At 37.7% G+C, this 144,179-nt stretch overlaps 1 long non-coding RNA gene across 1 annotated transcript; it reads left to right on the top strand.

Moving 5' to 3' along the window:
* Positions 1–5,402: 5,402 nt before the first annotated feature.
* LOC118499513 lies at positions 5,403–118,370 on the top strand. The gene is made up of 3 exons (XR_004902011.1): positions 5,403–5,988; positions 37,893–38,006; positions 118,278–118,370. It is a non-coding gene; the product is annotated as an uncharacterized LOC118499513 (long non-coding RNA).
* The last annotated feature ends 25,809 nt before the right edge of the window (positions 118,371–144,179 follow it).

Consider the following 144,179-nt stretch of genomic DNA (forward strand, 5'->3'; position numbering starts at 1 on the left):
AAAAGCATAGAGGAGTTTGATGGCTTCCCTCTATGAGCACAGCAGGAAACTGAGAAGTTAGTGGGTACAGCACTGAATATGCCCATGCATTTCTACAGCTACATAGCCCTCTGCTAAACAGCTTAACGCCTCCAGCGCCAGGCACTGTGCATACCTACAGTAACTCCATGATTCAATGAGTCAGAAACTCCCCTAAAGTCACATTTTCTCTAACATCTTTATAGGTAACCATTCAGACTGGGAATCTCAGTTCATGAATCAGTTTTTCTGAGTTGAAAGTAAAACAATGTTTAATGAGACAGAATTTACTGGGCTGGGTATTGGCAGGACTTGAATCACTAATCTGTTTCTCTGGTTTACTCAGTAAGTCTGAAGTTGTCTTTCATATCAAATACGGGTGTCATTCTGTATCACTCATTCTTCATTCATTCAACAACTATTTCTCGAGAGCCTACATTGTGCTGGATTGCCATTCCAGGATGTATCAGTGATCAAAATAGGCAAAGACTCCCATTCTTATGCAACCTGCATTATGCATTACAATGAAGGCATGGAAGTGTGGGTACTTCATGTAAAACAATTTGCATAGGTTTCCTGGAAATAAAATTTCCAGCCTGACTAAAAACATGTTTTACTGGTTCATCCTGACCTTCTGACAACTTTATTTGTGTTGGTAAGCACCCCTTCTCTCTGATGCTTCCTATTTTCTCAGCTGATACCACACACTTCAGATCTGTGAGTATGCTGGAAACCAACTGGTTCAAAATTTCATTTTATAGATGTGACGATTGGGGTCCAGAAAATAAAAGAACTTGACTTAAGCCTTCACAGTGAGTGGCTGCTTTTTAAAAATGTGAGATTACTTGTAACAGATTTCCTGAAAAGTAGGTGAAAAGGAATAAGTAAAATAGTTCAGTGACTTTTTCTCCCACTGTAATGTATGATGCCACAATTTCTGAGTCTTCCAATTGAGGTTGACTTATAATGTATTTCTATGATCCATCAGTCAGAAATGGGTTTGTTATAAGCAACAGTACATACCAACATAGCCATGGCTTAAATAAAAGAGAAATTTATTTCTCTCTCTGATAAAAGAAATGTAGAGATAGGTTGCTTAGGGGTGGGGTGATGTCTGCAATCTTTCTGATTCAGGTCTTTGCAGCCCACCTCTCCACCATCCTTGTAGTGGGGCCCTTGTCCTCATGTCCAAGTTCACTTGTCTAGCCATCATATCTGTATTCTAGATAGCAGGATAGTGGAAAGGGAAGAGGGTGGCAAAGTACGAATGCCATTGGATCAGTCAGGATGTGATCAGAAAAGCAGGGCCACTAAGAGTGAAGTAGAATAAGAGATTATTTTAGGAACTTAACTTTCCAAACTGTGAGCACCAGTTAAATTGTTTGTGCTCTGTTGTGTTGGTTCTGTGTATGGTGCTGAGCCTGAAGACAGTAAGACAGGCCATTTAGAAGGAGAGACGGACATTTTCATGGCCAGGTTTTTGTGCCAGCTTGGCCAGGCTATTATCCCCAGTTAAATCAGTTCCTGTGAAGGTAATTTGAAGTGACTAAAGTCTATAATCCATTTATTTTTATTTTATATATTTTTATTTTCTCCTAAGGGCATGCTAATTGATTTTAAAGAGGGGGGAAGGGAGGGAGAGAGAGGGAGAGGACCATCGATGTCAGAGAGAAACATAGATTGTTGACCCTTGCACATGTCTGGACCTGGGACTGAACCACAACCCAGGCATGTGCCCTGACTGGAAATTGAGCTCATGATCTTTCAGTTTACTGGATGATGCACCAATCAACTGAGCCACACCAGCCAGGGCTAATCAGTTTACCAAAAGTAGGAAAGATTATCCTTGATAATCTGGGTGAGCCTGGTTCAATCAGTTGAAAGGCAGAAATGAGGCTTTCAAGAAGAAATTTCACCTTTGGACAAAAGCTTCACCTTGTGCCTGAGAGGGTCCAGCCTGCTCTTCCTGATGGCCTACCTGACAGATTGTGGATTTGACTAGCCAGCTTCCAGTGTTAGCCGACTTCTTGCAATAATGTTCTTTATATACTTTCTACTGGTGCTGTCTCTCTGATGGAATCCTGACTGATGCAGACATAACGTGACAGAGAACAAGGACACCCACAAGCCCATGAGGACACAGTAAAACCTGCACTAATCTCTAACCATCTCCAAACCTCCAACTCTGATGATGCTGGTGACCTATAGGAAAAGCTGGCACCCTCTGTCATGGAGCTAACATGCACTTTGTCCAGGAGCTGGAGAAACAGCAGGATCCAGCAGGAGTTGCTGCAGACTCAGCTGCCATGTCATGCTGACAAGATGAGCCAGCAGATCAGTGACAAGGTGCATAAGTGATAACGGCATTTGACTTTGTAGTGACCTTCCGGGTATAAATATGGCTGCTGCTTTACCTTCCAAACTGTGTGCAAGTTTCTCCTTGCCCATCTAGCTCAGAACAAAACAGGGAGGGAAATTCTGAGAAACAGTGTTCCAGCTCAGCAAGCTAGGTTGACACAGAACAAAAACACTACCCCCAGGAATCTGGGGAGCTTCCACACAACACTTTATTTTATAGCTTAAGTGTAAAAATCTTCGGACCACATCTGGCTGCAGGCCTAAAAATCAGAGGTTCTCTTCTAAAGAGAGAGAGTATGGACATTGGGTTTGATGATGAATCCTTTTTGTCGGAGCACTAGTCTTACGAACCCAGTTCCTACCTTCTAGAGCCTAATTTTTAGGAGTGGCAATTAGACATTGTACAAACATGTGTTGACATGTGAGTTTTCAGCTAAATAGAAATACTTCACCTTCATAGGTAGTCCCTTGGAAAACCTCATGGAGTATTTTTATGTTTAAAGAACTTTTCATATATCAAAATATTATCCCCAGGACAGCAGTGAACCCCTATAAGTGGGTGATTCTTTACTCTAGGTGTCAGATGGGTCTTACAGATTAGCAGCAGACTTTTTAAAGGCCCTTTGAGAGGACATTTTAGTTTCCCTGAGAGAAGAAAATGCAGGATCAGTGACCAGGGGCCTCTTGGGTACATGAAATGCCTTGGGGATCTGCCCTAGTACAATGAAAAGGACACCCACTCAGTGTGTTCTCTTATCTATTAATCTGTTTCTCTTTTGTTCATTTGTTTAGATTCCATGTTACTAGATTTATTGTGGCTATCACATCATAAGGTATATAAATGTCGAATCACTATGTTGTACACCTGAAACTAATAATATTGTATGTCAACTGTACTTTAAAAATTGTTTTAAAAAGGAATGCAAAAAGAAAAGCCACTTATATTGTATATTTATATAGATGAAATGGATTTTCTTTAAATGCTTCTTTATACAAATTCAACCAAGTCAACTGCAGCTCACGTTTGTGTAGTAATAATAATACTTAATGTTTTGAGCTGGAGCACAGGCCAGGCACTGGTTGAAGCAATTCAGAGATCATATTTAAACTCAGAAGGACCCCATGGGGTATGCGCTATTACTGTTACTCACATTTTACAGATAGGGAACTGATGCACAAATTATTTTAATAAGATCATATAAAGAGCCAGGAAGAACTTAGGGGCTCCAGAGCTTTGCCCTTGCCTTCTCCGGATAAACCACTAGATGCTGACTTATCTCAGAAATAGCACGTCCAGAACCTTCTCTATGTTAGGGCAGGGAAGTAAATACAGGGAAAAAGCCTTTGATAACAAGGACCTAAACCAAAAGAGGTTTTTAGGTAGATAACTAGAAAGTTAAATTAGTCAGAAGCCCTCTTCTAGGATCGTTCTGATTAAATACAGTTAAATAAATAATAACCTGTCACTATTAGGATACGCTCTAAAAGCAAAACCCTGAGGCCAGAGGGCGGAGGACAGGGAAAAAATGGCACAGGTGGATGGGCTTAGCTCCCCCACCTTAGACGGGCAGGAATGCCCTCTGTGAAGCTGGGCTTCCTTCCACATCTGTCGGCGAAATTCTGAGGGCAGATGCTGTTGTGTTTCTCTGCAGCACCCAGGGGTCATCTGGGGGATTTGCATGGCACTGGGGCTCAAGCACTGGTTCAGTAAGGAGGACCTGAAGGGAGGGGCTTGGGAGCCAGATATCAGTTTAGGGCCTTCTAGACTAGTGCAGTAGGGTTCATTTCATCCTGAATGTGAGAGTTGGAGCAGGTGTTGTTTTCTCCTGTGTCACCAGGACCCCTGGGGCTGGGAAACCCATATGTGACATCATGAATAACCTTTCTGTTGCTGTTTGTAAGGGGTTGGTGGTGTGGGGTTGACACAGAGACCACCCCGATATGTGTATTATGCTGGCAGACAGTCCTGAGACACGGCCCCACCACCCCAGTAAGGAAGCAGTCAGATGGCAGAGGGTGTGATTTTTGCATTGCTCTTGACATGGCTGCATGCCTCATTGACCACATAACTGACAGACAAAAACCCAGACAGGCTGAGTGTTACAGAAAATATGAAATGAGCCTGAAGCCTGGAAATCCATGGAGGACTGTCTCTCCCCCACCCCAATCTGGTAACAAAAGATCCCCAGCTTGACAAACTGTCTGCCTGAAATTCACCTGCCTCAAAATCCTCTTGGCTCATTCTCTCTTTTTTAAACTCAGAAATGGAACATATGAAACAGTGAACAGTAGCAATCAAAATCCAGAAGGCTAGAGACATTTCTGCCATTCTCAGAATTTATGAACATCCCCTGTTTCTGGAAGGCTCTAGGAGCTGGGAATGCTCAGCTTGGCTGGTGAGTTCCCTGCAGCAGCTGGCAGTGGAGCTATAAATAGAACGAGGCGGGAAGCTCCGCGCAGGAGGGAGGGAAGGAGGGAGCGGGCGGGTGGAGATTCCCGGCTCTCCCTCCGCCTGCCTCTGGCGCGTTCGGGGCCGGGGATGCCAGTGCAGGGGGAGGGCAGACGGTGTTAACCCCCGAGATACCTCGGGGCTCCGTGGGGCTGCGGAGGACGGCGATGGAACACCCTGAGCATGGAAATGAAGACATGTTACTAACCTTGTACAGGGAAAACAACCATCTGTGATTTCTATCCCTCCCTCCCTTTACTTGAAGCTCTGGTTAACTCTTGAAATTCAGCCTTACACACACACACACACACACACACACACACACACGAGAATTTGTTCCATGTCTTTTTTTTTTAAGGGGCTTAAATCCAACCCTTAAAATTAAAATCATCCCCAAATTTGGTCTTGGGAGTAATGTTGGCTTTCATGTTACGGTACAGCCCCCCCCCCCCCCCCGGCGACCCCCCCCCCTCACCCCCGTGCTGCTTTATGCTGCTTAAGGACAATTACTTTCCTCTGGAGGGTCGATCAAGGGGAAACGGGGTGTGTGTGTGTGTGTGTGTGTGTGTGTGAGAGAGAGAGAGAGAAAGAGAGAGAGAGGGATATTTTGGGCGCATGCACACCCCTCGGTAGCCTCTAGTTCTGCAATACCCTGTGTATTCTCGCCCCCGCCAGCCAGGCTTGTCCCTGGCCAAGGACTGGAGAAGGAGGGAGTCTCCAGTCCTGGCAGAGCATCCTATCACCAGGTTCAGTATTTTGTATCTTCGGTGCTGAAGCAGGGACCGGCAAGTAGGAGTAGGATTCTTCAAAGGTGGACCCCAACCAGCCAGCCACCAGTGGGCAGCCCCGCGGTGTCCCCCGCCCGAACCCCTCCCAGGGACTCTGGCAGCTCCGGAGGAGGGGTGGGGGGGCGGGCACGGAGGGCCACGCATTCTCCGGGGCTTAGAGCTGTCACGGAATTTGACACCCGGAGAGGCAGCTGGTCTTTGGCCAGGACTCTTGATTCTTCTCAAATGGAAACAGTTTCTCCCAGTGAACCTGCTGGAATTCTCAGTGGAGTCTCACTTCGCCTTTGCTTCCTGGTGCATTTAACCAAGGCCGCATTTCCCACTTTGGGGCAAGGAGGGCTCCAAATGGAGCGGGGCTCCAGGTCGCAGAACAAGGTAAGCTCGCCCTGCTAAGGTGACATTGGCTGGGGCCGTGGATTTAATGGGACCATCCTCCCCCGGGGCAAATGGAGAAGTGAAGTTTGCCTTGGGCTTCCCCTTCCCCCATCGTCTCCTTGGGCCTCTACTCCCTTCTTCACCCCTCTTTCTGGATTATTTTTCCCCTGTCCCTATTCATACCTTGAAAAGAAAAATTCTCTGGGTGGGCAGTTGATGGAGGGACTCCCTTACGTTCTTATCTTCAGTGTTTCAATGTTCCACCCCAGAGGCCAGTGCCACAGTGTGATCTGAAATTCCCATCTTCCCCCTTCCCCACCTTCCACCCTTGCTCCCTGTCTCAGTTCTCTGTTCCTTAACCAGCCTGCTGGTATTTCTTTGCCTTTCGCCATTCTAACTTCTCTTTCCTGTCTGAAAATAGGAATCCGAATACAGGGAGAGAGGGGAGAATGTCTGGACTTTGTGTGCAATGTTAATACAAGGCTAGTGTTACAAGATGCCTGGATTGATGGTTTATGAATCATTTGGTCATCCCGTGTTGTTGAGCACCTGCTCTATGCTGTTATTTAACTTTTTTTTCATGTGGGATGACCAGACCATTTTCTTGCAAGTAAACTACCCTCCAAACTTTTCTCCAAGTGCCCCTCTACTTTTCTCTAGGTTGTGGGCTTATGAGGAGGGGTGTAGAGCCTGTGGGAGGGGGGGGATGTTCATTGTATCCAGGCTGGTTTAGTGCTTGTGCTCCCAGGCCATGGAGTAAATAACAAACATTACACATTAATAATAACAACTGACATCTACTTAGCACTTTTTGATGTTGTTCTAAGAACTTTGTAAGTATTAACTTATTTAAAACTCATAACAACCCCATGAAATAAGGAATATTATTATCACTTGTTTTACACACGGGACAATTCAGGAACAGATGATTGAAGGAATTTGTTTGTGATAACACAGCTAGTAAGTGGGGGAGCTGAGACTGAAACTCAGATTCTGGAACGTAAGCCTTAGTCTGTTATATATCTCTGTCCTCATATATTCATCCCTCCACTCTGCGCTCGGCACGGTTCTAGGCACTGGTAATGGAGGAGGGAATGAGGCAACAAAGATGTTTGAACTTGTATTTTAGTTGAAGGAGACAGCTCATATATCAGCAAACAAACTCGGTAATTTCAGGTAGTAGTCGATGCCACCAAGAAAACAGAGTAGCACGCTAGAGAGTGGCGACCTTCACATGGTGAGGGTCAGAGAAGTTGTCTTTGTGTTGGTGACATTCAGGTTGAGACCTTGAAGCACTGAGGAGAGGATGCAAACAGCTAGTGAACATACTAAGTAGTACTAATTATCTTTAGTAATTATGGAAATACAGATCAGGCCACACTGAGATATCCTTTTTCACCCATTCGACTGGCCCTGAATTTAAAAAGTTTGACAATTTCAAGTGGTTAAGAGGATGTGGATTCACTGCACCTTCCCACGTTGTTGGTGGGAGCGTGACCTGGTATGATGACTTTGGAAAACACTTTGTCATTATATCCTAATCTGAACATTTGTGCGCCTGTGACCCAACAGTTCAACTTCATTCTAGATTTATGCCAATAGAAATTCGTGCACATGTTCAGCAGGAGACATGCACATAAATATTCATAACTGGCTCCCAATAGTGAAAACCTAGAAAGAACTCCAATGCCCATTCACACTGAACTCAATGCCATATTGTCACACTGAGAAATATTATATAGCAATCAAAATGAATAAAGTAAGTGACGCATAGTATAATTGGATTTTAGCAATATAATATTAAGTGAAAATTGTCTATAAGAATACATAGCATGATTACTTTTATAATATTAAAGACTATGGAAATAACCACCCCCAAATTATGTAGGATTACATGTAGAAGTAGGAAATCAAGGGAATGAGAACTGAAATTTATACTTACGGTTACCTTAGATGGGGACAGGCAGGAGAGCCCATATGGTTAGGGGCAAGTCAATGGTGAAGTCCCAGCTGTGTTTTGGCTAGTAGGGCCAGAAATGTTTATTACATTAAAAATAACTGGTAAATAATGAAATAGCACTAATCCTGTTCTATGTACTATTGCTCAAGCTGGAGGGCAGGAAAGCAGACACCTCAATCAGAGGGAAGGGAACTGGATGTTTTATACTTCTAAGGGAGAGAAAGGTGGTCAGAGCAAGGGTGGGCCAGCAGGTCAGAGAGGTAGACTGGGACCAGATGTGTTGGGACCTTGTGGGTCAAGGTAATAATCAAGAGTTTTAAGCAGGGAAGTGAAGCGATTGGGTTTACGACTTTAAAAGGCCACTCTGGATACCATGTGGAGGATAGACTATAGGGGGGGCACTTACAGGCTCACTGCAGCAGTAGATGAAAGATGGCGGCAGGGGTGTGACTGTGTTTCTGCAGGTTATTTACTGCACAGGGCGCCAGCCCGGAGGTCAAATGGAAGGTGAAATCCATCCCATGCTCTGTTTGTCAGCAAACATCCTGGTGCCAGGCTGTGAAGGCCCGGAGGAAGGGCACCTTTTCTCAAATATGCACAAGGGCTCTGTGGGCCTGCCGTAGCCCAGTGGTGGATCGGGGTGGTAAGAATGGACTTGGAGAGAGGTGGATGGATTCAGGATACATTTTGAAGGTAGAATGGACAGGACTCACTGATGGATTATATTTAGGGGTCTATAAATGGACTCTGAGGACATTGAGGCTATTACAGAGAAGAGGAAGAACAGGAAGGGAAGAACATCATAATTTAGATATATTAATTTTTTAAATGCTATTGACAGCCAAGTAAAAATGTCAGGTAGGGAGCTGTGTGTGGTTCTGAAGCTTGAGGGAAAATTTGGGGCAAGAGATGTAAATGTGGGAACTCTGAGACTGTATGCAGAGGGTATAATGCAAGTTCCTCCATTTAGTTATCCTTGTCAGCTTATGAATTCTTTTGGGACAGAAAATTATTATTTGTCTCTTTTATTTCCAGAAGAGTATAAGTGGAATAGCTTATCAACAAATATTGGTTAACTAGATTTCAGAAGCCTACATAAACAATATAGATATGAAGAAACAGAGGGGACCTGGAGGAGGTGTCCTCGTGTCTGGGCCTTGCCAGTGTCTGCAGGTGCAGCTGTGCAGTTCCCAATCCCTCCTGAGGCTGAAGTAGGTCTAGTGGTGGTGCCAGCCCATTAGCAGGATGTGACCAGGGGTCTTGTGGCCAGTGTCCCATGTGGGCACCCATTACTGTTCACAGAAGCCAGGAATGGCAAGGACTAGTGAGTGGGATGCAGAGTGGCCAGAAGAGTCCTGCATGTCAGAGAAGGAAGATGAGCTAGATCAGGAAGTTGCAGAGAATGCAGCAGGCCTTGGGGCTGGAACAGAGTGAAATCAGAAAGAACAGAGGACCAAGAGGCTGAATGAAAGGATCCAAGGCAGTTGATACAAGAGAGCCATAAGCTGGGTTTAAAGGCCAGTGAATTGCAGGCATACGAGATCTGTCTGGAAGATATCCAACCCCTTATGAAGAAAAGGAGTCATTTACTGAAGAAGATACAAGATACAGGAAACACTGTACATGGGACAATGATGCCTCAGTCCCCTTCCAAGTAGGCACCTCACACAGTTCTCCCAATCTCCATCAGCTTCCCTGTTGTATTTTCCTGAATCTCACTGATGCTCTGAAATCTCTTCCCTTTCAAAGGTGATTTTAGTTTTGTGAAAAGAAGTCACAGGGCACCAAATCTGGGCTGTAGTGGGGCTGAGTTACCTGGGTGATTTGATGTTTCATCAAAAATCTCTGTACAAGACGTGATGCATGAGTAGGTGCGTTGTCATGATGAAGTTGCCAATCACTGGTTGCCCATAGTTGCAGCCTTCTGAATTATCCAAATAGTTTCCATGGAGGAATGTTCAGGCTTCATGCAAAATCTGACACAGATTCATTGCTGTATTTGCTCAGTCATTTTGAGTGTGATAGCCACATAGTACACATGCTCACTCAATTGAGCATACCACCCCCACTGATTAGTACAGTGAAATCACCATTGGACATGCCCATGCATTCCAGTCCACTCTCCTTGACTTCCAGGTTACACTGATGTCGCACAAATCATTCTCGTTATATTAATGAGACTTTTCCCCAACAAACCTATTTGATCATTGTCAGGTAACTAGCTTGGGGTGGATCACAACATTTCTATCAAACTCCAGCCCCACAAAGCCTCAGGCTGTGCTGTCCGTTGTGACATCTTATTTGGGAAATGGTTGCTGAGGCCTTTCTGATGCCAGGTGTCCCATCTCGTCACCCCGCCAGGCCTCCTCTGCAGTACTCGCCTTCACAATATACTCCTCATGCCCTGCCTGAGGGGCTGGCCCTGCCCTCCTGCATTGTGCCAGACAAGGTTCTTTCTTGTCACTGCATGCCATCATCCTTCTGACATCTCACTCCCCAGCTACCACTCTCTTATTGCAGTTCACTTCTCTTCACCTGTGTCTCTCTCCTCCCCTCAAATGGCTGCCCCTTTACTCTGGTATATCTCTAGTACCAGCACAGTGACTGGCTTATGCTATGTGTACAGGGATTGCGGAAGGAAGAGAGGAAGAGAGGAGGAAGAATTCTTTTTCCATTTGGCATTAAGATGATGAAAATGAGACCATCCTATTCTCACTAATGGTAAATGTATGAGGACCTCTTTTTTTCTCAGACAGCTGGGTACAATGTTACTTAAGAATATAGACCTAGAGTTCAGTTCTAGCTCTACCACATACAGCTTGGTGAGGTCACTTAAACTCTGTAGGAGACTCAATTTCTTCATCTGTAAATGTGGATAATAACAAAACCTGCTTATATTGTTGAGTTTGATTTTTTTTTTGTCCTTACCAAAGGACTTTATTTTCATTGCTTTTAAAGAGAGAGAGGAAGGGATGGAGGGAGGGAGAGAAAGAAACATCGGTGTGAGAAACATTGATTGGTTGCTTCCCGTACACGCTCACACCAGGGACTGAACCTGCAGCCTAGGCATGTGCCCTGACAGGGAATCGAACCTGCGATCTTTCAGTTATGGGATGTCACTCCAACTGACTGAGCCACACCAGCCAGGGCTTGTTGTGAGTTTTAAATAAGATAATATGAAGCTTCTTAGCACAGTGCCTGACAAATGATAGGGACACAGTAAAATTTAGTTGTGATTATTTTCCAAGGCATTTGCTTGCCATTTCCTCCTTTTGTTGACTGGCTTTGAGGAATGCTTCTGACTCTGAGACTCTAGGCCCCTTACCTAGAGGAGCCAGTGTTCTTGTGCTAGGTAGTAGTCATTTTTGACAGATGGGGAACTATTGCTGTGCACATGGGCATTTGCTGTTTCGTTTTTCACATTATTTCACATAATTCATGGCTAGCCAGGAGTCTGAATAACAGTGAAGATTCAGAATTAATGTGTTCAACATTTCATAAACAGTGATTGAATGTCTTACTATGTATCTAAATAGAGACAGTGTGATGACTAAGACATAGTCACTGCTTTCAAGGAAATCATAGTCTAGTTAGGGAGACATAAATAAACAGACAATTACAATGTACATATCACTTCTGTTGTGGGCCCTCCCCACCCAAGGAACATAGTAGTATGGCCTCTTGTGTTTACACATACACTTCAAATTATTTCCTGTCATTTTCATAACAGCTTTATGAAATAGGTAACATTCACTATTCTTGTTTTATGAATGAAACCTATAATTCCATTGAGCAGAAACTTTTAAATAAGCAAACTGTCTTACGTGGGCCACTGCCATGATCTGTCTTCCATCCTCTTCCATTGCCCTTCTTCCATTGTTCTGATTCAGAGGTCAGTCTAGTTCGCCACCCTGGTGGGGCTGGGGTTTAGTTTTGATTCTGAGTTTACCCCCTTGGATTTGATGGCCAAGTTTAGCTTCCCTACCAGGACCCTTGCTCTCTGTTGACTTAAATTGACAACTCATTCCATGCAGATGGCTTTGCACAACTATTCTGACCTCCAGGACTCCACCTTGGTACTGGCCTCAAATCAAAGCCCAGGTGAGGGGCAGGACAACTCTCCAGAGGGAAGGGCTTAGAGAGAGAGAAGCTGGTACAATGGGGAAGTGGAGGGAGTGGCAGAAGAATCTTTCCATCCCTCAGTTTCACAGTGTTTGTTTGTTCATTAGTATTGCTGGTTGTTTCTCTCGAATGGGGAAAGAATATAGAAGTCATTTAAGCCTCCTTAAAAATGAGGCTTATCTGAATGACTTATTTATACTTTCTCAGAGATGTTTTAAAAGCAGTTGGTCATTTAAGAAATACTTAGAAGTCTTTGGACATAGAAAACATCAGTGATTAAAATCTACTTACAGTTATTTACATAAGGAGTGTATATTTTTATTTTAAAAATTTTTTAGGGAAAGTAAAGCTTACAGACTTACTTGTCATGTGATTATAATATGAGGAACTGAATTTGTTGCTGAAAACATGAGCTTTTCCAATTCAATCCTGTATTTTTTTATTTTTGTGGGAGACACTGTTGTGAAAGGCACTTGTGCTGTCCACAGAACGTGGGGGCGGGCAGCTCACACCGGCCAGCCCTGCAGTGCAGCAGCAGGCAGATTGCAATCATGGCAGTTCCTTCCACAGTAACTTCTGTTACTTGTATTATCTTAGGCAGGGGAAAAATTGGTTAACTGATTCTTCTCTTTGAATTTAAATATGAAGTGTGTGAAACACATGAGAAATAAAAGCCATCATTTATCAAAGGTGAGTTGGGGGAAGGCCTTTAAAAACCCCATTTGTGGCAGTGTATTAGGGATGAAGCTACATGCTAACTGACTGGTAAAGAAATCCTCCTAAAATTTTATTCTGTATGCAGGGAGACTAGTCTGAATCAGTAAAAATTCTAAATTACAGGGTGTGTGTTTTAAGAAATAGCTTTATTTTACTTTGAATCCATGCAGTAATAGTACCAACAGAGTATTTTGCATGAGCGTTTCTTCTTTCATATATGGATAAGACTCATGTAATTATTAACACCAGTTTAATATAAACAGGTAAGTCCTTAAAAAAACCTGTTTTCTTTTTAAGGTGGTTAAATATTTATGGTATTAATTTGCTCGGCGAACTCACCCTTACATCTAGGTGAACTTCAGCCCGAGCTAGTTCAACAGAGTATGATTTCTAAATTACTAAAACCTCAATGACTCTTACTGTAACTTCAGATTGAAAGCCAAGTATCCAGTCCCAGACGCATCTTGATTTTCTACTTAACTTTGAGGCAGAGATTCTTTCTTCCTTTGAGGTGGTAGGAAAATTCACCACCTGATTTTTATCGACAGCTTTGCTGTGTTCTGGAAGAGCCAGGCCCTGCCCATTGCAGGCAGCTGTGCTCAGCACACTCCTGACTCCTGACTCCAGACTCTGTTGTGGATGTAAACCTTTTTATACAGCTTCTCAAAGAAATGACTGACCACAGCTAAACCAAAAATGATGATTCTCATGTATGTGTCTGAAGATGCTGGCTGCTTTTTGTCAAGGCATCTCTGGCCAATTAGTGTTGATTGAATGTTCCTCCTATATTTTTTTTCTACCTTGATTGCAAATTAGAAACCTGATTTGTCTTATGTACAGCTAAATGAAGATGGAACATGGCCAGGCCAAACCAGTGCTTCTTAAATTCGTGCTTTTCAATACACAGATTCCTAGGCCCTGTTCCCAGAGATTCTGACTCAGGGTCAGGATTTCCCAGGATTTCCATTTCTAACAAATGTCCAGGTGATGCTAATGGGTCAGGTCCGTGGAACACACTTTAGACAACACTGTCGTAGGTCATTAATTTTAAGGAAACTCAGGTCATAACAATGAAACCGTGTTACAGAAATAACGCCCGCTATCAAGGGTGTCCAAACTTTTGGCATCTCTGAGCTACACTATAAGAAGAGTCATCTTGAGCCACACATTAAATACACAAACAGTAATAAAAACTGATGAACAACAACCAAAAAAGCTTGTCAGTAAATTTATGATTTTGGGTTGGGCCACATTCATAGCCATCCTGGCAGGTTGTGGGTTGGACACCCCTAGAACATGGCTGATCTGGCAGAGGGAGATAAGACAATGCTAGGGTGACCAACTGTGCATTTTGGCTCAACCGACATGGTGTTAGCACTGGAAGTCTTGTGTCCCAGGACACTGCTCTGTCCCAGGCAACCTGGAAAGTTGGTCGCCCTGGAAGGCATTCTAGGCTGGCTTATCATGGCAGCTTTATTATGCTTTGAAGTGATTAGTGTTTCACTTAAATTTTAAACCCGCAGTGGGTTTCAAGACAAGCCACTGAGAATACTGTGAAATGATATGTAACCAAGTATAACTGAGACACTGCTGGTTGGAGCCTTCAGCTTTTCAAAACCTCTCTTTTCCTGAGCTGTGGTAGATCAAGGGTTTCTAAACTTGTGTGCACATTGGAATCACCTGAGGGAGCTTGCAAAGACAGAAGCAAATGCCTATGTTCTCTGCCCCCAAGTCCCGTTGTGAATTCATTGTGTAGGGCGTGGCCTCTGCTCTTGTCATGTTAAAAGGTCTCCAGATGATTCTCATCTGCAGATAACTCTGGAAATCACCACAGTAAGTAGTCTCCAAAGATGGCAGCCACACGTACTTCCCTCTTTCTGCACACAGTGCCGTTCATCACGTGAAGAGGTAGGGTCTGTGTCCTGCTCCTTGAGTCAAGCTGCTTTTGTGACTTACTTTGAGCAATAAAATTCAAAGAAAGTAAATTCAGGGGCTTTGAGCCCAGGCCTCTAGAGGACTGGTGGCTTTCGCCTCCTCCCTCTTGGAATACAGCCTCCCCGTGAGGGGCAGACTGTCCTGAGTCTACAGGGCTGTAAGGAAGTTTCAGCTTGCCTCAGGGAGAGCAAGCCACTGTCAGAAAGAGCAGCGAGACACAGATTTTTGAGTGAGGCTTTTTAGGACCTTTTAGTCCAGCCCGACAGTGTTGTGATTGTTCAAGGCTGGGCAGGTCCACACAGAATTTGGGAAGATGCAAGAATATTCACAGAGTTGTCAGGATGTCTGACAGGCCTTTACCTACGGTGGGCGATCCACACACGCCACAAGTTGTGGGTCGCAGCAGCAGGGAGTCCGAACTCCCTTAAATCCTGCATGCACACGAAGCCTGCAGGGTGCTAAGATATTGTATAACAGAGTGTGATTCTGCTCATGTGAGCCCACTCAGTGTTGTGGGAATACTGCTTATTGGGCCCAGTCTGAAGGCTGTGAGGATGCTGCTTATCTTAGTTGCCCAGGCATCTCTGTGAGGGAGCCTGACTGACTCCATTTACCCTACGGCAACTACCAGCTGCATTTGGCCAAGTGAGTGACCCCAACTGGTGCCACCAGGATGGGAACCATGCAGACAAGCCTCCATATCTTTGCATTAAGTCATTTCATTTTGGGTGGTGAGTTATGGAGCACTATATACTGAAGTACAAGTATGTAAGTGTATTCCCTGCACTGATTGGTAATAGCAATATAAAGGGGTATTTTGAAAGACCCTATATAAATAAGCAATGCTTTATCTGTTATCTCCAGATCAAAGGACAAAGCAAAATCAAACCCATATCACTTAATACTTGAAGGGAAATTATTTTATTAATAAAATTATTAGTGATAGTGAGCAAAGAGATTTCACTGTTGTCAACAAAGTAGCTTCAACATGCCTTCTCTTGCATCTTCTAGAAAGCAGAGCCCAAGGCAATGCTTAGAGTGCTGTCAGTTTATTTGGGATGTCCTACCCCAGAGTGTGAAGGTTAACAAGTCCAGAGTAAACGCCATGTGATAAAGTGTAATGCTATGTATTACCACACTAGTTACTGTTTAGCAAGGAGCTGGGGTGTGACCCACTATGTCACTCCGTGTGCATGCTTACTTGGCATTTGGGATTTTTCCAGAAATGTTGCAGGGAGGAACTACACGTTGTGGTAGTTTATGGCAGGGAAAAAGAAAGAGGAACTTAGTTTCCTAGCTGCCTCTTACATCATTTCTTGTTGGTGAAGGTTTACCCCCTGGGAAGCTAACTCCACATACTGTTGGCTCTTCAGTGGTTGCTTGGAGTTGGGCACCACACCACAAAATGTTATTTTTCCCAAGTCTGAAAGTGAGGGACACTTGCTGGACTTGGGAAAAATCCCAAGGAATTGGAAGAGGTGCTCGCCAAGAGAGACAGGAGGAAGAGGGACTCTGAGAAAGTACAGAACGCTATTGTGTGGTTTTTATAAAATTAAAACAAATATTTTAATTTTATTTTTTACCAAAATAAAACATTATGAGGTAACTTGGATACTAGTTTTGCAAGCTACATCCTGAGGCTAAATTTATTCGTTGGTATACAAGTAGGTTCCCCTTCTGATGTTAGACATATGCTCAGTATCAAATCTAATGTGAATGCTTTCTTCTTCGGCTCCAAGGATTTGGTGCTGATTTTACTGTTTTGCAGAGTCAAGTCTTTTCCAATGTGGAGTGGAGTGTACATGCTTTATAGCCTTTAGAGAGAAGCAGGACAGCAGTGAGCTGTCACTTCTGAAGATCCATTCTTTTTGATGAGCTGTTAACTCTTGCTAGTCAGGTCTCTTTTTGTAACAGGGAGATTTTGAGTGTAAACATTATGCCATGTTTAATTATTTCATGAGGCTGAGTTGTTCCTAAGTGTGTATGTTTTGTATGACTGGTACCATGACAGGCTGCAGCCCTGTTCCACCCTGTCTGTAGGAGCCATTATGTAAGAGAATCAGAAGTCTATTTAACACATTGAAGGGTTCTTGTTTGTGCATACTTTTTCTGGAAAAAAATGTTTTCCTTCATTTCTCAGAAATCTTCTGATAAAATTTTTTTTCCTTTTAATGATTTTATGTATATAAGCAGTGAAGATTGCCAAGTAATGTTGAAAGGGCAGGAAAAAAAGAATTTTATCTGCAGTTCAAGTCTGTGAAGTTAATGTGACCATTGCTTTTCCCGTGAACAGGAAACCTCCCCTCCTGCTTCCGACAACAGAGGTGACTGACTGGCTGTGATGATGTTCATAACTGAGATGACTGATTGACTGTGACGATATCCTTCTCTACTTGGGGCACTGAAGGCAGGGGGGCGGGTCTTCCTCTTACAGTTAGAGAAATGTTCCTAAGTTGTAAGCATGGAAAGATTCTTGTGGCATAAAGCAAGATCTAAAGATTTGTAAAGCATCTCATGTTTTTGTTCTTATACCATGCTGAAACATGTGAGTGGTCTTTGGGAAAGAAAAGCCGGTGTCACTGTTTTCTAGTGACAATTATTAGGTTCACCTTATTCTCAAGCGAAGATTTGATACACAGTTAATGTCCAGTTAGTCTCCACTTCCTGTGAGGATGGAGTTTCTAAATGTTGCCTAGAACAATGGTAGATCTTTGGACCCAACTGTTGCTCTTGAACGGAAGGGATGCTCTGTATGTACAGATAGAGAGGTGTTGTATATTTAATACTCTTTCTTTATTAGATGAAAGAAATCTAATTCAAACTGGCTCAAATAAGAAAGGAAATTGGTTGGCTCATGTAAGACGAAGGCTGCAGATATGAGCATCTGTAGCCAGTATTCAAGCAATGATATCATAGAGAGCTTTCTTCTTTTTCCTTTCTCTCTTTTTAATTTTGTCTCTAACTCTTGATTCTTTTTTTTTTTTTTTTTGTCTGTGATGGCTTTGTTCTCAGGCCCACTTTTTTTCTTGTGGCTCCATGATGCCCACCAAAAGATCTAAGCTTTATTTCTGAAGCATAGTTTTGTTCTAACAAAAATTCTAAGATTGAGTTTAAATGGATAGATGTGTTCAGATTTGGAAGGAATCTGAGAGCAGAAGAGGGGTGATTCCCAGGAGAAAGTCAAGATGCTGTAACAGAAAAATGGAAAAGGATGCCAGGCGGGCAAAAATAACAAACATCCACTATTGTGGAAATGGGGCTCACGACTCCTCACTGAAGAGAGTCGGCTTTGAGAACTCACATGTCCAGTTTTGTCAATTATCTGAAAATGGACCCAAGTTTCAGGAATAGACTCACATTAACTGGGCCTAGAAAGACTGATGTATAAACTGAGTGCCAATTTATTGTTCACAATGAGACAGACTTTCTAACAACCTCAAATGCAACGATGGACAGAGCAGCCCATTTTCTCCCCTTAGGCAAACCACAAAGAAAGCCCATCAAAAATGTTTGCTGAATGAGAATCGATCAGAACCAGAGGAGTATGGTGGGCCACTGGAGGACCTGCCCTGGGGCCAGAGGACTGACATTCTTAGGGACAGAGCTGCACTGTTTGGGGTGGTGTGTGAGAGTTTCTGTGAAATTTTGATGCTTTGGACTTTTCTTTTGGCTAGTATTTATCAACAGATGGCCCTCACCAGCTGCATTAAAATCACCAGGAAGCTTGATAAAATACAAATTTCTAATCTCACCCAGACCTACTCTATTGGATTGATGGAATGACTCTGTGTTTTCAACAAACTCTCTCTATTTGGTCTCTGTATTGTGAGAGTTACTCCTCTGAGCTCATTAAACTTTTCTGTCCACACAATATTCTAACAGGATGTAAGTGATTAGATTTCGGCTTAATAAATTATTAAACATTTTGGTTTTGACTGCCTATCATAGCTCTCAATTTAAGGTATTTTAGGTTCATTTTAATTAAAAATTTTTGATTAGAAAGTAATTATGTAGAAAGTTAGGAAAGAATGGAAAAATATAATAAGGGATTTGGTGAAACCATCTGTAATTTCATTACCATTTGTTATCTTTCTCTTTTGTGTGTGGGGACCCATATCCTGCACATCCTGCACAGGGGTCTGGGTACACTATGCATGGCATTTGATTCCTCCTTTATTTACTCCAATTTAATTTGAGAGCATCTCTCACCATATTATTAGTTTTCACTTACATGAAACTAACATATTTTCTGGGAGAGAGATTTCAGGTACGTTCTTAACGAGGGGATGCGATCACAGAGTCACAGCAATCATGGTTGATGGTGAATTCCCACAAGATTGGTTAAGTACATTTAATCTCCTGTTAGTGAAGTTGTTTACAAGTTTAAGTGAAAAAAAAACAAAACTAAATTTACATGAAATATTCTAATGAATGTATTTTCCATAACAATTGTACCCAGTCTCAAAGTCCATCATCCTTGGACAATAACTATTACATTAATTTCTGAATAGTACATGAAAGATTTTGCACCTTTTAGAAGATGGTCTTGGGCAGACATAGAAAAAAACATGGGTTTCACAGAAAAGTTATGGCCACATAGAGATGCTGTGGCTGCATAATGGCCTGCAGTGCTGCCAGACCTTTCAGATTCACTGTTCCAGGTCAGCTGAGCCCGTCGCCCTGGGCCTCAGGTTCCCAGCCAGAGCTGCCTGACTGTCCCTTCACACTGGCTCTAGAGGGTGAGAGCCTGTCTGCTGTCGCTTCTGCTGGCGTATATTTCAGGGTCCCCTCATACAACACCCACCAACAAGGGAGCTCAGAGGCTCTGCCTTCCCCCTTGGTGCTGGAGGGGCCAGGTAATGATCCAGGGTTTGGAGGATTTACTGCTTAATCAATGGACTTTTACCAAAGAGAGATCAGAGAGGAAGAGCCCACAGACAAACTCCTTGCCTTTCTTCTCATATCTGTGGACTGTTCAAAGATGCAGGAGTTTGTATAGTCCACCTGGAGACGGTGTGGAGAACTGCACAGCCGGCTTTGTGGTGAAGCTGTTGCAGCTCAGTTACATACTGTTTTGTTCATGGCAACATTAAGCTCAGAGACTGAGATTGTGTTTGCCCATAATTTATTTAACACAGCTTCACTGTGGGAATTATAGTTCATAATAATATTTCACCAGCCAGGATAATGTCTTTTAATAAGCCAATAAAGGAATAATATACTAAGAACCAATGTTAGAATAATTATACTGAGGTTGCAGGCAAAGGGGAGATGGAAGGAAGAAAGTCCAGACTTAGTTGAGGTGAACCTTTCTACCAGGAGAAAGGTTGGTTCTCAGGAGAGTCTGTCCTACTGACTCTCAGTTGCTGGCTCAGGTCCCCCCCTGCTGGGGCGATCAGCCAGCGGAAGACGGCAGCAGTGTTGACAGGCAAGGTGGGATGCTCTGATGGTTCTTACTCCAGGCACCATTGTAGAGCTTGGCCACTGCCTGTGAGGGGTAGATGCATCAAGACAAGAACAGATGTCCCTTCTCTTCCTGAGACTGCCTTACGGTTTAATACCACTGCCCACCAAGAGCAGCTTGGCCATGGCAGGCACAGACATCTCAAGATCTTGGGAGAGCTATTTAAGTCAGTAAGGAGTAGCCTTGCCTAGACCAAACTCTTTCAAGTTGCTGTTCAGACCTCTTGGTTTTTATAGTTTAAAAGTTCATCACATGATGGCCAACACTGCAGGTACTGAGGGGTCAATGGTATAATGTCTTCATTGCACGTATGAGAGTTGAATATGAAAGTCCTAAAGTTCCAATTTCTAAAGAATCCCATCAAAACAAGTTCAAACCCCAGCCAACTTTATCCAAAATAATCTTTTAAAACATGGATTTGAAATCATAATGATTCAGTACACAGCAATCCATCCTGTGGTTCCAAATCACTTATATTTCATTCATATATCCTAAGGATGTAATTCCTTTACAAATCTAAGTTCACGGATCAATACACCCTGGGATTCTAAATCACTTATAATTCAATCACAATCATATTTTGTAGGTCAGTTTCCTTGGACACTCTCCAATCAGTAGACAAAATATAGCTCCCCTACTTTGCACTCTGTAACATGGGGTTTCATTTTAGCACATCCCAGTGGTCAGTGGGCACTGTTTTTCTTTCAAGTTTCTCAAGGTAGGAGTCAAAGGTTAATATCTACAACTTTCAGAATTTTGTCAGAAATTTATTGGGGCTTCTTATTACTGCCCCGATTTATTCTTTTAAAATGGGCAGAAAATTTATCTTTCCATTTTTAAAAATTTCTCATTGGTTTTTGTTTTCTGTGAGGATCTAAGAAACATATTTTTATTGAGCTATTATTGACATATAACATATTAGTTTTAGGTGTACAATATAATGAGTCAATATTTGTACATAATACAAAATGATCACCACAGTAAGTCTTGTTAACATCTGTTACCACAGAATTACACATTTTTTTCTTTTAAATAGAACTTTTAACCTGCCTCTCTTAATAACTTTGAAATATATAACACCACATTATTCACTATGGTCACCATGTTATCTATTGCATCTCATGACATTCATTTTATAACCTAGAGTTTGTGTCTTTGATCTGCTTCATCCATTTTCCCCATCCCCCAACCTGTGCCTCTGGCAACCACAAATCTTTTCTCTGTATTGATGAGTTTGCGTTTTGTTTGTTTGTTTGTTTGTTTAGATTCTAAGTAAAGTGAGATTATGTGATATTTGTCTTTCTCTGTCTGGCTATTTCACTTAGCACAATACCCTCATGGTCCATCCATGTTCTCACAAATGGCAATATTTTCTTTTTTTGTGGTTAATAATAATCACACGCACACACACATTTTCTTTTTTCATTTATCCATTTATGGACATTTAGGGTGTCTTGGCTATTGTAAATAATGCTGCAGTACATATATGTTTTTGACTGGTATTTTAAATTTCCTTCAGATAAAAACCCAGAAATGGAATTGCTGGATCATATTGGAGTTCTGTTTTTAATTTTTTGAGGAAACTCCATACTGTTTTCCACAGTGGCTGCACCAACTTAGATTTGCACCAGCTTAGATTTCCACTAATAGTGTACAAGTGTTCCCTTTTCTCCACAGCCCTGGCAACACTTGCTAATTTTTGTCTTCTTTTTTTTTTAATATAATGGCTATCCTAACTGGTGTGAGGTGATATTTCATTGTGGTTTTGATTTGCATGTCCCTGAGGATTAGTGATATTGAGTATCTTTTCATGTATTTGTTGGTCATCTGTATGTCTTCTTTGGAAAAATATAGGAATTTAAAACTGATTAGCAAAACTAGGTAAAATTTATTTGATCTAAAATTAATTGGCTTCTGAATTGATGGAATCTCTCTTTAGGCACGCTGTACCAAAATCTTTCTCTTACCATATTATCTACAATTTCATCAATAGAATTAATCTCTCATGGATTTTAAAAGCTATGGTGTGTGTGATGGGGAGAAGGAGAGAGGAGGGTCTTTAAGGTAGCCTATTTAAAAAACTTCTAAAGGGGGACAAGCACCATGAGTTGTTATTCATAAACAGCAACAAAAACAACCTCATAATTTATGCAGTTAAAATAAAGAGGAACCACCAAGAAGAACATTTGAATGGATAAACAGATCAGAGGTCAAAAGTGAACTTTGCTCATTTCAGACTTGTTGAGGAGCAGCCTTTGTGGGTTTTTAATGGAAAAAAAAACATTAGGGGCAATGACACCGGCCCCTGATGTCTCTCTTCGCACTGCTGGAGCTCTGCATTGTGAAGAAGCTCCCTTTGAAGTATTATCTAAGCGAAAGGATGTTCTGTGTAAGAGGAAATTGACTCAGTTTTTTTTTCCACTGCCTAAGGAAATTAATGTCCTCAGAAGGAGTCTGAGGACACTGTCAGAATTATAAATGACTTGGTGACAATTTAACAATGGAAAGAAGACAGTCACTTTTAAACCGTCTTCAGAGAAGACAGACTCCATGAAAATTAAAAGTGATCCATTGGAGGTTGTTTAAAATGCAAAATTCACTTTGATTTTGAAAATAAAGTGATGTTGTTGAACTGTAGTCCTTGCAAAAGTTGCTGATTTACATCCCACTGAACCACAGATATAAGGAGGCAAGTTCATTTCTTCCCTGTCTCCCTCTTTCCCTCCCTCCTTCCTGTCTCTTTTAAATCTAAACCCTTAGCACAGTGCCTAGTGCAGTTAATTGGTAAGAAATATAAATTGAGTGTCTGTTGAATGAAACTGGTATAATGCTCAGTTTAATTGCCAAGCACAGATTGCAGATTGCAAGAAGTGCTATATATTTCATAGCCATGCATTTCAGAGATTTAAAAATTCTAATTGACTGTGATTACTTATGAGTTTCCTTTTTCTTTTTTTATAGTTTTTATTTTTTAATTCTTTTTTTTGTTGTTCAAGTACAGTTGTCTCCATTTTCCCACCACCACTTTCCCCACCCCACCCACCCCCACCTCGCACCCTCAATTCTACCCTCCAATTCAAAAGAACCTGTGCACCCCAATGTTCATAGCAGCACAATTTACAATAGCCAAGTCCTGGAAGCAGCCTAGTGCCCGTCAGTAAATGAGTGAATCAAAAAACTGTGATTCATTTACACAATGGAATACTATGCAACAAAACAAAGAAGGAGCTCCTACCCTTTGCAACAGCATGGATGGAACTGGAGAGCATTATGCTAAGCGAAATAAGCCAGACAGTGAAAGACAAATACCATATGATCTCACCTATAAGTGGACCCTAATCAACAAAACAAACAAGCAAGCAAAATATAACCAGATACACGGAAATAAAGAACAAACTGACAGTGACCAGAGGGGAGGGGGAAGGAGGGTAATGAGGGAAATAAGGCAAAAGGTCTTCAAGGACATTTATACTTACAAATTTCTAAAAGGTGTCATTGAATGATTTGCCTGAAGGTATGATTTCAGAGTGTTGTATTTTGTAAGAGCAAGAATATGAATTACAGAAACAAATGATCCATGAGGAATTCCCTATATTTGTACTTCCATGTAAAACTTTGGACAGAGTCCCAAAGGTTAAGTGAGGCTGACAATTTACAAAAAACTTTCCAATTCCTCTTTGATCTGCAGGATCACCAGCTTCATTTGTCATTGAGATTTTGCACGTGACTGACTTTAGCCAGTGCGGCATTGGCAAACATGCCTCAAGAAGAGTCTTGAAAAATGCTTGCCCTCAGGGCTTGTGTTCCGGTGTTCTGGGGGTCCATGTCACTGGTTCTACGTGAAGAAGCCTAGACTAGCTCACTGGGTGACGAAAGGGCACATAGTCCAATAGACAGACAAGAACAGAGCCACTGAGCTCACCACTAAGCATGACTGAGCCCACGTGACACAAGCAGAAGAAACACCCACTGTTTCCAGTCCAAATTGTGAGTGAGATAGTTACTTCAAGCCACTAAGTTTGGAATGGTTTGTTGTTTAACTCTAGGTAGTTAATACCCCAGTACTGCTGTACAGAAATTCCACCCTTTCTTAAATTCCTCCTCGATAGTTCTTAGGGTCCTCCATGGATATCACTGGTGTTCTTTCTCTGAGATACAATATTCTTGGCCATCGCAACTCAACTGCACTTGTCCTCTTTGGCTCAGGGTCCCTGTGCTGCTGGTGTCAGTGGCAGCTGCCGGTGCCCAAGGCGACAGCTCTGCTGAAGCTGCAGTGGATGTGACATTCCTCCTGGCAGATGCCCACACTGTGATATGCAACCCAGCTCATGTTGGGGGCTCTGCTCTGTTATCGTTAGGACAAAGTGAGAGGGAAACCAAAACAGATGTGATTTGAGGGCTGGAGAGACCTCAGAGACCATCTATTCCAACATCTTACCTCACAGAGGAGGATCCTGGCACAGGGAGTCCTGTCACTGGCCCGAGCTCCCATGGTACAGGAATGTCAGATCTGGGACCCAATCTAGGAGTTATTTCCATTTTAATCAGTTTTCTTTTCTTATATCATTTAGGATTTTCTAAAAGAAATGTAGGCTTTTGGAAAACTTATTAATAGTAATAAAAAAATAAGGCTGGGGTATGATGAATTATACCTACGAAGTAATTTGATTGTAGTGGCAAATAGATGCCCATTTTCCTTTTGCATTTGCATTACTCTATTTAAATGGCTGTTTCATTTAGAAGTGCTTTGGAGACAGAGTATAGCTTAGGTAGGCCCTGTGGTATTTGGAGACTTAAGCATCTTCCCCCAGTCAGCCAGGGTCACATGAAATTGGAGTCGTGCACTCTGTGGAGACTTCTGCCACTACTGGGTGGGTCTGCCTTAGCTCAGACACTGAGTCCATGCTGCATCAAACTTGGTTTGAATGGGCGACCCCAGAACCACCCTGATATTACCAAGGCCTCATGTAGAGGGGAGGCTCAGTGTGGCAGAGAGGCCTGGAGTGTGGGTAGCCACAGTTGCCACCCTGGCTTTTATATGATGGGGCTCTACCATACGGTAGGGGCAGCGGGGCATATAGGATGCAGGGCACTAAAAACACCCGAGCATTCATAGCCCAGGATCAAAAGTAAGAGGGCCCTGCCCTGACTCTCAAGGGCCTGTGACTCTTCTCTCCTCCACAAAGCTCTTTTGAAGCACTCCCTTTCCTTTTTACCTTCACTCTGATCGTGGCCACTGGCTTTCATGTGCAGTCCTCGGGAAAGTGAAGAAATAGGGGGCTGGAGCTACTGCGGGAATACAGTTCTGTCTTCTCCAGAAGGCCTGGAGCCCACCCAGCACTGGGGCAGTAGGGCAGTCACTTTGACACATCATCTATTTTTTAAAAAGCTGCTAGTAGACAGTAGGTGTGTGAAAATGAGAACCTAGCCCTGTTCCACCTGGGAGAAGGCCTCCCGTGGTGGGGAGTCAGAAAATGGGCCCCTCTCCTCACCCGCCACTTTGTGCCCTTGGAAGTGGAGATCAGGGTAGACTCTATTTACTGAGATAAATGTATATCTTAGGTGTATTTTTAAAATATTCTCAAGCTTTTCTCTCTGGGTATATTCTTTCATCTATATTACTGGTTTAATAATACTGCTTCAAATAAAGAAAATAATTACTATTTGAGGAAAATGATCAGTATAGTTACAGTACAGATCTGAGGAGACCACCCATTGTGCAAATGTAGCACAGGAAATTCAGGGCAGGCTAGTCATAGCATTTCAATTTCAAGCTTTTGATAGGTATTAAAAACTGATTAACAGGGATTTTAAAAAATAATAAAAAATACCTTAAGGGTTTTGCTTTAAATTGGAAATATGAATTGAGACTCACATCAATGATTTGAGGTAAATTAGAATATGGAACACACAGGCCCTACAAAGCAATGACCCTGGTCATGACTCCAGAATGGGAGGCTGGCTCATCACTGCCCTCTTAACGTGAAAACTAGTGGAGCTTTGATTCTTAGCTCAGTTTCCTCTCCGTACACATTATTTCATGTATTTGCAATTCAGTGCCTATTTTGTGTCATTACTGAGCTCCTTACCAGGAATCTAAGAAGAAAGGACATGGTCCAGGCTCTTACCCCCACACCTTGTGCCATGATAAGGACAAGTGATGAGCAGGTCACCAGAGTTGAGCAATATTCTTGAAAAGCCAAGTGGAAGGAGAAATCAACTTCCATGGGGATGGGGGTGTCTAGATGAGAAGGTAGGTGAGCCATCAGGCTGCTAAAGGGTGAAGATGGACAGAGCTTTCCTAGAAAAGTGTGTGGAGGCCTAGAGGAACATTTAGAAAGTCGTTTGCCTTCTGCTGTGGCTGCAATATAATGGGTAGGTAGAGGAAGGGATCGGTGGCAGATAGTGATGCAAGAATATGTGGAATTGGGGTATATTGCCATGGGTTTGGGATTCTAAATCAAGAACTTAGATTTGACACATCAGACCCTGTTACGTCTTCCTGCAAAGTACCTGCTGACATTATGAATAGACAGGGTATTTATCAGAATTATCAGTGAGAAAGAACATTACTTCACGTGTGTATGTGTATGTCTATCAGCCTTCTCTGACATCAGAAATTCACTTGGAAATTCTCTTTGCAGTGGGGAGATTTGGATTAGGACTTGACTTTTATAGCCCAAATACACTCAGACCTTCTTACTACTCCTAGCCTCAAATGTACCCAAACCATTTTAAGCATTTTTGCATTTTGTACAACCTAGCAAAATTTTAAATGTAATACATTCTAATACAAACTCCAAATCCAAAATCAGTCATTCAAAGACTTGACAAACAGTAAATATAATACAGTACTTTTAGCCATGATAAAATACAAATCAGTTACTCTGCTAGTGAGACATAACATGTAATCAAAATCATGTTAAGCTCTTTCTTAATTAAACAGCACGGCAGAGTGGAAATAGGCTGGACTTCGGAGTTGGACAGACTCAGGCTCAAATGCTAGCTCTTCTTCTTTGCAGCCATCCTGACTTCAGCAAGTCATTCACTCCAAGTCTCAGCTGCCTCAGCTGTGGAATAGGGACAGTAATAGTTAGCATATAGAGTCACTCAGTGACTAGTTGTTGTTCTTGTTTAATCCAGTCTGGATGCCTTAGCACACAGAACGTACAGGAGGATAAATGGCAGGTTCGATTTTGCTTACCTCATTGTCTGGCACGTAGCAGGTTCTCCATAAATATTTATTGGAGGGAGGGGGTCTTAAAGATCATCTACTGAAGCATTTTGCAAATGTTTCTTGCCACAACCATCAGGTCTAAGAGGAAAATCAATAAGCAATACTTGTTTAATGAGAGTGACAGAGACAGATAAACTGAGAGGGGCTGGGAGGGAGGCTAGGCAGGTGAGTAGCCCAGATTGCCCCAACCCACCCTCTCTCCCCCATAATGCATGCCTGCATTTCCGTCAGGCTCACCCTTGCCCTCCTCAGTTATCATTGTTTGGAATTTGCCTATTTTGTGAAAAGAAAACCTAGAGGGAAAGAACCCGAGTCATTTCATTTTCAGTTGCTATTGTTTGGAAGTGGGCAGAGGTGAGGTATCTGCCACTGTTAGCCTCTCCCCCAGGCTCTTCTCCACAGCGCCTGGTTCCAAGCCAGGACATTCGACGGAATGGCCGTGGATGAGAAAACTGGAAGCTGGAGAAATAAAGCCACTTGCTTAAGATCACAATTTTAACAAACAGCAGGCTTGTTGCATATTCATATTCTGATTTTGCTATCAAGGGAATTATAGCCACATGAAAAGATTTGGGAATTTTTTCTTTTCATCTACTTTCTGAAAGAATTTGTGTTAGAGCTGTGTAGGTTTGGTAGAATATACAAGTGAAACCCTCTGAGCCTGGGGTGTCTGTGTGGGAAGGTTTTTATTTACACATTCAATTTCTGTGATAGACATGGTATTGTTTTGATCATTAGTCTCTTTTGTGTAAGTTTTGAGTGTTTAGTGGAATTTGTTTATTTTATCATTTTGACAAATGTACTGATATGAAATTATTTGTAATATAGCCCCTTTTTGTCTGTATGAGCCTGTAGGATCCATAACAATGTCTGCTCTTCTAGTTTTGATCAGTCTATTGAGAAGTATCTTTTTAGAAAAAAAGAATTTTTGATTTCATTGATTTTTTATTTGTTTTTTATTTTTTGTTTATATCTTTATTGTATGTTTTTTCTGCTTTGTATTTAATTAGCCCTTTTAGACTTGTAAGATAGACTTAGATAATTGCTTTTAGGCAATTTTTTTTCTCATGAGTAAGCATTTGAAGCTGTAAATTTCCCTGTAAGCACTGCTTTAGTTCAATCTCACAAGTCGTGAAATTTGTGTTTATTTTCATTTAGTTCAGAATACTTTCTAATTTGCCTTATCATTTCCTTGTTGATACATTTTTGGAATTTGTTTTAAAAAAATACTAGAATCTATCTCCTTTTGTTTTAAATTTATTCTTATTGTTTTTTTCCATTACCATTTATCTTCCTTATACTCTCTTCCACCTCTTCCCACCTTCCCACACCATTGTCCATGTTCATGAGTCCTTTTCCTTTTCTGCTTCATCCTTCCACCCCCTAACCCATGCCCACCACAGAGCTGTCAGCCTGCTCTCTATATATGAGTCTGTCTCTATTTTGCTTGTTAATTCAGTTTGTTCACTAGATTCCATATATGAGTGAAATCGTATATTTGTCTTTCTCTGACTGGCTTATTTCACTTAACATAATGTTCTCTAAGTCCACCCATGCTGTTGTAAAGGGTAAAATTTTCTTCTTCTTTTTTTTTACAGCCAAGTAGTATTCCATTGTGTAAATGTCCCGTAGTTGTTTTATCCACTCATGTACTCATGGATACTTGGGTTGCTCCCAAATCTTGGCTATTGTAAATAATGCTGCAATGAACATAGGGGTGCTTATATTCTTTCAAATTAGTGTTTTGGTCTCTTCAGATAAATTCCAAGAAGTGGAACTACTGGATCATAAAACAGTTCCATTTTTAATTTTTTGAGGTAACCCCATACTGCCTTCCACAGTGGCATTCCCACTAACAGTGCATGAGGCATTCCCCTTTCTCCACATCCTCACCAGCACTTGTTTGTTGATTTATTAATGAGAGCCATTCTGACCAATGTGAGGTGATAGCTCACATGGTTTTAATATGAATTTCTGATGACTAGTGACATTAAGCCTCTTTCCATATGTCTATTGGCCATGTGTATGTCTTTGAAGAAGTGTCTATTCAAGTCCTTCACCCATTTTTGAATTGGATTGCTTGGTGGGTTTTTTGGTGTTGAGTTTTATAAGTTATTTGTAGATTTTGGATACTAACCACTTATCAGATGTGTCAGCAAATATGTTCTCCCAGTCAGTGAGTTGTCTTTTCATTTTGCTGATGGTTTCCTTTGCTATACGAAACTTTCTAGTTTGATGTAGTCCCATTTGTCTATTTTTTCTTTTGTTTCCCTCGCATGAGGAGATATATCAGAAAAATATTGCTATAAGACTATGGTTTCTTTGAAAATTTTTATGGTTTCAGATACATTTAAGTCTTTGACCCATTTTGAATTTATTCTTGTGGATAGCATAAGAAGGTGGTCTATTTTCATTTTTTTCTTCATGTATCTGTCCAATTTTTCCAATACCATTTATTGAATAAACTCTAGCAAATTATATGGGCTTGCTTTCTCTGTCAAATATTAATTGACTATTAAGTTGTGGGATCACAGCTTCTGGGATCTCTATTCTGTTCCATTGACCAATGTGTCTGTTTTTATGCCAGTAGCATTCTGTTTTGATTACTATTGTCTTATAGTATAGTTTGATATTAGATAGCATGAATCCTCCAACTTTGTTCTTTCTCAAGAACTCTGAGGCTATTCAGGGCCTATTGTGGTTCCATATAAATTTTTGAAATATTTGTTCTAGGTCTGTGAAATACATCATTGGTATCTTGATTGGAATTGCATCGAATCCATAGATTACTTTGGGTAGTATGGACATTTTAATGATGCTCTAATTCTTCCTATCCCTGAATACAATATGTGCTTCCATTTATTTATATCTTCTTTAACTTCTTTCCTTTGCTTCCTGTAATTTTCTGAGTATAGGACTCTTATATCCCTAGTTAGATCAAGTGAGATTTATTCTGGGGATGCAAGAATGGTACAGCATCTACAAATCAATTAATGTAATACAGCACAAAAGCAAAATGAAGGATAAAAACCACGTGACTATATCAATAGGTGCAGAAAAAGAGTTTGATAAAATCCAGCATCATTTATGATGAAAACTCTCAGCAAAGTGGGAATAGAGAGAACATACATAAACATAGTAAAGGCCATAAATGACAAACCCACTGCCAGCATCATACTCAATGGGCAAAAGCACAATGGTTTCCCTCAAGATCAGGAACAACAGGGATGTTTACTTCCACCTTTTAATTCAAGACAATACTTGAAGTCCTAGCCATAGCAATCAGACAAGAAGAATAAATACAAGGCATCCAAATTGGAAAGGAAGAAGTAAAGCTGTCATTATTTGCAGATGACATGAAACTGTACATAGAGAACTCTAAGGATTCTACCAACAAACTACTAGAACTGATAAATTAAGTTATTCAGTTAAGTAGCATGATACAAAATTAGCATCCAGAATCAGTTGCATTTTTATGTGTCAATAATGAACTATCAGAAAGGGAAATTAAGAAAACTTTCCCATTTGCAATAGCTTCATAAAGAATAACATACCTTGGAAGTTATTTTTAATTAGAATTTGAAATATTGCAGATGTTTATAGACAGAAGATTGTTACAGACTATTTCTACAACCAATTTAGGTTTACAGAAAATTGAGCAGACAATTGAGAAGAGAGGGGTTCCCTTATGCCCCCTCTCTCCCCTGCTCAAAGCCTCCACTGTTATTAACACGTGAGTTTGGTACATTTGCTACAACTGAACCAATACTAATACATTATTATTAACTAAGTTTACATTAAGTCTCATTCTTTGTGTTGTATATTCTATGGGTTTTGACACAATTATAATGATGTGTAACCACCATTTTAGTAATAGTTTCACTACCCTAAAAGTCCCTTGTGCTCCACCTATTATTATCCTTTCCTCCCTACACTGGCCCCTGACAACCACTTATCTTTTCCTTGTCTCAGTAGTTTTGCTTTTTTTCCAGAATGTTGAAATCATACAACATGTAGCTCTTTAAAGACTGGCTTCTTTCACTTGGTAATATACATTAATAGTTTCTCCTTGTCTTTTCATGGGTTGATAGCTCATTTCTTTTTATTGCTGAATGTTACTGCACTGTGTGGATGTACCACTTCTGTGTATCCTTTCAATTTTCAAAGGACATCTTGGTTGCTTCCTGTTTTGGGAAATTAGGAATAAAGCTGTTGTAAACATTTTTTTTATGTATGTTTTTGTGTGAATATATGTTTTGCAATAAGTTGGGTAAATAGGAGTATACAACTGCTGGATCAAATATTAAGACTATGTTTAGTTTTGGAGAAAACTGTCTTCCAGAGTGATAGTATCATTTTGCATTCTCACCAGCAATGAATGAGAGTTCTTGTTCTGTATCCTCACTAGCATTTGGTATTATCAGTTTTTATTTTTGCCATTCTTATAGATATGCAATTGTATCTCCTTCTTGCTTTTATTTTCAGTTTCCTAATGACATGTGATATGGAACTTCTTTTCATATACTTATTTGTCACCTGTATATCTTCTTTGGTGAGGTTTTATTCAGGTTTTTGGTCTATTTTTAATTTTTTACTGTTAAATATTAGGAGTCTTTGTATCCTGCAATTTTACTATAATCCCAGGCTTTTAAAAAATTGATGTCCAATTAAATTCTTTTGTGTAAGAAAACACATTCTATAAAATTTCAATTATTTTAAATTTACCAAGACATGTTTTATAGCCCACCAGATGATTGAACTTGAAAAATGTTCCAAGTGTACTTGACAATAATTTTATTTTACAGCTCTTGAGTAGATTGTTCAGTAATAAATTTATGCTACTAAATTTTATCTTTTTTTCCCATCAATTGCTGAGAAAAAGATTATTGAAACCTCCAACAGTTATTGAGAATTAGCTTGTGCTTACTATACATAATGTGGATTAAACTACTGTCTTAGACAATAGAATTGAAGTTTGAGAAAATTTCCAGAATTTTTCAGTCCTTCTCTTTGTACTTTAAGTACTAATCAGGGCTCTGAAAATGTTTTGTTAATATTTGCCTTAATCCCTTTATTGTTTTCATTGTTTTATAATATTTTCTTTCTGAAATTGGAGGGTGAGTGGATATTTGTTCTCATGGTTGTGTCTCAGGAAAAACCGAAAGGCTGAGTCGGTCAACACCTTCTGAGTAAATGGCAACATCTGAGTTTCAGAGTGCGAACTGCCCTGTTCTGCCAGTCGGAGCACGGTTCTGTGAATTTAGAACAGAGACAATTTCATGTTTTTAATGACCTAAAATTTAACGTGGTATGTCTCATATAGTACTGTGCAAGTTGGTGGGTAAGGATTTTGAAAGGCTTTACAATGGTCAAGACTTAAGGGTGAGAAAAAAATCAGGGTATTATGATTCTTTTAAGGTTTCTTTTCTGGCACACTCACATATCATAATGATGAGCTAAAATTTCCACAAAAAAGCATCAATATATGTGTAATCTAAGAAGGAAGACTAGTTTTGTCGCTTTGCTGAGAACTGACATGAAAAATTACCTCAAATTGGAAGTCTGGATAAAATATTCTCTGGTGTATAGGCCCTACAGGAAGGACTGTGTCCATAACCATCACTGTATATTTGTGTCTCCTCTTACTAAATTTCTTCAATGAAAAATGTCTATAATTTATTGTATTCTTTTTCAACCTTCTCTTAGAAGGAATTCTTCCTGTAGTCAAACCTGAACAAGGATTGTGATACTTCCAAACCCAAGTCTCGAGGTATACTGAGGACCAGAAACCCATCACAATGGTCAGGTGCTGTGACAAAACCTAAAAACTATTTCATAATATTCTTTCTTTGTGTTACCCTATATATCTTTATAGTTTTGGACTGTGGATATAGTACATATAAATTGAATAAGGAACATTTGAATAGAGCTTTATGGTTTAGAAAGTATTTTGCACATTATTTTAATACCCATATTACCATCCTGGGGAAGATTTTGTAGGGGTCTGTGATGCCTACAGTTTTCCCTGCCCAGTGCTTTTTTCCCATTTCCCTTCTTCTGGCTCCAATAGCTGTCTTCTCGCTTCCTTAGGGAAATCTGTGCCTTCCTCACTTGGTTCCAGTTAATCACAGTCCTGTGCTGCCCTCTTGCTACAGAGTCTGGTCAGTCAAAACAACCACCCTTGCCATCCCATTCACGGTGACCATTCAGAAATTTCATGTGATTCTAGTGGGCCCTGTAAGAGTTTTCCCTGGCACTTTCCTGCAAAAATTTGACGTAGAGAAAAATGTCCCCTGGCTTTTGGGGTCGTGCTACTAGATGGATACAAATTTGGAGCTGTTTTGAAAACCCCAGTTGTCTAGAGTAGGATAGAACAAGGTTAAAATGTTGAGGTGAGCATAAATGAAATAAAAAGAGAAGAATTACTAATTGGGTTGAAGCCCTGAATCCAGCCATGTTTGAACTGTGTTTCATGAGCAAATACTAAATTTCTGTTTCCTTAAGGTAGTTATGATGGGTGTCTTTGTTCCTTCAGGCTGCTATGGCAAAGTATCACACACTGGTGACTTACAAACAAATCTACTTGTCACAGGTCTGGAGATGGGAACACTGAGATTAGGGTGCCAGCATGGCCGAACTCTGGTGACAACCATCTTCCAGGAGGCACATGGCTGACTTCTCATTGTACCATCACATTGCAGACCCCAGGGAAAAGAAGCAAACTCTGGTGACTCTTATACGGGCACTAATATCCTACCTGAGGACTCTACCAGAATGACCTTGTCTAGTCACAGATTATCTCCCCAGGGTGCCAACTCCTAACACCATCACACTGGGGAGTAAGGTTTCAACACTGGAGCTCTTGGCAAGGAACACAACCATTCTGTCCCTAACAATGGATTTTTTTTCACTTGCAACCCAAAGAGTTTTCCCAATTATAGATATTTTTACCATATTTTGCAGATGAAAACTGAGGTATTGTGAGGTTAAGTAGCCAATCTGTGTCTGTATATAATGGGGGAGGCTTGAATAAATCCAATTCTCATTTCAACTGATCATCCTGTCAGCCAATTACCATGCTACTCAATGATGGACATCTTGTGGTGTTTTTGTTTTTGTTTTTTTGAGTTGTTTTTGTTGTTTTGTCTTTTTTTCCCCTGTGACTGGGCTTTTTCTTTCCCGAAAGACAGCTTGCTCACACCCTGGCAGTTGGGTGATACCTGTGTGGCTACCTGGCTCCATTGTGACACTCTGTGTTTGTCCTGCTTCCTCTAGACCAGATTCCCATGCTCCAGGCCTTCCTCTCAGAACAGGCCACCACATCTACCAGGCCTGAGTCGTTTGAAATCTGGTTCTGAAGGTGACTGGGATGGATTCAGATGGCCATTTTATTTTATAGTGGGCAGAGTGTTTCCAAAGACACCCTCTAGTGGACAGGTAAAAGTGGAAGAAAAGATTGTCCCATTTATTTCAACATGTGTTGGAGGCCCTACAGGTCCCTAGACAGTCCCTTGCCATCCTGTGAGCCCAAAAGGCAAAAAAGAGAAAAAAAAGAGGGGGAGGGGGCTTAGAATTGAAAAAAATGCTTCCACATTTTTTTTAATAAGAAAAGGAAAAGGTAATGTGAGTCTTTAAAGGTTAAGTAAGCTAACATTTCACAATTCAGTCTTGCTGGAGATATTGCTGCTCCATAGTGAATTTTGAGGAAACATTTTAAGCACCAGTAACTTTATAAAAACATATTCTGACCATTATGAGATTGAAATCTTCCTAAGATGTTTGCACACTCTCCTGCTCTGCTCTCAGACGCAGACCTCTCCTAATGTAAACCATTTCCGTAGAGTTCTAGGGGGTCATTATTGATTTTTCTGATGAGCACACAATGGAGTGCTCTGTGCTTTTTTAAAAATAATTTAATCCTGATTTTTATACATTAATTTTCTGTATTAAGTGCTAATTTTCTCTACCACCTACTTCTGCTTATGGCCATTAGCATGTTGTTTGCTCGTTCTTTAAATCTACTGTCATATTTTATACCTATTCTGCATGAGACCTGCCTCCAGCCTTCTTTTGTGGAGTAGAGGATGAAGGGTTTGTGGCAGCTTTTTCTCTCTAACCACATACATATCTCTTCCATTTACCTCTGTTGTCTTAAGGTGGGCTTGAGACACCACGGGGAGAGAGAGAAAGCAGGGCTTGGCCAAAGACCTACTCACTCACTGGCATCTTGCTGACCACTCAAGGTTTCTAGCACTCTGCCCTACCTCATTTAAACCTCACAACAAGGCAGAGAGCAACATTTGCCAGGCCCTGTTCTGGATGCTTTACACATATCATCTCAGTTAGTGTTCAGAGCATCCCTGTGCCCCTCACAAGAGGAAGATCAGTGCTTAATTTGAAAATAAAACAAAGCATAGTGCCCTGGATCTTGGGGCAGACTTGGCAACATGATGGAATTACAAGTTCTGTCTTAAAAGGTTCTCTTTAACCAAGTTCAGTTTCCCATAGCCAGTGGCAGAACTGAGATTCAATTCTGATTATTCAGAGGTCATGCTCTTAACCTCCATCCACAGGGTCTTCCTTCCTTATCTACACCTTGTACTTTCTTCCTCTGCTTAGTATAGCAGGTAGCCTCAAGGGCTTCATCTGCCTACCCCTCCTGGCTCTTCTTCCCTGGGGTGAGATTCTGCTTTCTATATATTCTACTTACCTACAGAAGAATCTCCCTTGGTCCCCAAGAATCCCTGCCTGACTCCCAAACTGGGCCCTATATGTGCACCTGCTATATCTTTTTGACATATTGCCTAAAATAGTTTAGTTGTCCAGGTTTTCCAAATTTACATTTATGTAAGTGAGTCTGTATTTTATCCAACTCATCAGCACTGCATATGTTTGAAAATGGGCTACACTATAGATCTGGCCCACCAAAAACGCATGGATGGATCCCCTTGCCATAACTTGATGGCCCCCTGGGTATGGACCCACAGGTTGTGATCACTGTTTTGGAACAGCATAATTTAATGGCAGAGCACCAGGCTCAGCAGTCAAACAGACTTGGGTTCAAACCATGACTCTGCAAGTCCCTAAATTCCATAATCTTGACCATGAATCTCAACTATCACCCCACAAAACTAGCTTTTTCTAAGAAGGCTTGCTATCACATTTAGATGAGATCAGACATTTCAAGTGGGTAGTACCTATTATCACAGCAGCAGTCTATTCCTGTATGGGAGTCCATGGTTTGGAGGTTAAAAGGAGGTAACACAGAGAACTAGACACCAACTCTAACCACAGTGCCCTGGATCTTCGGCTGAGTTGGCACACGATCTGGAATTACAGATTGTGTTTCATAATAAAATCAAAATAAAGACTTGTATTGTCTAGTTGGTGAAGGGAATTGCATTCAAGTTGTAAGATGATAGCCCACACCTCAGAGTCCTTCCATAGGTATTATTCCCCTCCCCCTTCCCTGTCACGGGGTATTGCTCAGAATCCAGACCTGGACTTTCAGATCTTGCTCATCTCCAGGTAGTATCACTGTAGCTTTAGGACAGTCCTCCCACCCTGGGTACTGCCAAGCCCTGCCCTTCCCACAGACCTTCTCCTTTGACCCCCTCCCAGTTCTCCTGAGTGCTTAGGCCTCTATCACAAAATCCAGGAAGCCCTTGCAGACTACTTCTGTCTGGGACTCTGTGCAGACCTGTACCAGGAATGGGGAGAAGAGGATGTGCTCTGTGTTTGATGCGGAAGGGAACGTGGAAATGGCAGAGAGGGAAATTCCCCTTTGCATGCAGAAATGTTACTTAGCCTTTCTATTGGCCTAACATGCACAGCCATAGTAGAAGGTGGTATGGAGGGTCCAGGGCCCCACAGGTTTTGTTCTTCTTCATAGAGAAGTCCCTGAGACTCTGCCATAGGAACTCTAGGGATCTACCAGGCCAACTGAAAACCACAGATATAGAGAGAAAAGGGCTCAAAGAAACAGAACATTTGTTTTGAATCCTTAGAGGGTGGCCCAATATAACAGCAACTGAATTAAGCATACTTTCTACACCACATCCCATGTAATCTTTCTATGACCCTAATAAAGCAGGCTCTGCTCTTCCATTCTATCACTGAGAAACACACTCAAAGAGACCAAGTAACTAGCTCATGGTTGGTTACCTGGCAAGCAAATAAGTAGAGGAGCAAGGATTTGAGCTCAGGTCTGTCAGACTCTGTGCTCTGGCCATCGCATCTCTTGCTATAAAGAGATCCCAAATGTTTAAGTCTAAAGAGTAAACACAGTGTAATGGTTAGACGTGATACAAGATTTTTTGGGGAAATAAACTTTTAAGAAAGTTTTTTTTTTTGCCTAGGTGACATTATGAATTAATTATCGGTCCTAACTAAGGTGGTGGGATATGGCTACGGAATTGTGGAGGTAATTCCCACAGAGCCCAGTCAATTTTAATCTGTTTGGATTACAGACTGTCTGACCTACAAATGAGTGCCAGCATTTAAAAGGAGAATGAAAAGCAGAACGTTGCAGTGTCTATGCAAATCCATTAGCACTGCTGGGAACTGGCTGTGTCCTGTAGTCGGTGAGTCACGTGTCATTTGTGTGTGTTTCACATTCATTCATGCTTCACAGATAAAGCAGATAAGTTTCCCATCCATTTAAAGTATTGGGTGGAAACTATTTGATTAGAATTTCTGTTCTGCCTTAAGCTCTGAGTGTGGCCACCAGCTCCACCCGCGAGTGTCCCCCTCCCTGGTTCTTGCTCTGAATTTTCTACTTTCTGGTTTCCAGTGTCCTAGGTTTCTCCAACCTGTACTGGTTTCTTTTGATGCTGTAACAAATTACCATAAATGTAGTGGCTTATTATCTTGTAATTCTAGAGTTCAGAAATTCAAAATGAGTTTTATGGGGATATAATCAAACTAATGGCAGAGCTGGGTCCTTCTGGGTGCTGTCAGGGAGACTGTGTCCTTGCCTTTTTCAGCTCCTGGAAGCTGCCTTTGATGCTTGGTTCCTCGCCCTTTCTTCCTTGGCTTCAGTACTTGGCCCTCTCTCCCCTTCCTGCCTCCTTTTTCTTTCTTTTTTTTAAAGGAGACTTATGATTACATTGGACCTACCTAGGTAATCTCCCTGTCTCAAGGTCTTTAACTGCCAAGCCCCTTTTACCATGTAAGGTAACATTCATGGGCTGTGGGGATTAGGATGTATCTTCATAGTTTTGGGACACATTGTTCAGGTTACTATACCTCCCTCTTTGAAGAGCTTCTCAAAGAAAAGAAAGGTTCTGAGGTGTCATGAACATAACATGAAACTTTGAGCAAAGAGATTTGACTCCAGTCTTGAATTTGACATTGTGTTCATTGTCAGACCATGAATTAAGCACTTTATTTCTCAGATAGACTTGTGTTAAAAGGGCTTTGAATTAATTCACTAATATTCCTCCAAGCTATAAAATTGCATAACTTGACAAATTATTTATATTAAAATATAAATGACTTGAAGCAATTTTACTGTGGATTAGTCTTTTCTCCAAAGGATTGACTTCATTCTAAAATTAATAGTCCATCAAATTTGATAAGCAATGAAACATATGCAGACCTACTGGAATTATACCACATAGGCAACAAAGTTCTTTCTTTAATATTAAGGTCTGTTCAACTTGAGGCCAGTCACATATGTGAATATACAGGCCACAGTTTTTCAAACTATGGTCCCTGAATCTCTGAAGTTGAATCATCTGGGACACTAGTTTATTAAAAATGGATATTTCTGGGCCCCAATTCAGTATGTTATAAGGGCTGATGGCATATAATAAGTGGTTCAAAGTGAATCATATGAACAAAAAATTTGAGAATCACTAAGAAATAAATATATTTTTAGTTACAACTTATAGCATGATAAAGATAATAAATTGTTAGACTAAAAAACATTATTTCACTCTCTTTATCACCTCTGTATTTATTTTGAAGATAAGGAAACTGAGGCTTAGAGCGGTGACATTTCTTGCCCAAGGTCAACAATAACTTGAGGCAGAGTTAAAACTACACACTGAATCTTCTGACTTCACGTTTGAGGCTCACTAACAGTTGAGCTATTTAAGTTTTTCTTTGGGAAAAATAATTTTTGACCAGATTATAGTATTTTTCTGCCACCATAGTAGCCCCCACTTTTCAAGTGACACTTAGTTCAAAAGGACTGTTTACAGAATGACTGACCATACATACCATCATTTTTCAATTCTATCATTGATGTTAGGTCCACAGAAGAAGTTTATTTTGAATAGCATATTTAAGGAAAATTTTACTAATAAAACATTAAAACCAGTATTCAAATAAATCATCAAATATATGTATGCTTTAAAATGTAAAATATTATTCTTGAAATATGCTCCATTGTATTAACTGCATAGAAATATGAGATGCCCTATGTATTACTTCACAAATTACAATCTATTATTTTCTTTATTCCTAATTTAAGCATCACTATTAATCACAATATTATGGACCATAAATAATCTATAAGCAGTGGATGAAAACAGGGTAGAAAAAAAATGGAACATCACCGAATATAATTTTAATGTAAATTTGTCTTTTGAACCATATGAATATTTTACATATTCCAAAAGGAAAATTGAATTAAAGAGGATGGCAAAAACCACTAAAGTTAAATGATGGTTAAATGTTAGCAAACTGGATTCAGCAATACATTAAAAAAATACTCTACACTGTGCTTAGGTGGGATTTATTCTGGGTATACAAGGATGGTACAATATCCATAAATCAACAAATACCAATATACAAAAAAAAAGTAAAAACCACATGATCCTATCAGTAGATGCAGAAAAAGCATTTGATAAAATTCATCACCCATTTATGACAAAACTGTCAGCAAAGTGGGAATAGAAGGAACATACTTCAACATAATAAAGGCCATATATGATAGACTTATGGCCAACATCATACTTAATGGGTACAAACTGCAAGCATTTCCCTTAACATCAGGAGCAAGACAAGTATGTCCACTTTCATCTCTTTTATTCAACATAGTACTGAAAGTCCTAGCCACAGCAATCAGACACGAAGAAGAAATAAAAGGTATCCAAATTAGAAAGGAAGAAGTAAAACTGTCATTATTTGCAGATGACTTGACACTGTATGTAGAAAGGCCTAAAGATTCTACTAAAAAACTACTAGAACTGATACATGAATTCAATAAAATAGCAGGATACAAAATAGATATCCAAAATCAGTTGCACTTTTACACAAATAAGAAATGATCACAAAGGGAAAGTAAGAAAACAATCCCATTCATAATTGCTTCAAGAAAAATAAAATACTTAGGAATAAATTTAAACAAGGATGTAAAAGCCCTGTACTTGGAAAATTATAAGACAATAAAGAAATAAATTGAAGAATATACAAATAAGTAAAAGTATACACTGTGTTCATGAGTAGGAGGAATTAAGATTATTAAAAAGTCCATGCACCCAAAGCCATCTATAGAGTCAATGCAATTTCTATCCAGATACTAATGGTGCTTTTCACAGAACTAGAAGTATTCTAAAAATGTATATGGAACTGAAAGAGACCTGGAATAGCCTCAGCAATCTTGGAATCACACTACCTGATATCAAACTATACTACAAGGCCATGGTAATCAAAACAGCATGGTTCTGGTATAAAAATAGACACATAGATCAATGAAACACAATAAATAGCCCAGAAATAACCCCACACATTTATAGTCAGTAATTTTGATGAAGGCAAAAACATATGATGGGATAAAGATGTCTATTCAATAAATAGTGTTGGGAATATTGGACAGATACATGCAAACAAACAAACAAACAAACAAACAAACTAGACCACTTTCTTACACCATGCATAAGAATAAACTCAAAATGGATTAAATATTTAAATGTTAGACTTCAAATCATAAAAATCCCAGAAGAAAACATAGTCAGGAAAATCTCAGACATTTCTCATAGCAACATTTTTTTCTGATATATCTCCTCAGGTAAGGGAAACAAAAGAAAAAATAAATTGGACTAAGTCAAACTAAAATTTTTTTGCACAACAAAGGAAATCATCAGCAAAATGAAAAGAGAACCCACTGAGTGGGAGAACATACTCACTGATTCACCTGATAATGGGTTAATACCCTAAATTTATAAAGAATTTAAAAACTCAACACCAAGAAACATCATTCAATTTAAAAAATGGACAAAGGACTTGAATAGATGTTTCTCCAAAGGGGACATACAGATGTCCAATAGACATATGGAAAGATGCTTAATGTCACTAATCATCAGAGAAATGCAAATTACAAGCACAATGAGATATCACCTCACACCTGTCAGAATGGCCATCATCAATAAATCAACAAACAAGTGCTGGCAAGGATGTGGAGAAAAGGGAATGGTTGTGCACCACTAGTGGGAATGCAGATTGGTGCAACCACAGAGTTACCTCAAAAAATAAAAAATACAGGTGCCTTATGACCCAGTGATTCCACTTCTGGGAATTTATTTGAAAAAATCTGAAACAGCAATTTGAAAGAATAAAAGCACCCCCATGTTCATTGCAGCATTATTACGATAGCCAAGATTTGGAGGCAGCCCAAGTGTTCATCAGTAGATGAGTGGATAAAACAACTATGGGACATTTACACAGAGGAATACTACTTGACCATTAAAAAGAAGAAACATTTACCCTTTGGTATAGCATGGATGGACCTAGAGAAGATTATGCCAAGTGAAATAAGCCAGAGAAAGACAAATGCCATATGATTTCACTCATACATGGAATTTAATGAACAAAATGAACTAACAGCAAAATATCGACGGACTCAGGTTGCTGGCTGATGGCTCTCAGCGAGGGAGGTGGAAGGATTGAGCAAAAAGAGGAAAAAGGAAAAAACTCTGGGATAGGGACAGTGGTGGTGATTGCCAGCCCGGTGGAGGGGGTGGGTAGGAGTGGTGGTGGAAGGAAGAGGAATAGGGTATAGGAGGGTAAATGGTGATGGAAGGAGACTTGACTTGGGGTAGTGCACACACTACACAGTGTACAGATGAGGTGTTGTAGAACTGTGCACCTGAAACCTATATAATTTTGTTAACCAGTATCATAGCAATGAATTCAGTAAAGTGGAAAAAATAAATAAATGCATATCAAATTTAGAACAACAAATAAAGGAAAACAGTGCAAGTAACTTTTATATGTGACTCGCTGACTTTATCCCTTTGGTGAGATATATTCTAAGAGCAATTAGAAATTATTTCCAATGATATGTTAATTTTGTAGGTTTGTTAGAAGTGGTATGGGTGTGGCATTGTTGAATTTTGTGTATTACAAGATTACTCAATTAATACAATATTTTTGGAAACCAGTATTCTCACTGTGGAGGAGGAAAAATAAAATATGGTTGAGCAATGAGACAGGGAAGTGTGTCCTTGGATGCATCAGTATGTCTGCATATTGCATGTGTGTACATATATGTGTTGTGTGCTCCTAAAGGGCCTAGAGGCAATGAGCCGTGGTGGCATTGAGATACCCAGAGGCCACACTTTGGTTTCTAAATGGAACTCTTTGCAGAAATTATGAATTTGGGGTCTGAGGGAAGTGTAAAACTAAGCCTAAAATTGGTTGTTGTACCAGATAGTAAGAAGAGTTCCAAACACATATGAAAATGTCAAAAGGTTCATAAAAGCACTCTGACCAGCCATATTTGGAAAATTTAAATATTGAAAGAATAGTTTCAATAATAAATATTAAAAATATATATACATAAGTAATCTCAACATTGTAGGTATTTTTCAAAATGTTTAGTGTATATATAGTCACATGAATCTTATATTAAGTGCTTCAATAATTATCTTTCACTATTAATATTGCTATAACTTATATTTTACATGATTGTATATTAAAGCTGAGTATACCTATGAATTGTAAACTGAACATTATTTTGTGTGTCAGATTGTGGTTGTAATTTGGCAGTTTGTGTAATTTATACTGGAATCTATTTTGTAAACTTTGTGAATAGCCATAGAATTTTAGAATTAGGGGCGATTTGAGGGAATATTTGGTTTAATATTCATTCATTCCACAAAGTGTTAAAAGACTTACATGACAGAATTCCAATAGAAGACCTGGTACAGCCTGGACACTGCGCATCTCTAGGGGGCGCCATTCACATAGTGGTTTAGGCAACAGCACCACCTGTGGTTCACACAGTGCAAAGTGGGACGTATGGATTTGCAACACCCTGGTTCCTGGAGGTAAAACAGTGGAAAAGACAGAAAAGTCTCGGACCTCCGAAACTTCTCAGTTTAGAGGAGAAAATAGACATACAAAATAGGCAAATATACAACATAGTAAAAGTAACATGGCAGGTTTCTAGGCGGGGAACCTCCCATAGAGGTGGGATTGAGGGGATATTTCCCCAGAAAATGTTCTATCTATGCTGCCATCTGAATCAAAAAGACAGGCTGGGGAAAGCACAGGAAGGGGAGAGATGGAGCAAGAATGTTCAGGCTCCCAAAGATGAAGAGAGAAGACAGTGCTCAGGGAGTGGAAACAGGCCTGCTGCAGGAGCAAAGACGTGCTTGGAAAAGCCACCAGCTGCCGAGTGTCACCTACTCTATCTTCTCCTCTGATTCACTAATGAGCATATTAAATTACAACAGATTTTATTCATCATAAGTACAATGATGTACCCTTGGCAACGTTCTGTTAGCAATTATACTACAGTGTAATCTCAGATAAATCCTCACCCTGGACTGGAGCTTGTCTGTTCCAGAGAGCGGCAGCTGTGTCCCGCTCCTCCTTGCGCACCACAAACTCCGTCTATTGTTTGCTGGCAGTTCATCTCTAGAGATGTGCTGGTCGTTGAGTTGTTAAGGTCGCCATCAATAAAATAAGTGAAATATAAATAAATATTACAGAAAGATGTTTGATCTGGATATGAGGTATCTGCATATTCAATAGCTAAAAGCCAAAACAAGCTAAAAGCAAAAGCATATCAATTTCTCTGACAGTCTTCTATTTGCTAGTCCCATTTGCTTTTGTTATGCTTCCTGTTAGCAGTCATTGTAAATCAAGTCACCTGTATGTCAAACAAAATTGAATTGATAAAGTGATATGAGTCAATCTTAAGAGAGCCTTCAAAAATCAAGATATATTATGTTTTCATTTTTAACCATGTTTATGTAATACTCCTGTCCTCTGATCAGATTATCTTATAATTTTATTTTAAGTAATCAAATATATTTTCACATTATTTTTGCTGTCAAAATACCAGGGTAATTTGTTGCTAATGGTTTACCATATTTACCGTTTCTTTCTTTTTACTTGTTTCAGAAAATTTATAGGACATGAAGTTAGTCCTGAAGGTAGTTCATGAGTGTCTTAGTCCTCAGTCCCTCAGCTGAGTTAGTTAAAATTACAAATCTTGTAATTTTCACTTTTTAAAATATTTTTTTTTTTGAGAGAGGGGGAGGGAGGGAGAAAGAGAGGGAGAGAAACATCAATGTGTGGTTGCCTCTCACTTGGGCCCCCACCAGGGACCTGGCCCGCAACCCAAGCATGTGCCCCGACTGAGAATCAAACCAACGACCCTTTGGTTCACAGCCCATGCTCAATCCACTGAGCTAGACCAGCCAGTCTGTAATTTTCATTTGTTATCATGTTTTCTTATTTTTTTAAGGTATTTTATACTATATTTATCATTCAGATATGATCATTCATCTATTATTTTTCAAAAATTGTTAAGGTTATAGTATTGTTATTCAAACTGATTGTTATGCTGAAATATATTATTAGTTCTAATATTTTACCCAAAATTCACCATAAAAAAATTTCAAAACATATTGAAAAGTTGAAAGCACTTTTAGTGACCATCCATGTACTTGACATCCAGTGTCTACTGCCAACAGTTTACCATACCTGCTGATTCTTGTAGTTGTTTTTTGGGTAGAGGTGGAAGAGAATATAAGGGGGATAAATAGTAAGGGGAAAATACAATAAAAATAGACTGTTAAAATAAAAAATCTTAGTTCTCTTAAATTTTCTAGATAAACAATTATTGTGAATACATATTTCTTACTAGATATCAATATTACACCTCTTGTTTCTTGACTTCAAGAAATGATTTTTAAATAATGGCCATTGTATTCCCATGAATAAGAAAAATGTGTCTAATACTTTGTTGTGCAGCATGATACTGGTGATGCTTTGCTTAGATGTTCTTTTTTATGTTAAGAGTGTTATTCATATTATAACAAGATTTCTTTTTTAGAGGTAGATGTTGAATTTCTTCAAATAGCTGGGCATTTATTGAAAATCATAGCTTTTCTCTTTTGATTTTTTGGATTGACTTATTAATTTATTGGTTGGTTTATTAATTTATGAAATATTTATTGAGATTTGATTTTGTTCCAGGCCTTGGTACTAAATTTATCATGATAAAAGCTGCAAAGGTCCTGGTTCCTACTGTCTTGGGGAATATAGTCTAGTGGCATTTGTGTGATAAACTGTTAATATGTGTCCTACTATTCAAGCATCCTGTCATTAATTAAATAAAAAGTACTTGGTCTTAGTATTGTATTCTTTCCAAATATGGATGAAGTAGAATTTTTAATATTTTATTGAGAATCTTTGCATTTTTAATTCACAAATAAGATTTATCAGTAACTTTTGTTTTGATTTGTTTTTGTTAGGCTGAGTTTGCCAATTCTCACACACTGATTATGCTTGCTTTACATTGGATTGGCCAAAAAGTTTGTGCATTTTTTTTCCATAAAATAAAAATACACATTTTTCATTTTCACCAATAACTTTATTGATTTGGATATTTAAGTATGTAGGCTATCTCCCACGTGGTATAAGGCTGATTGTTTTCAATTAATGTCTCAATTTGATTGCTGTCAACTTCAACTGATCTGCCTGACCATGCATGGAGCATTGTTCAGGGAGAAATCTCCAGCATGAAACTTCACAAACCACTTTTGACACATTTGATTAGTCACAGCACTTTCTATACACACTGCACGAATCTTTTTCATTTTGGCATTTTAGTGGTGTTTTGACCTTTTTGAAAGAATAAAGCATAATACGCCAAAAATGTTTTCTATTTTCTCCCATCTTCCATATTAAAATGACTACACAAAAATTTACCAATTTTGATATTTTTTTAAATTCATGCTGATGTGACAGCTGTCACAATACAATCTAACAAAATTGTTCAATTGAAGTTAAAGACAGCCAAGGTCTACAAGAGCCATCTTACAGAATAAAACGAAATGAACTTTTTTGTCAACCCAATAATTTGCTATCTTTTTCTCTGTCCTGGAAATTTGCATGGCCATAGCATTAGCTTTTCTCTGAATTAGCTGTTCCTTGAAGATTGGGAAGAATATGTGAGACAAACTTCTAGGTTAATTCTTTTTAATTCAGAATTATTTGTTTTCTAACAAATTCATCAAATTCACTTTAATTTTTCTGTTTCTTCTCATTGAAAAGCACAGAAAAATCTGTCTATATTTTTAAGTCTCCATTAGTGGTTCTATCTCTGTTTTCATTTTAATTTGTAACTTTTAAAAAATTGAGTCTCCTTTTCCTTCTATACTAGAGAAATGCTATATCCTTACAGGACTGGTGATGTTTTAAATAACTTGCCAAAAGTATATATGATATGATTCTTTTGTCTAAATAAAAAGGATATAAATTATTTCTTCCTGAAGTTATGTATGTGAATCTGGTAATAGTGGTTAATTTTGTAGAGGGAGTTGGATGAAGAAGAGTCCTTTTAACTTTATACATTTTTCTACTGCTTTAGTATGTGCATTTATTTCTTTTTTTCAATTGTAATTGTTGTTCAAGTATAGTTTTCTGCCTTTTAACCCCATCACAGCCCATCCCCGTAGCCCTCCCTACCTCCCTCCCATTTCCACCCCCCCTTGTTTTTGTCCATGTGTCCTTTATACTTGCTCCTGCAAACCCTTCCCTGTTTCCCCTGAAATTCCTTCCCCTCTCCCCTCTTGTCACTGTCAGCCTGTTCTCAATTTTTGTGTCTTTGGTTATATTTTGCCTTGTTTGTTTGTTTTGTTGATTAGGTTCCTGTTAAAGGTGAGATCACATGGTATTTGTCTTTCACTGCCTGGCTTATTTTGCTTAGCATAATGCTTTCCAGTTCCATCCATGCTGTTGTGAAAGGTAGGAGCTCCTTCTTTCTTTCTGCTGTATAGAATTCCATTGTGTAATCTTTATAGATTTTGGAGATTAAGAAGCATTCCCTTCTAATCTATAAAAAATAAGCAAGAGTTCTCTGAATAACAGGATGATTGTTAATGGTCATGGCCAACAGTGCTCTCTTTATGCTTTTCTGTATTTTACTATAATTTTATTTGAAATATTTTAGCTATGTTATTTTCAAAGAATTATTCGGTTATTTCTCTTTAAATCCAAAAGGGTTAAAAATAATCAGTTAGAGTAGTGTCTAGAAATAGCACCTAGATTCAGGAGTGTATACTTTCTGTATGCATTTTGTGGTAATATCAATCCTTGTGGGTCAAATCAAAGGGCAAATTAGAATTACAGTTGCCAAGTGATTCTTCTCCGGAGTGAATGTGCCATCTGCAGTCTTAAGGAATCATTTCATCCCCTCTGTTTCTCTTTCTCCTAGCAATGTAGGACTGAAGACTCAGGGACTGATAGTTCAGAACTCAAGGTCAAATATAGACTTTATTTTCAGAATGAGCAAAGTGACTTTTTCTTGAATTAAATGAAGAGTTCTTTTAGAACAGAGGAAAACTGGAGTCTGAGGAAAGCAACTATATTTACTTTATGATGAATTATAAACAAGTAATGAAAGTTCAAGGCATCATTTCCTTCTCAGTTCCCACGGTGTCAGGGGCGAAATGTCCAAATGTCTGGGAGCAGTGTGATGCAACTTTCCATCTTCAGAATTACTTCTGGATTGGTTCGCTCTATATGCCTATCCTCTTCCTTTTAAAATTTAATTATACACTTGACAAGAGCAACATATGAATGTAGTGGCAGTATAGCTCATTAGTAAGTAGAGGATGACAGAGTGGTAGCTTTTTTTTTAAGGTGCTTTGTAAATCTTAGTGTGTATCAAAATAACCTAGATTATTGTTAATACACAGATTTCTGGGCCTCCTTCCTCCTGAATTTCTGATTCAGCAGGTCTGGCTGGGGCCTCACAGGTTCCTCAGTGATGTTGATGCTGGTGGTGCGGGGACTGCACCGGGAACACTAGAGGTTGGGGGCCTTTTGGGGCCAGCTGGTGGGTCAGTTGGACCTTGATTAATGGATTATGGTTTGGCCCATATTTCTCTGGTATGCGATTACAAGCTGTTAATAAAACCCAAACCAGTGGTTCTCAAACTTTAATCACTATAAGAATAAGAATCACCTGAGTAATTGTTGACCTCTAGGCTCCTAGGGCTTCTCTGTTGGACTGGGAGGAGCCCAAGCACTTGAAGCTGATAATAAGCTTCATCAATGATTTTGATGCAGTGGTCCAAACACCATGGTATTATTAAAAACCATTTTGTTGTCATATGTAGGGCTTGCTATTTCTTAACATCTTGCTCCAAACATTATTAACTTCTAACGTCAGAAGCACATGGTCAGAGTGATGCTGATATATAGAGAACAGCAATTTTATTAAGAAAAACTAGAGTTAAAGGGAGTGAAACTCTCTGCCATCCTCACTTGGTAAAGCCTAGCTTATTTCCTACATCCCTGTTCTAAAACATCACTGTAACATGGCAGTCTTGCCAGAATTAAAACCACCGTGTCTTAGAAAGCATCAAATTTATGACTAGCCTTGCAAGCCTAATTGGTAGAGAGAAACCATAATTTGGACGGTGTGGGCAGATAGTGGAAACAAGACTAAAAGGAAAATAAATGACCATTTATGTAAATATGTACACATAGATGGAGAGAATCATTATAAAAATCAAAAATAGAATTCATTTCTTAGGATCACAAGTCCAAGGTTGAAACATTCTTTTATTTTATTAAGTAAATGTTTCAAAGTTTCAGTTGAAATAAATAATTACTTAACTTCCTTCAATTCAATGATACTTTAAAACCTTGATATCTTAGGCCCTACTTTAGAATATCAGTGGTACAGCCATCGAGATTTCACTTAGAGTGATGTAGGCCTACACAAAATGACCAAGAGTGAAACAACAACAATAAAGTCAATCTGTCACATTTTCGTGAAGAATCAGTCACCATTAAGCTTGCTGGTGCCATTGCAGGAGTGACCTTCTGTGTGAGCTGTGCAGCATTCAGCTGTTTGGTTTATGCAGGAACCTGCCGCACACTCTGGGGAGAGGAGGTGACGACGGAAAGGTTGGATACTCCAGGTCTTCCACCTTTCCACAGAAATTCTGGAATCAGTTTGATGATCTACAAAATAGCTTGCTGTGGTATTGATCGCTTTCTTTTGAATCTATTGATCTGTTGTGGAGAAATTAACATCTTAATAATATTGAGTCTTCCAACATGCACATGGACTAGTTCTCCATTTATTTAGATCCTTTTTGACTTCTTTTATCAATATTTTATGTTTTCTACATACAGATCTTGTACATATTTTGTTAACCCCAAAATGTCTCAGGAGTTAAATGGAAATGGACTAGGAATCAATCTTATCTATATTTCTTTTACTTACTTTTGAAAGACACATTCATGCTAAAAATATTTGTTTTATTTCTATTATTTAAAAAATGCTATGTGTATATACATAATGAATAATGAGAAGTAGCACTCAGTCTCAGAGATTTAATTGAGACTGGGAGCAGGCTGGACAGTGAGTGCCCACAGTGATTGACAGTGGCCATTCATCTCAAGATAAGGGAGGCCCAAGGAGGTGAGATTTGGTCTTTTATATTCCATGAAGAATTAAAAATCTTTTTTGTGTGTGAGATATTCCTATTTTAAAATGTTGATAATTTGCCCTGGCTGGTGTAGCTCAGTGGATGGAGCACTGGCCTGTGGACCAAAAGGTTGCCAGTTTGATTCCCAGTCAGGGCACATGCCTTGGTTGCTGGCCCAGCTGGGGGCATGAGAGAGGCAGCCATGCATTGATGTTTCTCTCCCTCTCTTTCTTCCTCTTTTCCTCCCTCTCTAAAAATAAATAAAATATTTTACAAAGTAAAATGTTGATACTTAAAACAGACAAACACTGTGAGTTGAATACAGGGTGAAAAACAGTAAATTTGGTAACTGTATGAGTTCCACAGGAGTTCATGAGCTTCCCCTACTTATTAAATAGGGAAATTGAGGCCCACACCAGGTAGGATAAGCAAGTTGCTCAAGTTACACAGCTAGGTACAATCAGGCATATTTCTGATTTCCAGATCATAGGTTTATTTTTAAAAATTTGTCCTAGGCTTTTACGTAGTTTATTGTGCTATCTTTTGTGTAGTGGGAAGAATTTAAACTTTAAATCACCAGGTAAAATGTAATTCTAATAACTAGTGAATTAGGCATTTATAGCTTTATAACATATTACTACAACTTTAGTAGTTTAAAATATATACATTTATTATCACACTTTCTGTGGGTCAGGCAGCATGGCACAGATTAGCTCTGAGGGTCTCTCACAGGGCACAGGAAGGTGTTGACCAGGGCTGGGGTCCCCTCTGATGCTTGGTGGGGAAGGATCTGCTTCAGAGCTCGGGTGGTGGTTGGCAGGATTCAGCTTCTTGTGGGTTGTTGGAAAGATGGCCTCGGTTCCTTGCTGACTTTTGGCTGAAGTCTTCCCTGAGTTCTTTGCCATTTAGGCTACTTCATAGGGCAGCTTACTTACTCAATACCAGCAATGGATAGAATCCATGGAGAAGGTCTTTGAGCAAGAAGGACATTACAGTATTAGGTAGCATAATTGAGGAAGTGACTTCTCATCAACTTTGCTTTATTTTCTCCTTTAGAAGCAAATCCCAGGTCCTGCCAACACTTAGGGAAGAGGGGGTTACACAAGAACATGGAGTATCAGAGAGTAGGAATAACTGGGGTCACCATAGAGTCTGTCTGTAATAGCTAGTGGTAGAGATAATCACATCCCTTTTCCAGAGAAGCACAGCTCTTCTTAGCCATAACACCCTAGAGTGTAATGGCAACTGAATGCGATCAACTACACACAGAGGAATGGGGCATTCAGGGAGGAATCAGGCTTTGTGATTAGACTTATCCACTCACGTGGAGCAGAGACTCTCAGGAGGAAAAGTTTGAAAAAATAGAGAAACAACTGATAACAGTTCAGTTAAAGTTCAAAGAGGTCTAAAAGTGGGCATCCCTAGTGCCCCAGTAGTGACAGAGCACAGGGATGGAGAATCCAGGGGAACGAGGCAGTTGTTCCCCATCCAGGGACTTGTCAGCAGCATGTCCCTGTCACGGGATAAGCATTTCTAAAATCCTTTGACAGGATGTCAAAATAAAGCCATGGGCCTAAGAAATAACTTTGCACAAATTTTTAGAACTGCAACAAATATTTCAAGAGAGGGCTTGGGATGAGAAACCTAGATGTCACACCTACATTACAAAGTCAAGACCAGTTCAGGTAAATCCCAGAGCACTTAAGATTCTGAACTCCTTACATTTCTCTTGTGCTCGGACAGTCTAGGGGCTGTAGTGAAGTTAAACCCACAGCTGTGAGAAGAGGGAGCCCTAGAACAGAAAATCTTACCAGGTCTTTTGACAGGTGATGCCTCCAAAGCCCCGGGGACCTTGGCAACATAAGTAGCCTTCTTTTCATCTTCCCTTTTTTTTTTCTTTGACACACTGTCTCCAGGGCCTACAAATATTTCCCTCCAGTTCCCAAAGGCATTTGTATTATAAGCCTTTTTCAAATAGTGGAATAAAAGGCTTTGTATCTTAGTCTTTCAATTTCAAATATTCTGGGGGAGGTGGAAGAGTTACATAGGAAAGTGGTCCTGAATCTATGTCTTTCTGAACCTGTAGGCAGCTACTTATCTTTCAATCAAAGGTCATCTGTCTCTTTACTCATGGAATGATTATTTGTTGAGCACCTATTGGTGCCATGAACTTTGTTAATTCTAGGATAAAACTGTTAGAAAAATGTACATTATTCTTGCCCTTGAGGTTGTTTAGTCTAGTGAAGTGTCAGACTTATCACAGATTCACCCACACGTGGTAAAGTTGGGGCTCTAGCAGGGTGTAGTAAGTGCGGACATGGAGTCTTACTCACAAGTCATCAGAGAGGAACGGGCTTGGTCATGAGGACCATTTTATAGCAGATTTTATTTTATTGTTCCCATAACATTACCAGGATGGATCAGTCTTTTTATCTTTTTTCTTTTGTAGTTTTAAGAGATCAGTTCACCTATAGTCAAGATTGGGCTGAAGAGAGGGCAAGAGCAAGTTCAGGGTGATCAGTAGGATGGCTTCCACAGTATAAGATGGTGTGGCCTGGCGAGGGTGGTGCTACAGAGATCAGAGAATAAGTTTTAAAGATACGTTAGGAGGTGTAAGTCAGGAGGCCTTACTGAGGCAGCACTTTCTGTCTTGGACAGCTGAATGGGTGGCAGTTCCAGCCGCTGAGACAGACGTCACTGGAAGAAGCCCATGTGTTTTAGGGAAGGAGAATCCAAGAGCAGATTATGAGTTAAAATTTAGATTCGTGGATGCCAAGAGGCATCTGCCATGTTCAAAAGAAAATGTCAGGTGAGTAGTTGGTAGATGGGCTGAGAACTTAAAGTAAAAGTTTGGGCTATAGGTAATTCTGATGATATTTGGCAATTCCTGGCCATAGATGATGTGACCCAGAGAAGGAAATAGGAGGATAAATAAATGGACCAGAATGCCGTAAATACTCTACAAAGGCTTCTGGGTCACATGGACGTTAGCAAAACACTTTGATCTAATTTGACTTTTTTTTACCAATTACTTATAGCAACTTCGGGCCTGAGGATAGACTAGTAAGTATATAAACTGAATAAAATAGTCAATTTCACAGGACTGTAAATTTAAAGAGCATTTTTTATATTACGAACCTAACCAAAAGCTGAAAATGTAAATAAGCATATGGGTGGAAAAACAGGAAGTATCTATATTAAATTGTGTTTTATTTTCTGGGCTAACTTAAAAAAATTCCCGAAAAGATGGCCCACACCAGCTCCGCGTGTGGAAGTGAGGGCACAACGTGTGTGTCTGTGTGTGGTGATGGCGTCTCTCTCCATCCTCTTGGTTTAGAGAAAATAATGCCATTGATTGGGTAAACTTTTATACCTGGGAACTTGAAAGGTAGAAATTAATTAAATCAGCTAACCAAAGTCTAAGTTGCTTTGTGTTTTGACTTGAGATACTGAGATGGGAATGCTCTCGTTCAGGATGAAGAAGGACTCAGGATCCCAAGAGCACGTAGGAATCTTATGAAACCACTGAAGACAGTTCTTCTCTGGAGATTTTGTAAAACTTGAAGAAAGTTTTTGCTTTTTCTTTTTTAAAGATCTCTAAATAGGACCATTTCATTACCCTCATTTGGGAGACTTTCAATATTTAATTAATCTTTTTATTAATCAATAATTAATTAATCCTTTTCATGTCTAGTCAAATTTCTTACTATACCTTAAGGCATTTTTTAAAATTTAATGCAATATTTTATTTATATATTTTGACAGTCAGTATTATTTCATAATAGGTTTAGGTGTGCAGTATAATGGTCAATTATATAACTTACAAAGTGATGGCCCCTGTATTTCCAGTACCCAGCTGGCACCATGCGTAGCTACTACAATATTATTGACTATATTCCCTACGTTTTTGTAACCACCACCAACCTGTGCTTCTCAACCCCTTTACCTTTCTAATCCCACCCCCCAAGTCCCCTCCCATCTGGTAATTCTCAGTCTGTTCTTGGTAGCTACAAGTCTCTTTCTGTTCTGTTTGTTTATTTTGTTCTTCAGCTTCCATATTTCTTCTTATTCAAAATGACTGGCAGCTACCTGGAATCTTCTGTGCAATAATTCTTCATATAAGTGAGGAGATTAAGGAAGTCAGATCTTTTTTAAAACAGACTTTATTTATTTATTGTTTAGAGAAAAGGGAAGGGAGGGTGAAGGAGAGGGAGAGAAACCTGGATGTACGAGAAGTACATTGATTGGTTGCCTTTCGCATGTCCCCAGCCAGGGACCTGCAACCCAGGACCGGTCGGTTTGTAGGCCAGCACTCAATCCACTGGGCCACACCAGCCAGGGACGGAAGTCAGATCTTATCATCATCATCCAAGTTAAAATAAAGGAGCAATGTATAATTACATACTTAATATGAAGATGCAAAAAATAAAAAGTATCTTAGACAACCAGTAAGTGACAACCCACAAAGAGAAACAAGTCCAGCCAACCAAGCCTTTTCTCTAACGTCCCTTTTCCATACCTTTTTTCTTCTGATTCTTCTATAATTATTTAGAGTAGAAGTAAATATGTAGAAAGATGGTTCTGTGTGTGAAAAGCTAAATTGATGCAGACCCTTCCTGTTGTCTTCCTACATGGGTGGGATTTATTTGCTAATTTAACAGATGCTTTTGCAATCTCTTGTCTGTGCCAGGCACTGCTAAAAGTTCTCAGGCTACAGCTGAGAAAGTACAATGAACAGCTGAAAGATGCTTCCCCTTGTGGACCATGATAAAACAGAGTGATTGTATGGGTGACTCTGGATATTGAAACTAGACTTCTTGCTAATCTAGTCTAGTCTTCAGATAGCACATCACTGTTGGTGTTATCGTCAGTCACTAAAACAGCATCCACTGAGTGTCTACTTGTACCAGGAATTGGGTTCTGATGGAGTTTGTAATCCAGCCAGGAAGAGGAGGTCAAAACACAGATCATCACATAACAACCTGAGGCAATCAAAAGATTTTGTAACATAACACAGGATAACAGCTGAAGTGGCTAGGATTCTGAGGAGATGGTTTGCAAAATTACGTCATAAAGTAATTTTTCCCTTCACAATGTTAGCGGGATTTACATAATATAAAAATAGTTTAAGGTATTTCTATCAACTAACAGAGTCTCTGTGGTAGCGTGGCATGGAGAAGTTCTAGTTCTCCTCCTCATTCTGGGAATCTCTCTGCTCCAAAGCGATTTAGTAACCTGTCAGGCTTGTGTTAAATTCACTAAGCCTAGTGATTATTCCATATGGTTATGTTTATTAAATATATGCTTCTGAGTAGCAAAATATGGACAATAATTTAGATGTTCCAGGAAACTTTTAAACTTTTCTAATTTATGCAAATGTCCTTTTCATTGGCTAACTTGCCTTTAAAATATATTAAGTACTAACCATTTGTCATCTGCAGAATGTTTTGACTATTTCTCAGCCATGGCTAGTGCTGTGCAACTTACGAAGACAACAAAGTAACATTCTCTGCTGTGGGCGAGCTATTAGAAACCTGTGTGGAGGCACCTGACTGTGGAAGGCTGATGAAAGAGCCCTTGTGAGAATCCCTTCCGGTCACTTAGATAACCTGCACATCCGTTATGGAAGGGGACGCCAATGCCAATGCTGCTACGGAAATGTCAATTTCTCTTTGTAACAGATGTCACCCAGGCTTCCAAAGTGTTGCCCCCTTGTTGGAATCATGGTAGGCTATCTGTCACTTAAGAGATTACCATTCTGGGTGACTGGGGAAATACTGGCCTGTTGCAGAGGGAAAAAAAAACATTGTGATTTTTATAAAGGAAATTAAGAGATTGGAGTAGACCACCTTTGGGTTATCATTGAGCTTAACAACCTGCTTTTTCTTTTGGTGTTTGATCCCAGATTTATGAGGAATGGGCTGATCAATCTTGTGCTATATAAGGCCTACACCCTTGGCAGTAGCTGCCTGGTCCAGTGATAGATACATATGTGTTTGCTGGAATCTTGTGGTCTTTTGGACAGAAAGACACCTGTCTCTATTTTCATAGAGTTCAGAACACAACTAAGCATATCAGAAAAGGTTGCTTAGCAGTAACCAGAAGGCAGCAGACCCAGCACCCAACTGGAGGGGTTTGTAGGAGAAAGGGACTGTAACAACAGAACTTTGGAGCTGTGGGGGTGCCACATTCTGCCCTGGTACAGGAGTGAAGAGTGCAGATCTGTAGAGAGTGTGAGGAATGAAGCAGAAGGTAGAGAATAGAAGAGGTAAGAGATGAAGGAGAATCCAAATGGTTCCAGTTCCTTCCAGATGGAGTGGCTGTGAAATGCTTACCCAGGAGCCCAGAGGGGAGGTCAAACTTTCTCAAGTCACAAAGTGAGAGTGGGAGAGAGGTGAATCCCCATGGGAAAACCGCAAGGTCATTGCCAGAGGTGGGGAGGATGGACACCAGAAAAAACAAAAAGACGGATGAGCTCTGTGGTCACAGTGGCAATGGGAGAATGATTCAACAATTGGAAGCTTCTTGAATACCTGATGAAATGACCCACAAATTATATGAGGAGTCACTGTAGAATTTGGATTTCTAAAAAGAATTTTTAAACATAAATGTAAAGTAAATCATTTTTTTATCTCTATTAGTATTGATTTTGTGATCACTTAACCAGGATTAGGTTGATATTTGGCTCATAGAGTATATGAAGAAAAGTTTAGTTAGGGAATTAATTGTCAGAGAGAGTTGCTATTTATTCACTTAAGCAAATACTTTAGGAGGCAGTTTTGCAATATCCATACTTCATGCAGACATTGCTAATGATTATAAATGTTTTTCAGACCCACTTTGAAAATTAAAACAGTGTTGAGTAATTCAAATATAGAGATGGTATTTCTCCTGGTGATATTAGTCATTCAAATTTGGTAAACTTCTACTTGCACTTCATCCATTTTTTAAATTCTCTGGCAAGTTGTAGAAGACTGGTCCTGAACAACTGTCAATTAATTTTTGCTGCTTAAAAAATTTTTCTTGGATTAGAGAGATGAGGACATGTTCTAATCTTTTGCTTCCCTGGACTATTACTCACCAGTTTGTTTGATTCATTGTAAAATCACCATCTGCCACCACAAGTATGAGAAATTATGCAGGGAAAGGGCTAGGCAGCTCTTGTTTGATAATGGTATTTTGTCACTTTCTCTGCTTTTAAGAAGGTTAGGAGGCTCCGTCACCTTCCCAACAGTAGACATTCAGCCATAGAAACAATGGGAATAGAAAGCATGAGCATGTAGAGCCAAGAGGAGAATTTAATTTCTGTTTTATCTTTATAGGAGAGTTCAGGACATGACTAAGCATATTGGGAAAGCTTGCTTAAACAGGAGCAGAGAACGTCAGACCTAGCACCCAACTGGAGGTTTTCTAACTTGGTCACTTTTGCACCTACACTGTATGGTGACTCAGAACCTAAGGAGCTATTTTCAGCAAGACTGAAGGAAGGTAGCCTGCATCTTATCCATTCTCCTACCTACCTCTCTATGACTTCTCTGGAAACCCTTTGAGCATGTCACTCTTCTTTTTCTACTAAATAGTGGGTGTCCCAGCTTAGTCCTAACACCTGGGTATAGCCATCACCGGTTCCCGGGACACTGTTTCTTCAGCAGTGGCAAAATGCTCTGGGTGACAACAATCTGCCTGTGAAATGACAGGAGAACAGTATAGTATGTAAGTCTGTGGGCCTGTTCACTAGTATGTCTGGGCCCAGGTGTCCAGAAGAGCAACAGACCAAAGGACCTAGAGGAAATATTCCCTGTCCTGAAAGGCGTGGGAACATTCAGGGAGGTCATTGAGAAGAAGGGAAGATTTCCAGGTGGGAAGAACCATATGAACCAATACAGAAATGGCAATAACAACATTTGTAATATTCATTGAGCCTTTATAATGGTGCAAGGCACTTTGCCACATGTTTAACATGCACTGTCTCATTTAATCTCTGCAGGTAGGTACTGTTGTCATTCCTACGTTAGTGCTGAGGAAAGAAGCTCAGGGAGGTATCTTGGCACAGGGTTAGTGAGCAGGAGAGGCTGGAGTGCATCAGACACAAAGAACTGCAAAGGGGATGGGAACCTGGCCCTGCTGCAGCCAGAGGCTTGCGTCAATATACGGCTGCTCTGCGTTGCAAGCCTTTAGCTTGAACAACTATCTAACTTTGGACCTGGAGAGCTGTAGGAGGGAGGGTTTGCTCTGCAGAGTTTCCCTAGCTTGGTGAAAAGCTAAATCTTTGATGCTCATGTGATTTCCAGGAGACTTAAAGCCACCGACTCACACACCCCACACAGTTATTATACTGGAAATATTAATATGCGAGAGAAAGTCATCCACACATACCTATTGGATAGTCTTGGTCTGTCAGACAAAACTAAGACCACATTTGCCCAACACTGATGGAGGCATCCTTTTCACTTTCCCACATGCAGGAGTGTCTGGAGGAGGTGGCGCTTCCGGAGACAACCAGGAAGCAGGATGGTAGAGAGGTTGAGGACTTAGGCCTTGGAGTTGGACAGACCTGGGCTCTGATCCCATGGCCTCACTTTCTTCATGTGTGAGAAGAGGATAATAGTGGTGATCTCATAGGATGGTTGTTATGAACAACGTGCAAAAATCCCAAAGTTTTTGATGCCTTAACACGGAGACATAAGGGTTCAGCAAATATTAAAAGCCATGTTGGCAGGAGAATCAGTGTATTCTGCTCTAAGTTTGGTTACAGTGGTTTTTCATATTTAGCCAAATCCACCCTGTGGCTTGGCCCAGGAGCTGTTCCTAGAGCTCAGAGGTCTGACCTGCAGGCCACTGATGGTTGTCACCACCTGACACTCCATTATTAAAGAGTGCCATGGAGAGGTGCTATGTTCAGGCAATGAAATCAGATACAAACGTGAAATATATAAAACCTGACAAATTAGCAGAAATTGTGTATTGTAGAATTTTCTCATTTAAAAAGCATTCTCCATTGGCTACCTTTTAATAAAAAGTCTTCTTTGTATATGAGGTTTTTTTAGCTTATATATTGTGAATTTACACACACCAGTTTTCTAATTTGGCTTCACCATATCCAGCTGGTATTATTTTTAACCACTATTATTTTACACACCAGCCAATGCAGAGAAGCTGCCTGTCTCTCAGGTCCCTTCTGTTTTCTGAGGAGTCTTACCTTTGTGCCTTGAGCATTCTGTTCTCCCCTCTAGGGACACCCTTCTTCCTCCCCTGTGCCTGGTCACATCCTCCCTTTTGTCCAAAGCCCAGTTTAAGATCTGCATGTTCTAAGAAGCCCTCACTGTGAACTGCAGTCCATACTGCTACCTGCCTTCTCCCTTCCAGTCACTTTGAAAAGAATAGAACACATTTGGTCCAGTTTTTGAGGAAAGCATACCTGTCCTTGAAATCCACAGAGCTCCAAAAGCTTTCATCACTGAATTTGGGCCTAAACACTCCATTTAGGTGGCCATGATGAAAGAGGAAGGCTGAGGTGAGTTTACTCTGTCTTGGTGTCTAGTATAAGGTTTTGAGATAATGGAGATTATCATCATTATGCCATTAGGAGAGGGAAAGTCACTAAGGACAGAAAGACACACATATACACACACACAATTATTTATTTACTCAGCCGAGGGCACGAACAGAATCTATGCCAGGGAAGGTCAATAATAGCTCTTTTAAATGAACTTCATTTAGGGCAGCACTGGTATCTGTGATCATCATTTAGCCAGAAAGTTCTTGATGTTTTAAAGTAAATCCCCAAGCATTATGGAAATGTACCTGTTTTTGTGGTTTCATTAAATTATACTTAAGTTCATTTTTCATACAGAAAATGAGCTTCAGACTTTGGTGTGATGGATCGTTTCCTCCTGTGTGACCGTGGTGGAGGAAGTTCATTTAGTGCTGCTGCATTGGTCCTGGTCCTCTCCCGATCTGTTCTGCCTGCTCCTCCCACACAACCGTGGTGGTTAATAGGATTACAGCGCAGTGATCACAGCCGCCTATTTATTTATCCCAGCACCGGGCTCAGTGCTGAGGCTCTCATTTCAGGATTCTCTTGGTTCTGAAACCTAGTTTGTCATGTTCATAATGTAATAAACTTCTGCCGTATCATCGCCCCATTGACTGCTGAAGGGAGCTAAGTGAACTCTTGCAGAGCCATCCAGGTTTGGGAACTTGGGTCAGGTGATACTTTTCACTTTGAAAAGTATTGATTGAGCACTGGCAGTAAGCAGTATCTTGTACTGTGCTCAGGAAGTCAAGGCTGCTCGCTTTATACTTTGGGATCCAGTGGCAGAGAGGGAGTGGTAGGGTGTGAAGATCAAGGTCACATGGCTAGTGACTGATATCTTACTTGGCTTTGGTGTTGTCAATAGGAATGTAAATAGTAAATTAGACTAAATAATAATTATTTTCCGTATTTATTTAGATTATGAAATATCTTTCCATTTTGTGGAGCATCAAGAAATGCTAACATATTTAACTAAATTTAGTTTGATTCACTGTAAAGTAGGAGATATATATTATATGCCTCTGTACACTGCATGATCCTGGGAATGGCATACTTAAAAGTATGAGCTGCTGTATCTGAGATCAGTTCTACCCTTAGACTTGGGAAAGTGAGGCCTCTGTCCCAGGCCTCATGACTTGAGGTGCCCTGTGCCTTGAATGTGCCTTCCTTGAAATTTTCTAAACCCTTCTTTGATGCCTGGAACTGTCCAGGGGGCTTTTAGTGCTATCCATTCAGGGTGCCCTTGGCCTGGATTGGAGCATGAGTGGGTCCCAGGCTCATTTCTTCCATTTAGGGTATCTGTAGCTCTCCATTTCATGCAAAAGGTTGACCAGATAGCCTGAGGATCTGTGGCATTGGCACCTGTGGAATCACCCCAAGACTCCACGGCTGGGCTCATATGTCCAGGCCCTGGTTCCAAAGGGTGGCCTAGTAAGCAGATTATGTCACTGGCCAGGAACGTATGTATTTCTTTTGTGATCTCTCACAAGATCAGGCTGCGAAAATGGCACTCATATAATCATTCTGGGTAACTTTCACACATATCAGACACAGGATGAGTTTAGGGCCCCTGCTGTGTCCATGCCACCACTATCCTTTGTGCTTGTGCCTTTTGTTTGGACACATGTTGTGGCTCTTGCCTGTCCACGTAGTGCCTGGTACCTCCAGTCTGCAACCCTTGAGGGATTGGAGGCAGGTGTCCTCTGCTCAGGATCTCCTGCACCGAGGGCAGTTGCCCCATCTCCTCCACAGGCACCATACCCCTTGCTGGGCTGCCCTTAGGGGTGGCTGTGCCTATCTCCCCATAAGATTTTTAAAACTTGCTCTACAGTGTAAGTGGATCCTCCCAGCTGACATCCTCTCTTGCCTCCAGTCAATGTGGTGATGTCAGGCTCTTTCAGGTTGCCGGATGAGGAAGAGACCTTCCTTGTCCTAATGTGCCCTTTATCTTCCCCACCAGTGGCAATGTGTGGAAGGCAAGGGTGAGGTCAACCTGGGAAGGATCACATTCTAAGAATGTTGTGGTTATATCTTAAAGGGTTTTAAAAAGATGTGAGGTTAGAGGATGCATCATTCTGTATTTATACCACACTCTTCTGAACAGAAACTTCAAATGACCAGAAAAAATATTGTTTGCATTTTCCCGCATCTTCTATGTAAGACTTGCTTTTGTGGCCACTGTCAGTGAAGCGCAATAAGAACTTTTGTGAGAATCAGTGGAAGCCAGTATTCATGGGCAGTACAATGGGTGATGCAGTCAGGGGTAATAATGTAGCCAGCATTAAATAAATGAAATTAGGGAACTGCAGAGGCAAGAAGACCTACATTTTAAAAAATACAAACAGGTTCTGAAGAGGCAGGGCATTGGGAGTAGTATTTGCATTGCTACCTTTTCTCATAGTGGGTGATGTGAGATTAGCCAGGAATGGTGCGTAAGGCAGTAAGTGGCAGGCATTGATCATGCACCTGGGCAGGAGGAGACGGTGTTGGGCCACTAAGAAGAAACTTCACACACAGATTTGGAAAATGAACACTATATATCTTTACCTATTATTCTGTCCCTTCATTGAAAAATCACTATACCTAACATGAGCCCATGAAATCTATTGCACTGAAAAGCTCAAATGGCTAGTACTTAGATGTGGGGCTCACAAAATGATGTGTCAAGGGCCCCTTACACCCTAGGGATGGCCCAGTGAGGGAGGGTATTTGTTGGTTGTACTTAGGAAATAAGAGGCTCTCTGCACTGCCCTTTGGAAGATTCATGTTCTGCTTACACTCAAAGCTGGGATTTACTCTCTTCAATGGAAAGGAGAGAAATGCGAGGCACGCCACTCCTTGGCAGAGAATGAGAGCCCGAGAAGGAGGAGAGGACATGGAAGAGAAACCTGTAGACAGAGAAAGAGAAGTCACCCTCAGGGTGAGAAGTCACAGCAGCAGATATTTAGTTAAGAATGCTGGAGGAAAAGAATCTCTTTTTAGTAGAAGATGAACACCCTGTCTTTTAAAATATGTGCTGTGTGTGTTTGGGAACACAGATTCACCACTTTCAGCAACTAGTAATTAAGGACTTTTGAAGAAGCATGTGTCTCTCCATTGTTCATTGGCCTATATGACCAAGGAAACATGGTATATGAATAGCATAAAATGGACAATGCAACACATTGACAAATCCACATTAAAAGTGAACCAAGCAGTTCTCCTATTAATTGAGGCCATGTTTTCTTTTGTCCAGAGATCTGTTGTATCTCTAATTTGTTGTAATTTTCCAAATTATTATTGACAGTTCTTTAATCACATTTGCAAGAGGCTATTATCTTGCCCATTTTTTTCTCTGTGCTCAGACACTTGCATATATCAAACCAAGCAGGTGCATTCTCAGCATAGCATCATTTATACTAAGGTGAGTACAAGTACTCGATAAGGTACCTTGTCTTAACACTTTTTGTTAGCTCAAATAAGAGCATCCCTCCTGTTGTCTGTGGTCTCTTTTTCCCTTTTGACTTGTGGATACATCTGTAGATTCACACCACTCCCTTGTATTTCTCCTAGTCTATGTTTTCCTACTTCCAGTTTTTAGTAAAATGTTGCCCCCTCAGGGACTCCCTTTGCAGCTACTCTGGTCTGTTGCTATTTCTTTCCTTATTCTTACTAATTGGGAGTTTTGCTACACCAGGTCTTGTCAGGCATACAGCTGCTTGTTCAATTCATCTGGTTTTTAATTGTATTCTTTAGAAATATTCTCTTATATTGAAAGGTCTATATCTCTTTAAACAAAGTATCACAAATACCTCATGTTTGTTATGCTTTATAAAATATGTATTATGAATATATATTTCATTGAATTCCCTCATTTCCTATTACTTGGACCAGCTAAAATGCCTCCTGTAAGAAATAGAAGATGGAGGCAAGGCTGATGAATAGACTGAAATTACCAAAGGCTTAACTTCAAACTTATTGGATGTCCAAATAAAAGAAAAGGACATTTAAATGACTCCCAAGTTCTCCCTTAATATCACAAATAATTATTGAATATTCATAGATTTTCTTCAGAAACCTAGAAAAGAAAAATCACAGAACAAAAACCACCTTTGCAAAACTGGAATTCATTGTGAGCAGTAAGGTAAAGAACACCTGTGTACCTTTGGAGAATTTAAGTTATTACAGGTAGAAAGTTCAGCCTCAGAAACATGATCTGCCTCCTGGAATTTACTTTGGGTAGTGAAGTGAGGAACATTGTGTGTGCCTTTGGGGAATATAAATTATTGCAAGAAGAAACTATAACCTCAAATAGCTCCCCTTACCCACGCACAGTTACCTGTGCAACCCCATCAATTACTGCCCACTTTATCTCTCTGATCCAGTTGCAGTGGCCCCTTTGCCTATCTTCAGCAAACACTCTTGCCTCAGGAAGGTACAGTCACCATTTCCTCTGTTCTGAATGTCCTTCCACCAGAGACCTGCATAGCTTGCCTCCTCACTTCCTTTCAGGGATCCGTCAGACCTTTCCAGCCCACTGGGGCCTTTCTTCCCTGGTTACACAAAATTGTCACATGCTCCAACACATGCACTCTATTTGTCTTCTTTGCTTTATTTTTCTTCTCAGCACAAGCATATCTATCATTGTAAATATTTTATTTATCTTATCTCTTCTTTCCAATTCACTAAGTATAAGCTTTGGAGGATAAAGACTTTTTTCTCTTCTGATCACTGCTGTATCCCAAGCCAATAAAATAGTACCCGGGACATAGCTGGCCCCAGTGAATATTTATCGAATGAATAAATGATATGTCAACTACAAGGGGTGATTGACTACCTAGAATGTTCCTTTAATCTTTATGTAGAGTGGGGCGAAAGCAGATTCACAGTTGTGAGTATGAGTAAGCCTTTTGCTCTACCCTGAATATTGAAGAAATAGTGTCATAACACAATATGTTAAACTGAGGACTTTGCACTTGCTCTCTCTCTGTCCATTTATATATACCAAACCAACTTTTTATGCCCTCATGGTAGGTATTAGGCTACAAGTTAAAAACAAAATAAAAGCAATTCCCCAGAACATCAAATCACTTATGTTCCCTGTCTTTAAAGTCATGGTAAGTGATCTAGAACCCTTTTTGGGGAGGTAGGACTGCTTTTCGTATGCTGTCTTGGGATCTCAGCTGAAATTGAAGTAGAAAGTTTCATTTTTATATCCTGTTGCATTAGTATTAACATCTTAAAATTTATCCTCGTCACTATCACTGGGATTAATATGAATAAACTAGTGAAAATAAAATTGTAGCGAATGTTGGTCCCAAATATATTCTGAAATAAATAGTAAAATCATTTACTTCTGTTCATGTCTCCTACTCTACAGCTTCCTAAAAAGGGAGGTGTTCACTTATTTGATGGTTTCTCTGCTTCTCTGTAGATCTCTGAAGCACAACCTGAAACAGAGTTTTGAAGTCAACCCAGAGACAGCCCGAGGTACTTTTCATAGCGGTTCATATTTGTTGAAAATCTACTACATGCCATCTCTGGGTTTAAGCACTTTGTGTGTAATATCTAGTAAATTGTTACACAAATCCTGGAAGTTAAGATATATTATTACCCCACTCTGCAAATAGACTTCTAAGGTTCCGAGAGTCTGTTACTTGTTCAAGTCACAGAGTCATTAAGTGAGTAGAGCCAAAGCAGATTCCACATTGTAGAGTAAAATGTATTATACCATGAGCCAGTGTTATCTAGTTTAAACCATACCTCTGTATCTCTCTGCCTGTGGATGTGACTAGGCATTATAACTTCTCAGAACATCAGGGCCACATCTGTTAGTGAGGGATTTGAGATGTGGGCTAAAAGTAGAATTCAAGTGTATTTAAACCTGATCAGGAATGTCTGTCTGATATGTAGACTGAATAATTCAGATATGGTTTTGGGTAGATTATTAATTAAAATTCAGGGCTTCTTTATACAGAACTCCTCCTGTATAAAATGAAAAGTATCTATATTAGTTGCCTGGAATTGATATAACAAAGCACCACAAAGTGTGTGACATAAAACAACAGTTTATTGTCTGAGAAGTTTGGAGGTCAGGAGTCAAAATCATGGTGCTGGTGAGGCCATTCTCCCTATGAAACCTGTGGGGGGAATTCTTACTTGTCTTTCCCAGTCTCTGGTAGCCCCAGGAATTCCCTGGCTTGTAACTGCAGCACTCCTATTTTATGTCTTCACTTGACCTTACTTCTGGCTCTCTTCACATTACCCTCACCCTCTGTGTCCAAATTTCCCAAATTTTATAAGGACACCAGTTAATGTAGACTCTGGCCAGTGGTATCCACGGTGTTGTGGATATGACGAACAAATTCACACGGACTGCAGACGTCCTGTGGACAAAAAGGACAGCATGGCAGCTCTCTGCATGAGACAGTGCCCCAACCCTTGCCTGGACAGGCTTTCATTGTTTCTGGTAGCATTACATCAAGAAAGGTCCTCATTCATCATTGTCAGGCAGTAATGATCAAATAATAGATAATATTCAAAGAACTATGAGGGCTTATTCTGAGTCAGGGCCAGTTAGCTAAAGGGCCATAAAACTTTGGGAAACAAACTCATTTCATGCTTGGACCCTTATCAGAAAATTGAAGGCATTCTTAGCAAACCAGGCTTCACAGGATTTTATGCATTCTTCCTTAGGCTTGATCGCCCCAGGGAATGCCTGTGCCTGCCCAGGGCTGCACCACCCTCTGGCATTATTTCAGGCTTAAGTCAGGCAGGGGAAGTAAGGCAGCCAAGAGATTAGGAGACCTCTCACAGACGGAATGAGGACTCAGGCTATGTCAAAGCTAAGGGGTGAGGGTCCATTGCCCCCTTTTTCTATAGTCCCCCAAGTCCTTCTCTTAGGGCCCCTTCATGACCATGTCTGTCTTAGGTGATCCCTCCCTTGAGGAATCTTACCCATCATTGGCTAACCAGTTATCCACACAGGGTCAGGCAGGGTGAAGTAAAAGGAGGCAGAGGCAGCACCCTTGCCAGGAAGATAAGCTTTGTCTCAGTGGCTTATGGTCCCAAGGTCCTTTACTCATCCTTGGCCATGGGGGGTTACAGCTTCTGAAACCAGCCATGGCGGTTCCCAATAACCAGTCATACTGGATTAGGGCCCATCATAATTACTTGTTTTAACTTGATTATCTCGGCAAAGACCCTATTTCCAAGTAAGGTTACATTTTGAGATACTGGAGGTTGTAAGTTCAGCATATCTTTTTGGGAGACAGTGATTCTGTAACTGATTCTACTGATTCATGTTCTCTTTGGGGCTCATGTCAAGATTAAGCCATGGTGCTCTGTTTAGTTTGCCTGCTTTCTCTTAAAGGGATCCTTATATTAAATCAGTCTGGATTTCTTATTCAGGTTATTTTCTGTCTAATACTTAAAATAGGAAATTCAATAAAAAAATATGAAACACAATTCCAGTAAATATAAACCTTATTTGAGATTTTCTACATTCATGAATTCCCCCAAGCCTATTCCAAATTCAGAGTAATATTTAATTTCCTTGCCTAGGTAATATAAAACTATGTAATTTTCTAGATAAATAAAAGTGTCTTTGTGTTATGTTAACTTATATTAGGGTCCTAGCTGAAAACAGATGACACACTCCAATTAAAATAATTCAAGGCTTTAATAAAGGAAAATGTGCAAAGGTGTGGGTTTGGTGTCCTGTGCTAACAAAAAACAAAGCTGTTACTATCCTTTAATCTGAAGGAATAAGATGAGAGAGGCGTTACTTGAAGGAGTAGAAATAACCTTTAAGTGTGGGACACAGGAGGGAGCTAGGTAAACAGATGCCCTAACCTCACTCTCCACATTCGTTCACTCCTTCTGTGTTTCTTCATTGGCTGAATCCAATTGCAGTCCATGGTAGAAGAGCGCCCTTTAGTGTGTAGTCCATACATGTCAGGCTTGTGAGGGCAGAGGGCAGGTATGAAGTGCACAGGAAGATACCCAGCACAGGATATGATTTTAGAAAGAATATTCAGAGGAAATCTCTTAGAAATTAATATATACATATGGGGAATTGAAATGTAAGTTTAGAATCTAATAGTGGAGTTATAATATCTGAATAATAAGAATTTAAGATAAAAAAAACAGACACATTTGGGCACATTTAAAGGAGAATTAGAGAACTGGAGAAGACTGGAGGCACATTACTGTTGAGTGAACTAGAATAGTTATTAAATCTGCAGAAAAAAATTATACAAGAAAAAAATATTATCAAAGTACCCTAATTAGTTACAAATATTAAGTAGTCATAATAAGGTAAGCACTAAAAAGAATATAATATTATTTGGGGAGGATGGAGGAGGGAAATAGGGAAGTGATGCGGAAGTGTTAGAAGTACAGAAACAGTGAAAGGGTGCTTGACTCTCATCTTCCACTGTGAATAAAACAACAGTTCATCTCTATGCCTTCACCTGCTCCTGCTTCCCTGTCCCAACCTTGTGGGACACTGTAAAACAGGAGTGTTTAGTGGTATAGACTTCAATACCTTAGGGAACAGCTCAAAGACTTTGTAGGCAGTTACTTCTGGAGAGAGAAATGGTGGAAAGAGGTCTGTAAAGACTAATGGTTTTTATAATTATCCTTTTACTTTAAAAACAGAAATAAACAGTATAGGATTGGAAATAAAATTGTTTCAATCACAAATCTGTTGTATCCTTATTGCGAGACTTAACCTCCCTTTCTTCACAAGAAAAATGACTAAATGAGATAATTTATGTAAAGCACTTAATTGTAGTAAGTGCTAACCTTAACAGGCTTTAGTAAATGATGGGCATTAAACTTAGCTTTGTATGTTTTCTAAGCCTCTGGGGAGGAAATTGAGGGTTAGCAAGGGTCAGTAACCTGTCCAAAGTCACACAGCTGGAAAGTAAGAAGCCGCATTGGGCTCAGGGAGTCTGAGCTCTGCGCTGACATTCCACCACTATGTTGCCCTCTTTCCTGCTATGCCTTGTAGATAGAATCTAATCAATATTTATTCCAAATATCTAGTATAGCACCAGACTCAGAATGGCAATTAATCAATATCTGATTAAATATTATTAGGCTCTGAGTTATATAGCCTCTCCCATTTAATCATTAGCTTTCCATATGCATGAACCATGAGGCTCACCTGCTTTAGTTTTATACAATAGATAAAAATGTCATCAATATGTACTGTGATATAACTGTTTTTTAACTAAGTTATAGCCAACCCTTCCCAAGATTATTATTGTATGCTAAAAATATTTCTTAAAACTCTATGGCAATCTTCCGCAGTGATGTCCATCCTCTTTTCTAAGCATGCATGAGCCCTTTACTTGCACACTTTTCAGAAGAGAGCGTATAGTAGATGCTGGATACGTAATTTTAACTTGTGTGGCCTTGAAAGAAACCTATCAAATATCTTGTGTGAGAAAGTCTCCAAAAAGGACCTAAGAGTAGATTAAATAATAAGTATTTTGTACTGCATCATGAAGCCTAAATATAAGAGTTTATCTTATAAATATTATAGAAATGTCTTGACATAGGATAGGGTGGTAATCATTCTTATCCAAGACTTAGAGAAATGCAGCAGGTACATACTGTTAAGTTATGACTACCTCATTAGTTACAGAAATCTAGGAAAAAATCAGAAAAGCTAACAAGAGTGATAAGGAGCTGGCAAAATGATCTGTAAGAAAAGATGCAATAAATTAAGCAAAAATAACAGATAAATAGTGATGAAGAAACACAGTAATATTAATTACCTGGAAATAAAAATGGGGGAAAAACTGGGGGGTATGGACTAAGAGAAGTAATTATAATGACAGTACTTTAAAGCTTTTTGTTTTTAAATCAATTTCTATAAAGGGTATATGGAAACATTAGAGCACATTTTAGCTTAACAATAACCCACAACCTTCAGACCAACTCGAGCACATTTTAAATGGAACTAAGTTAAATATCATCTTCCAAAGAACAAAATTCTAGAGAAATAAATTAATTTTACCTATTGCTTCTATCTTAATGTTTTACCAAGTGGTCAAAATTTGCAACAATCCTTCCAGTTTAGTTTATATTTTTCATCATGTTAATATTTACTTAAACTTTATAGATATGTAGTGAATATTTCAGACGTGAAGAAAATGTCAGACGAACTGTTTAAACTCAAGTGTATTGCTAGGAAGCAGATTTACAGTGAATTCAGTGAATGTTCTGTTCTGTTGTCTTTTTCTTTAAAGAAAGGTTGTTAATGTACTCTATATCTCAAGAGAATATTCTGTAAGTATGTCTGTTGTCTTTATTTGTTCTTTTATCAATGAAAAATATGACAAAGGATCTGTGTTCTAGGAGGTCAGGGCATGTGTCTATTTTATTCACTGTCTTATCTCTGCATCTAGCACTGTTCTTGGACTCTAGTGGTGCTCAATATTTATTTTTGAGTCAATGAATGATTTATATGATTCAGTACTTGGCATTCCATCTGTACCGTTTTACTGAGTCAGAAAATAAAGTTTCCTTTAGGTTGTATATGCTTCTCTTTCAATTGGATGGGGATCATATGTTTAGTTACCAAAGTTGGGATGTATATATTATTTTATTTATTTTTTAAATTATTTTATTGTTGTTCAATTACAGTTGTCTGCATTTACCCCCTACTTCTCTCCTCCCAACCCAGCCATCCCCACCTCCCTCCATTGCTTCTAACCCCCTTGTTTTTGTCCTTGTGTCCTTTATAGTTGTTCCTGAAAACCTTTCCCATTTCCTCCCTCCCATTATCCCTTCCCACCTCCCCTCTGGTTATTGTCAGTTTGTTCTTAATTTCAATGTCTCTGGTTATATTTTGCTTGCTTGTTTGTTTTGTTGATTAGATTCCACTTACAGGAGAGATCATATGGTATTCATCTTTCACTGCCTGACTTATTTCACTTAGCATAAGGCTCTCCAGTTCCATCCATGCTGTTGCAAAGGGTAGGAACTCCTTTCTTTCTGCTGTATAGTATTCCATTGTGTAAATGTACCATAGTTTTTCGATCCATTCATTTACTGATGGGCATGTAGGTTGCTTCCAGCACTTGGCTATTGTAAATTGTGCTGCTATGAACATTGGGATGCATAGGTTCTTTTAAATTGGTGTTTCAGGGTTCTTAGGACATAATCCCAGCAGTGGAATTGCCAGGTCAAAAGGCAATACAATTTTTAGTTTGCTGAAGAAATTCCAAATTGTTTTCCAAGTGGCAGCACTAGTCTGCATTCCTACCAACAGTGTACTAGGGTTCCCTTTTCTCCATGTCCTCTCCAACATTTGTTGTTGTTGATTTGTTTATGATGGCCATTCTTACCGGTGTGAACTGGTATCTCGTTGTGGGTTTAATTTGCATTTCTCTGATGGCTAGTGATGCTGAGCATCCTTTCATATGTCTCTGGGGTCCCGTATGTCCTCCTTGGAGAAGTGTCTGTTCAGGTCTTTTGCCTATTTTTAATTGTTTTTTTTATTTGTCTTCCTGGAGTGGAGTCATGTGAGTTCTTTATATATTTTGCAGATTAAACTCTTGTCTGAGGTATCATTGGCAAATGTTTTCCCATATAGTTGGTTCTCTTTTCATTTTAATGCTGTTTTCTTTAGCCATGTAGAATCTTTTTAATTTTTAGATGAATAGCAAATAATGCTATTATTTACTTGTTCTATTCTTTCAAGGAGTGGTTCTTTCACACCTGAATGATAAGCTTTAAGAAACACAGAAACCTGGGTTGAATCAAGTAAAACTGCTTTTCTGGGTATGGGAGCATCTGTGAAGGAGGGAAGAGGAGGAGAGGGAGGAGAAGAGTAATATAGATGAAGCTGAAGCAAAGGTGGAATGAGAGACACAGGTCAGAAGATACCAATTTTCATTTTTGTTCTTTCAAAGTATATTTATTGATTATGCTATTACAGTTGTCTCATTTTTTCCTCCCCTTTATTCCCCTCCACCCTGCACCACCACTTCCACCAGCATTATCCCCCTTTCCCTCCCTCGCCAACTCCAGTTCATGTCCATGGGTCATACACATGTTCTTTAGCTTCTCCATTTCCTATACTATTCTTAACCTCTCTCTGTCTATTTTGTGCCTACCAATTATGCTTCTTATTCCCTGTACCTTTTCCCCCATTCCCCCCATCAGCTGATAACCCTCCATATGATCTCCATTTCCGTGATTCTGTTCCTGTTTTAGTTGTTTGCTTTGTTTTGGTTTTGGTTTTGGTTTTAGGTTTGGTTGTTGATAGTTGTGAGTTTGTTTTCATTTTACTACTTCTATTTTTGATCATCTTCTTTTTCTTAGATAAGTCCCTTTGACATTTCATATAATAAGGGGTTGGTGATGATGAACTCCTTTAACTTGACTTTATATGGGAAGCACTTTATCTGCCCTTCCATTCTGAATGATAATAACTTTGCTGGATAGAGTAATCTTGGATGTAGGTCCTTGCCTTTCATGACTTGGAATACTTCTTTCCAGCCCCTTGCCTGCAAAGTTTCTTTTGAGAAATCAGGTGACAGTCTTATGGGCACTCCTTTGTAGGTAACTGTCTCCTTTTCTCTTGCTGCTTTTAGGATTGTCTTCTTATCTTTAATCTTGGGTAATATAATTATGATGTTTCTAGATTTTCCTTTAGGGTTATAATTTGATGTGTGGTTACACTGTATGGCAATTACATTAGAGCTATGGAGAGTTCCCAAAGAAAAGGAAATAAATACTATAGGTTCTACATCAGATGCTCTGCCTGCTCCAAAATCTGTTTTGTATGCTCAAGTAATTAGGCTGCTGTAATGTTGCTTGAAATGTGCAATGGCCCCAGATGGGTGGCTCAGTTGGTTGGAGCATCATCCTGTGCACGAAAAGGTTGCAGATTTGATTCCTGGTCAGGGCACATACCTAGGTTGCGGGTTCAATACCTTGCTGGGTGAATTCTCTCTCCCTCCCTCCCTTCTTTCCTCTTTAAAACCAATAAAAACATATCCTCAGGTGAGTATTAAAAAATAAGATGGAAATGTACAACATACTATAGTAGAGGACAATATGTCTAGTAACTGATCCTTTTACACGACAGCGTCTCTATTCTTTACTAACTTGGAATTTTCTCTCTTACCTGTCTAGAATATAACTTAAAGTACTTTTCAAGAGAATATGAATGGCATTTTTTCTGTGTACTTTGCTTATCTGAGAATTTGTGTGGTTTTCACATATGAATAAATTATTTTATAGATATGAAATTCTGAGTAAAACCATTTTTACTAAGGACTCTGTAAATTTGCCATTTTCTTTGGCATTATGTGTTGCTCAGGAAAGGTCTGAAAATGGCCTGGATTCCTCTCTAGTTTCCAGCCCCCTGACCACACACACACTTTTTAAATTGGAAAACAAAGGAAAACACACACACATACATGTAGACACACTGCAAAAAAGGAAAACATACCCAAAATTCATGTCATTTTTTAGAATCATATACACCCCAGAGGTTATTATAGTAATAATAAATAATGTATAAAATCTATTATACAATAATGTATATGTGATAGAGTTTAAATAATATAGTACTTACTTTTTTATGAACTTTTCCCTATGCTTATACAGCCATACCTACATATTCATATATTCAATTATACATTTATTTTTCAGTTGCTGTACATGTTGGTCAACAAGTTGCTTTTAAAAAAAATCTAAGAATATATTATAAACTTTGTTTTAGATCATTTTATATAACCATTCATGTAGAATACCCACAGTTAAATGAAAAAGAAACTAAAATACTCCTGCTTTACAACTATATATCTAGGTGAAACCAGATTTTATTTTCATATACTTCAACCAAACCAACATAGTTCAATTGAGCGAATGCATTTTTGTTTTACCAAACAATCACTTTTTATATATTATTTGTTTTCACAAAAAATGACTTTATTGTTGTTTGAAAATTAATAAGTGCATGTTTTAAAAGATTTCTTACTTTGAATTTCCTAATGGCAAGTGACCAACATAACTGCTACAGACAGAGGCATTCTTGGGATCCTCAATAATTTTTAAAATTGTAAAGAGATCCTGAGATTAAATTTGGAGATAGGTTAACATACAGAATAAGACTTATTTTCAAGCCTGCTCACTAGTTGTGTGCTGTGTGTGCCTGATACCCTCTCAGGTCTTTGTGGCTTTTGGAGCTTTCTGGTATTGCTTTCCCATGTGTTCTCTCTGAACTACTTACCTTAGGAATATACTTCAGTATAAAAAATACTATCTAGATGTGGAATAATTAACCTCTCAAAGACTCTATGGGCAATTTGATTTAAATATTTGTCACCATCTATATAGATGCACTAACATTTTACCACCTAATTTATAGATAGAAATTCCTACTTTGATAACAACAAGAAAATTTACTCAAGTAAGAACAAAATCAGATAATTCAAATTCTGTAAATTAATGTTGGTTTATGAACATTTTAGAATTAGAATTTGTTTGCCTTTTTACTGTATACTTAGTAATGGCTATCAAAAGTATAAAACTAAAAATATTTCATTGATTCCTACAGATTAGTTTGTTGCAAAAAGTTAGTGTTATCATTATTTTTGAAAGTCAAATATCAATGAGAAGTTTTCAGTTGTAAAATGATGCTTACATATTTTATCTGAGTATAGTTGAGAAAAAAAGATTTTTTTAAATCTCTCTGGCACTAAAAATCACAGGGCTAAAAGGACCTCAGACTTAATCCTATCACTTACTTTTTAATTTTTGAAACTGAGTTAAAGAAAGATTAAATGGCTATAGGTCAGGGATAAAACTCAGGTACCACCCATTCCCCTACTTTCATTGAATGTGTTTTTTATTTTATTTTACTTTTTTAAAATTATGTTTATTGGGGTTGATAAGACAGAGGTTTCAAGTGTAGAGTTTTGTGATGCATGGTCTGTGTATTGCATTGCGTGCCTACCACCCAGAGTCACACGACCTCCCAGTACTATACATTTGGCTTCCTTTCTCCTTTGCCACCCCTTCCCACTGATAACCACCATACTATTGTCTGTGTCTATGCACTTCAGTTTTATATTCCATATATGAGTTAAATCATATGGTTCTTAGCTTTTTTTGATGACTTATATACAATGGAGTACTATTCAGCCACAAGAAAAGATGAAAAAAATTCCACCATTTGCAACAACATGGATGGAACCTGAAAACTCCCACTGTGCTTTCACTCCAGGTCCCCTTCCCTGGGCTGTGCAGGACAGTAAAAGAGTTGTAATGAGAAGAGTCAGGAAAGCCAATTGTAGGTTTGGAGCTGCTTCTCTGCTCTTGTTATCAACAACAGTTTCAGCTGCAACAGGGAAGAATGTAGAGTGAGATGAGTTTAAATGAAAAGGGTCAGTTCAATGAACAGCCCAATCAAATTGATTATGTGATAATATAGGGACAGTTTTTCCTCAAAATAAAGAGCTTAATGGAAGCTTTTTAACTTATCAACTACTGGTAATGTTGTCCTAGAGTCACCGCCTCAGCTCCTGCTAACAGGGAACTTAGAGCCTGGAGTGAGGTGGAACGATGCATTTCCAATATATTTGGCTTTGAAATTAGTGGGATTGTCTAGAAAAACATCTCTGTGTGATCTAACAATGAATGTGCTCTCTATCCCATTTCTTAATTAAAAGAGGAAACAAAAATACTAACATTTGTGTTCACGCAATGTTAACACTGTAGCTTCATAAGTAAGAATGAGGATAGTAAGCTGTTCTTGTTCTCAGAGCAGTAAGACAATGACAGATAAATTATGTTGTTACTCATGAGGATCTAATCCCGGTTTTTATCTTATTAATTTCTTCTTAAATATAAAAAAGATATTAAAACCAGAAAGTCAAATCTCAAATGTTATGGATGAGAATAAATGCTTTGGAATAAGAATGAAAATGTCTCAGTTATAGTTTCAATTACCATTTTGTTTCTGCTACATTGATTTAGATTCAAGTTACTATAGGGAAAATGTCACCTTTTTTTTAAGTGATGTTTTGGGAGTCAAGCAAATCCTATCAAGGTCATGAAAGTAGGCAGTAAATTTTCATTTTAGCACAATGAACAGTTAAAAGAAATTCTTTGGTAATTTTCCCATTTTGCTCCAAATCCAGCTTCCGATCCAACACTATGTGTAGGTGAATTAAATCACATACATAATTTTTATTGGTCCAGTGTGTACCTGGACCAATAGGCATATTTGAAGGGTGTTTTATTTGACTGTGCATATCATATTTTATTTTACTCACATATCTCTATGTGAGAGCCCATTCTGTGGCAGGCATTGTCTTCAGAACTGCGGCTGTCGTGATGAACAAGAACAAATTGGTTCCTGCTCTCATAGAGAGCACAGTGTGGTGAGAAAGAAAGACATGGCATACATATAGCTTGAGGAGTTAGGGGAGGTATCTTCAGATTTGATAAGAGATATGAAGGATGAATAGGAGTTATACATACAAAGAGGAGAAAAACATGTTTATGAAAGAGAGGAAAGTATGTATAAAGGACATGTGATGGGAGGGAGCATAAGTAGTAGGAGGAACTGAAAAAAGATCAATGTGGATAAAGTGTTGAGAGAGGTCAAGGAGATAGGATGAGGCAAAAAATATAATAAGGAAGATATAGTAATCAAAAAGGGAAAGGGTGTTGGCCTGAATGAGGCTGGTGATAATAGGGTTGAAGAGAAATAAGTAGACTTAGAGTTGACTTAGTATTGACAAGATGAGATTTTGGAAGTGAGAAGGCTGAGTTAAAAATAGGATATGGGGGCAACCAGGCTGCCACCCCATTGTCACCCCACTGATTGCCAGGTTTAATTTGGCTGATCTGGCTGGCTAGACGGTGTCCCCTTCCTTACTCACTGATTCACGTGAGTCCCTCTGGAAGCTTCATGCTTGATCAAAGAGGACTACCTTCCCAGCTAGAGGAGAGGACTGGTCTTTGGTCAAGGGTATACAAGTAGCTGCGCTCCCCTGCTAGAACTTCCAAACAAGCTCTCAAGAAAACAACACAGGTTAAGCAGCTGGACAGATAGATGGTAGTGTCATTTCCTGAAACTGAAAACCTTGGGAGTTTGCAACACTCATGAGACAGCTAGTAGGTAATTAGATGTATGAGTCAGAAGTTTAGGTTATACTCAATAATGCATGGAAATGTAGATTTGACAGCCAATAGCAAGCTGACATGGCAGATATATTTCACTTACCCTTTCAGATGCCTTTTTCACCTTTTTCAACCCTGTTCTCACTCCAGGGGGCTGTGTCTATGGATTAATCAACAGGTCTCTTTGCCCTCTGACTTCAGATTAGATTCTGCCCATAGGGACCCCTGCCAAGAACTGTGAAGAACCTGAGTTTTTACTATTCTTTTAAATAAATAGCTCACCACAGAAGCTAATACAAGACATGGAACTCTTGGTCAGAGACAAAAAAAAACCCCAAACCCTGTATAATTTATAGCAACAGAAATAACTAGAATATCAGCATTTTCTTGTATGTGTTCCCCAAACCTTAATGTCCCAGGGTAATAATTTGGGAAAGGCCAGGTGACACCTGCACAGGAGAAAACCCTTGAGCTTAGGAACCTGAATCTTTTTTAAAAAATATTTTATTTATTTATTAGAGGAAAAGGGAGAGAAACAGCAATGTGTGGTTGCCCCTTGCGCACCCCCTACTGGGGACCTGGCCCACAACCCAGGCATGTGCCCTGACTGGGAATCAAACTGGTGACCCTTTGCTGTGTAGGCTGGCACTCAATACACTGAGCCACACCAGCTAGGGCATGGGAACCTGAATCTTTTATGATGGGCAGTAAGCATGCCTGCCTTTGGCTCTGGAAGAGAACACTATCCTTGTCTTCCAAGGCTATGTGCTATACTGATGTCCTTGAAAAGGTAGTTCAGAGCAAAGGAAGTCAGTGCCTCTACGCTCAAGGTATGCTGAGATGTGAAAAATTCATGGAGAATTTCTCCCAACTGTCCCTGAAAGGCAGTCAATGGGAGGAGTGAGGTCAAATGCATCTTTTTCCTCCCTGGGAGATTGCTTTGGTCTGGGCATGTCCCTCAATAAAAGGTCATTGTGTCTCTCAAGGTGACCTTTTCTACACACCTCTCAAAATTCCAGTTATCATATGCTGTCCTAATTCTTTTGTGTCTAGGGATGATAATAACTCCTTATTTGCCCTAGCCCCAGTTTACTGCACTATCACAGGAAGTTTTCCCTCATTCTGTGCACTTCTATATAAATAGCTTCATTTTAGATAACCCTTTATGACCTGTCCCAGCTTGAGTGTACTGTTGTTTCATGTTCGAGTCCTGAATGATACCAAGTTCACCGAGTCATGGGAGTGGACGAGGTGGGAGACAGTGAGGAGTGAGAAGAAAAAAGAACAAAGGGAAGACTGAGAAATACCAGCATTATGAGATGTGCAGAGAAATAGGAGCCCCACAGAGGAGATTTCAGTGACCACAAAAATTTGGCTTTCAGGTCTTATAAGATAGCCTTCCTTTTGGGAGGTTTGGTTGAAGTTATTCTAGGGTTCTGGTGAGATTGGAAGGTGCCATGGCATGTGGCTGGCACTAGGCACACTGGCATGTTGGCTGGATGGAAGATGGGACCTCTGATTGATATTGTTACCCATCCTACAGCCTCAGGTATCTGATTTTGCTCCATATTGCAAGTACCTCTGTACTTGCAATGTTGGAAATGCCAATTTTCTCATTTTCAGTGAGAAATATTACTGTCATCCAGGTGGAATGTGCAACTCAGCATTAAGTAGTCAGAGACATGTAAACATTGCTTTTTCAAGGTTGCAGGTTGACTAAGATGTTTCCTAGTCCAGGCTGTACCCCTAGCTGTCCTTTTCTGGCTCTCCTTTAAGCAGCATCTGTATACCACCTCTCCTTATTGTCATAGAGTTTCTTTACATACATTACAATAATTGATCAGATTTTCCTACATCTGGTAATAGAAATATTTAACTCTCAGGCACATTTTTGCACATTATTTTCATGTCCATTTTGTGTAGACTTCACTGTTTACTGCTTTTGCCATCCTCTCCCCTTCAATCAGGCTGTTAAGGAGTCTTTCCTCTTGCCCTCTCAGGTCCTAATGTGCATCTCCTGGTATCTTGGGGCCAGGGCATGTATGTTCTCTCATTCACACAAGTGAGCATAACTAAAGGATATATATGTGAATATCATAGGTGAAGAGGCCTATGAAGTGTTTTACAAAATACTTAACATAGGGAAGTGGTCAGCAAATTACTATTATTAATGGAATGGCCAGAAGATATGGCATCATTCTGCTGCTGCAATTAAATAATAAGTTAGCAATTTTTTCTGCCTCCTTTTTAGTATGCTTTATCTCCATCATGATGCAGAGTATTGACAGAAGAAGTCATTTCATTATTCAATGTGGGGGGATGTTTGTCTTATTTTGAAACTCATGTAATGAACTCTGATTCTCAGAATGAGTACATTGCCATTTCCACTGAATTGCACTGTGTCTTACAGGAAAGATTACAAAACTATTCAGGATACCTGGGCATTACTTTCCTGAGAGATGTAGTATACATAATAAAGCCAATTTGCAATTACAAGATATTTAGAACAAATTAGTGGCCCCAGAATCAGTATTAGTCAGGAAATCTGGTTTTAATGTACATCCTTGGGACCAGGGTGAACCTAAAATTAAGATAAGAAGTACTTACATCATGTGGTAGTAAGAACTGATACAGCCTCTAACTGGATTAAGATGATCTATTTTTACCTCAGTCATAAATAATTTAAATTTATGTTCCCATTTTAACATTAAGACTAAATTCTGGAGTCATTCTCATCCAAAAATTATTGATGAACTAAACTAACTGCATCCTTTCCACATGGATGCTGATATGGGTAGACTGCACTATTGGAAACTAAACTCATTTTGGACAGTGTGTTTAGGTGAAGTAAATGGGATAGAATTAGCAACCTTGGAATTTTACCAAATTAAAGTTAGCTATCAATATGAGTACCTCCAAGAAAAATGAAGCACAATACCCAGTAAGGGCCAGGATGTGCAATGAAAACTGGAATATTGTGACTGGAATTGAGTTCTTGAGGTCATGGGTGACATTTGAGATTTAAATTATTTCAGTTTAGTAATGCAAGGAGCCTCTAAATTGTGAATAATCTAGCCTCCTCTTTTGTTAAGCACAAGATGTATAGCCAAGGTTAAAACTGTAATTAAATAAAGCATCTAATAAAGACTTTATATGCCGAGAATTATTTGGGCTTTTTAAATAATAATAGTTCTTACTTAGTGCTTATTTGCTGCCAGCCACACTGTTTTATGTGCCTTATGTATAACAATCAACGAAATGTTCCTAATGATCCCATGAGAAAGGCACTATTATCTCATTTTACAGATGAGGAGATTGAGACACAGAAAGTATACCACACTTAAACTTACAAAGCAAGTAAGTGTTAAAAGTCAGATACACATCCTGGTATTCTGGCTTCTGGTTCTGTGCTCTTGCCCACTTTCTCTACTTGCTCTGATTCTTGCGAATGTGTTTGTTTCTTGTTAACTTTGCCAATTTTTAAGAATAAGTAGTCTGTATTGTTCCATGATCTATTAATCCTCTATTTAAAAAGAATTCCTTCCTATCCAATTTAACCCAGTGATTCAAACATTCTTAGCCAATAACCTGAACTCTCTTTCTCCTGTGCCTTTTGCATCTGGCAAACCCTCACTCCTGATGAGCCTATTCTTTGTTTTCTTGGTGCTTGCTCCATAGCAACTGAGAGTGGCCAGAGGAGGGCACAAAGAGAGAAGATGGTTCTATATATTAGATATCACCAATCTCAGATGGGTCTGAATGCTTTCTGGCACTATTTCTCTAATCCCTACACTCACCAATGTAAATGACTTTCCCAAACTTTCTGTAGCCAATTGTGTTTTTCCAAAGATGGCCACATCAATATCCCACTTGCAGTTCACAATGTGAATTTATTATTCCTTCCATTAGAAAGGTGAGTTTTGTTTCCTTTCTTTCAATATAGGCAGGCATGTTCTTAAAGAAGTGGCTTTCTAGTAGGTTATAGAAGATGATACAGCTAATACGTGGGTTTCTTAGAGGATTTCTTCTGATCTAGAACTAGATACTGTGTTGTGAGGATGCCCAGGAATACTTCTTGAAAGCCTCTAGAATGTGTGGAGATATTCCAGCCAACTGCCCTAGCCAAGATCCTAACCCATAGCCACTATCAGTTTCCAGACATGTGAGAGAGTGAACCTGCATACATTCAGTTACCTCCTGCCTTCACATTTTAGCTGAGGTCCTAGACATTTTGGAGTAGAAATAAGCCATTTCTGTTATGCCTTCTCCAAATTCTTGACACACAGAATTCTTGAGGACAGTAAAATGGTTATTATTTTTGCCACTAAGTTTGCTTTGTTATATAGCAATAAGAACTGAAATGCCTTCTCTGTTGTTTTTGTTTTTTTTTAACTCCTCTTCGCCTCCCCCCACCTGTGAGCAGCAACCTTGCCACTTACTTGAGAGCAAGTAGAAGTGATCAGATGAGAGTGCTGCCTTATTTTCAACTAACAAACATACAGATCTACTGCTATGCACACTCATTGTCTTCTTCTTTTCTCTTGTTACAGAAGAGTAATTCCTCTTACTTAAGACTCGGAATTTCTACTTATTCTTTGTAAACTACCTCAGCTAGCCAATAAGCTAAGAATAACCATTATCTCTTTTTTTGATGGCAGAATTTTATGGTTTTATTATTATCCCTTATTATATTTTGAACACCTTCTCTGTGACCTTGCTTCATTTAAAAATATTGAGGTATATAATAGGAGTGTAATATACCACACATATTGATAATGTATGAGTTGGCTGGTTTAAACATTTATGTTTTCACTGAGAAACCACTACCATAATTGAGATCATGAACATTTAACCCAAAAAGCTTTCTTGTGCTAATTTGCTGTCACGGACCCCGCCTCGTGGGGTCCATGGCATTGTAGCTAAGACAAAATAAATTCACATGGACTGCTGAATCCTGTGGAGAAAAAGGGCTGGTGGCTTCTCTCTCAAAAAGAGAAAAAGCCTTGGCCCTTGCCTTTTAATCAGCTTTTACGGTTTTTCTGGGCACATTACATGAAGGTCCTCATTTACTATGCACAGGTTCACTTTAGGTGGTTACCTTTTACAGAAAACAAAGGAGAGGATGTTGCTAATCACATCACAGAAGAGGAATATTTGCAAATGAAAAGGGAAAAGTGGTTGAATAGGTTATACTCATTATTGGAAGATTTAGCATGGATTTTAGGAAGTTACTTTGCAGTAAATGTTTGCTGCCTCCATTCAGGGTGAGGGAGTTTTAGCAAAAGCAAGTCTCATAGCAATCTAGGTACAGTGCAGGCCTGATTCCCCATGGGAGAACCTATCCGTGGATGTGGGTCCTATGCATCTCTGAGTGGGAGCTGGACCCATGCCATGCAGAATGGTCTCTTATAATTTGTAGTCTACCTCATGCCCCACCCAATTCCAAGCAATTGCTGACCTTCTTTCTGTCACTATTGATTAATTTGTATACTATAGAATTTTATATAAATGGAATCATATAGTATGTACTCTTTTGCTTGGGTTCTCTCACTTACCATAGTGATATTTTAGATTCATTCATGTTATTGCAAATATCCCTTGTTAGTAACTTTTTATTGTTGAGTATAATACCAGTTTTTAAATATATATACACATAATCTAGGTAGTATTATAAAACCACACACACACATACAATCACATTCACACACTGTCAGAGGTTCCATGCATACATGAGTTTGGTTATAAGTTCTTTATTCGGTTTCAATGGCCTATTCATCTTTCTCTGTGCCAATACCATGTTTTCTTTAATAGAGCTTTATAATGGGCAAGTCCCCTATACTTAAGTATCTACTTTAAAATAGTCTGGGCTATTCTTGTCTAGAAGACAAAGCGTTGGTTATGTTAGCTTGCTATTTTTAAGTTCCCTTTTAGCAAGCCTTATTGAAAACTTACAAACATTAACAGTTTTTATTTATGTTTTCTTTGTATTTTATTCTATGGATGGGAGCATTCTACTGGCTAAGCTCTCTATTCTCAGCTTCAGTGCATGATGTAATGGTGTGTTCTGGTTTTCTGTCAGGTGTGTAACAAAGACCAGTCTCTGTCTCACATTTGTCAAAATTATGCCAAATGTCAATAATTAGAGTAAATTTTAATATCATTAATGATATTTGGCCAGTGGACCTAAGAATTCTGACCTTGCACCACTACCATCTCTCCTTATTCCCAACACATATACATATGCACATAAATATATGTGCACACACATATATGTATACATGTATACATAGAACAATGTCAAATTGAAATGTTCTCACTGAAACTTCAGTTCTGTGGATTGGAAGACTAGGGTAACCCAGAGGATAGGGGTGGGGGCTCTTCATCTCTCTCAGACAAAACTCTAAGAGGTTAGACTTAGAGTGAAAGAGTAGGCCAGAGTATATGAAAAAGAATGCTGAATTTCCCCATGGGGAAAATACATTTTGACTGCAAAGGATGAAGCAGATGCAAGTGGGAGAAATGAGTGGACTAGATCTGAGGATTAGATTCTGGATCTCTTATCTCCTCTACAGCTGGGTAAAGATAGGAAGAATTTCAAAGAACTACTATCACATGCTGTATCTTCTAATGCACTCTGACCTCTCCAGCTCACCACGTGGCCCAATAAGGGTCCAATCTGACCAGTAGGTTTCATGTTTTCCCCTCTTGGTGAGAAGTGAGTGAAAAGAGATGCTGAACATGAACTTAGATGTTCTCCTTTCACATATTCTTGGGACAGTTGAGTTAAGTTATAGGACCTTAGTATAGATCCCAGGTTAATGATGTTTCATAGAATCCACTACTTAATATGTCAAAGAAGATAAGGGTCATCAAAATTGAGATAATTATTTTAATCAATATGAAACAGGAATAGATTTAGGCTTCCTTCTTATTAATCTGCACCTTAATAACTTGAAGTATTTCTAGATTACTTAGGTGAATAGATTCCTGCTATGGTGAATAGAAAGATGATCATCCCTACTTAGTATGTTACCATATTTTGCCATGTACAATGTGCACTTTTTTCCCAAATGTTTGAGGGAAAAGTGGGGATGTGCATTATACATGGGTATTACTCAAAATATCTTGTATCTGTTCTTATGTTTTGTAATTATTTGTTACATAAAATTTCTTGTACCATAATATATTAGAAAATAAATGCTAAAATTCCTTTATAATAAAAAATAAATCTAAATGTAAATAAATAAAAAATTGTTTGGGGTAGGGCAGGGGAGAATAATGGGGGGAGATGTGGGCAACTGTAACAGAACAACAATAAAAAAGGTTATGCAATTATGTTTTTGGATGTAATATATTTTTAAAGTATATTTTATTGATTATACTAATACAGTTGTCCCAATTTTCCCCCCTTTACCCTCTCTCTGTCCTGCAACCCCCAACCCTTCAACATTCCCCCCACTTTGTTCATGTCTATGGGTTGTACATATAAGTTTTTTGAATTCTGTTTCCTATATGATTCTTAACCTCTCCCCATCTATTTTGTGCCTACCAATTATGCTTATTATTTCCTGTACCTTCCCCCCATTCCTCCTCTCCCCCAACCCCCTGAAAACCCACCACATGATGGCCATTTGATCTTTGATTCTGTTCCTGTTCTAGTTGTTTGCTTAGCTTTGATTTTCATTGTTTTTCTTTTTTTCTTTAGGTTCATTTGTTGATAGTTGTGAGTTTGTTGTCATTTTACCACTCATGGTTTTTGATCTTCAATTTCTTATATAAGTCCCTTTAACATTTCATGTAATAAGGGCTTGGTGATGATGAACTCCTTTAACTTGACCTTATCTGGGAAGCACTTTATCTGCCCTTGCATTATAAATGATAGGTTTGCCAGATAGAGTATTCTTGGATGTAGGCCCTTGTCTTTCATGAATTCAAATACTTCTTTCCAGTCCCTTCTTGCCTGCAAGGTTTGAGAAATCAGCTGATTTCCCATGTGCACTACTTTGTAGGTAACTCTCTCATTTCCCCTTGCTTCTTTTTGATTCTCTTTTGATCGTTAATCTTGGGTAATGTAATTATTATGTGCCTTGGTGTGTTCCTCTTTGGGTCCAAATTCTTTGGTACTCTCTGGGCTTCCTGGACTTCTGGAAGTCTATTTCCTTCCCCAGATTAGGAAAGTTTTCCTTCATTACTTTTTCAAATAAGTTTTCAGTTTCTTGCTGTTGTTCTTCTCCTTCTGGCACCCCTGTGATTCAGATGTTGGAATGTTTAAAGTTGTCCCTGAGGTTCCTAAGCCTCTCCTCAGTTTTTTGAATTCTTGTTTCTTCATTGTGTTCCTGTTGGATGTTTATTTCTTCCTTTTGTTCCAAATTGCTGATTTGCTTCCTGGTTTCCTTCCCTTTACTGTTGTTTCACTGAATATTTTGCTTTATTTTACTTTGGGTATCTTTCATTTGCTCTTTCATTTTGTGACTGAGCTCAATCAGTTCTGTGAGCATTTTGATTACCAGGGCTTTAAACTCTCCATTAGATAGGTTAGCAATCTCCTCATTGCTTAGCTCTCTTTCTGGAGTTTTGCTGTGTTGTTTCATTTGGGCCATATTTATTTGTCTCCAAGGACCTGATAAGTTGTAAGAGGGTGGGGCCTTAGGTATTCGCCAGGGCAGGGCAACCTTCTTGCTTCGCTGTGGTGCTGCCTATTGGGAAGGGCCAGAGAGGGAACTGTGCAGATGGCATGCTCATCTCTAGCCCACTTTCCAATGGACTTTCTCATGTGAGACTGGGAGTTTCTCCCACCATGGCAACCCCTGCTGTAGTGCACAGTCACCTCTGAGTCTCAGTTTCTGTTCTGGGTCCGCAGCCTTGCCATGGGTTTTCTCAGCCAGCCCTACCTCGCAGTCCATTGCCTTGTTGCCAGCCTGCTCTGTCCACCTGGCTGCCTGGCTCCTTCCTACTGGTCTGGTTGAATGTTTCTTTAATTTCTTCATTGTTGGAATTCCATGCAGTTTGATTTTCTGGCACTTCTGGTTGTTAATTGTTTTTAGATTGGTTGTTATCCTCCTTTTGGTTGTGTGAGGAAGCAAAGGGGTTCTATGTATGCCTCCATCTTGGCCAGAACTCTCTGGATTTGGTATATTTAGCTTCATTTAATTACTATATTAAATTATCATCAAATGAAAAAAGTTAAAACTATAGATTTTTTTTCTTTAAAGCCTGGGCCAAACACATGGGTGTGCATTATAGCCAGCAAAATATGGCATATTGTCATTTACTAGGAACCATCTAAGTAGAAAATTGATTGTTATTTAATAAGTGTCAACATTTTGGCTTGAGATCAACTGTACTAATCCAAAAGTATCATTTTTGGGCAGTTATTCTTCATCACTTAAATAACTTACATGCAACACTCTGACAGAGCAGGCCAAGTCAATCAGTCACCCAGCAGCACATTTTATAACTAACTCATCTTGAAGAATTCTCCAAGAAGCTACTTTACATAAAATGGGATCTTGTATGGATTTTATTAAAACATGTATTAAGGCAATAGTGGGAAAATGTTAATGGCCATACTGAAATTCCTCCATGTTAAAATCATTTTGGCCATGCTCTGTGGTAGGCAGTCCTGAGCCTCATTTGTCTGTGTGCAAGGTGACCAGAACTTCTTCAAAGGACAAATCTGGCCCTCTCTGCAGGCACCTGTGTGTCACACCTCACGGAATAGGTAGGGGTGGCTACATTTTCTTGCATGTGTATGGATATATTTTCATAAGAAGATGCCAACCATATGCCATTTTCCATGTGCTGAAAATCAAAACTTGTGGCTCATCCTTCAACTGGTAACATTTAGATGTTTGTATCTCATATCTTATCAGAGAATACAGACTCTAAATGTTTCCCATTTTTTCCCAAACCCAAAATATGTGTATGTACATGTGTGTGTGTGTGTGTGTGTGTGTGTGTGTGTGTGTATCTTAAATTGGAAGCTGAGAGCCTTACAAACCATCTTACTTGGTCTATATCAGCATCTTCTTTATGAAAATACACAAAAAATATTTCTTCATGATCTCAAGCTATTTTTCCCTGTTAATTAATTTATTCTTATCATATGGGTGCTCTGAGTCTATTTTACTTTTTGCTTTGGCCTACTAGGATGTTCAAATTCATATATGTTACCCAAATTTAACACTTGAATAAGATGTGATAGTCTCACTTTTAAGTTACTAATTCTTATATTTCAACTCTGATTTTCCACTGGTCCCTAATGTTTCATTTTTTTCCTTAATATTCTTATGTTATATGCATCAGTGGTCATATCTAAAAGTATTAATACAAAGCTATTTTTAGGAAGGAGGTATGCACTTCAGCAGCTTTGTCCTTAGCTGGGAAGCCACATCACATCAGATACTTAAAAGTAACATCAATTACAAAAAAATAGCCTTTCATGTTTCCCTTATTTATGACACACCCTCATGTGAAATGCCTTCTGAGTGGGAGCAGAAACTTGATACTTCAATTTGTTTCTCATTTGCTTTGAAAAATTAGTACTATTCCTTTGACTAAATCATTTTGGAAAATCAATGAAAGAGGTCAATGAGATTTACAAACCATTCAATGAATAAGTTCTTTCAAAAGCTCCACACAATTTCCCCTTCACCTCTCCTGCTTTTTGGGGCAGGGCACAAATCCATCATATACATTTAGGTTATTACTCTGGTCATTACATATATGAGGATACATTATTACCGCCTTATAGATTTCCCTCTCTAGATTTAAAACTCATCCGAAATTCTGGAATTCCAGAATTTGCTCTTCTTAAATGTTTCTTTTGGGAGCCATGTTATCTCCATCATCATATTTCTCCCTGGTGCTGAACCCTAATTCTGACATAGTACCTTGGTGATTACACTGTAAATGTTTCACAGGATAACTCTAACTGTATTCTTTGATCCATAGAAGGTCGTTTTACGGCTGCCTGGCCATGTCTTAATGACTTCTCTGAATTTTTGTAGCCTGAAGCTGAACTAAATTGTGGAGGAGAAACATTTTATCAGTATAATCATTTCAGTTTGCAGGGTAATAGTATTGAGAACTGTAGTTGTGGTGTAAAGCAATGAAGGTGAAAAGCATGGAATGTGGTCTGGGTCTTAGGATGCCACCCCGTTCTAAGCCTGACAAGGGTAGGGAACTTTTACAGAGACTTTGTAGAAACCCTTAGAGATGATGGTAATGGCTTCTCCAGTTGGATCTCAGTTCTCTGCACAGCCCTCACTTTACCCCAGCTTAATAATTCACATCTTAAAGCGACCTACCAGCACCATTCATTAATTCAACAAATGTTTATTTAGTGCCTATTAAGGGCAAGGCATCATGCAAAATATGTAATAAATATTAACAAAGGAGGTAGGAAGGGTACTTCCATTTCCAGGGCTCTTATCTTGTTTTTCAAATTTAAGACTTACAGTGTTTATTACCTGTTAAGCCAAGTCTTCAACAATCCCAGCCTTCTTATCACCTACCAACATATGTTAATTCTGAATTTTCCCAATGACCAAAATCTATGCATAAAAGCCATAAGTTACACTGATTTTTATAGAACAGAAAGCATAGGCTATATTCTCTTACCACTCTTTTATTTATCACTGATAATCACAGGTTCTTAAGAATTAGAGAATGACCCTGGCCTCCTGAAATAGGGGAAATAAAGTGTGTGGGAAAGTTCTACTCTGTAATGGAAGCTTTCAACTGGGAAAAATACAAAGGAGTGACTCATACATAGCTCTGTGTGTGTGTGTGTGTGTGTATATATATATATATATATATATATATAGTGTATGTGTGTATAAATTGTTTCATTTAGTTATTTCATTTTATTGTTTGTTACAATTTTTCCATGTTGGTATATACAACTTAAACTTGGATTTTTACATGGCTGTTTCAATGACTTTTCCAGTATATTGTATCATCTGTTAAGTATTCTTCTATTTATTATCATTGAAATTATTCCCAGTATTTCCTATTACAAACACTGCTGCAATTAAAAACATATACATTCTTTTAGAGAACATGTGCAGGAACATCTCTAGGACCTATGGGGGGATCACAAGTTTGAAGACCCTTCAATACATGCCCTGTTTTGTATGATGGTCCTCTGATTTTTCATTGACTGGTCTCTGACATTGTAACATGCTGATTTTCAGGAACTGGTATTTAATATGCCAGAAATTCAAAAGAGGAACTTTGAGGAATCCAAATGGAAATATGATCTCCTTCCCAGAAGAGAAATTTCCCAATGATTGTATGTGTATGACCTTCACATATTAATGCTTCACCTTGTGTGGTTGACAAGTGCTTCAAAATGTTATAGGATGTTTCTATTCAATTATTCTTCATTTTCTATTAGTGACAATGCCTAAAAGTAAAAATTCAAAAATGTCTAAGAAAATCATCAGTGTTACTGGCAATGGGATGGTGGGTTCAAAAAGAATGTAATTATGAAATAATATCTTTATTTTAATGCTTCTGAAATGTCTCTGTGACAAAGTAATATAAGGAAAGAGCCTTTATGTATCATTTTCACAAATAAATTCTAAATGGGTGCATTTTCCCCAAATTTCTTTTTTCTCATTTTAGAATTTGTTTGTTTTTATTTATTATTTATTTGTTTGTTGTTCTATTAGTTGCCCCAATTTCCCCCCACTCTTCTCCCCTGGTCTCCCTACCCCACCACAGTCAGTCTCTACCCTGTTATCCATGCTATGGGTTGTTTATACTTATTCTTTAACTAGTCCCTTCCTCTTCTTACCCCACTATCCCCCTCCCCTCACCCCTCTGGTCCCTGTCAGTTTGTTCCTTGTCTCTGGGCCTCTGGTTCTATTTTGCCTGTTTGTTTGTTTGTTTTGTTCATTAGGATCCTATTATTAGTGAGATCATTTGGTATTTGTCTTTCACCACCTGGCATATTTCACTTAGCATAATACTCTCCAGTTCCAGCCATGCTTTTGTGAAGAGCATGCTTTTGGTAGGAGCTCCTTCTTTCTGCTGTGTAGTATTCCATTGTGTAAATGCACCACGATTTTTTGATCCACTCATTTACCAATGAGCACTTAGGCTGTTTCCAGCATTTGGCTATTATAAATGGAATGCTGCTATGGACATTGGGCTCATAGGTTCTTTCAAATGAGTGTTTCAGGATTCTTAGGGTATAATTCTAACAATGGAATTGCTGGGTCAGAAAGCAGTTCCATTTTTAGCTTTTTGAGGAAACCCCATACTGTTTTCCACAGTGGCTGCAGCAGTTTGCATTTCCACTAAGAGTGCAGTAGGGTTCCCTTTTCTCTACAACCTTGCCAGCACTTGCTGTTTATTGATTTGTTAATGATGAATATCATTCTGACTGGTGTGAGGTGGGATCAGGTGGTATGTCATTGTGGTTTTAATTTGCATCACTCTGATGGCCAGTGATGTTGAACATCCTTTCATATGCCTATGGGCCCAAATTTCTCTTTTAATGAAATGTTTCTTAGAACTTAAATATGATTCTTAATCTCTTCAAGTGGCTTAAAATTAAAAACAATTGAAAAAAAGTGTTGAAAAGGAAAATATTTTAGAAAACCCAAGAACAGTAGCAGATTTTATGCCCTGATATAACCTATTAGTGGTTGTCTCAGCTTTACAAAATATGTGAACTCTGTGGGTAACTTTGTGCTACCTTAGAAAACAACACACACACTGTTTCAGAAGAATTGCCTCCTGCAAGAAGTTTATTTTCCTACCAAGCAGTGACACAAACAGATCCACAACAGATGGGTAATGGCTGCCCTGTAGAGTTCAGAACTGTCTAGACAAGAGCAATTAAAGTAGATACAGGAATTGACCTGTCCAGTGTCTCATTTTGACTTTATACAGTGTATGTTTTGTAGTATTTCATACTTCACTTTTGAACTGACCTTTGCCTGAAATGGAATGTCCTTTATCCAACAAAGCTGGAAGAATTCATTCTGTATTGCATGTGCTTTGATATATATTTCAAAGATTTCAGCTGCAGTCAGGCAATCTGTGTTTTCTCATATGCAGTGGAAAACCTCTGTCTGGCATGCCCTTGAAGGTGAATTTGTCTATTTCCCTTTACAATGAAACAGCATTTCATGAAATTTAATTCATGATTAGTTCCAAAAGGCCTACTTCCTCTAGTCATGGCTGAATGTACAATATTTCATCCTCAGGATGCTTTCGGGTGCTCTAAAAACTGCCAAACATCAGTTAAATGAACTGAGTTCTCTGTCCAAGCCAAGGCCAGGCAGGGCATGGGAAGTTAGCATTTGTGCCCTCAGTATGTGAAATCAAAGCCTCCTCAATGGGCCATGTGAGCCTTGCTGTATCCTCACTTCAGGAAAGAATTAAAATCCTCACCTCCCACTAACGCTGCTTCACTTCTAATGTCTAACACTATTTACTACTCAGGGCTTTTGCTTTTCTTCTCAGCATGTAAAATTAACTTGGGCACATTTGGAGAGAGGTGTGGATTTAACCAAATTATAAGCTGTGGTTGTAGAAGTGTTTTTCTAAAATGACTAGAAATTATTAACATTGTCATGTTAACAATTATTTTCTCTTTAAATTAGGATAATGGGGAATTCTTACTTTAATGTTCTTCTAACACATAAGGAAACTTTTAAACCCTGCCACTTTTTTGTATCACAAAGTTCCTTCCTGGGGGTGGGGGGTCTGTTTCTGCCCATAACTACTGTAGATTTGGGGTCTCTGCCACATTCAACTGTACAATTCTAGACATAGAGATTGTTGTTTTCCCTGAAGAATAATGTGCTCATGAATACCTCAAAAGATTCTTAAAATGTCAGGTGGATATACAAAGGCAAATATGGCTCACAATTGGATATACTGGGGTCTGCATAGCTTTTGAGAAGACAGGAATTTTGTTGGTATACTCAGAGAGAAAAGCCTGATAGGTTTCTTTTTTACCATGAAAACCCTGGTAAAAATTAGCTTTAGTTCTGTAGAGGAAATAATTTTTCAATTCCAGTAGTGAATGATGAAAGGAGACATAATGTATAGGTATACTCAAGGGCACATATTTTCCAGGGGAAAAATAGATACCACAAAATTTATGTAGTAAATGACCAAAATGAAATTAAATCTATGAAATACTATTTCATTTATTTTGAGTGGTAACATAGCCCATAAAACTAGTGGCAATTGTACTTGAGCTGAATTGCTTATAATCTGCCATTTTGCCAAAGTTATTGTGAACAATGAAAAGAATTTGCTATTCTTAATGTTCTATGTCAATTCTGAAATGAATCACAAGTTATATTACCCAAAAACAAAATGAGTTTCAAAGGTAATTGCAATTCTATTATTTCTTAGACTAATATAATATACTCATCCATATTTTTATTGGGGAGAATTACATTTAATCTGTAATTGTCTCCCCCTTGTTTTTGCCTGATAATTCCTCAACTGACTTTGCTTTGCTAATATAGACCATTGTTCCTCAACCTGATTACTATTACCATTTTGAGCAGGATAAGAATTATCCAGCTCATAGTTCCTATAGCCTGTCTTGTACGATGTAGAATTTTTAGTGGCATTCCTGGCCTCTAACCACAGGGTGCCAGTAACACCCTCCTCCATCTGTTATGGCAAACAAACCTGGCATCAGACATTGCCAGATGTCCTCGGTGGGTAAAATTTCCCCAAATTGAGAACCACTGTGGGCAAAGTAATAATACTCTGTCTGGTTCTAATTTATTTTGTATTTAATTCTTTAATTACTTGTTCATTTGAAAATAATTTGTCATTCATTCGTGGCAAAGAAAATTATGAAATAAATGTTGAGCTTGCTTTTGCCAGGGCTTGAAAAACTTTGTGAGGTTGAACACATAAGTTTCGTTTATCAAACATTTTGCTCATTGGCCAGTGGTCCTCAAATACTTTACTTTTTAAATATCATGAAAAAAACATTTCACACATGACTGAGAAGAATGGAATTGTTTTTGATGATACATTTATAATAAGGCAATGCTATTATTATTACTAGAAGCTATTAGTCATTAGTCATGATTCTCACTTAAATATAAAATTAACATATGTCAAAGATTTCTTTCATTTCACACATTAACTAATGAGAGAACCAGTAAGACGTTAAACTGGTCCAAATAGCATTTGAGAAGCTAGATGTTCATAGGCAATGGAATGAATGAGTCTTTGATACAGAGCTGGTGAATGTTTTCTAAGGACTATTGTAACTTTGGCAGTTAACTATTATCTGCCAAACAGATGATTATAAGATAAAAGTTTACAAGTCAACACAGAATTTCACTACCTCTTAGACCTTTACTCAATATTCTTAATAGTAGACCGCTTATTCAGTGAGACTTTCAGAGGTGGGTAGAGAGATGCGAATAATTTTTTAATAGCCTTCTTCCCACTGAAGAGAAAAGAAAGAGAGTATTGTGAATCAAGCCTGAAATCTGTCCATTTTACGTAAGTCCACCTTAAACTAGAACTTTCCGTTGTAATGCATGACAGCATTTGTTATACAGTTGTGAGAGGCAACAAACCTAACCTTAAATATGGCTGCTTTGTGTTCTTTTTATTCACTCCTCATTCCTTTCCATGAAGGAAAAAAATGAACATAACAACCACACTGAAATAGATCAGTAAAATATTTCTTACATTTTTGTCAGCATTTAAACAAGAAATATACAGACTTCTTGAGGTATGTGTTCTCTGACTTTTATAGAAGCTCAACTTTTCCAGTAAGTTAAAAATGATAATAAATAGATGGAAGGGGTCAAATGACAGTTTCATAAACTACTTATCATCTGGCCATTGCTTTCTACTTTGGTCTGATTTGCTTCATCTGGTGGCAGAATGTGTCCGGCAGAGGATAAATGAATTCAGACACAACACAGATATGTAATCATGTTGCATTTCAGGAGAAACTGTATGTGGTCAAACTTGTTAAAGATAGTCCATTTCTATGGAAGTAAGACATTTTCAAAGCTGTTAGAAGATTATCAGAAACTCCAGATGAAAAATTCTAGGTATGATCAACCCTTTTCTCTCTGAAGCCTGATCTGTTTATTTCCCTTGCAGCCCCTCTCAGATGCACAGCCTCCCCACTCCAGTTCCCTTAGTCTCCTAGTGGGGCTCCTCTTGGACATCTGTCCTTTTGACATTAAGTGCTTCCTTTCCACAGTCTCAAGAATACAGTGGTTAATTTCCCATTGTATTTTATCTCACTCTAAAATTTAGATTAGTCATGGAGTTAGGGTTTCATTTGTCATTTTGTTAAGGTAGTCACATTATGTGACAGTATTAAATTTAGGTTGTACTTTGATGTTCTGGGTTGATGTATTTTCTGAGTTAATACCAGAAGTACTTGACAAGTGAATTATCTTTTCTGTTTCTTTTCTATGACTTTCTATGTCCTCTAATTCTGGTCAGAGTTTAAGAGAGAGTATGGAAGTGGTTTAGCCCTTGGAAACTGAATGCAAAGACATTAGCATCTGTAGGCTTGTTGAAAGACTTTGTGAGGCTCAACACATAAGTTTAGTTTATCAAACATTCATCAAAAGTTTAGTTTATCCCAAGAGAGAATTCACCTGATAGAACATAGACTTAAGGAACGGTATTAACTACCCATTGCTATGGGTAATTTGTTACATTGCTATGTAACAAATTGTCCACAAACATGGCAGTTTAAAACAGTAAACATTATCTCACAATTTCTAGGATCAGAGAACTGTATGTGGCTTAACCCAATGGTTTTGGCTCCGGTTCTCTCAGAAGGTTTTAGTTAAGCTGTTGGCTGGAGCTGGAGAATCTGTGTGCAAACTCACTTTTCTTGTTTTTTATTGTATTTTTTCCATTACCATTTACCTTCCTTATACCTCCCCTCCCACAGTCACTACCCTGTTATCCATGATTCCTTTAACCATCAACAAAATAAAAAGACAACCCACAGTATGGGAGAAGATATTTGCTGATACATCTGATAAGGGGGTTAATATCCAAAATTTATAAAGAACTTATAAAACTCAGTATCAAAGCAAACAAATCAATTAAAAAATGGGCAAAAGACCTGAATATACACTTCTCCAAAGAAGACATACAATGTCCAATAGACCTGTGAAAAGATACTCAACATCACTAATCATCAGAGAGATGCAAATAAAAACCACAATGAGAGAGCATCTCACACCTGTCAGAATGGCCATCATCAATAAATCAACAAACAACAAGTGCTGACAAGGATGTGGAGAAAAGGGAACCTTTTTCCATTGTTGGTAGGAATACAAATTGGTGCAGCCACTGTGGAAAGAAGTATGGAGATACCTCAACAAATTAAAAATGGATCTGCCTTCTGACCCAAAGACCTCACTTCTGGGAGTACATCCAAAGAAACTCAAAACACTGATTCAAAACATAAGCACCCCTATTTTCATTTCAGTGTTATTTACAATCATCAAGATATGGAAGCAACCCAAGTGACCATCAGTAGATGAGTAGATAAAACAATAATAGAACATTTACCCAATGGAATACCACTTAACCAAAAAAAAAAAAAAAAGAAGAAGAAAAATTGTACCCTTTACCACAGCATGGATGGACCTGGAGAACAAATTGCTAAATGAAATAAGCCAGCCAGGAAAAGACAAATACCATATGATTTCACTTATGTGTGGAATCTAATGAACAAACTACACTGACAAGAAAAATAGAGACAGACTCATAGATAGAGAGCAGATGACTGCTAAGGGGGGGTGGTTTGAGAGTGGAGGAAGATTCACTCTTTCTGAATGTTGGCGTGCTTGTGTTCTTTGCTGTTGGCCAGATGTTGCAATGTGCTCCTTCACAGGGCTAATCATAACTTGGGTCTTACTTCCCCCAGAGTGATGCAGGACAAAGGGAGAATACAACAAGACTATGTCTGAGATAGAAGCTACCATTTTTGGTACCTGAAGATGTGACTTAGCAACACAATGGCCATAAGATATGGTCACACAGACCATCTTTTGTACAGTACTAGAGGGCACTACACAAAGACTCCTAAATTGGCACCAAAAATCGTATAGCTCTCATTTATTGGATGCCTACTAAGTGCTTTACTCTGATTACCTCCTGTCTTTCTCTTCATGAAGGTTTCAGAGAATATTATGTCCATTTAGAAAACAGAGGCTCAAAGGAGATTAATCACTAGCCTAATGTTGGAGCCAGTACATTGGGGAACCGAGCATGCACTTTTCACTGTACTAAACTTGTTTTACCTTGGGAATCGGCCCTGTCCATTTTTAGACATTGTTTAATCTTCTAAATGAAAATGCCAGACTTTCTCCCCTCGAGGTTTCCTTGGTTCCTTTCCGCCTCTCCTAGGCACAGTCACCATGCCTGCAGCCACCCCCCACCCATTTCCTCAGAGTAGAACATTTGCATGTTAAAATAAGGCTGTCAGCAGTTTTTAATTTTTTTATTTTATTAAACACTAAAAAATCAAATATCACCTTTTTACAATGGGATAGAGACTCTGCAAAGAAATATAAAATGTGTATTTTACCTTCAAGGAATTCAAAATATTTAGAGAAATAAAACATAAGAAACAGTTGCAACCTATCATATATGTTCATTTTAATTAACCCAAAGTTCCACCCTTTCCTTTAAACTACTAATATATTTTTAAGAGACCTGAAGGTGACTTCTGTAGGTCAAAGCAGATTGTCCATATGTCTTTTGCCCAACAGACCAGGATGGGTACACTCTGGACAAATACAAGAAGACAAAATGGTATGCAAATTAAATGCTGAATAAGAAACAGTTTATCTCTCTCATGGTGTTCCCTCTCCCAGACCCACGGGGGCGTTTTTCCCCCTCCAGTCTCAATTCGAGCTCATGATCTTCTCCACACCAAACTTCAGTCAGTCACTTCTACCACGTCTCATTTTGTACAAGAAAGGAAATTTTATTATATGTAAGACTTAGTTTATTCCCTTATTGTCACAGTTACAGCTGGTGACACATTTCAGACAGTATTTATTGTCCTAACAAGTATATTCCCCCTTAAGTCCCTTGCTTCTATCTTCATAGATAACCATACATACACATCAAATTTGGAGTGATTTGTATTGAAACAAGTGCATATATTATATTAATAAGGAAAACATCAGCATTTCATTCTAGCTATTTTTAAACTAAAAGCCAAGTTTCATGTAAAAATACTGTTTATAGGCTGCTACTGTATTGATACCAATGGATAGTTTGGCATTATGTATATGCATGTATAAAGGCTCCTTCAATGCTTGAAAGAACAAATATATGAAGAAAATGGAGTACTTGCATCTGAATCCATCTTTATTAATAAGCATTCATAAATAAAATATCATTGGAGCTTTGACTAGGAGAAATACCAGGTTTGAAGTTTTGTTGCCTTTCAGAGTCTTTACAGAAACGTTCTCTGGCATTTGTGCTGTTCCCAACCTCTTAGGTTGATGCCTCACAGATGTTTTTAAAATAATTTTTTATTTTTTAGTTATTTGATGTATACTATTATATTAGTTTTGGGTGTGCAACCCAGTGAGTAAATATTTTTATAACTTACAAAGTGATAACCCTGATAGATCTAGTGCCCATCTGACAGTGTACAGAATTATTACAACTTTATTGACTGGAACAGGGAATGGAGTCGCAGCTGTTTCTAAGTGACTGCATTTCGTGTTTTGGTTTGCCAGCTACACATGCACCCAGATTTGAATGATCAGGAGAACGTGTTAACTTGTTGCATAGAGTAAATGTTATTCACTTTTCTTTATAAAAATCTTCAGAACTTAATGAGCAGAATGTGATAGTAGAAAATCACATAAAGTACTTTTAAACACACTAAATAAGCAGTTTAAAGCTCTGCACTCTTAAAAGCCTAAGCACTGACAGCAGGATGCGGTGTGTGTGGGCAGGGGCCACCTGGATGCTCTCTGGGCCATCGTTGCTGAAGCAAAGAGGAGGTTTGTCTCTGCCCAAATGTGGGTGTAAAATGGTAGTAAAAAAACCCTTTCTATTGTATTCTCTTTGGATAATTTGGTTATCATTTGGTATCAAATTGGAAAATTGTTAAAAAAATTCTCTAAAAAATCACTATATTCATCAGCTACGGTTAATGTCAAAACTTTTAATACACTTTAAATAAATTTGACACAAATAAATCCTTTGAAAAAAAACTGCCAAACAGAATAGAAAAAACAAATCACTACCAAAAAGAATGATTTCTCAGGTAATAGTGAGGAAGTTTCTTTTTTTTTCCAAAGAGTTTGCTATAAATTCTAAATATATGCCAGAATCTTAATGAAAAAAAAAGTAGTAATGGAAATGTATTTCCCCATTATGAAGGAACATATGAATCATTAAATCATGATAAATATGATCATTATAAGACTAAAGTTAATACAAAAAACATAATTAGAACTATCATTTTACTGTGGTTAAAAGTTAATTTATAGCAAATTTTAATGACCAGTTTTTGGGTTTCGCTTTTCATAGATGATGAAAACCTTTGCGTTAACTATATTTCTTGATGTTTCTGTAATGTTGAAATATAAGTGCTACATAATGAAAGAGGAACAAGTAAGTATTTTTTCTAGATTAAAAATTAGCTTCCCACACTTGACTTTTATTAAAGAGGCTAAAAATTATATATAATCTTTTCCTGTCTTGAATTTAACCGACATGACAGGCACAATACTATTATACTTAAAATATGTGGTTATCAGAATGCTGTGTTTGACTAAAAATAATAGAAAATATTACATTTAAAGAATTTTAAATCAGTGCAGAAAAGAATAAACTTTAAAAAATTTGAAGATGTTAGTATACAAAGTCTGTTAGGGAAAAGTGCAGCCATCGTTAATATAATGAGAATAGTTTGTGTGACATCAATGTAACCTGGCAGCCAAGAGAGTGGAGTGAAATGAGCATGTGTGAACAATGATGACTTCACTGTACTAGTCAATGGGGGTGGTAGACAGCACTGAGTGAGCATGTGTACTGTGTGGCCATTGCATTCAAAATGACTGAGCTAGCAGAGCAATGAATCTGCATCAGATTTTGTGTTAAGCTTGAAACATTCCTCTGCAGAAACTATTCAGATGATTCAGAAGGCTTTCAGGGATGATCAAAAGTGTGGTGCAAATAACAATGTGACAGAAACACTGCAAAGATGGTCAAGGTCTGCTGAAAGTGATCCACATTCTGAAAGGCCTGCAACAAGCTGAACACCTGAGAATATTGGATGCATACAGGCTACAATCAAAAAAGATTGGCAACTGACAGTGGGAGAACCAGAACCTGATCTGGGAATTCCAAAACTACTGTGTCCAAGGTTTTGATGCAGAATCTTGACACAAAATGTGTCCTGGCACAATTTGTTCTCTGCAGCTTCTGCTACCAGATCAGAAGGAGCATCATGCTGCAGTTGCTAAAGACACTGGGAGAACTGTGTGAAGTCCCTAGGGGTCTATTTTGAAGGGGACTGAAGTGTCATTGTCCTATGTACAATGTTTCTTGTCTCTTGTATATTCATCAATAAATGGGTCTATTTTGTGTAGTGCATTGCTGTATAGTTTCTGGACTGACCTTATATATCAAGAAAGAAAGGAAGTTAATATTTTGTATTTCCCTGAAGAAATTAAGTAACTTTCTAATGGTAATTGCTAGAATTCTTCCTTCCCCCTTCTCTCTTGTTCTTTCCCCCTCCTTCTCTCATACTCTCTGTGTTATATAAATGAGGTTAGAGAAATGAGAACTATTCAAGAATGTTGGGTAAGGAGATACATCCACAAACAAGAGCAAATCATTCCATAAATACCTACCACTTGATTTAACAGGTTGAGCTTGAAAACTCCAGCTGGAGAAGGGGAAAGGCTAGTCAAGAAGCTCTCTATGAGGAAATTTTGTTATAGAAATGCCTTTTAATTATTTAAGTTTCCCCATTTATTATGTTCATTAAATGGGTCTTTTGGAAGTAAAATTTACTAACATAGTAATGCACAGATCTTAGCTGTACTATTTTGATAAGTGAATTCACCATATCCATTTTCTTAATATCATCTTTATATGAACTTTTAATTTGATGAAACATAACTTATAACTATTCTTTTATAATTAATACTTTCTGTGTCTTAAGAAATCTTGTCTACTCCTAGTTCCAGATGATATTCTCCTATGTTTTTTCTAAAGGCTTTATAGTTTTTTTCATTTAAGTCTATTTTATACCATGAATCAATATTTTGTATGGTATACGGTAAGGATCAAGATTAATTTTTTTTTCATATGTACATCCAGTTGTTCCTACATCTTTTGATGAATGGATTTTGCTTTGGTACTTTTGTTGAAAATCAATTTACTGCTTAAGTCTGCATCTATTTCTATATTCTCCTTTGTCACTTATTTTATGAATAGCCGATTTGTTGATTGGGGATGGCTTTATAAAGAGTCTTGAATTTGGGCTGTGTAAGTCCTCCAGCTTTTTAAAAAAGATTGTTTTAAAATTTTTATATCTTTTGCATTTCTATTGGGTTGACAAAAAATCTGTTTAGTTTTTTTTGTAAAATAAAAGACACATTTCTCATTTTCACCAATAACTTTATTGATTTGGATAGTTTGAGTATGTCAACTATCTTCTGCATGGTTTAATGTAGATTGTTCTCAATATTTCACTGTGATTGATACCAACTTCAGTGGTCTACACAACCATCGAGCATGATCTAGTGAGAAATCTCCAGCATGAGACTTTACAAACCACTTTTGATACATTTAATCAGTCAGAGCATCTTCTCCATACACTGCACAAATCTTTATTTTTTTTTTTGCATTTCAGTTGTGTTTTTACCTTTCTTGAAATAATAAAGCTTAATATGCCAAAAGTGTTGCCTATTTTCTTCCATCTTCAATGTTAAAATGGCTACACAAAAATTCACCAATTTTGATGTTTCTTTAAATGTACTTTGATATGACAGCTGTCACAATATAATCTAAAAAAATAGTTTCAAATGAAGTTACAGACAACTGAGTGCTACTAGGGCCATCTTATGGTAAAAACCAAACAAACTTTTTGGCCAACTCAATATATCTATTTTGAATCAGCTGGTTAATTTCTATAAAATGTGTCTGCTGGGATATTGATTGAGAGGAATGGCATTGGATCTATTAAGCTATGAACATGAGATATTTCTTTATTTATTGGTTGTCTTTAATTTTTCTAATAATATGCAGAAGTATGCATGGGTGTTAAATTTATTTTTAAGTATTTTATGTTTATATGTTGTAAATGGAGTGGATTTTTTATTTCATTTTCTAATTGTCTATTGCTAACATGAAAATACATTGCCGTATATTGACCTTATATTCTTTGGCTTTCCCACATTTAGTCTTTAGTTATATGTTTTTGTAGATTTCTTAGGATTCTTTATGTACACAAATATGTCATATGAAAATAAAAGCAATTATCTCCAGTTATTTTTACATAGACATGATGTTGAAACTATATTACAAAGAAGTAACAAAAGAAACTGTGTAAAACACACTTTTAAAGTTACATTTATGGGGTAACATCGGTTAACATTATACAAATTTCAGGTGTAAACTTTATAATATGATATTTATATATTCCATTGTAAGTTCACTACCCACAGTCTAGTCGCCTTTCATCCCAGATGTTTGACACCCTTTACCATCTGGTGACCACCATACTGTTGTCTGTGTCTATGAGTTTATTTGTTGTGTTTGTTCATTTATTGCTTTTTGTTTTTCAACAGCATGCCACATATGAGTGAAATCATATGATTCTTGTCCTTTTTAATTTGGCTTATTTCACTTAGCATGATACTCTCAGGATCCACCCATGTTGTTGTCAATGGCAAAATTTTATCTTTTTTATTGCTGAGTATACTCCATTAATGGATAAAGTTTATCCATTATCTTATTAATGGACAACTTGGCCATTTCTAGTATTTGGTTCTATGAATAAATTTGTTGTGGATACTTTCATGCAAGTCTTTTTGTAGATATGTGTTTTCTTTTCTTTTGGCTAAATACCTAGTACTGAAATTGCTTAGTCATAGAATGGACATTTTTTTCATTCTAATTTTATTTTTCTTTTGGATTTATTTTTATTTTGGAAATTTGGATTCTAGTTTTAGTAACTGTAGTTTCTTAGAAGCTGCCAACCTTTTCAAAGGCATTGTATTATTTGCAAGAAAGGTTCAGGTAATTTATTACTTCCTTGCCAACATTTGGTTTTGTGAGTTTTTAATTTTAGCTATTCTACTTTGTAAGTATTGGTATTACCCAGTGTTTTAATTCACATTTTATTAATGAATAGATACTGAGTACTCTTTAATGTGTCTATTCGCTATTCATCTATTCTCCTTTGTGAAGTATTCTCAAATAATTTGCCCTTTTTGTTAAATTATTTTTTATTTATAAGTTATAAGAGTTCTTTGGTGTTCTAGATAGCAGTCCTTTGTGCATTCATTTTCCCCTGTGTTTGTGCTTATTTCTTAATGATATCATTTGTTGAGCAAAAATTTTTAACTTTGATAGTTTATCAATTTTTCTTTTATGATCATTTTGTTCTGTATCCTATTTCAGAAATCTTAGCTCTAAGATTCAAAGGTGCTCTTCTATATTTTCTTGAAAACCTTTATAGTTTTAGCTTTTATGTTTAGGTCTATGATCCACCTCAAAGTAATTTTACTTCTTTGTGTGTGGTGTGGGGTAAGGACTGAGGTTCTTTTTAAAAAATATTCATATACATTAATTCTGGGATCTTTTATTAAAAAAACACTTTCCCCATTGAATTACTTTGGCATCATTTTTAAACATCAGATGATCTTTGAAGTATAGGTTTACTAATGGGTTTTCTATTTCATGCTGTTGATGTACTCTAACTATATCAACCTGTCTTTATTACTCTAGTTTTATAGTAAACCTGTAGTATAGTATAAAAATCAGGTAGGCCCTGGATGGTGTGGCTCAGTGGTTGAGCACTGGCCTGTGAATCAAAGGGTCACTGGTTCGAATCCCAGTCAGGGCACATGCCTGGGTTGGGGACCAGGTCCCCAGTAGGGGGCATGCGAGAGGCAACCACACATTGATGTTTCTCTCCTTCTTTCTCCTTCCTTTCCCTTCTTTAACAAAATAAAATAAAATCTAAAAAAAAAAGAAATCAGGTAGTATAACTCTTTTTTAAAACTTTATTCTTCTTTTGAAATATTTCTATGAATATGTGGTTCTTTATATCTCGCTACAAAATTTAGATTCATCTCTTTTTCACAATGACTGTAAGTTGTCAGGGAACTACATTGACTCTGTAGAGAAGAAATTATGTCTTAAAAATATCAAACCTTCTATTTCATAAACATTACGTTTATTTATTAAGTTTTTTAAAAGTTTCCTCCAGGAATATTTTGTAGTTTAAGTATAGAGGATTTTAATGTCCTCTTTTAAACTTGTTCCCAAATATTTTGTCTTTGAACAATTGTAAGAAAAATAGTTTTCTAATCTTATTTCCAATTGTTAACTGCTGTTATATAATAATACAACTTTTTTTATATTAGCTTTGTATCTCTCTATCTAACTCAATTCACTTAGTAGCTTCTAGTAGTTTTTAAATTCTATAGGATTTTCCATGTGAACAATTATGCATCTTCATGTAGTGGCTGTTAATTTTCTAATTATGTGTTTTATTCCCTTTTCTTACCTATTTCTCTGACTAGAAATTTTAGTACAATGTTGAATGAAAGCTTTGAGAGTATTAATTGCCTTGTTTCACAACTTAGGAGGAAAGTATTAATATTTCACCATTAAATAGAATGTTAGCTGTAGTAGGTTTTTCTTAGATGTTCTTATTCAGAATAAGAATGCCCCTTCTTTTTGTGGTTTGTTGAGAGTATTTTATTTTTAATCATGAATCTGGGGAAACATTTTTATTCTTCTAATGAATTGTTTATAACATTTTCTTTATAATATTCATAGAATGAATCACTTGGATTTGTTTTTAAGAGTTATTCCAATCTGGGATTTCTGGAGCATACTTCACTTGATTATGATGTATTATCCTTTTTATATATGGCTAAATTGAATTGACTTAATATCTCTATTTTTTTCCCTAAGTTCATGGGAATTATTGATCTGTGGTTTTCTTTTTGAAATATCTATCACTTTTTAAGGTCAAGATTATGCCGCCTACACAAATAAGTTTGGAATGTATTCTCCTCTCTGTATTATGAAAATTTCTATAAGACTAGTATTCCTTCTTTAAATATTGGAGACAAAAATTCTGGTAGAACTATCCTGGCATAGAATTTTCTTAGGATAAGTTTTAAACTCTGAATTGAACTTTTTATAGATATAAAAAATATTCATAGTTTTTCTTCATCTTTTGTCAGTTTTTTAAAGAATTTTTCTACTTCATCTAAGTGTTCAATTTGTTGTATAAAATTGTTCATAACACTTTCTTATTATCCTTTATTTCTGTAGGATCTGTAGTTACAACTCCACTTTCATTACTGTTATTGGTGATTTGTGTGCTTTCTTTTTTTCTCTTGATCAGACTAGCTATGTGATTTTATTCTTATTTTATTTTTAAAGTGTATTTTATTGATTATGTTATTACAATTGTCCCATTCCCCTCCTTTATTCCCCCTCCTCCCTGTACTACCCGTCCCACCCACATTCCCCCCACTCCTTAGTTCATGTCCATGGATCATACACATAAGTTCTTTGGCTTCTACATTTCCTACACTATTCTTAACACCCCACCCCTTGTCTGTTTTGTACCTACCATTAATGCTTCTTATTTCCTGTACCTTTTCCCTCACTCTCCCCGCCTCTACCTCCCTACTCATAACCCTCTATATGATCTCCATTTCTGTGATTCTGTTTCTGTTCTAGTTGTTTGCTTAGTTTTTGTTTCTGTTTTTTTTTTTTTTTTTTAGTTTCAGTTGTTGATAGTTGTGAGTTTGTTGTCATTTTACTGTTAGCATTTTTTATCTTCTTTTTCTTAGATAAGTCCCTTTAACATTTCATATAATAAGGGCTTGGTGGTGATGAACTCCTTTAACTTGACCTGATCTGGGAAGCACTTTATCTGCCCCTCCATTCTAAATGAGAGCTTTGCTGGATAATTTTGGATGTAGGTCCTTGCCTTTCATGACTTCAAATACTTCTTTCTAGCCCCTTCTTGCCTGCAAGGTTTCTTTTGAGGAATCAGCTGATAGTCTTATGGAAACTTCTTTGTAGGTAACTGTCTCTTTTTTTCTTGATGCTTTAAGGATTCTCTCCTTATCTTTAATCTCAGGTAACTTAATTACAATGTGTCTTGGTGTGTTTCTTCTGGGATCCATCTTCTTTGGGACTCTCTGAGCTTCCTGGATTTGAATATCTAATTCCTTCAGCAGATTGGGGAAGTTTTCCGTCATTATTTGTTCAAATAAGTTTTCAACTTCTTGCTCCTCATCTTCTCCTTCTGGTACCCTTATGATATGAATGTTGGAATGTTTAAAGTTGTCCCAGAAGTTGCTCAGCTTCTCTTCAGTTTCTTGAATTCTTGTTTCTTCATTCTGTTCCAGTTGGATTTTTACTTCTTCCTTTTGTTCCAAATTGTTGATTTGAGTCCCAGTTTCCTTCCCTGCACTGTTGGTTCCCTGTGTATTTTCCTTTACTTCACTTTGATAGCCTTTATTTCTTCCTCATTTTGTGGCCAAACTCAATAATTTCTGTGAGCACCCTGATTATCAGTGTTTTGAACTCTGCATCTGATAGGTTGTCTATCTCCTTATTGCTTAGTTCTCTTCCTGGAGTTTTGATCTGTTCTTTCATTTGGGCCATATTTCCTTGGGTGTGCCTGTTATGGTGTAAGGAGTGGAGCTTTAGTTTCCACCAGGGTGGAACAACCCAGTTTGCTGGGTTGTGGTGCATTCTGGACAAATGTTTCTTCTTTAATGCCTTGGTTGTCAGGCTTCCATGCAGTTCAATTTTCTGGTGATTCTGGTTGTTTTTTGTTTTTAAGTTAGTTGTTATCCTTTGGTTATGCACAGAAGCAAAGCATTTATATCTATGTCTCCATCTTAGCCAGAACTCTCTCCTTTAGGTTTTTAAACTTTTTTGTTGTTTGCTAGTTTTCCATTTTATTGATGTTTTCCAATCTGTGATATTTTCTTCCTTCTGTTTATTTTGAGTTTGGCTTGCTCTTCCCTGTATAGATTCTGCAGGTAGAAGTTAGGGCATTGATTTTTAATGTTAATTCTTTTCCAATGTAAGTATTAAGTCCTATGAAAGTAAAATAACTTGATAAAGGATATTCACCTTGATAATGATAGAGTTATTTCTTAGACATAGTCTAATTGCTTTTAGCCCAGTGTTTTTCCACTGTATCATATTGTCCACTTTATATTTCCTGTGCTTATATCTACAACATTCTAATTTACTTAGATTTTTCAGTTTGTTTCTAAGGTTGTGAGAGATGAAAGCTTACTTTTACTACAAAGGACCAGAGCACCACAGCTTTCTAAAAACAATGGTAGCTGACAGATTAATGCTATAAATGATCAGGATTGTACCATTGGTACCACATTGGTGATATACTGATGTTGTTCCAGATTTTGATAATGTGTACCTGTTTTGGGTTTTTGCTTATCATTCTAGTAAAAGTTTTGTCAATTTTGTCAATATTTTCAAAGAACCATTTTCAGTTTTATTAATGTTCTCTATTGAGTATTTCTCTATTTCATTTATTTCTGCTCTAATTTTTATTAGTTTCTTCCTTCTTGCTTTGTGTTTAGTTACTCTTATTTTTCTAGTTTCTTAAGATGAAACATGAAGCTATTCATTGAGATCTTCCTTCTTTTTTAATACATGCATTTACAGATAGAAATATCACTCTGAGCACCAATTTAACTGCATCCAATAAACTTTGTTATGTTTTAAAAATATTTTCTCATGTCCCTTGTGATTTATTTTTTGACCAGTTGGTGATTAGTGTATTTAATTTCCAGATATTTGTCAATTTCCAAACTTCCTTCAGTTATTGATTTCTGATTTAATTCCTATGTGGTCTGGAAACATACATTCTATTGTTCCCATTATTTTAAATTTATTGATGTTTGTTTTATGGCTCAGCATTTTTATAGTATGGAGAATGTTCTGTGTTGTGTGTTTGGAAAGAATATGTATTCTTTAGTGGAGTGTTCTAGAAAGATTGGCAGTTCTAATTGGTTATAGAACTGTTCAAGTGTCCTATTTCCTTGTTGATCTTCTGCCAGGTTGTTTTACCCATTAAATCAAGTGGGGGATTAAAATCTCCAACTCTCATTGTTAAACTGCCTATTTTTTTTCTCTTCAGTTCTGTGAGTTTTGCTTCTTCCTGCTTTGTACCTTTGAGTATGGAACTGCCATCCCCTGAGTGAGTCAGGGCAGAGGCCATCAGGGCCCCCGCTGTGTTCAGCCTATAGCACCTGGAATAGAGCTTCTGCACTACAAGTGGCAGTTCAGTGGGGAATACAGACCCAGTTCTGTTGGCCTCACCTGCCTGGAATAGAGCTGCTTCAGTATGGAGCTTGCAGATGAGACACTCCAGAAGCCTGCATCTCCTGGGGTGAAATTGTAGCTTTATACTGGGAGCTGAAGATAAAGAGAGTTTCTGTCTTCTTGGCTGTACAGGCTTGGGGTAGAGCTGCCAAGGAGCCGGGGAATGGGTGCAGTGGACTGGGATGCAGCCCAAATGCCACAGACTCTCACTCTTTTTACTGAGATTTAGTAGATTTTTGACGTGGACCCCGGCTTGTGGGGTCCGAGACATTGTGGATGGGGGAGAGACATTCACATGGACTACCAAGTCCTGTGGAGGAAAAAGGCAAGCAGCTTCACTCTCAAGGGGAGCAAAAAGCCTGGCCTCCTCCATGACAGGCCTTGATTTCTATCTCTGGGCACTTTACAAAATGGTCCTCATTTCTAAGCACAGGTTGGCTTTAGATGGTTACCTTTTACAGAAAACAAAGGAGCCAAGGCCACTAATCACATCACAGAAGAAGGACATTTGCAAATGAAAAGGGAAAAGTAGTTGAACCGGTTACACTCCATACTGGAGAGTTTTAGTATGGATTTGAGGAAGTTACAGTAAGTATTTGCTGTCTCAATTCAGGGTGAGGGAGTTTTAGTAAAAAGCAAGACTCAAAGTGGCCTAGGTACATTGCAGGCCTGATTCCCCATGGGAGAACCTATCCATGGGCGTGGGTCCTGTGCATCTCCCAGTGGGAGCTGGGCCCTCGCCACGGAGAGCAGTCTCCTACAGGTTTTCTTGAATGAATATTTCTCCATATACTGTAGAACATTTAGAAAAAAACCCATAGAAATGAATAATTAATTGTTTTTTTTTTTTATAAGTAGCACCAGTTAAATTGCTGTTTTTCTTGGGAGAGAGCCTGCACAGCTCTATTCCTTAATTCCCAAAGCCCTGCTCCTCCTCTTCTACCTTTTTAAGATTCTGAAATAAAATAGTTTTTTGCTTCCTTCTCTTTCTTCTCCCACTTTTGGTTTATTTTGATTGTTTGTTTTTATAAGGAGATCATTTCAGTATTGATAACATGAAACAGAATTGTAGAAGGTATATTCAATCAATATTTTGGATCTATAGCTGCCATTTCTTAGCTATTTCATGAACACAGGTAGTTTCATTGATATTTGTGTTGAGTTTGAGACTAATAAAAATCATAGATAAAATAACACTGAAAAAAAGAAAAAAGAGAAAATAACACAGAATATGCTCTGGTTCATGTATAACATTGATATGCTGCTATCTGTGAGCTTCCTCAGGCAGTGGTATAGGGACAAAATTTGGAACCTTATTCAGGCAAACCATCACATCTTTGGTTTGCTTGTTTAATGCCTTGCTACATGGCATTAAATTTCAGGCCAAACCTGATATTGGCCTCTGATTCTTACCTGGATTTAAGACTGAAGCTAAAGTATTACCCCCCTGCCACCCAGTTCAGATACAGTTTTTATTGTAATTGTAATAACTTATCAATTATATTTTCCTTTAGTGGTCACAGGCCCTGTGGTCCTGGTATAATTCAAAGTAAGGCAGAAATTATTTGAATGACAGAATTGATTTAATTGGGCAGAGGGCTTTGCTCCTATCATGAGATCAGACTATTATGCATCAAAGAAAGAGGTATTCCTAAATATTTTATAAATCCCCAAATTAAAAAAATTTTCCAGGTCTCTCCTATCAATTCCAATCATTTTTAAATATCTTTTCCATATCCATATAATGTCAGCAGGCATGTCCATGGGGGGAGGAAACCTTATGAAGAGAAATAGTGTAATGGAGAGCACTTTCCTTTTTATTCTGACTGCTAGAAAACCATCTTGTCATTATGAGTTAGTTCTTGCTATTTTATAATATTCAGTTTCCACTGGAAAAAGTTAAGAGTCCTGGTTTTATTAGATGTCTTATTTGGTATTAAAAAATTATAAGAAAGAGGCATTATACACCTTTTCTATTTTATTTTGTGAATACTCTAATTGGGTCCAAACTCTGGAAGCATCCTTGTTTAACAGAGGAATTACAACTTAACCGGAAAGGAAAGCCATTATATATTTGTCCCACTATTCAAGGACATTTTGCTGGGTAGAAGATGCTCAAGAGCAGCAGATGACAGAGAGGGCAGAGTTTTAAGTTTTGGGGGGCCCTTTGGATTTAGTGTCTAATTCTGTTTTAGCATTAGAGCTCATTTGTTTATTATTGTAAGTTAACTCCTATAACATGGTGAAAATCACAATCTGAATCCATTGGCCTTGTGTGACAGGACAAAATTCTTACATCCTACTGTTCCTCTTTCTACAATCTCATTGAAATTCCTTATTTTTCAGGTAAAAGCCCAGAAAAACTAAGCGACTTGTCCAAAATCAATCAGGTCTCTTGCCTCCAAATGTGATCTTTTGAGCTTACAGCACTGCCTCCTAGGAAAGATAACTTCAGGATGTAAAGACAGATCTTTTTAAATTAATTCATTTTATTGTTATTCTATTAGAGTTGTCTTAATTTTCCCCCTTTGCTGTCCTCTGTCCATCCCACTCCCCACTCCCACAGCCATCCTTCCCCTTTTCCTTGCCTAAGTCTCCTAGACTCCCTTGTTAGTAGCAGTGAAAATGAGGGTGAGCATTCATGTTCTGTTTCCCTTGCCACAACATACCCTGTAGTTCCTCTTTTTTTTTTTTTTTTAATGGCAGTATCACATTCTAGTGAAGCCTCCAAAAGCCTGAGTAACTTTGTGGAGCAGAGTTCTGGGCTAACCAATTTTAGACATGTAGAATGAGAAAGATATATTTTGTTGTGTTAGTCCTCTGAGACTTCAGGGTTAATTTGTTACTACAACATAACATGCTTTGTCCTTATTAATATAATTTTCAAAACCCAGTAGGAGAAGAGATCACTTCAAGCCATTTTTGCATAAAAGACTCACTTTGAAAACAATGTGTTGAATAGTCTAATAATGAGGAGATAGCATCTATTCAGTCAGCTATGGACTAGGAGGAAGAAGCAAGCTTAAATGGAGGTGAAGGCTTGAGAGGATTCTCTTTCTTTCTTTTTTTTCCCTCTAGGTCAATAGTTTACTCCTATGCTTTGACAGAACTCATCCTTGTGTGTAGGTAAAAATGATTAACCTTTAGTTGTTGTGCAACACAAATTGCTAATAGGACTTATATTTAAACTTGAAGTTCTAACTTTTAAAACCATATTTTAAAATGTATTTCAGAATAGTCTGGTTAAAAATCACTCAGTAAGGAAGACAATGAGGATATTAAGTTTGCTGAATGACTTTACAGTGGACCCTAATGGTACTAAAGTATTTATCAGTAATCTGATTTCTTTGTATGCTGCACAGCTATTTTTCTGTTACATTAACTTCATTTTGTATTTTTTGGATCATTCCCATGCAGCTCAGAGAGCACTGAGTTGTGGCCTAATTGTCTTATTATGCAGTATTAAATAACCTATAAAAAAAAGAATAGAAGTGTGAATGAAAAGAAATGAGCCTTAGTCACTGTAGGTGGTAGCGGAGAGCAAAATAATGAAATCATCCCCAATGTATATGGAATATTAAGCAGAATGTAGCACTAGAATAAAGACTTTTCAGAATACTTCTTGGAAGGAAACACCCCAAAATGGACCAATGGGTACTTATTTAAATCTGAATTAAGTGAAGAAGTATATGTAACTCAAGGAGAGATTCTCTTTTACAAACAATACATCTTATCAATATTTTACACATAATTTAAAATGTCCATATCTTAACTTCATTCAGTAATATATCATAAACAATAAGTTATAATAATTACAGGCTTTTAAAAATTACCTAAGTCATTCCTTCTCAAAGTCATCTGTTTTCTACTATAATTAGAAAAAGGAGGTTGTGAGAAGAACAGATTTATCCAGTTATTTTTTTAATTTATTCATTATGCTATTACAGTTGTCCCATTTTCCCCCTTCACTCTTCTCCACCCTGCCCACCCCCTCCCACCCACATTCCCCACCTTTAGTTCATGTCCATGTGTCATAAGCTCTTTAGCTTCTACATTTCCCACATTATTCCTGCCCTCTCCCTGTTTATTTTCTACCTATTGTCCATGCTACTTATTCTCTATATCTTCCCCTCCTCTCCTTCTCCCACTTCCCTGTTGCTAACCCTCCATGTGATCTCCATTTCTGTGGTTCCGCTCCTGTTCTATTTGTTTGCTTAGTTTGCTTTTGTTTTAGGTATGGTTGTTACTAACTGTGAGTTTGATGTCTTTTTTTACTGTTCATATTTTTTATCTTCTTTTTCTTAGATAAGTCCCTTTAACATTTCATATAATAAGGGCTTGGTGATGATGAACTCCTTTAACTTGGCGTAATCTGAAAAGTACTTTATCTGCCCTTCCATTCTAAATGAAAGCTTTGCTGGATAGAGCAATCTTGAATGTAGGTCCTTGCCTTTCATGACTTGGAATACTTCTTTCCAGCCCCTTCTTGACTGCAAGATTTCTTTTGAGAAATCAGCTGACATTCTGATAGGAACTCCTTTGTAGGTAACTGTCCCCTTATCTCTTGCTGCTTCTAGAGTTCTCTCCTTCATTTTTATCTTGGGTAATGTAATTATGATGTGCCTTGGCCTGTTCCTCTTTGGATCCAACCTCTTTGGGACTCTCTGAGCTTCCTGGACTTCCTGAAAGTCTATTTCCCTTGCCATATTGGGGAAGTTCTCCTTTATTATTTGTTCAAATAACCTTTCCACTTGTTGTTTTTCCTCTTCCCCTTCTGGTACCCCTATAATTCGGATGTTGGAACGTTTAAAGATGTCCTGGAGGTCCCTAAGCCTCTCCTCATTTTTTTGAATTCTTGTTTCTTCATTCTTTTCTGTTTGGTTGTTCCTTTCCTCCTTCTGGTCCCTTCCATTGATTTGAAACCCAGTTTTCTTTCCATCACTATTGGTTCCCTGTGCATTTTCCTTCATTTCTCTTATTGTTTATAGTCTGCATTTGTTCCTCTAATTTATGACCAAAGTCCACCAATTCTGTGAGCATCCTGATCACCAGTGCTTTGAACTGTGCATCTGATAGGTTGGCTATTTCTCGATCGTTTAAAAAAACTGGCTCTGGGGCTTTTAACTCTGTTTGAGCCATCTTTTTAATTTAATTTTACTTTTTTCCTTTGGTCTGGTTGCAACTGTTACGTATGAGGGGTGGAGCCTTAGGTGTTCACCACTGTGGGGCACCTCAGTCGCTGGGTTGTGACGTTGTATGTAGGGGTGGGGTCTGAGAGGGAACAATGGCACCCACTCTGCTTTCTCTAGGACTTCAGTCCCCTTTGCCGCTTCCCACAAGCAAATTGGGCCCTTCTGGTGCTGGCTCTCGGGCCAGTGGGTTTGTGTACTTTCTTGGACTGTGTGGGTTTCTCCAAAGAGCCTCCTGTGAGGCTGAGAGAATCTCCAGGCCTCAACCCCCCCCAGGTGTTCTCACTTGGTGCCTTTAGGCTTTGTTTCCCGGTGCTGGGTCCCCGCGTTGCATGGTCTGTGTCGCTGCCCATTTTCGCTTAGTTTGTCTGCATGTAAATGTGAGGCTGTGGACAGCCAGCTGCCTTGAGTGCATCACTGGGTCTGCTCGTTGCCTCCCACGCCCAGGCTCTGCCACTGGTCCATCAGCTGCCCCTGCGCTTCTAGGGTCTGCCAACTGCCGTCTGCGTCCTGCGCGCCCACGTCTGCCTGCCACCACTTTTTCCTGCTGGTACCCCTGGACCCCTCTCCCTAGGCCTCTGACTCCGCCCCTCCTTACCGATCTGGATGTATGTTTGTCAGACTTCCATTTGACTCATTTCCCTCTGTTCTGGTTGTTTTTTGTTTGTAAATTCTTGTTGTCCTTAGTTTTGGTTGTGCGAGGAGGTACAGTGGAACCACCTATGCCTCCATCTTGGCCATATCCAGTTATTTTTTCAAAAGTAGAATTGTTCCTTAACTGGTACTAAATAGTAGTTTCCCACTATAACTGTTTTTTGACAGTTCCATTCAAGGGAAGATTTTAAGACCAAAGTTTATAAAAATTGCCATAGTTCTCATAAATGCTAGTTAGATGAATTTGTTTCCTTCTTTAATTGTATTTTCTGTTTATTTTGTTTTTTCTTTTACAAAGTAGACAGCTCTGAAAGAGTACACATATCCAAACTGAAACCAGACCATTCTTAATATATTTGCTAACTTGCTTAATCAAGATTGCCGTTTCTGTGACTTCAGCGATCAGCTCCAAATACATGAACTCTCATATATGAAGAGATCTTAAATTAAGACTATCCCTTTTCTTTCAGGGTTAGTTTCTAAGGTCATTTTACTACTTCTCTCAAATAGATCCTTCCTTCTTTCCCATCATCATGCTCCTTAGGCCTTCCAGACCTTCATAGGTCACCAGCACTGGGATAGTGGCTCCTTTATGGTCTTTCTACCTCCTTTTCTTGATTCCAGTGCATCTTCCACATGGCCAGACAGCGCTCCTAAAATACTCCTTTCATCCTGGTTTTCACCTACTTAACACCCAAGTAAAGTAAAACAGTAACAGCTGCAGACTGAGTTTCCCTCTCATCTTGTTATCACATCTTTTTTTTTTTTATCACATCTTAACCAAAAGTTCCTCAGCTCCAGCCAAGCCAATCTATGAACTAGTCAAGAAAAGAGTTACTTTCCTTCATTGAGAAAGATATTCCTTATGCTCAGTACACTAAACCCTTTCTGTCATGATTATGTACTAAAACTCTAAAGCAGAAGGAATCATCTTGTCTCCAGGCTTTGAAAAATAGTCAAGTATAGTCACTACAGTTAAATCAATGATCAGATTAGAACCTAAGACACAAATTATTACAAATCAGATCTTTCTTTGCATTCTCTCCTTGAGCTGCTCTCTCTTCACATCAGAATTTCTACCAGGTATTTCTGCACTGATCAGTTCTTGGATTCCAAGCCTCTTGTAAGAGACAAGATGAAATTAATAGATTGTTATCTATTAATAAATAGATAACAATAGATTGTCACCTGAAAGTGACCTGTAGCTTTCACATTTTAGGAGTTATTTTTGTGCCTTTATGTTAAAAAGTGGATGTAAATTTGCCTTGTAAGTGTTCTGTTTAGGCCAATTTTTTTTTATCATTTTCCAGCAATTTTAATTACCTAGGATAAGACTATGATATAAACAAGTTTTAGGGCTCTATCTTCTAAGGAAGCATTTTTATTAAAAAGTCTGCTATTGAAGCTATTAGGGACTAATGTAGCACTTCATTCTCTTTTTTTGTAAAAATTGAGGTGTAATTGACATATAACATTAGCGTAAGGTGTCATAATAATTCATTATTGGTTCTTTTAAATTCTAACAGAGAACTCAGTTATTATATTAAAAAGAACATTAAGTTTGATCTAATGAAGTTACTTCAGCTGGATTCTAGTCTCTGGCTATGGTTTTCAAATGTGACTCATTTTTTTTAATCAATAACTTCCCACTAATCTCTTTAGTATGACTTTACTATACCAAAAAAAGGGAAATAGTTTGAATGTTAAATGACATGTGAAAAAATGAAAATCAGGTCTAAGAAAGGAAAATAAACTTTATTTGGTAGTTGGGTTGGGCTGTCAAAGAAGGTAATTGACAACACAGGGCTCTGTCATAAATGACAATTATGGATGTTCAGTCTATTTGATTCAGTTTAGAACACTTTGGAAAAACTTGGGTTGGTGGATCTCAGTGTCCCTAAAACCAGTATGTATGGACTTCCTAGGACAGAGCATCTCCAAGTGTGGTCTTAGGACCATGTGAATCTGAATCATCCAAGGTTCTGTGTAAAAGAATTCCTAATTCCTAATTCCTGAGCTTCATTCCAGATTTTTTAAAAATGAAGTGATTGAGATGGTATCCACAGATACAGAAAAAGAAGTTGATAAAATCCAACACCGATTCATACTAAAGCTCTCAGTAAACTAGAAATAGAAATTCCATCAGTCTGACAAACAATATCTACAAAAATCTATAGCAAATCAACTTCATACTTAATGGTGAGAAACTGAAAGCTTCCCCACTGAGATCAAGAACAAGGAATCATTGTCTCCTGTCACTATTGTTTTCAACATCATACTATAAGTCCTAACTAATGTAATAAGAAAAGGAAATAAAACCCTGTTCACAGATGACACAATTATCTATGTAGAAAATTCAAAAGAGTTGACAAAAAAGCTCCTGAAACTAATAAGGAATTACAACAAAGTTTCAGGATACAAGGTTAATATATAAAAGTAAACTGCTCTCCTGTATACCAACAGTGAACAAGTGGAATTTGAAATTAAAAATAAAATACCATGTATATTAGCACCCATCAAAATACCTTGATACAAATATAACAAAATATGTACAACTACTATAAGAAAACTACAGAACTCTAATGTAAGAAATCAAAGCATACGTGTTAATATAGTCCATGTATTACATGGGAAAAAAGGCTCAATATTGTCAAGAGGTCAGCTTTTCCCATCTACAGACTCAATGGAATCCCAATCAAAATCCAAGCTAGTTATTTTGTGGATATTGAAAAACTATTATAAAGTTTATATCAGATGACAAAAGATCCAGAATAGCCAGCACAATAATAAAGAACAGTGGACTAACCTACCCTGCTTCAAGACTTACTGTAAAGCTGTAGTAATCAAGACAGTATGATATTGGTGAAAGAATAGACAAATAGATCAGTAGAACAGAATCAAGAGCCCAGAAATAGACCTGCATATAGTCTTCTGATTTTTGACAAAACATCAAAGGTAATATAATTAATAAGAGTGAGCCTTTTTAACAAATGGTACCAGAACAACTGGACATCCTTATGCAAAAAAAATTGAATCTAAGCACATCCCTTACACCTTTAACAAAAGTTAATTCAAAATAGATAACAGACCTAAATAAAAAATGCAAAAGTACACAATTCCTAGAAGATAACATAGGAGAAAATCTAGATGACCTTGAATTTGGCTATGACTTTTAGATATAACACCAAAGGCACAATCTATAAAGAAAGAATCGATAAGCTGGAATTTAATGAAATTAAAATTTCTGCTTTGGAAAATTTCTTCCCTACAGTGTTAAGAGAATGAAAAGATTAGCCATAGACTGGGAAAAAATATATGTAAAAGACATATATGATAAATGGCTATTATCCAAAATTTACAAAGGACTCTTAAAACACAGCAATAAGCAAACAACTAACATGATTAAAAAATGAGCCCAAAACCATAATAGACACCTCTCCAAAGATTTTACAAATGACAAGCATGTGACAAGATGCTTCATATTGTACATCACCAGAGAAATGTAAATTAAAACAACAGTAAGATACCACTACAAACCTGTTAAAATAGCCCAAATCCAGAACACTGATGGTACCAACACCTGGAGAGGATGTGACACAAGGAACTCTCGTTCATTGCCGGTTGGAATGCAAAATAGTTCATTTACTTTGGAATACTGTTAACCTTACAAATCAAACCTATGAAATAATTTTGAGTACCTCCAGGTTCTGGATATAATACATTGGAAATGTATATTTAAAACTTATAATTAAAATAGCATTGTTATGGGAGGGAGGTGGGGGGGATGGGGGGTGGGCTGGGATGGGAGTAAAAGACAGAAAACTGTACTTGAAAAACAATGAAAATAAAAATAAATAAAATAAAATAGCATCATTAATTGATTCATTGGCCACCTCCCTCAACATCCCTGACATAAAAGTACTTGAAAAAATATTTTAAAACATTTATTTAAAGTACCTAGAGGCTACATCACTGTGACAGTAAGCAAAAGAAAAGTATCATTCATAAAACAAGAAAAAGGAATCATGAAACACACATAGACAGATGTTTTCCAGAACAGGGAAAACAAAGAAGAATCAATCAGAAATTCTGAAATTGAAAACAATGGTTATTTTTTAATTAATAGATGGACATACTAAAGAGACAATTAATAAATTAGAAGACCTAGAACAAAACACTAAGAGTTTAAAAAAGTGAAGTTAGACCTGGATCAGGAAATAGATTGAGAAATTTCAACATATGCCTTATATGTGTCTTAAATATATGACATATATATTACATATATTTTATATATGTGTATATATACATATGACGATGAAAAAGAGGCTAGATTTGAAGAAATGAGCACATATCTTTGGAATTAAAGAAAGACATAGACCCTCAGACAGGTAATGATTGAAGGGGTGAATACAAGAAATAAAAATCCTGTATACAGTATAGTGACACCACCACCCTACATGACACTTTTGTGCCATATGTATATATCAGTGCCCTCTGACAGATGCTGTCCTTTAATTTTTTGACTTGAGCAAGTGCCCATTGGCCTAGTGTGTAGTCCCCCATGTGTTTCCTTAGCTACCTATATTCCTTCGTGCAGGGCAAGAATTACAGAATGAGAGAATCTAATTAGTATGTGTTTTACAGATTTTTTACGAAGTATTAATGATTGCACTGAGTATTTCTCCCTAATGTTAATACTAGAAGGCAATAGAATAAAATCATGAATGCAGAGGGAAAAGGAGTCATAACCTGGGGGTCTATACAAAACAATATTTTCAAGAGTCAGTATAAATAAAGTTTTGGACAAAATCTAACAGAATTTACTTCTTACAGATTCCTTCTGAGGGAACTATAAAAGGATGGACTCCAGCAAGAGGAAAAGTGAATCAAAGGAATGAAGTGGGATGTAAACAATAGTGGTAAGTAAAAAAATAGTAAAATATGTGCATTTAATTCAAATATAAAACATGGTGATTTTATTTAAAAAGTTGTTAAAGTTAGGTCAGCTGAATTCACTTTGATGGGACTCTCTACTTAGGGTGTCAGGTATTTACAATCTAGAAACTCACTCTTTTCAGCTCTTAACTCTTTCACTAGCTGACCATCATACATTATTAACAAAATATAAACAGTTGGAATTCCAATAATGTAAGAAAAAACAGAAAGTAACTTTTTATTTGTCTTTGTAATCCCTGGGAATTCTCACCTTGTACTTAGAAAAATGTCTGCCATGTAAAAGATGCTCAAGTTTTTTTATCTCTCAAAACAATTTCTCAAGCTAATAAATATGTTCTTAATTAGATTTTAGGAATAATTTCTGATAAGAGATGGCATTTTGGTGGGATTATATGTCAGTGCATAGAATCATATCATTGGCTTCTTCTTGCTAGAAGACAGTGATAAAAATGAAGCTGATTAGCCCTGGCTGGTGTAGCTCAGTGGATTGAGTGTGGGCTGTGAATTAAAGTGTCGCAGGTTCGATTCCCAGTGAGGGTACATGCCTGAGTTGCAGGCCATGACCTCCAGCAACCACACATTGATGTTTCTCTCCCTCTCTCTCTCTCTCTCTCTCTCTCTCTCTCTCTCTCTCTCTCTTTCTCCCTCCCTTCCCTCTCTAAAAATAAATAAATAAATAAAATCTTAAAAAAAATGAAGCTGATTAAAGATATATTTCAATATCTACATTTTAAAAACTTCTAGCAAGCTTCAAAGAATAATTGTAAGGGAGGCAGTTTGCTGTGGAGTTTTTTAGGTCTTTGAATAAATCAGCATATTTTGCCATATGTAATGTGCACCCATTTTTGGCCCAAAGGAAAAAAATTTTCATTTTAGTTTTTAATTCGATCATTTATTTATTTGTATTTAGATACTTGTTTTTGTATTATGCAGAAATTTTAGCATTTATTTTTGAACAAATTATGGTACAAAGAATTTTATATAACAAATAATTATAAAACACAAGAACAGATACAAGGTATTTCAGGCACTACCCATGTATAATACACTTCCTATTTTTCCCATAAAAATTTGGGCAAAAATAGTGCACATTATACATTGCAAAATACGGTAGGCTTAAGTTTAATATTACTTGGTTTTCTTTATACAATAAAAAAGATGGTTGGAAAGGAGAAACGTATTTTTAAAGATAAAGTCCCTAGTGAAGTGTTCTCTTAGGGTATGTCACCCAGTTATTTTTATATGGAACAGAGAGACATAAGTTTTTCACTTTCACTTCCTCAGCCTTTAAGCAATTTTTGTGTTGAAGCTCCATTGTTACCCTAGTATTAATCTAGGGGATTCTCAAAGGTGGCCCAGCAGTTCCAGTCTTGTGGCAAAATCATCATCTTGGAAGAGTAACAGTCATTCTCTTAATACTTTGGCTCCACACCCAGCTTGCCAGTCAGAAGGTGGGTATATTAATGGTACTGGCACTAATAGTTGAGGTACTTTTGCTAATTCTGTGATTACCTTAGAAAGACATGGTTTTTATCCATGCTTATGGCTGCTGAGTCTGAGTGAGCCCTTAATGTTAAAAACTAGACTTTTCATGAAGCAAGTGGTCCTGGTCTTAAAATATCTGTCTATTTGGTACTTGTTGGAAAGTCAGCTATGAAAAAGTCTAGGTTTTATATATGTTTTGTTGTTGTTGTTGTTTTATCTTTATTATAATATTTTCCATTACCATTTACTCCCCTTACACCACTGTACTCCCGCAATAACCACACTATTGTCCATGTCTGAGTTCTTTTTCCTTTTTGCTCAATCCCTCTACCCCCTAATCTGACCTCCTGCATACTAGCTGTCATCTGTTCTCCATCTATGAGTCTGCCTCTCTTTTGCTTGTTAGTTCAGTTTGTTCATTAGATTCCACATGAGTGAAATTATGTGGTATATGTCCTTCTCTGACTGGCTTATTTCACTTAGCATAATGATCTCCAGGTCTATCCATGCTGTCGCAAAGGGTAAAATTTTCTTCTTTTTTACAGCTGAGTAGAATTCCACTGTATAATGTCCCATAGTGATTTTATCCACTCATCTATTGATGGACACTTGGGCTGCTTCCATATTTTGGCTATTATAAATAATGCCACAATGAACATAGGGGCAGTTATGTTCTTTCAAATTAGTTTTTAGGGTTCCTTCAGATATATTCCTAGAAGTGGGATTGCTGGGTCAAAAGGTAGATCCATTTTTTATTTTTTGAGTTATCTCCATACTGCTTTCCACAGTGGCTGCATCAATCTGTATTCCCATCAATAGTGCAAAACTGTTCTCCTTTTTCCACGTCCTCGCCAGAGCTTGCTGTTTGTTGATTTATTGATGATAGCCATTCTGCCAAGTGTGAGATGGTATCTCATTGTGGTTTTTATTTGCATTTCTCTGATGATTAGTGATGTTGAGTATCTTTTCATATGTCTATTGTCCATCTGTATGTCCTCTTTGGAGAAGTGTCTATTTGGGTCCTCTGCCCATTTTTTAATTCAGTTGTTTGTTTTTTTGGTGTTGAGTTTTGTAAGTATTTTATTAATTTTGGATATTAACACCTTATCAGATGTCTCAGCAAATATGTTCTCCCACTCTGTAGGTTGTCTTTTTTATTTTGTTGATGATTTCCTTTCCTGTGAAGAAACTTTTTAGTTTGATAAAGTCCCATTTGAGTATTTTTCCTTGTGTTTCCCTTGCCTGGGGAGATATATCCAATAAAAAATTTCTACAAGCAATGTCTGAGATTTTGCTGCCTATTTCTTCTAGGATTTTTATGGTTTTGGCTCTAATGTTTAAGACTTTCATCCATTTTGAATTTATTCTTGTATGTGGTATAAGAAGGTGGTCTAGTTTCATTTTTCTGCTTGTTTCTGTCCAATTTTCCCAGCACCATTTATTGAATAAACTGTCTTTACCCAATTGTACATGCTTGCTTCCTCTGTCAAATATTAACTGTCTATAAGGTGTGGGTTTATTTCTGGGGTCTCTATTCTGTTCCATTGATTAATGTGTCTGTTTTTATGCCAGTACCAAGCTGTTTCCAATACTATGGACTTATAGTATGGTTTGATATTAGGTAGCATGATTACTTCAACTTTGTTCTTCTTTTTCAAGATTGCTGTGGCTATGCAGGGCCTTTTGTAGTTCCATATACATTTTTGAAATATTTGTTCTGGTTCTGTGAAATATATCATTGGAATCTTGATAGGTGTTACATTGAGTCTATAGACTGTTTTTGGTGATACAGACATTTTAATGATGTTAATTCATATTATCCATGAAAACAGTATGTGCTTCCACTTATTTGCATCTTCTTTAATTTCTCCCTTCGGTGCCTTATAATATTCTGAATACAGGTCTTTTACAGCCTTGTTAAGGTTTATTCCTAGGTGTTTTATTCTTTTTGAAGCAACTGTGAATGGCATTTGCTTAATTTCCCTTTCTGTTAGTTCCTTATTGGCATATTAAAATGCAACTGATTTCTGAATATTAACTTTGTATCCTGCTACTTTGCTTAATTCATTTATCAGTTCTAGTAGTCTCTTGGTGGAATCTTTGAGGTTCTCTATGTACAATATCATGTCATCTGCAAATAAAGACAGTTTTACTTTTTCTTTTCCAAATTGCATGCCTTTTATTTCTTCTTCATGTCTTATTGCTGTGGCTAGGACTTTCGGTACTATGTTGAATAACAGAGGTGAAAGTGGACATTCCTGTCTTGTTTCCAACAGGGATGGAGAATGTTTGTAGTTTTTACCCATTTAGTGAGATGCTGACAGTGGGTTTGTCATATATGGTCTTTATTATGTTTTGGTATGTTCCCTCTCTTCCCACTTTGCTGAGAGTTTTTATCATAAACTAGTGCTGGATTTTATCAAAAGCTTTTTCTACATCTATTGATATAATCATGTGGTCATTGTCCTTCATTTTGTTTATGTGGTGAATCACATTTATTGATTTGTGAATGCTGTACCTATCTTGCATTGCTGGAATAAATCCCATTTGATCATGGTGTATGATCTTGCTGATGCATTCCTGCATTTGGTTTACTAATATTTTGTTGAGGATTTTAGCATCTATGTTCATCAGTGATATTGGCCCATATTTTTTTTCTTTGTAGTGTCTTTATCTGGTTTTGGAATTAGGATAATGCTGGCCTGATAAAATGAGTTTGGGGGCCTTCCCTCCTCTTGAATTTTATAAAATAGCTTGAGAAGCAGAGATGTTAGTTCTTCTTGGAACATTTGGTAAAATTCACCTGTGAAGCCATCTTGTCTGGGGCTTTTTTAGTTGGGAGTTTTTTTATTACTGCTTCAATTTCAGTAGATGTAATCTGTCTATTCAGATTCTCTGATTCTTCCTGATTTGTTTTTGGAAGATTGTATGTTTTTAGGAATTTATCCATTTCATTCAGGTTGTCCCCTTTGTTAGCATACAATTGTTCATAATATTTTCTTAAAATCCTTTTTATTCCTATGGTGTCAGTTGTTATTTCTCCACTTTCATTTCTGATTTTATTTATTTGGTCCTTTCTCTTTCTTTCTTGTTGAGTTTGGTTAAAGGTTTGTCAATCTTATTTATATTTTCAAAAAAACCAGCTCTTTGATTTATTGATCTTTTGTATCATTTTTTAGACTTTATTTCATTTATTTCTTAATTATTTCCTTCCTTCCACTCACGTTGGGCTTTGTTTGTTGTTCTGTTCAATTTCCTTTAAGTGTGAAGTTAGATTGTTTATTTGAGCTTTTTCTTGTTTTTTTGAGATAAGTCTGTAATGCTATGAATTTCCCTCTTAGGATTGCTCTCCCAATGTCCCACAGATTTTGGATTGTTGTGTCCTCATTTTTATTTGTTTCAAGGTATCTTTTGATTTCTTCCTTGATTTCATTGTTGACCCATTCATTGTTTAATAACATGTTATTTAGCTTTCATGTCTTTGTGTGTTTTTCAGTGTTCTTCTTGTGATTGATTTCTAGTTTCATAGCACTGTGGTCAGAAAAGAGGCTTGATATAATTTCAGTTTTCTTAAATTCATTGAGACTTGTTTTATGTCCTAGCATGTGGTCTATCCTAGAAAATGTTCCATGTGCATTTGAAAAGTATGTGTATTATGCTACTTTGTGGTGAAATGCTCTGAAGACATCAATTAAATCTATTTGATCTAGTGTGTCATTTAAGGCTGCTATCTCCTTATTGATTTTTTGCCTGGGAGATCTATCCATTGAAGTCAATGTGGTGTTAAAATCCCCAACTATAATTGTATTTCTGTCAATCTCTCCTTTTATGTCCATTGAGATTTGCTTCATATATTGAGATGCTCCTATTTTGGGTCCATAAATGTTTACTATGGTTATATCTTCTTGTTGTATTGTTCCCTTTATCATTATGTAGTGTCCTTTGTCTCTTACTATAGTCTTGGTTTTAAAGTCTGTTCTGTCAGATATAAGTGCTACTATCCCAGTTTTTTTTTCTTTTCCATTTGCATGAAATATCTTTTTCCAATCCTTTACTTTTAGTCTGTGTGTATCTTTTTACCTGAGAGAGTCTCTTGGAGGTAGCATATTTATGGGTCTTGTTTTCTTATTCATTCAGGTACCCTATGTCTTTTGGTTGGAGCGTTTAAGCCATTTACATTTTAGGCAATTATTGATAGACATGTAATAGTGCCATTTACTGTTAGACTATTTTCCTCTGTTTTTTCCCCCTTTCTCTTTTTCTTTTTCTTCTTCTTAAAACAAGTCCTTTAACATTATTTGTTGCAATATCGGTTTGGTGTTAACAAACTCCTTTAGATTTTTGTTGTCTAGGAAACTCCTTATTTCTTCTTTGATTTTTAAATGATAGCATTGCTGAGTAAAGTAGCCTTGGTTGTAGGCCCTTGATTTTCATCACCTTGAATATTTCATGCCACTTCCTTCTGGCCTGAAATGTTTCTGGTGCATAATCAGATGACAGTCTAATTTGTGCTCCCTTGTAGGTAACTACCTGCTTTTCTCTTGTGGCTGTTAGGATTCTCTCCTTATCTTTAAGCCTTGTCATTTTAATTATGATGTATCTCGGTGTAGGCCTCTTTGGGTCCAACTTGTTTAGGACTCAGCTTCCTGGACTTGTGCGACTTTTTCCTTCACCAGATTAGGGAAGTTCTCGGTCATTATTTCTTCAAATAGGTTTTCAATTCTTTGCTCATTCTCTTCTTCTTCTAGTATTCCTATGATGAGGATGTTGTTATGCTTTATGTTGTCCAAAATATTTCTTAATTTCTCCTCATTTTTTAAAATTCCTTTTTCTTTTTGCTGTTCTGCCTCTTTGATTTTTTCTACCTTGATTTCCAAAACACTGATTTGATCCTCTGCTTCATATAACTTATTGTTTATTCCTTCCAGTGTATTATTTATCTCAGATATTGTATTCTTTATTTCTGACTGATCCTTTTTTATGGTTTCTCTGTCTTTTTTTCATGCTGTTGAGTATCCGTATAATCATTACTCTAAAATCTCTTGTGATAAATTGCTTACTTTCATTTCATCTAGTTCTTCTGTAAAATTCTCTTGTTCTTTCATTTAGGGTCTACTTCTTTGTCTTCCCATTTTGGCTGTTTCTTTGTATTTTCCACCTTAGATATTAAACTAATCAACAGATGAGCTGATCTTTTGTTAATCTAACCAATCTATAATCAGCAGTCAGACTTAAGCACCACAGAGTGGGGCAAAGTAATACCTGGGCGTGGGGCTACTGCTTCCCTTCAGGCTGAAGCCATTCAGAGAACAGTGCTCTCCCTGGGAGAGATGGCTTCTGTGGTATGGGATATGACTCAGCACTAGAATCCTCATGGTTGTTCCTTCAGTTCTCTCCCCAGAGCCACCAACCCCAGAATTTGCTCAAGTATCTCTAGTCCACTTCCCTTTGCCAGCATCCAGAGCAAGTCTGCAAATGAACTTTTGTGCTTTGTCCCTTTAAAAGGCTCTCTGCATCTCCAGGAGTCTGTCTGTGGCTGACAGAATCCCTGGTGCTTTTCACAACTGGAGGATTTCTGGGTTCCTTTTCAGCTCTGGTGCTGTAGCTTGGGGTTTAGACTCCACTCTTATCAGGGGAAACCCCTTGGCCACTGAAATGTCCCTCCAGCATTTCAGCTGCCACCCATGGGAGCCGAGCCAGCCCTCTCATGTCTCCTCCACACTCTCTACCAGTCATGTTGTGCTGAAGTGTTTTCTTCTGTCTGTCCATGATTATAAAGCTTCTCTAGCTAGTGTTTAGTTGGTTTTTCAAGATGCTCTTTCTACAATTTAGTTGTAATTACAGATTGGTCCTGGGAGGAGGTCAGTGTAGCTTTCACTTACTCTGCCATCTTGGATCCCATCTGTTTTGTTGTTTTTGATTTGGAGGTATTGATTATTAAAACTGGTGATGTAGCTAACTGCTGAGAGTCTGCCACCTAGGGAGTATATATTTGGACTCAGATATTTAATTACTTAGGGCAGAAGGATGATGCGAGGGCTCATAACCCATATTGAGGTCTTTTCTGCCTCCTTTCCTTCTATCTTTCTGTCTACTAACAGCCAGTTAGCATCCACTGACTTTTTTTTTTACAAAAATAAAATATAAACCTAATGAATAGCTAATCATTTCTGCTCTCTTATGTTACATATTTAAAAGCGGGTATATAATTTGGGTCAACAGTTAAAGAAATGGATAAACCTAGCTACAGTTATATTTCAATTAAATAGCATCCATTGTTTCACATTAATGTTTTCCCAGACTTGGATATAAAAGTAACCTGTGATTTATCTGCTGGAATCAAAAGGTTTCCAAGACATGTGGTGAGGATTCTTGTGCTTTGGTGCTTCAGAAATACTTGCTTGGAGAAAAAAAAAACCTCAAGGAAATACTTTTATTTTTCTTTCAATATCATCTTGAACTAACTGCTTTGAAATTACAAGAAAGAAGGGATACATGTCCATTTTCCTTTACCCATATTTCTAAATGTTTCAGTAGAATATATCAATAGTGTATAGTGTATTGCACATATAGTAGAATTAATGGGCATTTTGATGATAAGACAGAAGTTGCGCTGGACACTAGAAACCAGCCATGATAGGTAGGGAAGTATACTATTCAGATTCCATTTAATAAATATAAACCACAGTAATTTTAACAGAATTTAATATAAAGAATTGTCAGGTAGTAATTAAAAATATGTAAAAGGGGGCAGTGAGAAAGAAAAAGGTTTCACAGAACACCCTTACGGCTAAGGGAATAAAGGGAGGAGGTTAGGATTATTAAAATTTAGAAGGTTGGATGAGGGACTCTGATTGGGATTCAGATTTCTGGGGATCAGCATTAGTGCTTCAGAAATAACACAGAGGTGCTGCATGAGACAGGGAACCAAACCTTGGAGGAAGGGGCACCAGTTGGCTACAGGGGATCCTATAAGGAGGGGCTACAATGATGTTGGTCCTGCCAGTGCTGGGGAAAAAAAAATCTAACTGGACCCCTAGCCAGTGTTTTGGTTAGAGCATCATCCCACCAAAAGGTGGTGCGCTCAATCCCTGGTCAGGGCACAGATGGGAGGCAACCAATTGATGTTTCTCTCTAACATATTCTCTCTCTCTCTCTCTCTCTGTCTCTCTCTCTTCCTCATCCCCCCTCTCTCCCTGCTTTCCCCCCTCTCTCTCCTGTTCACTTTTTCTCTGTCTAAAATTTATAAAAATAATGTTTTTTAAATTTTTAAAAATCTAACAGGAGTCAACTGTATTACTGGAACAACCAGCCACTAGCAGGGATTCTCTTTGTTGGGTGGTGCTGAAAATAACAGGAATCAAAGCAGAACCAGGAGATAACCTAGTAGGAAGTACTTCTTCTCACTCCTCTTATCTACTCTCTCTCTCTAGTGCACCCTGTTGCCAGAGCCTAGAAGTGATGTAGCTAGTAAAAAACTGCTTTGCAGAGTCCCAGCCACAGAATCACAAATAGTGAGGAAAGAAGAGTAGATTTGAAGCTAAGAGATGATAGCTTAATATCAAGCACAAAAAAACAAACAAAATTTAAAAAATGACTTGGCTTACTTGCCTTCTATATAATTATTTCATGAGGATTGCATTTGATATTTGTGGCTTTAATGTTTTAGGTAAAAGTAACCATTTTTCATAAAATATTTTTATTGCTGAATTAGCTCAATGGAAGTGACAAGAAAGTCATCGAATAAATATGGTTGGCTGAACAAATGCATGTGCTTTCCCAAGTCTTTTGAAATGGCTGAAAAGGTATTTTTAAAAGTAACCTTAATTTTAAAACAATAATAATTCATGACAGAAAGAAAGCAGATGAGGAAAAAGGAAAGCTGATGACTTTGATTGATGCAGAACAGCACTAGAAAAGGCAAGTTCAAAGGAAAGCAGGCAACACTGCTACCGATGTGGGAATGATTCCAGGGAGCTGCAACCTTCAAGTCAATGAATGCAAGAAGCAGTTGAGGCATCTGGAACATAGGGATCAGTAATAGTGTCATTTCTTTCTGAGGGATAAAGCCAGTCTCCAGTGGTGCTGAGCAGTGAGCAGTAGCAGTAGCAGTTGGCTGTCAGGATAAAGTGATGACTGTATGTAGGCTGTAAAATCAAAGAATAGTCCCTTGTGTGGCTAGTGACCTCCAGGAGGAGTGTGGAGCAGCAGGGCAGAAGACTGGGTACAAACAAACTCAGCAACAAAACATGCCCTGTGCTCTCCCACAAGCCCCCGAGGGAGCTGTCCAAGAAAGGAGCAGGCATCTCAAAGAGTCGGACACTGACTCTGGAATACAAAGATAACCAGAGAACTAAGGACTGCATGAGAAATCTATCACTATGAAAGTCAGTAAATTCACCAAATTGATGACTATACACCTGAAATTTTAGTTATCTGACTAAACAAAAAGCTATAATTGATACTGGAGAGATGCTATAATGATATTGAAGAGATTTTTTAAAAGCCACTATTGGTAGAAAGATAAATATCTTGGTAATTATAAATCATTGGTCATTTTAAAATAATCTTAATTATAAAATAATTTATGAAAGGAAGAGAGCAGATGGGGAAAAAAGAAAGCAGATGAATTTGATTCCTACAGAACAACATGGATTGACAACAATACTTATTCTAATTAAATATCTTAGTGGAAATTTCAATATCTCATTAGTTAGTAGCTTAATGACAAAGTAGACACAGCTAGAGAATGAGTTAAAAAGTCAAGGGTTTCTTCAATATACAGAAGCAGAAACAGACATTTAAAATAACTACTGTCATAAATGTTGAAAAAATTTATGTTACATGGAAGATGGGCCCAGAATGTGCAATATCCTTTGTCTTCTAAGCATTCCAAGTGCATAGAATAGAGAGGGTAAAATGGAAGATGAATCAGATAAATTATTTATGAAACATTTCAAAGTGAAGTGCAATACTAATGCAAAGGGCCCTCCAAGTGACCAGTGAATTAAATAATAAAAGATACGCATTTCTGTCTCTTGTCTTCACTGTTGTATCCCTAACATATAAAACAGTGATTGGCCCAAAGTAGGTCCTCAGTGAATATTTATTGAGTGAATAAAGCTAAACATAAAATGATAAGTGGATAAAGAAAAAAATCCCAAATGCCTACAAAGAAAAAAAAAGACAAGTGAGAATTAGGTTTACGTTAAACTCAACAATAGGAAATACTACGTGGGGCAAAATTTCAAATTCTGAAGGATATTGATTTTGAACCTAATCTTATAGCCAGTCACATGAACAGTTAGGGTGAGTGTAAAACAAAACAACAAATATGCTAAGACTCAGAAAAGTACTAATTTGCAGACCTTCTGTAAAATAAGCATTTAAACTCGTGGTCTGTCACGACAAATATGATTGAAGAAGGATATAGACTGGTAAGCAAGTAAACCAATAAAACAGGTAGTAAAGTCCATAAAGTCATCCTTCATCTAAACAACATAACAATCCGGGACTGAAATCCCCAGTACCTCACCAGAGGGAGTCAGGTGATGGTTAAGGGTTCAGTGGAGATTACACAGTAGGAGAAAGGAAAAAATTCCTGTTTTTTTTTTTTTCAGTCAGTTTATATACCAATACATTTAATTAAAAAAATATGTTTATCATAAGGGAAACCATAGATGCAATGTTCTTAAAATACATGGAATAAAAGAATCTTTTAGAGTATTTGATTTTTAATAATATTTGATTTTTTTAATTTTTAAAGTTTTTTAATTTTTAAATTACAGCTGACATTCAGTATTATATTAGTTTCAGGTGTACAACACAGTGTTTAGACATTTATATAATTTATGAAGTGATCCCCCAAAAGTCTAGTACTCATATGACCCCATTCATAGTTATTGCAATATTACTGATTTGGTTCTCTATGCTGTACTTTTTATCCCCATGATTATTTTGTAACTGCCAACTTGTACTTCTTAAATCCTCGATCTTTTTCACTCAGTCCTCCAACCAACCCCCACCCACCCCAGTCTGTTCTCTGTATGTTTGAGTTTGTTTCTGTTTTGTTTGTTTGTTCATTTTATTTTTTAGAGTTCACGGATAAGTGAAATCATATGGTATTTCTTTTTCTCTGTTTCTGTCTAACTTATTCCACTTAGCATATTACCTGCTAGATCAATCCATGCTGTCTCAAATGTTAAGATTTCATTCATTTTTATGGCCGAGCAACATTCCATTGTATTTATGTACCACTTGTTCTTTATCCAGTCATCTGTTGATGGGCACTTAGGGTACTTTCATTCCTTGACTATTGTAAATATGCTACAGTGAACAAGGGTGTGTGCATATCTTATCAAATTAGTGTTTTTTAAATTTAATCTTTATTATATTTTTTCCATTACCATTTAGTCTCCTTATAACCCCATCCCCCCAGAAATCACCACACTGTCAAGTTAATGTTTTGGGTTTCTTTGTCTAAATACCCAGAAGTGTGATTGCTGGGTTGTATGATAGTTCTATTTTTAAATTTTTGAGGAACCGCTATACTGTTTTCCACAGTGGCTGCACCAGTCTGCATTTCCACCAACAGTGCACATAGGTTCCCTTTTCTCCACACCCTCCTCAGACAACATATATTAGTTGTTGATTTATTGATGATAGAAATTCTGACAGGTTTGAGGTGATACCTCATTGTGGTTTTAATTTGAATTTCAATACAAACTTCTTAACATTGATAGATACTGTCAAGTCCTCAGTAGCAAAGTTGACTAATTTATACTCCATCAACAATATTTAGAAGTATTTCCTTACTTTCAAAATATTTAATATAAACAAGTCATTTTTCTTTCAATCTGAGCTTATTGTGCAACTTGCCCTTTATTATAATAACAATGTATTATGGCTATCCCTTGAGGTCATTAAAACGAGAGCTCTAACTCATTCTTTTAAATAGCTGTTTCATACTAGCTGGTACTTTAAAGATGATACTTGTTTTGTTGTTGTTGCTATTGTTAATAATAAGCATTTTTGAACAAGGATTCTTGTGTAAAGGAAGATTGCTAGTTCAAATCACATGTGAATATCTAATTTTAACAGACACCATTGAATTTTTTTTCACTTTAACCTGCTTGCTTGCTTCAGTTCAAAACACTGGTTTAATTTATTCAAACTACTTAATATTCTCTGAAAATGTTTGTTCATTTGTTTATTTGGAAATTTTACTCTGTTCACCTCTAGAATGCAAGCTCTTATAGGCAGGGACTTTGTCCAATTTGCTATCTGCCCCACATATACATTAGGCAATACGTTAATGAATGAATGAGTGCAAGTGTGAATGACAAACATAGTGCCTTCCTGTTTCCTTCTTCCTAACTATTGCTCCTGCTATTCCCTCTTTTAGAAATATTGTTACCTGTCAAAGTGTACTTACTCTTCAAGGCCTAGTTCCAGTTCCTCTGAATTCATGAACCATCCTTTGACCCTCTTCTTCTCAGAAGTGGCTTTCTCATTTATTCAGGTTTCTACATTATTCTGTGCTATAGTATTCCCACACTTATCCCATTCTGGCTTCCATCATAATAATGTCATTAGTTGTCCACACAGCTGTCTTCAATAGATTATAAAGTCCTTGAGAAGAGAACTCACATCTATTCATCCTTGTATCCTCCAGAGCACTGATCTTTGTGCCGTACAGTTGCACAATTTTTAATTTAATTGAAGAGTTACCATAAGTTCCTTAATACTTTTAGCAGCAGTGTTGGTAGAAAAATAGTCAAATTTAGAAACAGAAAAAAAGGCTATGAATCCTCTTCTCTTTTAGCTGTAAGCAATTGGATTAGAATTGCTAACTTGCAATGTTGCAGTGAAAAGTAAACCTGAAACATGAATATGTGAGGTACACATAAAGAATATATATTTCAGGCAGAGTCAGGAACATAGTAGATGGGTATTTGATGATTCATGCATTCAGTCAGTAAATAAATTCGAGTGACTGTGTGTGCCAGACACTAATGATGATGATTATGATGATGAAGTCTCAAGCCTTAGTAAAGTTTCCATTGATATATGCTTGTCACCCAGGGAAGAATCAATAACAAGGAAGTACATTTTAATCTGAGTAAGAGGTTTGAAGTTCACATTTGAAGAGGATTATGTTGGAACAACAGAATTTCAGTTTTGAGATGTTCTTTTCATTTCTTTAAAAGCAAATTTCATTTCATTGGGAAATTAGTAGGCATAAAACCCCTTAATATAAGCTCCAAAATAAAATGAAGAACATACGAATTACTTCTGAGGTTTTGTTAGGTAAAGTGTACAAAATATATTTCTATAAGTATATTGGCATATGGAGTAAAATCAAAATCTTGAGTATGGCATTTATCAAAATAATAAAGTAAAACTAAGTTTGGTGACTGCATTTCAGATTTTAAAAAATGTTCCCAATCAAACAGATTTAAAAAACAGTCAGCTTAAAATGTATAAGCTGTAAGCATCTAAGTCTTTTAAATAAGTCATGGTATTGTATTCCACTTCTGGGGGGGAAATGCAGTATCTATTAATAATTGCCAATAGCTGGAGTTTTCATTTAATCAGAAAAAAGACCAAATAACAGTATAATGCCTGAAATTTAAAGTTCAGTAAATTTTTTTACATTGCTCCATTTCTGGTATGTACATGGAGCTTTCTGACACAGTTCCTTTCTTGAAAAGTATATGCTCATGGTTTTTCATCCTGTGCCTTCTTTATTTTGTTAGGGGTTCAGAAAGTGCAAAATGCTGTCATTCATCTACTAGGAAAAGAAGGTGACTTTTGGATTAATATGATTAAACTTTGTATTATGGCTTTCTTTTTTTTATACATAATATCTGTCATTTACATTTTTGCTTTAAGTATTATTACTTTTTACTTTCAAAAATAAAAGACTGTAACAGCAATAAATTATCAGTTTAATGGAATATTACTTAGTGCCACTAATATTTTAAAAATTAGAATATATTGTTTCTGAATATAAATATAACAAAAATAGTTCAGAGAAATTAATTTTATTTCCTCAATTATTTAAATAATTACATTAATAGAAAAATAAAGCTTCAAAAATATGTGATTACCTTAGAAATGAAAACAAATTTACTTATCCTTCTTTAGAACTAAGGATGAAGATGTTTTTCATTATATTACTCAATGTTCATTTTTGAAAGGATTCATATGATGATTTTATTTTTTAGAATTTTGAGTCTTGGAAAACCTTAACTACTAGCTTGTCTTCTTTTTTCATCTAACAAGATTTCTACAATCACTTTGTGCATTCTCCTTTTTTGCTTTTGTTTTGTTTGGTTTGGTTTAGGCACTCTCAGGTTACCTCACTGTTTGTTCAAATAGAGCCATTGTATTACCATTGACATAATTGCCTCCTTCTTTTTCCTAAAAATCCCTTCTTTTTATCTTTCTGTTAACTGCCTTATATACCCTGTGTTTTATATGTACGTTCCTGAAGTTCTTTCAAATATTATAAATATATAAAAGGCTTTTTCCTTTAAAATTCTATTTGTTGTTATTTGATTTAGGAGGTGAAGATGGGGGCAACAATTAAATATGTATACATTTTTTAGGTAAAGCAAAAATAACCTTGTTTTGTCCAGATTTAATTATTGGAAAAAGTCTAATTACTATTGTACGTACTACTAAGAAAGATAGAAACAATTGGACCTTTGAGAAAATATGTGGCAATGTAGGCACGATGGGACCATGAAATAAGTCCCCACTGTAGAGACAGAAGCTATAGTCAGGGGTAGAGGATGAAAGAGGACTGAGCCCTGGAAAGGATTTGAACTTGCACTGGATACAGCCTCAAAGCAGGAGCACACCTTACAAAATCTTTCCTCTTTTTGCCTGGATTGAATGTTAGGTGTTTTAGCTATTTATACCAACTGTTATAACAAATAGATTTAAAATTGGAAAAGGTCATACAGTTTGACTTAGAAATAAGAGATTACACTTCTTTTGAGATCAATTGGTGATTAGTTTTGTTCTTTAAATGTATTTATTTCTAGAGAAGAATTATGAAAGGTAAGTTTAAAGCTAAAGTAGGAGTTTTCATTTCTGAGAGATGATTGGCAATGATAGACTGAGGGAGAACGCCGGCCTTATTTTAAAGTTGCCTGGGGAAACTGTTCTATTCTTTGACATTTAGTTTCTTTATGTGATGGTAGATGGCATTATGATCAGTTATGGTGATAATAACCACCATGGTCACATTTATTAGCCTTCTACTTCTAATATTTCTTTAAGCCAAGTATAAATTAAGTTTCCCAGTTATGGTTTAAAACTGTGACAGCCAATTAAGACAAAATGTAGGCTGAGTTGGTTGGCTGAATTTTAGGAAAGGTGAACCCTCCAGGGCCCTGTCCATCACTGGAAGGCTTAATCACATTTTATCCTCTTCTCCGATTTCTGCCATCCCAAGAAATACTTTGTTTTTCTATTAAAACCTGCTATTTGGCATCTGGCTGTTACAGGTAGACCCATCTGTAGAATAATTCGATTCAAAGCCATTGGCATCTGAGTTGGCAAAATTAAGTCTAAATGAATGGAGTTGAAAGTATTCAATTCAGTTAAAAGTTGCAATTTTAAACCACCGATTTTATTTTATTTTATTCACTTTTAAGACTGGTTATGACAGCCCAAAGATGAATAATATTGTAGAAACTATGAGAATTCCAGTGTCTTTACATTTCAATGAGAATAAGTTTTGCGTTGAAATAAAACATCGCATATAGAAGTAAATTATTAAAGTGAGAGGCTTCACTGAATAGAGAAATAATTGTCTAGTCTGAATTGGAAATAGGATCAAAACATGTTATCAATCCTATTTACAAGTTATTAAATTCAATTCAAAATTAGTGTAATAAAATGTATAAAATTAGTGGTTCATCTTAAATCATGCAGTCTTCCTTTATAAATTATAGAAATTGTGTTTTTAAAAAGAAAACTCAATAGTCATGGATAACCATCAAAAATCCTTTCAAATTTGCATATTGCCTCTCAGTCCACATGAGGATGCATAACTGTGTTCACAATAGCAATATGTCACAATAAATCAGTCTTAACCAAAAGTTTCTCCAAATTCTTAATAAAAAACATTTCCATTTTATTATCTTTTCTAGCTTACAAAGTCCTGTTTTTCAACCCTGTGGTGTCACATGGGTTATTGTAAAGGAAAACTTTAATAAATCGGTAATAAAGTCTAAGAACACTGGGCTCAGAAAGATTCTGAGTCTTCACCAGACTTTGGCAGGTGATCAGCGAGCTGTACTGCTCATGGGAGCAAAAGTTTCTTCTAATGAAGACAATATTTATTATTGATGTTCAGAGGTTTGTTTTTTTTGCATTCTATCCACTATTCTTAGCAAATACAAAAATAATTCGGTTTCTTGCCTTTTAAAATTGGGTTTCCTATTTATAAGTCCTTTTTGTGGGTCAAGTGAACTCCTTATGAACCTTAACATACAGATACTATATATTGTGTTACTCACATGTCTGAAACATACTTCTTTCTGCTTAGTTCATGAAAAGTAGTTTTCATAGATTTGGAGAAAATGTGCCACAATCTTCTCTTGTCATTATTTGCCTGCTTCTTCCTTGACTTAAATTTTATAATACAGTGAAAATGTCTGGAGTGGCTTGGTTTGGGTCCTTTGTGAGAAACTACTTTTTTTCAATCTGAACTACTCTATGATTTTTTTTCATTTTTACAGTTTTAAAGCATATTAGAAATTCCTTTTTTATGTAGTTTAAAAGTTACCAGTAGGCTTATTTTAATTAGTCATCCTCAGAACACAAGTCTTTTCAGTTTGCTCAGAAAATGAGCAAACTGATTGTGCTTTATCTCTGATTGCTGTTTTCTGATTCTTCCGGGTTTACATTTAAGAAAACTACATAGGCAGAAAATTTCAGATATCCCATGCAGCAATATTTTCACTGATGCATCCCCTAGGGCAAGGGATATAAAGGAAAGAATAAACAAGTGGAACTGCATTAAATGAAAAAGCTTCTGCATGGTTGAAGAAAACATCAACAAAATGGAAAGGGAACCAACTGTATGGGAAAACATATTTGCCAATGATATCTCGGACAAGGTTTGATCTCCAAAATATATAAAGAACTCATATGACTCCACTCCAGGCAGACAAGCAATCCAATTAAAAAATGGGCATAGGACCTGAACAGGCACTTCTTCAAGGAGGATGTATAAAGGGCCCATAGACACATAAAAAGATGCTCAACATCACTAGCCATCAGAGAGATGCAAATTAAAACCACAATGAGATACCACTCATACCTGTCAGAATCAGAATGGACATCATTAATAAATCCACAAACAACAAGTGTTGGTGAGGTTGCGGAGAAAAGGGAACCCTAGTACACTGTTGGTGGGAATGCAGACTGGTACAGCTACTATGGAAAGCAGTATGGAATTTGCTCTGAAAATAAAAGATCAAACTGCCTTACAATCCAGCATTCCCACTACTGGGACTATGCCTGAAGAGCCCTGAAGCACCAATTAAAAAGAACCTATGCATCTCAATGTTCATAGCAGCATTATTTACAATAGCCAAGTTCCAGAAACAGCCTAAGTGCCCATCAGTAAATGAGTGGATCAAAAAGCTGTGGTACATTTACACAATGGAATACTATGCAGCAGAAAGAAAGAAGGAGCTCCTATGCTTAGCAAAGCATGGCTGAAACTGGAGCGCATTATGCTAAGTGAAATGAGCCAGGTGGTGAAAGACAAATACCATATGATCTCACCTATAAGTGAAACTTAATCAACAAAACAAATAAGCAAAATGGAACCAGAAATATGGAAATAAAGAACAAAGTGACAGTGCCCAGAGGGGGATTAGGAGAGGCATAATGAAGGAAAGAAGGGGAAGGGTCAAGCAAAGGAACATGAATAGAGGACTCATGGGCAATGCACAATGGGGGGGTATTGACTGTAGAGTGGAGGGACAGGGTAGGGATGAGCATTGGGGAAAAAGGTGGGACAGCTATAACTGAACAATAATAAAAGAAACTGAACAATAAAAAAAGAAAACTACATGGTTGTTTGAGTGTTTTGTTTTTGCTTTCCATCCTCTACATCAGTCATTACTTGCATTATTTTAAATTTGTCCCATTCTCCTGAGTTCTGAGGAGACTCTTCAGTTTTCACACATTTCAGTGATAAACATCTCCTTAGTACAGACACTTCTTGCTACAGTCTCCAACATGAATTTTAACTTGGCTAAAGCAACTTTTTATAGCAATCCATCTTTATCTCATTCTTTTGACTTTTTCCTCAACTGGTTATTTATTACATTCTCCTTTTATTTCACAGAGGCCATTCTCTTGAACTTGATTGAAGATGTCAAACAGTTGTTGGAAGTTTTCTGCTGATTCCTATTCTGAATTATAGGAAGTATCATTTGTCTTCTGAATTTATACTTTATGTGACAATATTTTTTCATAGGTCACATGTATTTCTTTTCTCTCATCCTCAAACAATGTAAGATCAAAATTTTCAATAAACAAATTGGGCTCAGAGGCCAATATATAGTTTCCACTTAAATTCCCATTTCTAGATTCTTCCTTCAATAAGATATATGTTTGGAGGAACACCGATCCAAACATGCACTGTGCTACTTACTTCACAGTTGCCAGGGATCTGCAGTCTCAGTTATGTTGTGTTGAGGGCCTGGTGTTGGTGGAAGACAGGGGAGTGAGGAGACTGGTCAAGGACAGTGTTCTGCTTACCATTGAGTGGTAGCATGTAGGGACTACAGCAGATGGCTTCCAATCTGGTGAGTAGTGGGCCTCCTAGGAACACAGGAACAAAGACTGGTCAAGTGCATCAGCCTTTTCTACTCTTTGTAAAGATAGTCTAAAGCAAAAAATATTTGCTTATGAATCCAAACTGTTAATAAATACAGACTTTTATTTTCAGATTTATCTGAGTATAAACCTTGGATTTTGCCAAGACTTTCTATAATTCCGAGCAAATAACTTAACCTCTCCTAGTTTTTATTTCCTTGTATGTAAAATATAGCATCTATAAAAGTACCTGACAAAAGTAAATGCTAAAATAAAAATAATTTTCATTCTCAAAAAAATAAATAAAAGTAGTCTTTATATCATGAAGCAGTTCAGGATATTTCATTAGCTAAAGCCTGGAAAGGATTTTCTCAATCTGTCTAGATTTACACTTAATAAATTAAACAAACTTATGTAACATATGGGGGAAAGGATAATGGAAGAATGCTTTAAATTTCACAGTTAACTTCTCTGTACACTTGAATATTCTTGTGAAAGCTTTGTTTTCTCATCTTTTCCCATAAAAGAGCAAAAGAGGACATGCAGGTTCCATTTCAAAGTCACCTCTTTTGGTCCCTCTGTGCCCCAAGGAAATAGGGTGCTCTCTTTCGTCAATACATGATTAACCACCATTTCCAACAAAACAGCACAGTTACTTCCCTGAGCATGCTTATAAATGTGCAAATCCAACGTGTTCTTTGCTTTGTTATTGCATCCATTATTTAGTTTCATTATAAAACATTTGAGGGTGAGAAAGGATAATTAATGCAATTAAGTTTTCATGGTTTATTAATTCCCTAATTTTAGCAAATGTTTTAGTGAAAATTGAGCACAAAAATGAAGATGAAATTCATTACCTTTATTATAACAGTGCCAAATAGAACAAAATAATAAATCTGAAACTCAAAATATTCTATAAATGAACACTGATTATTTACTAGAGAGTCTCTAAACTACACATACAGTATACAACGTGTATACATTTTTCTTTTTCTGTGTTTCTGGATGAATAGATTTAGGGAAATGGGAGGAGTGAGGCGTAACTATTTATTTTTAAAGTACACACCTGTGTCATCACACTGTACCTTATCCAAAATATATCTGAATGTGCATCTCAACAATCTTTTCCTATTTTGAGACTAAAATTCAGTCAACACTTCTTAGGAAAGCCTTAAGTATTAGACACAGTACTGATATTTCTCTTTATGTCCTAATACTCATGGCAATAAATGAGGAGGCTGGGGTGTAAAACCAATTGGGCAGTATGCTCAAATCACCCACCTGGTCAGAGGAAAAACAATGGGCACAGTGCATGGGGTGAGAGCGTGCCGTGCTGGTACTGTTACATGTGGGATGGGAACTGGAACACATTCCAAGGCAGCCCAATCTAAACTATCCTAGTTCTGTTTTATCCTTCTTAGGTGAGGGGTGTGTGAATGCAGTACGCAAACACCCTAACCAAATGGATCACATATCTTTTTCTCTTCCTCAGGCGTGAAAGTCCATATTTTTAACTTGGACTTTCATTTATCATTTATCATTGTTACTCCTTAGGTACCAGAATAGTTATTTATGTATTTTTCCAAAAACTACTAACATTATCAAATAATTGCTAATGTTCCTTTTAGTATTTAAATCAAGTAACAAAGTGAGAGTAACTAAGTGTGTATGTGGTGACCTGATGGAGAGACAGGAAAACAAGTTTTGCCTTCATTTCTGTCCTAAAAGTTACTGGGGTTCTCCAACATCATTCTTTTCCTTTAGACCTAAGCCTGAGAATTGAATTAATCACAGCCTTATGTTCAAATCACATGCTTGTTGTTTGTCCATTTTTATTTGCACAACTGTCTACAAATAATTAGCACTTGTGAATCCGAACCTAGAGCAAAAGCTACAAACTTGGAAATACTGACTGGCAACCTTTTGCCTCCCTCAATTCAGGCTAAGTATTATCCTGAATCACGTGTTTATCATTAGCCTATCTCCCTTTCTGCATGTGAAATACATGTCTCTTGCTTCCATATGTATCACACGTATGCATTTATACGTATATATATATGCACACACTTATTTTTGTTTAAATTTATGAAAAGAATATCATGCTATGTGTAATTTTGGGGAAATTATTTTCTCATACCATTGCACTGCCAAGATCCATTTGTATTTTGTCTGTTACTATAGTTGATAATTTTTACTTCTGTGAAATATACCACATCATAGTCATCAGCTCTCCAAGGTGGAATCACAATTCATAATAGGTTTTTTCCCACAGTAAGCAATGCTGCTAATGCTGCTAAAAACATTCTTGAATAGGAGATCTCTTGTGCATATGCATGTATTTCTCTTGAGAATATATCTGTAAGATTTTCTGGGCCACAAGAACTCTATGGTTTTTCAGCTCTAGGAGTTCAACTCTAATGTCAAACTGATTTCCAATATGACTGTATCAATTCCCACTTACATTTTGAATTGCTTATTGTGCCTTAGGTAAATACAAACATTGACACATCCTTTGATAAATATCCAACCAGTGAATATTCACTGAGTAGCAACAGGTGGGCAGTGGGCTGGGCATTCCCTACAGGCAAACCAAGAAACCATTGTCACAACCTGTCCCCTGAAAAACTTCACCATGTGGTAGAGTAAAACCTTCATTGGATGATGTGGATTGAAAGAAATCACACACACATCCACACCCCCCCACACACACACACAGAGTGAATGAGCCCTAGTTCTACTCTCTATGTTTGAGAAAGAACTTCAGCAAATTGAGGGGAGTAGACTAGCTTAGTACTTTTCAAATTGTGTCCTGTGGACTGTGCTCAGTATATCTACAAAGGTGTTAATGTTGGAGATTACATGGTGGCTGAACGTAAAGTTAAGGGAGGGAAAGAAGAGATATGTCCAACAGCTCTAGATCCACCAACACTGCTGACAAAGCAGTTTCAGTTTTGACTCTAGTTATTGTATTTCATGCAATAAAGCTCTTCTGTTGATGAGCCCAATCAGAAGTGTGAAACAAAGATATAGGTTATCTCTTAAGTTCCTTTCTGCCATAATGTTCTGTGATTATGTATTTTTTTAATGCTAGAGAGTAAACATTAGCCATAGATGGAAGATAATTTTAGGCTAAAAGCTACAGTTCTTGAACTGAACTTGGGAAGAAGTAGTAACATAAGCATTTTCAATGTTAATTAAAAATAAGAAAATAGGTGTTTTGTTATAAAATAAAATGTTCATAAAGATGATCATTAGTCTTGGTAGTCTTAGTTGCAGGCCTCTGATTTTCATTACTTGGAATATTTCTTGCCATTCCCTTCTGGCTTGTAGTGTTTCTATTGAGAAGTCAGCTGCTAGCCTTATCAGGGCTCCCTTGTAGTTACTTCCCGTTTTGCAGATGACATAATAGTGTACATAGAAAATCATATAGATCCACCAAAAAACTCCTCAACCAAATAAGTCAATTTGGCAAAACAGTGGGATACAAAGTAAACACTGGGATACAAAGTAAACATTCAGAAATTAAAGGCATTTTTGTATACCAACAATGAAATATTGGAAACAGAAATCAGGAAAAAATTCCATTTGATACAACAACAAGAAAAATAAAGTACCTAGGAATAAACCTAACCACGGAGGTGAACAACCTGTACTCAGAAAACTATACAATACTGAAGATAGAAATTAAGGAAAACATAAATAAATGAAAGCATGTATCATTTTCATGGATTGGAAGAATTAACATAATCAAAATGTCCATACTACCCAAAGCAATTTATACATTCAATGCAATCCCTATTAAAGTAGCAATGGCATATTTCACAGATATAGAACAAACAGTTCAGAAATTTATATGGAACCATATATGACCCCAAATAGCCGCAGCAATTTTGAGATAGAAGAACAAAGTAGGAGGGATCACAATACCTGATACCAAACTATATTACAAGGCCACTGTAATCAGAACACTCTGGTTCTGGCATAAGACCAGACCCATAGACCAATGGAACAGAATAGAGAGCCCAAAAATAAACCCAAGTCTCTATGGTCAATTAATATTCAACAAAGGGTGCAGAAGCATAAAATGGAGTTAAAAATAGCCTCTTCAACAAATGGTGTTGGGAGATCTGGACAGCTACATGCAAAAAAAAAAAAAAAAAAAAATGAAACTTTACCGCTAACTTACACCACACACAAAAATAAATTCAAGGTTGATAAAAGACTTAAATGTAGGTCATGACACCATAAAAGTCCTAGAGAAGAACATAGTAAAACCTCAGATATTCCATACAGCAATATTTTTATGATATGTCTCTTAGAACAAGGGTCATAAAGGAAAGGATAAACAAATGGGATCTCATCAAAATAAAGATCTTCTGCACAGCTAAAGAAAACAGCATTAAAATGAAAAGAGGACCAACCATATGGGAAAATATGTTTGCCAATGACACCTTAGACAAGGGTTTGATCTCCAAAATATATAAAGAACTCACACGACTCCACTCCAGGAAGTCAAGCAATCCATTAAAAAATGGGCAAAGGGCTTGAACAGACACTCCTCCAGGGAGGACACACAGGGGGTCCAGAGACATATGAAAAGATACTCAACATCATTAGCCATCAGAGAGATGCAAATTAAACGTAGAACGAGATACCACTTCACACCAGTCAAAATGGCCATCAGAAACAAATCAACAAACAAGTGTTGGAGAGGGTGTGGAGAAAATGGAAGCCTAGTGCACTGTTGGCAGGAATGCAGACTGGTGCAGCTACAGTGGAAAACAATATGGAATTTCCTCAGAAAACTGAAAATGGAACTGTTTTTTGACCCAGAAGTTCCACTGCTGGAATTATACCCAAAGAGCAGTGAAACTCCAATTAAAAAGAACCTATGCACCCTAATGTTTATAGCAGCACAATGTGCAATAGCCAAGTTCTGGAAACAGCCCATGTGCTCATCAGTAAATGAGTGGATCAAAAACTGTGGTACATTTACACAATGGAATACTGTGCAGCAGAAAGAAAGAAGGAGCTCCTGCCTTTTAAAACAGCATGGATGGAACTGGAGAGCATTATGCTAAGTGAAATAAGCCAGGTGGTGAAAGACAAATACCATATGATCTCACCTATAAGTGGAACCTAATCAACAAAACAAACAAGAAAGCCAAATATAACTAGAGACATTGAAATAAAGAACAAACTGACAGTAACCAGATGGGAGAGGATAGTGGGGGGTGGGAAGGATTTTCAAGAACAACTATAAAGGACACATGGACAAAACCAAAGGGGGGTAGGATTAAGGGTGGGAAGTGATGATGGCTGGGGTACAGGGAGTGGTAGGGGGAAAAATGGAGACAACTTTACTTGAACAACAATAAAAAATGTGAAAAAAAAAGAAAAGATGATCATTAACACATTTGCTTTTTTAGCTTTAATTTTTATTTTTCTTGTTTTTCTTTTTTTAGTATATCTCTATTTTTAAGTATATTTTATTGATTATGCTATTACAATTGTCTCAATTTTTTCTCTCCTCTTCATCCCCCTCCTTCCTGTACCACCCCCTCAACCTCTAGTACTCCCCCCAACACACAATTCTTGTACATTTGTTGTACATATACGTTCTCTGGCTTCTCATTTCCTATACTGTTCTTAACCTCCCACTGACTATTTTGTGCCTACCTATTCTGTTTCTTATTCCCTATATCTTTTTATTTTTCAATTACAGTTGATACTCAATATTGTATTAGTTTCAGATGTACAGCATAGTGATTAGATATTTATATAATTTATGAAATAATCCCCCTGATAAGTCTAGTACCCACCTGGCATCATACACAGTTATTACAGTATTACTGACGTATTCCCTATGCTATATTTTACAACCCCGTGACTATTTTTAACTGCCAATTGATACTTAATTCCTTCACTGTTTTTACTCATCCTCCAAACCCCCTCCCATTTGGCAACCATCACTTTTTTTCTCTGTATCTATGAGTTTATTTCTGCCTTGTTTGCTCATTTGGTGTTTGAGATTCCACATGTGGGTGAAAGCATATGGTATTTGTCTTTCTCTGTTTAATTTATTTCACTCAGCACAATACCCTCTAGATCCATTCGTGTTGTTGCAACAAGTTGACTTTTTTGTTTGTTTATTTTTAATGTATTTTTCCATTACCATTTATCTTTCTTATATCCCCCTCTGGAGGGATGAAAACAAAAGGAAAAAGGACCCATAGACATGGACAACAAAGCACTGCGTTATTTAGTGTAATTAACACAAAGCCTGCAGGCACAGACCTCCTGGAGCTCTGAGACATCGGGTGACCCTCCCTCAAGCCTGGTGCTGGCAAAAGCCCACCTTGGTGCAAAGCCTGGTTCTATCTAAACACACCCTGCCTAGCAGAGGTAGCAACATGCTGTGGATCACTGTTAGCTCTAAAG

Source organism: Phyllostomus discolor, chromosome 3, assembly GCF_004126475.2.
Source record: "Phyllostomus discolor isolate MPI-MPIP mPhyDis1 chromosome 3, mPhyDis1.pri.v3, whole genome shotgun sequence".
In the NCBI taxonomy this organism is placed as follows: domain Eukaryota; kingdom Metazoa; phylum Chordata; class Mammalia; order Chiroptera; family Phyllostomidae; genus Phyllostomus; species Phyllostomus discolor.